This window comes from Lissotriton vulgaris, chromosome 8 (genome assembly GCF_964263255.1).
Source record: "Lissotriton vulgaris chromosome 8, aLisVul1.2, whole genome shotgun sequence".
Taxonomy (NCBI): Eukaryota; Metazoa; Chordata; class Amphibia; order Caudata; family Salamandridae; genus Lissotriton; species Lissotriton vulgaris.
Window position 1 is genome coordinate 675,937,195 of NC_141696.1, and position 144,179 is coordinate 676,081,373.

The window sequence follows — 144,179 nt, forward strand, 5'->3', positions numbered from 1 at the left end:
AACAATAAAGTGCACAGACTCCTAAAGCCAACAAAACAGGTTCAGCAACAGAAGGCAAAAATCTGGAGGGTGACCCTGCAAAAATGGTCAGGTCCAACAATGAAATCCTTGGTGTCACAAAGGTTGACATGTAAATGAAAACAGTCTGTGTTGATAGAGAAGTCTTGGAAAACCTGGCCTTATGTGCCCGGTGGCACAGGGCATGCCTTAAATCCCCAAGTTCACCTGCCTTGTCGAACAGAGACACGAGACACTCTGTTGGGCATAGAAAGCCAGGTTTATTAGCTGCAGCTAAGCACAGTTGTCCTAGAAGTACATACAGAGTATATATTCTAAGGAGACTGCAACTTCACTCCGTGGCGCACAATCTCTTATAGTACACTCCCAACACACACAGAGCAAGACAATAGAAAAAGTTGGAAAACACGCTATCAGGTGTCCCAAATACGCCCTTTTCTCAAACCCCGTGTGGAGAAGTGTGGCTCAGGGGTTAGAGGCGGCAGACCCGGTAGCTGAGATCGGTCCTGGACCAGGGTTCAATTCCCCGCCTCGGCGGGTCTTGGGCTAAAAATTCCACAGACTCGATAATTCTCGCTCCGGTGCCTTCTCGACTCACGGGTTCACACTCTGCGACTCTGGGCAATAGCTTGCTTAATCTCCACAACGGCCCCTCGCGGCGGGATGCCTGACTTTCACCTTGTGGATACCCGCTGGGGCTATCACACAGGGGAATATCAGGACGGGTTCCTTAAGCAAGCGCCGGGACACCCACTGCGGGTAGCTGTGCGCTATATAAGGTCAACTACATTTACATTTACATTTACATTTTACATTTACCCCTCCCAACAAATTAATCAGTGCTAGTATCGACAATCCAATTTGCAGGTGGCAGGACGTATTTGTGTGCCTCAAAGGATAGTTGTGTAACAAGAGAATACAAGTAGAGAATAGAGGAGGCCAGTCGGATAAGATAATATAAGGAAAGAATAGGAGAACCCAAATAGTCAGTCGAGACAGGGATCAAACAACCCAGACATGGATTAACGAACTCGGAGAGACCCTGACATCGGTTTCGTAAACAAGGGCAGGGAGTTACTTTTAACCAAAGAGACACGTAGCAGCTGAGAAAAGCAAAAACACTCCGTTCGCTGTGCTGCCTGAGTGAGGGCAATTCAAAATGGCGACGAGACACAAAATGGCGGCTAAATACGGGACGAAGTCAGAAACCAAAGAACCTCAGTCTCAGTACACTGTTGCTGGGATTCTGCACTTACACAGAAACATGCGCAGGAAAACAGGACCTCAGTGTGTAGGGGCTAAGCCTTCCTACCGCCTAAGTACCCAAAATCCCAGAATTGACTAGCTATAGTGTCTCATTCGTTCTCCTACATAATCACAAAGCTACAAAAGATTAGACAACCAAGAACCCAAAACACCTGACTCTCTAAGGAATGGCATTAGCAAGACGTACCCTTTTGCTCAACCACTCGAACTAGTCCACAATAATATTAGTCAAAGTCACTGTTATATTTCCAAATGATTATTTTAACGATAGTGCTCTATAATGCAGTATACGAGCCACTACCAGCAGCAAAACGCATAAACCTGAAACAGTTAGCATTGTAGCAAGTCCATGGACTATGAAAGGGGATTTCATCGTATATAGACAGTGGATAAAGGACTATGAGGCCTAACCACCCTCCCCTTGGAAAAAAAAGTTGTATTATATAAAGTAAGATCTTTGGGCTTTGTAGGCAGACCCCATACCTTAGTGCCTAGATTGTAGTTTTTACATCATAGGAACTACAAAGCTCTTCTCCCTGGAAAGGTCACTCTCCAAGTGTGTGTTAAACCAACATGTCATCCCGTAATATCAAAACATGTCTTCAGCAAACGCAGCTGTCTTAAGGTGTTTTGTCTACGTGCTATGGACTGACCAGAACAGAATAACGAGGGGCATTGTTTATCGACCTTGCACTCCGTGTTCAGACTAAACTGCAGGAACAGGCAGAGAATGCAGAAAGCAGACATTTCTCATGTGAAAGGCACAAACAAAGTCTTGCAGAATAAAGTCATGTAGTAACATGCGCAAAAGTAGCTTCATGGCAGCAGAGCTCATGCTAACCTAACAATGTCGACAATGACCCCCAACTGCCATATGACAACACCTTGGAGCGAAACAATCTTACACCCAATAAGGGAGCTTTAGGCCATCAAAAATGCAAAATGTGATGGGAGAAATGCTTTCAATTTGTCCAAACACTGACTGTCACACAGGGTAGCATTCCAAACAAGTGTGTGTTTGCCTACCATGCCACCGAAGATTAGACTCTGCCATATACAGTTCAGACTTGGTCCTGAAAAAATGGGAACAAAACAGCCCAAACTGCAAAGCCAGCTTCTCTCTGAACCAGAACACAAGCAACCCAAGACTTGTTTCAGCCTGACTGGTCCTCATCAGTCTGATTAAGCTTGATTCATGTGTCACTGTGAGCAAGGGACCCATGTATAGGTACATCCTTGGTCATTTAAAGTGTTAGACCAAAGATACCAAAGTTGATGGGAGGAATGCTTGCACATTATCCAAGTGCTGGCTATTGTGCTGGTTAGCACTCCAACCCATCATTCTTTTGTCCACTTTGCCACCTCAGGTTAGAACCAACCAAATGCAAATCAGCCTTGGTACCGGCTTCAATAGGAACAGTCCAGCCCAAAGTGCTAAGCCAACTTCTCTCTGAACTAGAACACAAGAAACCTATTAGACCTGTCAGCCTTAGGGTGGTCTTCCCCTAAACCTTTTGCCTGCTTACCTCCTGTTTTTGTATTCTTTGTGTTGGCTTTAGGACTCTAAGCACTTTACCACTTCTGACCAGTACTAAAGTGCATGTGATTCTCCCCTAAACATTGTACCATTGGTGTATATACAACTGGCACATTTATTTTGCTTGTAAGTCCCTTGTAAACGATATTCCATATACCCAGGGACGGTAACTTAAATGTCTGCTAGTGGGCCTGCAGGACTAATTGTGCCTCCCATAGAAGTATCCTTTCAATTCAGTCTCAGGGCTACCACTGCACAGCATGTGTGTTCAGTTTCACTGCTGCTACGACTTGGAATTTAAAACCCTTTGCCAAGCCTTAAACTTCTCTTTTATGTTACACATAAGTCACCCCTAAAGTAGGCCCTAGGCATCCCATAGGGTAGGGTGCTGTGTAAGTAAAAGTTGTGGTACAAAAGGGGGTGGTAATGGACGGAGCATCTGAACCAATCAAACACTCAAACCCAGTCAAAAGATCTGGGTTTAATCCATCACCGTTCTTTAGCCCACTCTGCCACCCCAGTTCAGACATGGCTATTTGCAAATCAGTCTGACCCTGTGCCTCATGGGAACAGTCCAGCCCGAACTGCCAAGCCATGCCTTCCCTGGACCGGAAACAAGCTTCCAAGGACCGGTTTCTGGCATTCCAACCATCTTCAACCCGGCTTGCTTGAATCCAGTGGCAAAGTGAGCAAACGTTAGCACATATACTTTTACATTTTGCATGTCCTGGTAGTGAAAAGCCCCTAAATTAGGGGCATATTCTCAAGGAACTATTGCGGAGTTAATGACACTTTATTGCAGCCAAATTAGTGATAGATTTATTGCCCCATTCACAAGCTGGTGCTAACAGCCCATATCACCAGTTACCTGCGATAGCAGCCACAAAAAACATCGCCACAGATGACCCCCTCAACTATCATTAATGAGATGCAGAGTAGGTGTTCCCGTGCAGAAAGCTGTGACAACACCACTCCGCAACATTTTCAACGACCAGCCAGATCGGTGGTAAGATTAGAAAACATGGGATAAGGCACGTTAGCAGCAGGAAAAAAACACCTGCTCTGACCTGGTGTAAAGTGGAATGACAGCCTGCACCACAAAAGGGAGCCCAGGCCAGAGCCACACCTGAAAGGCAACAGAAGCCTTGGAGCCACTGATCATGCAGCTTGGAGCCCCAACAGGGCCACAACACCCACCACCACCACCCCCAGGACTCCCCCGCCCCCCTCTTCTGGGCAGAGACATGTCACATCAACTTCACAAAATCATGTACAAAAATTCTGACTGATGTCGTACAATCACATGTAACATGCATGTGTTGTCACAATTCACCTTCGAATTACCATAAGAAAATGTATTCAAAATAACTCAAAAGAACATCAATAAAGACACATGGCGGCTCTCCTCGGGACAATCTGCAGGTCACTGTCTGCAAGACAAACATCCAGATGAGAAGGTGTGTCAGGTGGCCATTAAAGGACAGGAAGAGAGTGAAGGAGAGATGGAGATACAGAGAGAGAGAGAAAGAGAGGGAGAGAGAGAGGAGACGGAAAGAGAGGCAGAGAGAGAGGAAGACGGTAAGCGAGGGAGAGAGAGAGACAGGGCCGGACTGACCATAGCGGGCACCGGGCGTTTCCCCGGTAGGCCGCCAGGGTGGGGGCCGGTTTGGGGCCCCTGGGGGCCGTTTTTGTTACCGGGGGTCGGCAATATCGCCCCCCAGTAACAAAATCGACTGAAATCGGCCCTGTGAAACTGCTCGGCTGTACTCCCCCTCACCCAAGGGGGGGAGAAGAGCAGTTTGCCAGGGCTGGTTTCTGTTCCCAGTCCGGCCCTGGAGAGAGAGGAAGACGGAAAGAGAGAGAGGAAGACTGAAAGAGAGGGAGAGATAGAGGAAGAGGGAAAGAGAGATACAGAGAAAAAAAGAGAGGGACAGAGAGAGAGAGTGCCGACACTGCGCACCCAGGCCTCACTGGTCACCTAATTGCACCGTGTGTCTCCAACCACGTTCCAGTATGTAGGGCAGTTCACCAGGTCCCTCATCTGAAACAGATGCCACATCTAAAACCGAGTCCAGATACATGAATGGCAAAGTACCACCTATTGCACACAACATCATCACATGTCCGCCCATGCGCACACAGGCAGCTGCACCCGAGCCCCTCCCACCGCCCAATGGTGCATTTCCGCCCCTGCGCACCCAGGCAGCTGCACCCCAGCCCCTCCTGCCACCCAACAGTGCATGCCCGCACCTGCGCACCCAGGCAGCTGTAACCCAGCCCCTTCCACCGCCTAACGGTGCATGCCTGCCCCTGTGCACCCAGGACTCACTGCTCACCTTCTGCCACCGGCATGTCACAAAGAGGGCCCACCACGGGCCAGTGCAAGCCCCCAAGTCGGGGCCTGCGAACATGGCACCCTCCCATCATGCAGCCCAGCTTCATAGACCACCAGGTCTCACATTTGATTCTGGGTCGCGACTTCACTATGGCAGGGAACGTATCAATACACAGGGCATCATCGCAGGATGCACACCCGCTCAGCCCATTAGGGGCCACTAACTCTGTGATCCAGGAGGCGACGCCACATGGCAGTAGGCCTGCGCTGCCTGCTGGCTCTGGCCTACACTGCAATTCAGCAGGGCACACAAATCCTAAGCAGTCTGGACACCCAGGACGGGTCATCATCGCCGGCAGCACACCCACTCAGCACTTACGGTGTCCCTACCTCAGTGAACCAAAAGTCACTGTCCTGTTGTGGTGTGCCTGTGCCAGCCGCAATGTATCCGGTGCCACCAAGTCTGTGCCCCGCAAGTCATGGGCCCTGTATGATTGAGTATCGTGGTGAGGATGACAGCATGTCACCTCTGGGCCAGGGGAATGTTATGTTGCAGAGACCTAGGCCCTCATGCCTACATGAACACCACATGTATACACCCAGATGGAGAGTAGAAATGGCGTTGAGCACGTGCACCTGGGACTTTTTATTGACAGGGTCACATGTCCTGTGACGGGTGTGCTGGATGGGTGTGGTCTGGGTGTACACCAGCCGTGAGGGAGTGGCTGTGGCATGCTGACACCTAGACCTGTGACCAGCAGATCACTACAGGGAAGACCTGGGACATGTATTGTTGTTGTCCCCCCTGTGAGCGGAAGCGGAGTGGGCTGGCCTGACGTATGCCAGTCCAGCGTAAGGGTCTGAACAATGACCCCGGGGCTCTGGGTGTGGTTCTGTTCTGGGATGGACAAGGAAGTAACTAATGCGTGTGTCCCTGTTGTAGTGCCGGCGCCACCCGGACCGCATTTGGCAATGTGTCACCCTGTGACCCAAGTTCAACAACATGAGCTACATGGACATAAGAGGCAATCACTGAGCCTACATTCATCCATACTTCCACGCTTGAATGACCCTAAACATGACACTTCTGTGTGATTATGAATGTTTAATGCACATTCAGTGGAGTTTTGCATCTGTAGCAGTACAGGGCCATGCAAACCATATATTACTATGCTGGCCCATGGAAGGCCAGCCACAGTCCTTCAGGGAATGACAAGTCCAAAGGAAGAGGAAGAGTACAGACTGCAGTCTGATTTCTGGGTCATTGGTGATCAAACAGAATATGGCAGTCCATGTCGAGGTCCAAAGTGAGTTTTGAGGAGTGCATCAGGGGACAGTGGAAGATGGTGTCCGAGGGCAGAACCAAGTAGAAACATGCCCTTTGGCGGAGATGGATGCTACAGTTTTCTTCTTACCATTAGGGTGGTTTCATCCGCCTCTACGTCATCTACTGTTGCATGTGCCTCATGTGTGGGTGGTGGCGTTCTTTCTCCAGCACTGTGTGGCAGTGACACATCAGTGGACGGAGGTGGAATGTCTGCTGCACTGTGTGGCACTGACACTTCAGGAGGTGGAGAGGTGGATGTAGTGGTAGCAGCAGCATGCATCAGCTACAGGCCTTGTAGCAGCAATGCCATGAGGATGGTCCTGAGGTCATTAAGGAACACGGCTACCTTTCACTGGTGTGCAACCGTGGCAGCTGCTCTTTCTGCCTGCGTCTGCTCCATGGTGTCCATTGACCTCCGCATGTTTTCCAACACCTGTGCAACATTGCTAGTGCCACTCTGACTGGACAGTTGTTCTATTCTCTGAGTCAGGGCTCCAGTGATGTCAGCCATGGTCCATTGGATAGCATGGTGTAGACTATGGGTGTCCGTTAGGGACTGTGAGTGGTCCCTGATGGGACTTAGACACCAACGTATGGCATCTAGTTTGGCTGCCATTCGGTCAAAGCCCACCCGCACTTGTTCAGCCAGATTCTCCTGGCACCCCAACACACGATGTTGGAAGGCCATGTGTGCTTCATGGAGGTCCTGGGAGACCACCAGGGTGGTTGGTGCTGCCTGCTGACTGCTGCGTGGTCTTTGCAGGGGGTGGGGTCTCCTTGTGGCAGCAGGGTTGCCCTGCTCCTGGAGGTGGGTTGAAGAGGCTCTCCACAAGCTGTTGGAGGGGGTCGGCGTCAAAGCTGTGGTGCTCCTCTTCGTCATCAGAGAAGAGAGGTTCGGGCTGCTCTGCAGGAGGTGTTGATTCTCCCTCTAATGTAGAGGGGAGATGAATTTTAACAATGCGTTCACATGTATGTTAACTTGTTGCATTGTACATGTTTTCATACAGACTGCATGACTGTGTACATTGTGGCTGTTTGGGAGGAGCTGCCAAAGTGATCCCCAAAGGCTTGTTGGCTTGCCTCCTGTTATTGGGACTTAGAGAAATCAAAGCCTCAACCCCTGCTCTTGTGCCTGACTCACTGGAAGTGGGCCCAGATACTTGATTCAGAGGCACTGACGCAACCGCTGACTGCATGAGCAAGAATCAACACATCGTCCCTGGGACAGGAGCAGAACACGCTGCATCACATTGGAACCGCCACAGCGCCTGCAGAATCCGACACAGGGAACTGTGTACCACTGCCACAGCAGTCTACTGAAACCAACGCATCCCTCGACTGTTGGAGAAACCTGTTGCATCACTTTGAATCAAACGCCTTTCAACTGCATCGCTTTGCCTACTGAACCTACCCATCACCATCACTGCATGGAGAAAATAGACACATCGCACACTGCGGAATCATCCTTGATGTATCGCTCGATGGCACCCTGCAGCTCACTGTTTTAATGAGGATAAAGTACTTCTTCCATAGGGCCTGTATGGGCCCTGTAACTGGCCTGTTCGCCATTGTGTGCGATCTATACTTTTGACTTTTCCCAGAACCAGTGCGACCAGATAACCCCTATTGGCGCTAGAATAACTCAGCTGCGATATATTGGATTTTTGTTGTTTTGATCTTAATATTTTTTTAGAATTGTTGTACATTTTTCTGAACATGTGTGGATTCTTTTTATGAAGTTTTAATTGTGTTACTGTGTGTGTGTGCATTGTACATATGCTTTACACATTGCTATTTAGATAAGCCTGACAGCTCTGTGCCAAGCTGCCAGAGGGTGAGCACAGGTTATCTTATAATGTGTATCTAACTTACCCTGACTAGGATTGTGGTTTCTGCTTGGACAGGGTTCATACATGTGCCACCCAGACACCCAATTTCTAACAAAACCCATTGATTGGGCCTCTTCAGTTGGGTGCAGCTTGGTTTCAGTGGCAAAGTGAGCAAGGGAGCAAGGCATCCACATCTGGGTATACCATTAGCCCTTTTATGTGTTACATCAAACACACAAAAGGTGATGAGAGTAATGCTTGCATTGGCATTTAGGCCATGTGTGCCCCCTGAAAGGAAATACAACCATGAGGAGGTCTCCATCCGACACAACATCCTAGCTCTTCAAGGGGTCTAATTTCATCTCAGCAACCTGTGTGTGAAAACGGTTAGGGCAAAATCTTTGAAAAAGGTATCCACAAGACTCAAAAGGGCATTCTAGGAGAGCTGAAGAAGGGCATGGCGGCCCTCCCAGAGGTATTCAGAGGAGTCCAGAGATTTCTAAGTCTTAATAAGTACCTCAATGAGGTCATTCAAGTCATTATCCATGGCCTCATGTTATGGACCACAGCTGACATTGCAGGCCACCTGGAGGTTCCTGCAAAGGTTTAACAGAGCACAAAGACTCTCATGGAAATTATTTCCCCCCTTTAGGCAACTAATGAATCCACAGAGCCCTACCATAGAGGGCTCATGAGAAGAAGAGGGACTCGGGGTGCAGTCAAAGCCCTCCTGGGCAACATGAGGACAGTCATCCAGTCTCATTCATCCTTTACCACAGCCACCAATCGCTTTGATGATGTCTTGAAGCGCACACAGACTACTCCCTCAACCAGCAGGCAGCCTCACACATTGAGGGGCAGAAGGCAGGCTCTGATGAAGAATAGCCATACTACCCTCTCTTCTAAACAAGGCATCAGTGAGGTCATTCTGTGCTAAATTGCCCTGAGTCATACATTTGTGTACATGACACCTTCTTTCAACAGCCCTGTATGTTGCAGCAACAACAGTTACATTGTCAAGTATGACTAATGACAAGGCAGCCTTCTCATCTGGAGGTTGCTTTTGAAAAAATGTAATTTTCCTTTCTTATCATCTCTTTGTAAGAAATCTTCATGTTATTCCTAGTGAAATTTGGCTGTCATCTCCCCTTATCTGTGATTACTCAGCTTTTGCTTTGAAATGTTTGTGTTTCTGTTCCTTTTGTTATTTTGAAATCATTTGCATAAAAATGACCAGTAAAAATAAAAAACCTGAACATATACCTCAATTATTTGTGTTTCTTCATTTCGGCACCACTATGAGCCTTTTAAAAGTACTGTCCAGTTGTACTAAGCATTTTAAAATTGCAAACGCTCCAATTTGGCGTTTGTGACTGTTACATTATTTTTCTTATTTACCAATTGCATTTTAGGAGTCAGAATAGTTTTTTTGTACTTTTAAAATGGGATTCCGAATAGATACTAATTTGGGATCTGAAAGGGGCATGTTTCAGCGTCTCTTCCAAATACCTAATTGGTACCTAGTGTTTTATTGTTATGCAACCGAAATCCAGTTGCAAATCATTGCTAATTTCCCAAACACCTCAAAGGAAGCAGTAACCAATTTGCAAAAGGGAAGGGGTCACCTTGGTATAATTTCCCCTTTATTGGTGAAGAAAAAAGATTATTTAGGAGGAGAGACTGGTCCCTAGGATGACTGTCTCCTCTTCGACAATAAAAAAAAATTAGTAAACTTCTCTTTTGAAATGCAGTCCCACTTCCTTAAAGGAAAATGGCCTACAGTAAAAAAAAAAGTTTGCTGTATTAAAACCATTTACAGACATGCTGGTCTGCTAACCCAAGCAGGCCACCATCCCTGTGATGGCCTCCAATCATAGTGAGTCAAAATGTGTCATCTACCTCATTAATGTGGATGAGGTAGATCCGATTCTGATCCAGTATGATTCGGATCTTTAGGAACTGACTACTAGTATTTAGGTTGATTCTTAAAATTATTTACTAGTCAAAAAGGCCCTAGTCACACTGTGCTCCCAGTATTTTGCGACCAGATATTTGTAAATCTATCCCTTTATTCCTTGGTACTTTAGTAGAATAACTTAACTTTCTATATACAAGACACATGTATGTTTAAACAAAATCAAATGTAAAATAAAGCACAATCAAGTGACTGTCATGCTACTAGCAATAAGGCACATGCAAACATACAAATCAGAGACTATTGTTCTGATATTAAAGCACACATTATGACCTGCAGTTTAAGTTTGGAGTGGTTCACGAGGAAGCTGTCATGTTTGTGCTGTTGCTCGTACTGCATCATGTTTCTCCCTTTCAAGCAGTACACCTGCCCACCCCAGTGACGAGGCAGTGACCTTCACCTCTTTCCAGGCACCATCAGGCTGTGTTTGAACATGCATCCTGCAGCACCATGCACATTTGTTGTGAGTCAGAGGACCTATACCCATCTGCAGAATCAGGATGTCAACGCATCCGGAACAATGTAAAGCAGGGTCGGTCTCGGAACCGAAACCGGCCCTGGCAATTGTTTAAACTCGATACTGGGTTTCGAGTACTGATATGGAAGACAGGAATTCAATATAGGCCTCAGTTTAAATGATTCAAGCTAACATGAAAATGTACTTTTACCTGGGCTGCAGTAGTTCATGCTAATTAGAATCTTACAAATCTCTTGTTTTTGTGAAAATTGTTTATCTGTATGCATTCCATAAAGAGTGAATAGAGAATTTCCACACTTGCCTGTGCCTGGGACCCGCTGATCACGATGTATCATCCTGCTACAAGATATCTCTTAAAGGTCACGCAGCAGAAAACGTCCATAGGATGATGGCTGTGAAGAGGGTTGACACCCACTCGATATAGTGAAATTTTTAGTCTTGATTGACCTCCTCTCCTTGAGAACTGTGAGGAGTGTTGCATCTTGTCCAAAACTGTACGCTTTAATTGTGCATTGCTGAGCTGGTTCAATTTAGATGCCCCTTCCCACTCTCTTGAGATTAAGGGGCAGATTTACAAGCCCCTTGCGCCACTTTTGCGTCACTTTTAAAATGGGGAAAGTGACGCAAAAGTGGCGCACGGGGCATGTAAATCTGCCCCTAAATGCCTTACTTTTCTCATTCCCAGAGATGTTAGATTCCTGAAAAAATACATTCTCATCTACTTCGTTGGATATTGTTTTTGGTTCTGCCTTTTTGAGGCTTGGTTTACTAACACCTTCTGCTTGAAATTAAGAGCTATGTTTAGTGAAGCGATGAGTATCCCAACTTTGTAAAGGTGAGAAGGCCTCTTCTGAGGGCACGCCCCAAAACATATGACAGAGAAGGTAATTTTAAACATACTGATTTGGATCAAACAATAGAATAAGATCCCTATTTCAGGCAAGTGTTATATGAGATGCTACCCCATCCAGATCAGCCCAATATGAAGCTTTGACTGCGTGGGTGCATCCAGCACATGTGAAAGAAAAGAAGGAATATCAGACCTGTACTAAGAATAAGGAACATCTCCAACTGGATGGCTGCCAATCGCCTCCAATGCAACGTTGGAAAAACGGAGCTAATGCTTTTTGGAAAAGCGTCCATATTATGGTCCCCCGACTGGTGGCCCTTAGACCTGGGACCAGTACCCACCCCAAAACTAACAGTAAAAAATCTGGGGGTGAAGCTGGATCAAAATCTCACCTTGAAGGAGCATGTGAACGCAGTCGCTGGGGCATGCTTTCACACAATTGGTCTGTTAAGAAGAGTCTTCCCTTACCTTTCAGACAACTATAGAAAGACCCTAGTGCAGACTATGGTGATAAGTAAAATCGACTACTGCAATGGACTCCTTATACAAGCCAACGAGAGCGCTATTAGTCGCCTCCAGGTAGTCCAAAATACAGCAGCAAGACTGGTCTTGAATGCCCCCCCCAGAACCCCCTCTAAACCCCTGCTGCGAGAACTGCATTGGTTGCCAATACGACAACGCACCAAGTTCAAGATCTGTTGCATTGTTCACAAATGCCTGTTCGGGAAAGGCCCCAACTATCTGTCCCAAAAGCTACCCCTCTATAAACCTGACAGAGCCTTACGGTCAAGCAACCAATTGCTACTCAAAACTCCTCTGGTAAAAAAAACCAGACAAGGTGGCAGAGCCTTTTCCCTGGTAGGGCCTAAACTCTGGAATAACCTTCCAATCGGCCTAAGACAAACCTCTAACCATTCCTCCTTCAGGAAGAAACTAAAAACCGTCTTATTCATGGAAGAATAAATAATCCAACATCAGTCGACAACCACAACTTCTGGTAACAACAGCCTTTCCATCCTGCGAGCAAAGCGCGGAGATACCTCGGAAGGGGTCGATTCTTGCGCTATACAAGAATATAAAATAAAATAAATAAAAATAAGTAGGACTGGGCGGATCTAGCAGAAAACTGCTGTGCAGAATTCCACCAAGCTATCCAAAAAATCAGCGACACTCTGCTAAATTCCGTGGGCAGGCAGAGTTCCTCGACGCGTCCGTTGATGCTACGTTTTTGATGTTCAATTACGCAATGAGCGTTCTCACACTGGAAACTGTGAGCAGACGACACCACACGGTTCGCATGGACGCCGCCATTTTGTTTTCTGTTCTGTGCATGGAGCTGGGGCCTTTTTTCAATCCACTGTTAATCTTTTCAATCCTCCCCCTATTTGACTCATCTACCCCTCAATTTCCTTTTTTGTATCTGTGTGTGTCTTTGTGTTTGTGTATTTTATGTTTTTGCCATTTTTTGTGTTTTGCATTACTTTTTTGTACTTTTTTGGGTTTTCCCTTTACTTCTTCAGTTTTCCTTCCTTCTTTCCTTCCCTTTCTTATTTTTTCTGTTTTTTTACCACCCAGTGCCAAGACAGACCTGGGCAACAGAAGGAGCGGTGGCACCAGTGCAGCTGTTAGCCGGACACCGTATGATCGTTGGTGCCACCAAGGGGTGCAGCCCTGCACCTTTTTTTGAGAGGCAGAGGTGGCAGCACTTGTTTTTTTGTGCAGCGCCACATCCCCTCTATGCTGGCAGCAGGTGGCAGGCCTAGAAGTGGCTACACCCTGCAGGAGTGTTGTCTGCATTTGGGGAGGGGGTGCCTGGGTGTGCGCCACAACACTCAAGTCCAGGGCACCAAACAGAGTTTGACACACTACTGGGTGGACATTATAGACCGTAACCAGGACCTGCTCGACCTGCTAGGGGATGAGATTGTGGGACTCGGTGAGAAATGATTTGTTGTGTTTGTGTTCTAGAAAATAATTATTTTTTCACATAGCATGCTGCTCACACTCAGAGGTAAGAATATTACATGATCCAGCTGCTAGCCAGGTGCTCCCACTACCTAATTGTACTCATTAGCGCTTGCTTGGGCTGATTCTATAAGAAGTCTTGCAGATTCCTCTGTCTTGACACTAAGAGATAGGCTTGGGCATGAAAGTCTGCTCCGCTCGTGGAGTTTGCAGAGGTTTTCCAACTCCGCTCTCCACGTAGCATGCGGAGTTCTGAAAAACTCTCCTCCGCATAGCAGAGTTTTTTCCTCGCTCATGCTTGCCAACATTAAGTTGACAAGCACAAAGCAAGGAAAATCTAACTCCAGACCACTTCCCAGTGAGATTTCCCAATGTGGGTGGTCACAGATGGTTGCTACCGGGCACATTGAGAAACCTTCTGTTTGCTTTGAAGAAGCTGCACTTTGAGGAGAACATCTACTCGAGTGGCAGAAAGAAGCAGCACACTTGGATTTTCCAGCATAGGACAAACGCTCAGCGCTAAAAATCAACACAAATGGAGCAACCTAATGAACTCTGCCGCATGCTTAACTATGCGCACGGCAATGTTGTTTGGACACTTCATGGAGCTCCGGGTAGTGGAACTCTTCGAACTCCACCCAGGCCTACATAATATAGTCATATCAGCATTCTCTGTTACTTTCTTTATGTACCTCTTACAGTCCCAAGCAATCTCACAGTGATATGTAGTATGTATCTATGCATTAAAAAAGGGAGTTGGCCCATCAAGGGGTTGAGAAATTAGAATCAGATGAGAATGAAAGCTCATTTATTGTAATGCATTAGTCCCAAATGTAGTTTAGGTGTACGGACATATGAAATAGGGCTTATGACGATAAGGATAGTAAACTCGATAGATATTAGTACTACTATAGGCGATCTATTTCAGAAAAGTACACTGTGACTGCGTTTGCATGTCAAAATATTTTTGGGGAAGTAAACTGTACCACTAATCTATTTTTTGTTTCTTCTTTATTGCTTACATCATCGTCCAAGGCCAAAAAGACAGATAGTTCTGAGGCCGGCCATGGAGCCAGTGATGCACCACCAGTGCAGCAACCAATGTTTCTACTGATCGCAGTAAGTCCTGTTATTATTATTTTTTCCCTAACTTTTACCTCTGGGCACTATCAGAATCATTTTAATTTAGCCTTTTTTTATACTGTCTGCTTTTTTGTATTCTGCTTTGTAACAAGCTTTCCCACTCCCCTATGTATCTTGTGGTACTCTAAGACTAATCGAACACATTTTTGCTGCTTACTGTGGAGATCTCAGGCCCAAATAAGCTACGTTTATTCATCAGGCATGTTTGTTGAGAAGGCTTTATTTTTCTTGCTCACGCTCAAACAGTTAAAATGAGAGAGTGTCTATGGTTGTGGTGGACACCCCCCCAATGTTGTGCTATGGATTATTTATGTGTACAGTATACCAGCAGTTTCCATGATTTGCAGCAAGACAGAAATCCATGAGATCCTATTGCACTTGGCGACCAACACCATATGCCCTTTTATTAAACAATATTCCACTCCTTTATTGTGCTTCAATAACTCAGAGTCATCAACGCTCTGCCTCCTTTGTAGTTGGCTTAACAACCTGGCTTAGATTGGATACAACTAACTCTTTAGACTACTGCGTATAAATTCTTCTGTTTAAGTCTCTCAAATAAAATCCCTTGTAGACAACTTCTCTTTGACACTATATACTGCCCAAGCCTACAAGGGTTTACTGGGTTACCCAATCTCCGTCACATCTTTGGAGTCAGGGCAGATGTGAAAGGCATTTCATTTGGAAAATAGCAGGCCCATTGGAATTAAAGTAAGATAAATATCCATTACAGCTGCCCCAGCTGCAAACTGCTGAGTGAAGCAAAGTACAAGATGCGCTTGCTAGCATGCCTCCATTAATTTAGCATGACAACTTGTACTCCATAGTGCACAATGCCTTACTAATTAATGAGAGGCAATTTATTGAAATGTTTCCACACAAAGTGTCTGTTTAGTTTTTTACCTCAAAAGTCTTTATAGAAAAAAATATATAATTTTTTTATTCTGGTGTTATTTTATCTGCCTTAATTCCTCTCAGCCAGTCAGTGCTTTTTTGTGTGAGATATGTGTGGGTCAAAAGTGGTCTTCTGACTCTCCTAATCACATCAAATTCCAATGCCCCAAGGGGGCCCGCAATGTACTCTACTGTGCCACTATTTAATTTTAAACAAGTGTGTGCACACAGTATGGTTTACAATTTGTATTTTTTCTTTTAGTTTTTTTTCTTGATATAGCTACTCCTGCTGGCCCACCACCTGTACCAACATGGCAGGAGATAGCAGCCCAGCTGCAGTGTCATAGGCAGGAAGCAATGCTGCAGCAGTACCGACAGCTAGTGGTGCTGGAGGAGGAGGAGGCTGAAGCAGTTTCCCCCGGTCCCAGTTCTACCAGCTACCTGCAGCCTCCACACAACAACACCAGAGCTACCGGCAGCTGTCAGGTGCCCAGTTGTCCACTACTGCTGGCACTCCCATCTCTGACTACCAATTCTAGCACCATATCCTGGCACCACTTGAGAAAAGTGTTTCCCCGATGGAGCAGAAACATGACTGACGTATAACCAGAGTAAAGGACACCCTCTTCTAAATCCCCTATTTAATTTTTTGTTTTGGTGGGAAGGACTTTTTTCCTGGGGAGAGGATGGGAAAGGAAGTTGGAACCAATAATTTGAACTTTGGACACTTAATTTTTCTTTGGCCATTGGTTGGGGACGGGGTGATTTGTTTGAGGAGAAGGGTGGGCCTGTTGTGGGTGGAAAGGTATGTTTTATAATTGTTAAAAATAAATAAAAGGGAAATAATGATTTTACTTTATTTCTGCCTCAAATCTTTATTTTGGTGTTTTACTTTGCACTGCTGCCTTTTAGCATAGCTTGTTTTTTAAATGTGCTTAAAATGTATATACCAGTTAGTTATACCCTTGTCCTACTACCCTCTATAACTCTATTTCAACTGGGGAGGATTTCCATTGCCTACAACAACCTAGCTAAATAACACCAACAGTAGAAGTTAGTTACTAACTAAACAAGTTCACATCACTACATGGTTCTCTTACCTGAATGGATGAAGCGAAGGCTGATACCTCTCTCAGTCTTCTTACTGCAGAGTTTCCAAGGTGCCATCTTATGGTGGTCACAGTAGTAGCAGGCTAGCGTGCTAACAGGGAATGATTCACAAGTGAGGTCCCACTCCCACCTAGATGAACTCCAACCATAGCCTTATTCAAAGGATTATCCATCACAGGCAACTAGATTGAAAGAAAACACAGTTAGTTGGTTATATTATTTATATTATAACTTTAGAAAGACTGTCTGAGATCAGACTACCATCATGACACAACAAAGAAGATCTGATATGATAACAAAAATTAGCAATATTAACTTCTTCTGACCAATGGGAAGGTAGTATTTAATTGAAACTAAACTTATGAAATACTCGAGTCAGGAGAAGTGGGCTCAGAGTCAGCTGTGAACAAGGTTAAGTGTTTACAACCTTACGCACCACAACACAAGGCCTAAATGCAGATGCTGATGAATGATGAGTGGGAGTGTATACGAGGCCGATGTGGGGTATTGCTCAGCTAATAGAAGAGACAATGTGGCCTAACTGCTAGAGTGGTCGACCTCCGAGCTAGCGGGTTGGAGTATCTGCAGGGATGCTCAACATCCTGTGATTCTGGGAAAATCACTTAATCTCCCTGTGCCTAACAAAAAATGGGACTGATATCAGTGAACTAGAATATGAGTGCTCATCATGAAATAGTAAGACAGTTAACCTTCAATACTTCCTGGGTTAGGAGAGCTCAAGACTATAAAAGTACAGTACATATAAATGAGGATGTTCATCTTATTGCCCAAAGACACAGACAAATTGCATTTCAATTTTCCTGTTATGTTCCTTCTTCAGAATGGCCAGTTACTGTTCTAGAAACATAAAAGTCTTTACCACGGTCAGTGCACCTTTACGAGAAGTGACAAAAAATAATGTTGTGTTTTATTGGTCATGTGAGTGCAAGGAGAGTTTCAAGAGAATCTAGCAAGCCATCGATAATGCCACTGAAATGGCCTACTTTGAACTCAATATTCATACTTAGGTTATAGTTGATGCTTTCCCGGTTGGACTAGGCACAATCCTTGCACAGCACACTGGTCCGCTGAATGCTCGAAGGCATATTGTGGCATATGCCGGTAAAAACTGAACATGCTTATTCACAACCTGAGAAAGAAAGCTTGGCAGTGTTGGGGGCTTGTGAATATTTCCATATGTTCTTACAAAGGAAACACTTTTACAGTAGTGACCGATCATCAAGCACTATTGACAATATATGAACAATCCAAAAATCAAGATGCCTCATTGTACTGAATGTTGGAGTTTGAGATTACAGGAATATAACTACACCATCACTCACCATTCAGGGAAATATCAAAATCCTTCTGATCATTTTTCAAGAGTGCCCATACAAGGCCCTGGTACCCCTTCTAATACTGTGGAAGCCTATATAAATTTCATTATAAAATTGAACACACCAGCAGCCATGTCATTAGCACAAATTGTCATTGCCCCAAGCCAAGACAGTGACATGCTGAAGTTGAAAGATATTATTGCTCACCAATTCTGGGCATACCTGTCCTACTTTGGGTGGCAAATGCAAGCAGAACAATTGATGGACAGAATGCAGAACAATGTCATACATTCACTCCAGTACAGAGATCAGGGACTAAATCCATCATTTTTTAGCTCGTCATGCCATTCGAGTTTGGACCCAGCCATATGAAAATCAGTCTTGACCCTGTTCCCAATGGGAACAGTCCTTATTGTTTAGACAACAGTGGTCCCATTTCAAAGGAATACAAGGAGAATAAATATAGACACAGTCGTAGCTATATTAAGTTCAAGACTTGTCCAGCCGGACAGTGGTCTAATGTTTTTACTTGCGAGAATTAGAAGGAATGTTACACAACGGTTCACAATGTGGGGCACAAGCCTGTACCCGACTTACACATGTGCAACTGACATACAGTGACAACAAAAGAACAAAAGAACAAGAGGGCTTGAGGCACAAGCGTGAGGTTTGAGGTACCAGAGTTTGCACAATGTCATAGTACATCATAACATAGTTTACACCTTTACATCAATAGTAAAAATACAGTTTTGTATAAGGTGTCATTGGGGTCGACAGCGTTTCAATCTGTTAGCTAGATACACAGATCATCTTCAGGACATAATTCTTATGCCTAATATTTGAAGCCTCTGATGCCGAGGTTCGGTCAGGTCCCTCTTAACCTGGGACCAGATTGACAGGGAAGCATGATAGCGGTTCCTGATCTTGATTAACCCGGGTTCCGCGTCAGCGTTATGAGCAGGCCGAGTCTTGAGTGCGTAATGGCACTAGGAGCTGCCCGTCGGCGTAGTAGCTGGGTACAGGGCAGGTGCAGCGGCGCAATCGTGGCGTCTGGCTGGAAGTCTCCAACAATGGGAACAGTCCAGCACAAACTGCCAGGCCAGGTCCTCCCTGGACTGGAAACAAGCATCCTAGGACCGGTTTAGGGCTTTCAGGCCTCATCAGCCAGGATAGCTTGACTCCATTGGCATGAAAAGCACGGGACCCACGTCAGGGTGACAAATGCAAAAAGAACAATTGATGGACAGAATGCAGAACAATGTCATACATTTACCCCAGTATAGAGATCTGGGCCTAAATCAAGATGTGGGTACCTTGCTCACTTTGCCAAGGGGTTCAACTAGCCTAGCTCATGAAGGGCGTTACCCAGAACCCGGTCCCAGGGTGCTTGTTTCCGGTCAAGTGAAGCCTTGCAAGTTCGGGCTGGACTGTTCTCATGAGGCACAGAGTCAAGACTGATTTTCATATAGCTGTGTCTGAACTGGGGTGGCAAATCGAGCTAAAGAATGATGATGGATTCAACCTTGATCTGTGACTGGGGGTGAGTGTCTGAAACATTTCAGCACTCCATCCATCATCTCATTGTGTTTGCTTTTTTCACCCTTAGTTGGCAGGGTATGCCCAGACGTGGGCCCCATTCTCACTTTCCACTGGATTCAAGCTAGCCAGCCTGATGAAGGGTGTTACCCAGAAACTGGTCCCAGGATGCTTGTTTCCGGTCCAGTGAAGACATGACTTGGCAGTTTGGGGTGAACTGTTCCCATGAGGCAAAGGGTCAACACTGATTTGCATATAGCTGTGTCTGAACTTTATTTCCAGCAATAACCAATTGATGTCACAGCTAGAGTCAGATGGAGCAGAAATGTTCCCCCTGGAGTTTGAACACGCAGAAGTTGTTAAGGCAATCGAGGACAGTCCTGCAGGAAAAGCTCCAGGACCGGATGGGGTCCTAATTGATTTGTACAAATCTGTGCTTCCTCTCTGGTCCCCATTGATTACTAACATCTTAAACCATGCAAATGGTGTTGGCTTCATTGCAACTTGGTCAGAGGCAGTGGTAATACCCATTTTCAAAAAGGGAGATAGAAATAACCCCGCCTGCTATCGCCCTATCTCCCTCCTGGATGCCCTAATGAAGGTGGCGGGAAGGATAATCCTTAATAGGCTTCAGGAATGGGCTAAGGAAAGGGATATTATCACGGATTTGCAATATGGCCTCTGTACTGGGAAGGGCACAATCGAACAAGGCTTAAACCTAGCACTCTTAACTGCAAAATACACTGAGGCTAAGAAGGAAAGCCTGTACATAATATTTGTGGACTTGAGTTCCGTGTTCGATTATGTGGACCATGTGATGCTGTGGAGTATTTTATCTGACATGGGTGTGGACCAGCGGATTCTGACATTCATAAGGGAGTTGTAGAGACACAGGTGCTAGAGTACGCTATGGGGCGGGGGGTGTGTGCTCGGACAAATTTAACATAAAAAGAGGTGTGAGGCAAGAGTGCATCCTTGCACCCTTCCTCTATACACTTTATAATAACTCTGTGGGCCTTCATCTCAAGAAGTTTCAGTTCGACTACCCGGCTGTGGGGGGGAAGCCCATTCCCATCCTCCTCTGTGCCGACGACGCTGCCTTAATGTCACGTACCGTTGTCGGGCTACAGAGGGCAGTTACTGAATTTTCTGAATACATGGGCGCCCGCGACTTAATAGTAAATGTTGCAAAATCTTATTCTATGACTTGTAGCACTCAAAAGAAAGCAAGTAGAGCTATCTATCTGGGAACCAAAAGGATTGAAAATACTAGCAGTTTCTCCCATTTAGGAGTTACATTTGATAGCAGAGGCTCCTAGAAAACTAGGTGGGAGACCAGTGCGGGAGCTTATACAGATTTATAAAGCCTAGTGTGTACCTATTGGTACATATGGGGCTGGTCTATGGGGAATGGCCAAAACAGATCAGATTTAATGCATTGAAAATAAATTCATTCGCTATTTATTGGCGGCACCAAACTCAATGTCCACCTATTTTTGCCATGGGGAAGTGGGCCTAAATTATATTGAAGATATCATTAAATCGTCCCCACTTCTTTTATGGCATAAAATCTGGGTGACCACAGAAACATCGCTAAATAGAGATGTCGTGCGAGACTGTCTATCTCTAGACAGAGTAACAAAAATCAAATAGCTCAACTACATTAAATATATGTCAGCCGAGTTGGGCCATAAAGAATATTTTGACAATCCATCCTGTTTAGAAAAAATCTCGAAAAAAAGTCTTAAAAGATCTATTATGGAACACCTAAATAAGAAAAGATGGCACAAAGAAAAACAGAAGCAATCTGTCATGGCCCATCAGTTGTTGATCACCCATGTTGGGATACAACCCTACTTACTGTTAGAGCCTAGCCCCTATTCGAGACACCTTCTTTCGCTTAGTGTCATTTCCCAAATGTAATGATTGGTCTCCACATCTAGAGAAGTGCCCCTGTGATGAACTTTCATCCCAGACTAACATTCACTGTATCTTCTTTTGTAAAATTTATGTTATCCCCAGGAAAAAGTTTTTGATACCAATACTAAGGAACTGGGGCATTAGTGGGTGCAGTGCCGCTTTCTCTAGATTGAAAACACTAGAATCACCTTTTGTGATGAAATCGGTCATATCTTATCTAACGATTGTCATTGCCCTGAGGAAAACTTTGTGATATGGGCACCTTTTGAATGTGGTTTATACTTTTTTGGCATTTTCCCCTTTACATCTTGCATTAAAACAATCCCTCTATACATCTTGAAATGGGGGAGAGACCCTGATTGTTGTGGTATATGATATGTTCTCCCTATACATGATGTATGAAACGTGAATTGTGATGGAAATTCCTAACTGTTTTTAATATTTTAATCGAATGTTTTTATATGTGCTTTTACGATTTTATAACAAAAATATAATAAAGCTGATTTTTGACTTTGCATATAGCTGTGTCTAAACTGGGTGGCAAATTGAGCTAAAGAATGATGATGTATTCAACCCAGATATGTGACTGGGGGTGAGTGTCTGAACAGCTTCAACGCTCCGTCCATCACCTCCTTGTGCTTGCTTTGTTGGCGCACAGTTGGCAGGGTATGCCTCGACGTGGGTCCCTTGCTCACTTTGCCACTGGATTCAAGCTAGCCTGGCTGATGAAAGGTGTTACCCAGAAACTGGTCCCAGGATGCTTGTTTCCGCTCCAGTTAAATCATGGCTTGGCAGTTCGGGCTGGACTGTTCCCATGAGGCACAGGGTCAATACTGATTTGCATATAGCTGTGTTTGAACAGGGGTGGCAAAGTGAGCTAAAGAATGAGGATGAATTCTACCATGATGAGTGACCGTGGAAGAGTGTCTTAAAAGTGTCAGCACTCTATCCACCATCTTCTTGTGTTTGCTTTGTTTGCCCCAAGTTGGCAGAGTATGCCCGGGTCCCTTGCTCACTTTGCCCCTGGATTCAAGCCAGCCTGGCTGATGAAGGGTGTTACCAAGAAACCGGTCCCAGGATGCTTGTTTCCGGTTCAGTTTAGTCATAGCTTGGCAGTTCAGGCTGGACTGTTCCCAAGAGGCACAGGGTCACGACTGATTTACATATAGCTGTGTCTGAACTGGGGTGGCAAAGTGAGCTAAAGAATTATGATGGGTTCAACTCAGATCTGTGACTGGGGGTGAGTGTCTGAAAAGTTTCAGCGCTGAGTTCATCATCTCCTAGTGTTTGGTTTGTTCACCCTTAGTTGGCAGGTATGCCCGGACGTGAGTCCCTTACTCACTTTGCCACTGGATACAAGCTAGCCTGGCTGATGAATGGTGTTACCTGAAACCGGTCCCAGGATGCTTGTTTCCGGTCAAGTGAAGACATGGCTCGGCAGTTCGGGTTGGACTGTTCCCATGAGGCACAGGGTCAAGACTGATTTGCATATTGCCGTGTCTGAACTGGGGTGGCATAGTGAGCTAAAGAATGATGATGGATACAACCGAGATCTGTGACTGGGTGTGGGTGTCTGAACAGTTTCAGCACTCCGTCCATCATCTCCTTGTGTTTTCTGAATTTAAAAGCAATCACGGACAGGGTGGTCTGGTGACCTCAGCAGGCCACCATCCCTGTGATGATGTATTCAACCCAGATATATGACTGGGGGTGAGTGTCTGAAAAGTTTCAACGCTCCGTCCATCATCTCCTTGTGCTTGCTTTGTTCGCCCACAGTTGGCAGGGTATGCCTCGACGTGGGTCCGTTGCTCACTTTGCCACTGAATTCAAGCTAGCCTGGCTGATAAAAGGTGTTACCCAGAAACTGGTCCCAGGATGCTTGTTTCCGGTCCAGTTAAATCATGGCTTGGCAGTTTGGGCTGGACTGTTCCCATGAGGCCCAGGATCAATACTGATTTGCATATAGCTGTGTTTGAACTAGGGTGATAAAGTGAGCTAAAGAATGAGGATGAATTCAACCCTGTTGAGTGACTGTGGTTTAGTGTCTTAAAAGTGTCAGCACTCCATCCATCATCTTCTTGTGTTTGCTTTGTTTGTCCCAAGTTGGCAGAGTATGCCCGGGTCCCTCGCTCACTTTGCCACTGGATTCAAGCCAGCCTGGCTGATGAAGGGTGTTACCCAGAAACCGCTCCCAGGATGCTTGTTTCCGGTTCAGTTAAGTCATAGCTTGTCAGTTCAGGCTGGACTGTTCCCAAGAGGCACAGTTCCCGACTGATTTACATATAGCTGTGTCTGAACTGGGGTGGCAAAGTGAGCTAAAGAATGATGATGGATTCAACTCAGATCTGTGACTGGGGGTGAGTGTCTGAAAAGTTTCAGCGCTGTGTCCATCATCTCCTAGTGTTTGCTTTGTTCACCCTTAGTTGGCAGGGTATGCCCGGACGTGAGTCCCTTACTCACTTTGCCACTGGATACAAGCTAGCCTGGCTGATGAATGGTGTTACCTGAAACCGGTCCCAGGATGCTTGTTTCCGGTCAAGTGAAGACATGGCTCGGCAGTTCGGGTTGGACTGTTCCCATGAGGCACAGGGTCAAGACTGATTTGCATATTGCCGTGTCTGAACTGGGGTGGCATAGTGAGCTAAAGAATGATGATGGATACAACCGAGATCTGTGACTGGGTGTGGGTGTCTGAACAGTTTCAGCACTCCGTCCATCATCTCCTTGTGTTTGCTGAATTTAAAAGCAATCACGGACAGGGTGGTCTGGTGACCTCAGCAGGCCACCATCCCCGTGATGATGTATTCAACCCAGATATATGACTGGGGGTGAGTGTCTGAAAAGTTTCAACGCTCCGTCCATCATCTCCTTGTGCTTGCTTTGTTCGCCCACAGTTGGCAGGGTATGCCTCGACGTGGGTCCGTTGCTCACTTTGCCACTGAATTCAAGCTAGCCTGGCTGATAAAAGGTGTTACCCAGAAACTGGTCCCAGGATGCTTGTTTCCGGTCCAGTTAAATCATGGCTTGGCAGTTTGGGCTGGACTGTTCCCATGAGGCCCAGGATCAATACTGATTTGCATATAGCTGTGTTTGAACTAGGGTGATAAAGTGAGCTAAAGAATGAGGATGAATTCAACCCTGTTGAGTGACTGTGGTTTAGTGTCTTAAAAGTGTCAGCACTCCATCCATCATCTTCTTGTGTTTGCTTTGTTTGTCCCAAGTTGGCAGAGTATGCCCGGGTCCCTCGCTCACTTTGCCACTGGATTCAAGCCAGCCTGGCTGATGAAGGGTGTTACCCAGAAACCGGTCCCAGGATGCTTGTTTCCGGTTCAGTTAAGTCATAGCTTGGCAGTTCAGGCTGGACTGTTCCCAAGAGGCACAGTTCCCGACTGATTTACATATAGCTGTGTCTGAACTGGGGTGGCAAAGTGAGCTAAAGAATGATGATGGATTCAACTCAGATCTGTGACTGGGGGTGAGTGTCTGAAAAGTTTCAGCGCTGTGTCCATCATCTCCTAGTGTTTGCTTTGTTCACCCTTAGTTGGCAGGGTATGCCCGGACGTGAGTCCCTTACTCACTTTGCCACTGGATACAAGCTAGCCTGGCTGATGAATGGTGTTACCCGAAACCGTTCCCAGGATTCTTGTTTCCGGTCAAGTGAAGACATGGCTTGGCAGTTCGGGTTGTTCTGTTCCCATGAGGCACAGGGTCAAGACTGATATGCATATAGCCGTGTCTCAATTGGGGTGGCATAGTGAGCTAAAGAATGATAATGGATTCAACCCAGATCTGTGACTGGGTGTGGGTGCCTGAACAGTTTCAGCACTCCGTCCATCATCTCCTTGTGTTTGCTTTATTTAAAAGCAATCACGGGCAGGGTGGTCTTGTGACCTCAGCAGGACACCATCCCCGTGATTTTTGCGATTCCTAGGGGTTCGCACATTGCGATCTAGCTCTTTAATATAAATGAGGTAGAGCGATTTGCGAACCCCTAGGAATCGCTATCTGAAACTCTTTGAGTTTCATACATAGTAAATTGTGATTACCTGACGGCGATTCTCAGGAATTTGCAATTAGGTATTCACAATTTACAATTTTGAATCATGTAGCCCTTAGTGTGAAGAAAGTAGATGAAAGTTCAAACTCAAAAGTTCATTATAAAAAAATGAAAGTGGAAGGTTTGACCACTAAATTAAAAAACAAATATCCCAGAAAATGAGAGTCCTTCTGCAAAACATTCAGTAGTTATTCTAGACAACCTAGCAGAAATAGCAATAGTCTGCCATGCTCTCAAGGAATATCTGGTCTGTCTCAACCCTTACTGAGAATATATTGTGATTAATAAATAGCTGAATGTATAAATTCTAAGCCTGGGCGGAGAACTACGCTCCGTTCGCGGAGTTTGCGAATTTTTGTCAATTTCGCACTTCGCGGAGAGCGCAAAGCTGTCGACTACTTCGCAATCTACAGCGTTGAGTAGTAGTTTTCCTTCCTCGCGCGCTCAATAGCATTCTCCCGTGCGCGGTAATGACTTACCGTGGTTCTGCGTTCGCTTTCTCGCTTTTCTCTCCCGGTCGAGTTTGCTACGATGTTTGGAATCCGGCCGCACAATCCAACTCGACTGTGAGAACGCGATAACGTCATTCAGACGCGCGAACATGTCATTAGGACGCGCGATCTTCCTTACAGCGCTATGTAGGTAAGATCGCGTTTCCTAACACGCAGAAACTGCAATCTGGCACAGAATATCTCTCGAGCATGTTAACATTTTCTCAAAAATGTTCATTTAACCCCTCAGATTGTGATTTGGCTGTATTTGTTTGGGCTAGGAGTCCTCTTTTTGTTTCTTCTCTTTTTTTCAAGAGAAAGGAAGTGCCCCTGAGTCTCCAACTTCCTGTTCCTGTCCACCAGGCTCCTCCCAGTGCTTTGTCCATGTGGTGTTCACTTTCATTTGGCATTGGAGCTGGAAGGATCACTCTTTGTGTTTGTCATCTGCGTCATGAGGAAACAGAAATTTTAGGTAGTCAGTGTGTCCCCCCTCGCACCCTATCTACATACCTATGCCCCATGTATGTCCATGTTAGCATGTAATTCCCTTCCCGTGCCTGTCATAATAATGCCCCTGCATTTCCGTCTAATGTTAGCATGTCAGTTATTAGGCCTTCCTTGAATGAAACGTTAATTCTGCACTGAGGCCTGCGTTGCCAATGCATTTACATGGTACACGTTTAAATATCGTGAAGCACACGTTTTTTGTGGCCCAGTCGAGCCAGGCCCTGAATTCAGGCTCCGAGCCTCTTCTGTCTCTGAAAGCTGCAGTTTAGGTATGCATCCCTGACCTCTACCCTACTCCCTGCCCAGCCGAGAGGTGCCCGGCCTGGCCTGCCTGCCAAGACGGTATTTTGCCTACAGTTATCTGCTCAGCCTCCGCAAAAACACATTCCAGTCTAGTGAAATAGGTAAACATATTTCCGCCTGCAGAGCATAGGGCCTAGCCTTCCTGTCTCCATGCAAGTGATTTACTGAACCCGTTGCCATAGTAGGCCCGTGGCCCCACGCAATGCACGAAGAAATATATGCACACACTAGCATTTAATGATGAACGGCCTCTGCTCGAAAGACCTTTACTTCAGACAATACATCCTCCAAACACAAGATATCAGATATGCCAAAGGTGCAGGTCGTTCTGACATCCCAGACTCCAGACTCCTCTACTAGTGCTAAAGTCAACCCCCCAGCTCTCCCCAGTTACACGTCAATCTCACGTCATGATCAGTTCCGCGCACATGTAGGGTAAAAGTTTCTGCTGACCCTGCAGACTTTCTCTATGCATCCACCCACCTATGACACCTCTATGACTCATCAAGTGCACACCTACGTGTACGCCTCCTTACACGCCTTCTTTTACGCCCATATGTTCTTATCTCTCTCCTTTCACTTGCTCCGCCTGGAGTGTTCCGCCTACTGTATTCATTGCAATTATGTGGTTTCACTATATATAATGTGTGATGGTAATAAAACATTAGATATCCCTTCCTGAACCTTAGTGGTGATGGAACCCGATTCTCATAGACTCGAGTCATTCTGATTAAAGCCCTTTTGACTCAGATACCACGGACTCTGCCTCTCATTTTATGAGCTATCCTTATTGTTATTAATGTATGGAAAAATAGTCTGGGTAATTTTATTTACCACATAATTCTGGCGCCCGAATAGGTACGAGTCCCCTTCCCCACGCGCCGGCGATGTAAGCGCAGCCCCCTGACCCCTTCTACAGCCGTGACGGACCCATACTGTGCACATCCGCGGGTTTTCCTGCTAACTCCCTCAGGCCCACGGAGGAGACGGAGACTGCGACCAGGCATCCAGACGAGGCGGTGAGGAGTGCGGACTGTCCCGACCAGAGCCCAAGCCGAGAGAGCAAGGTCCGAGGTATCCGGAGGCCCACCTGTTCCGAGGCGCATGCGTAGCAGCAAGAAGCCGTAGCAGTCCAGTCCAGTATCGAGTTTCCGAGGCCTTCAGTTTTGCTTCCCGGTGAGTACCGTTGTTGGGAACGCATAAAGACAGGTTCATTTAATTGAGCCCGGTCAAGACGGGTCTGGGTACACAGATCCGGTAAAGACGTGTCCATTTAGGTGGATGCGGTATGACGTGTCTCTTTATGAGACCGGTATGACTGTACTGTTCTAGCAGTGCATCCAGTATAGTATTGTATTTTGGAATTAGTCAGAATTGTGTTATTTTATGTACCAGGTAGTATCTGTAATGTTTTAATGTCGTGGTATGAATGATTGTTTGCAGTCTATTATTGTGCTTATTGTGTTTTCGTTCAAGCTAGTTCAAACATGCCGCTGTTCTCGAAATTACGTCAGATAGGTACCAGGAAAGGGATACTCGAAGAGGCAGTCCCCGTCCCGCCTAGGGACACTCCTGGACATTTTATGTATCACAAACATGGCCTAGATGCCATACTGTACTTAGACTTATGGGTAGATTACACGAAAGATCTGGAAGAGAAATATAGATGGCCTGTCTCAGGGACATGGGATGCTGATTGCATCATGAGAGTAGTGGAAGCACTGTGGAAAAAGAAAGCCAGACAATCCCAGAAAGATGCCATAGAATTGTGGCGTAAAGAAGCACATAGAAGAACAGAGAAAGAAATTAGGAAAGCAGAGAGAAGTAGAGAAGCATCAGAAAAAGCCCAAGAAAAAGAACTACTAGAAGAAGGTGAACGAGTTAAAGCAGAACAGTTGGACAGACAAAGAAATGCCCTTATTAAAGGCATGTATCCCCTCCTCGCCGAGGGCCTACCTAAAGTGACCCCGGAAGTATCTAGTAACTTGCCGCCACCACTGATCCCGACTAAACTCCGTAGTCATAAACAGACCGCAGCGGACATTTTTCTTTCCTCCTATTTAGATGACGCTGCTCCAGAGTATGTGAATGTAAATGTACCTCCTACTAATCCTCCTCCCAACCCTTTTGATAATACTAATCCCCCCACTGTTCCTCCTGCCACCGACCCCCCTACCAATCCTTTTCGCACACCACCCGTAGTACAAGATCAACCCGCAATACCAGCGACAGCGCTGCCAGTAAAAGCCGATTCAAGCCTAGGCGATTCCAGTCTGGGAGCAGCGGGAGGGGGTCCCTCCACCCCGCCTCCATTAAAACGATCATCACTACGAGATTTAGCACTACAGCACACGCCAAAAGCAGCTACATACAATCCCTTAGACAGTTCCTTACTGATTGCATATATGATCCAGTACCAGGTGAGGGTCCAATGCTCATATACTCAATACGTTTAAGACGCGTTGCAGATTATTTGCTTATTTTACCAGGCTTGAAGGAACATTTAGACAAAATATACCACTTCATTAGAATGGTGGAGGGACCAGAAAGTATTCACGAGGCCATGGCACATAGAAAAGTGGAGCTTCAACGTATGCTCTTACAGTTTTTGATTAATTGTTTGATCAGGGAACAAGACCAGCCAAATAAAGAAGTAACTAAAGCCATGACAAACTGGAGTGACAACATAGCTGCTGGTAAACATGATAGACAGAGTTGTGTAGACACAATGTACAGAAAAATTCGTAAAGAAATTCTTGAGATACACAAGAAAGAACAGGCCGAGAAAGAAGCCGAGAAAGAGGATGACGAAGTCTCAGAGGACGATGATTCAGAAATACAGGACACAAGTAAAATACATTACGTAGGAAGGGCAAGACCTTTTGATAGACCCATACGCCTACAATACAAGAAACGTTCTCTTTCTCCCATACCAGAACAGTATTCCCTTGAACACATATTCCAAGCCACTGACCAGGCATTGAAAAAACGAGTAGGGTGTAGCGAGCTTAGTACTATGCATGAACAGGAACTAGTCCGGTCAGCAGTTCAATGGGCTGGCAATTCTAACATATATAAGAATGACATAGTAGCGCAAACATTTTTGAGTCTTCCTCCGGAAGAACAGCGTTTAGCTGGTATTTACATGATTCAGCATCTCATCACATTGTACGAGAGTCAGCATTCCGATCCAGGTCCCCTGTATAAATTATTGGACGATTTACTCCTAGCAAGATGGAGAGGTCTAGGCACCGAATTAATTAACGTCATTCTAGATCAACGACATAAATACATGACATTCCTGACCCCACACTTGATTTCAGTTCCATCCCGAGAAAGAAAGACCTTTTACATAGACAGACAGAATCCCCTACGAGAGGTTCATCCCATTAGAACTACGGGGGGTGAGCTTCAACGAGTATATGTTTACACACCCTTGACGAAAATGGAATTGTTGGAAATGAAGAAATTACTGCCCTGCCATGATAAAGACCCAGCAGGGTTCCACCGTGAATTAAAAGACATGCTCCGTAAGGGGGAGTATACATATGCTGATACGATTAAAATGTTGAAAGTACTTTTACCAGCAGGCATTTACGAAAAACTGAAAGAAAAAGAATGGGAGGTGGGAGAGAAAAAGATTAACTGGGCAGACTTAGAAGACGAAGATAATACACGAACCCCTGGTACTGCTCTTGGGGATAAAGCTAAAGAATTACCCGAGCTATTGATACAGGTTTTGCCGAGATTATTGACTACCAAAAAGGAAGATTGGATGCTATTTCAGCCTGTAAACAGAAACAAGATGAAGATACTAGTGATTTCTATTCTAGATTTGAAAAATGTTTTATTATTAATAGCGGCCTGAAGACAAGTAGTGAATCGTACCCACATCTGTTTGTGACCAAATTAGTAGAGAATTCCTTACCCCAGATTAAAAATAGAGTACTGAAGGTTGAAAGTACCTGGCAAGCTAATAGCCCTTCCCAAATGTTACAAATGTTACAGTACCACCAGAACCGAATTAGAGAAGAACAGGAACACGAAAAGAGACGCATGAAAGACACTAAAATGAAAGTGCTAGTTGCACAATCAGTTCCAGCCGCCGATGGCCAGAGAAAGGGTGCGGCACCTGTCAAAGGGAACTGCAAGTACTGCAAGCAGCCAGGTCACTATATAAATGAATGTGCTGTCCTGAAACACAATATAGCTACAGGCAAAACGAAAGAAAGACCGCGTCCTCCTAGACAGGAACACATCCCGCAGAAAACGCAACCTCCACAGAACGCACAACAGACAGTAGCTGTACCCCAACCCATAGCTGCCACACAACATGTCACGCAACAAATGTACCAGTATGCACAGTCGGATTACCCAGATTATCAACAGTATTCATGAAATGGCCTAGAGAGGGAGGTTGGCTTGCCCCTTATCGAGGTTCCTGTAGATCAAGAGGGTCCCTATGTGCATAGTCATGTATTAGGGAAAGACAGAAAATTTCTGATTGACACAGGGGCGAGCAGAACTACCATCAGTCACAACGAGGTTCCAGGGGCACCCCTCTCAGGCTCACGGAATATTTCCCTGGGATTTTCAGGAAAGCCTATTGTTAACGAAGTGCCAAAGCCAGTTTCCCTAGAAGTTGGTCCATTGTCCCGCACTACAGACTTGTTGCTTACGAAATCATGTCCAGAAAACTTGCTTGGTATAAAAACGTTGAAAGAACTAGGAGCAGTGATTTTTTGTTCTCCGGAAGGAGTGAGATTGTTTTTACGTGATTTTAAAGGTCATTATCTGTTGAGAGATTTTGATCCCAGACTTCAGAATGTACCACATCATTTATGGGCACAAGGTCCGACTGATGTAGGTTACATGCACATTACACCATACCGTGTCACACTCAAGCAAGGAGTTGTACTGCCACGAATCCGACAATACAAGTTACCACCTGAGGCTGTAGTAGCCTTACTGAAAATTGTTGACGAACTCATTGCACAAGGAGTGGTTGTAGAAACTGACTCCAATGTATGTAATTCTCCTATCATTCCGATTCTTAAACGAACTGACCCAAATGCACCACCGGTTTACAGATTAGTGATTGACCTCCGAGAACTGAATAAATGCATTATACCCCAGTACCCAGTGGTCCCAGACATTTCTTCCCTATTGACTGCAATTGATTCCGAAGCAACGTTCTTTACTGTGATAGATCTCAAGAACGGCTTCTTTAGTGTCCCAATCCATCCGGAAAGCCAGTACCTTTTCGGATTCTGTTTAAATGGCCGAAGCTTCAAATTTGCAAGGGCTCCTCAAGGGTTCACAGAAAGCCCTAGTATTTACAGTCAAGCACTAAAACGACAACTAGACAGTATTCACATGCCTACTGACACTGCACTGCTTCAATATGTTGATGATCTATTGATCACAGCACGGACAGAACGAGACTGCGAACGTGCATCACTGACAGTCTTATACTTCCTGGCAGAAAAGGGGCATAAAGTGTCCCCTTCAAAGCTACAATTCTGTGTCCAGCAAGTTGTGTACCTTGGTCACTTGCTGTCCAAGAGGGGTAGACAGTTGACACCTGACCGCATTCAGTTAATTGCACATCTTCCACAGCCCAAGACACAAAAGGAAGTACGGGCCTTCATTGGCCTCACTTCTTACTGCAGACAATGGATTCCCCAGTACGCATATCTAGTCAAACCACTCATACAGTTGACAACACAGGAGGCAGCGACTTCGACTGTCTTCCCTTGGACTCAGGAACATACACTTGCTTTTGATGAACTGAAGAAAGCTCTATGTCAAGCACCAGTTTTAGCGACACCATGTTACAGCAAACCTTTTACACTTTTTGTCACTGAACGTGATGGCACAGCATTATCTGTTCTCACACAAGATCAAGCAGGAAAACACAAGCCTTGTGCTTACTTTTCTAGTACATTGGATCCAGTGGCCCAGGCTCTGCCTGCGTGCCTAAAATCAGTTGCAGCAACAGCAATAGCAATCAGACAAAGCGACTCCATAGTGTTAGGACACCCCCTGACAGTACAGGTTCCACACTCAGTGGAAGTTCTCTTAAACAGGACACAGACACAACACGTGACCATAGCAAGACTGACAGGATATGAATTGACACTGTTCCAGCCACACATAGAGATCAGACGTTGCAATACTTTAAACCCTGCTACACTTTTACCCTCGAACATGACAGACCCTGCACCACATGACTGTGTGGAAGTCATTAACACAGTGACGAAACCAAGACAGGACTTGACAGACATTGCATTGCCCGACCCAGACCTGACACTTTATGTGGATGGTTCATGTATGAGAACAAGTACAGGAGAGTTAGTGGCCGCATATGCAGTGACCACCGATACTGAAGTCATAGAAACACAACGTATTGACACCTTGTCTGCCCAAGCAGCAGAGCTCATTGCTCTGACCCAAGCCTGCATACGAGCCAAGAACCTGAAAGTAAACATATACACAGATTCACAGTATGCATTCGGAGTCGTTCACGACTTCGGTGTCCTCTGGCAAGAGAGAGGTTTTCTGACCTCCCATGGAGCCAAAATACAGCATGGTCCCCTCATTCAAGCTCTGTTAGATGCAATACACTTGCCTACAGCCATAGCCATCATGAAGTGCAAAGCACATACTAAAGTCACTGACACTATTTCCCAGGGTAACGACCTGGCTGATCGAACAGCCAAACTTACAGCACAGACTCATACAGACATTCCAACTGACACAACAAAGACTGAAGTACCATCACTGACAAATTGCATGACAGTCAGGGATCCCTTACAAGATGTACTCGACATACAGACACATGCTACTCCAGACGAAATCAAGAAATGGACTGAACAAGGAGGGGTCCAGACAGATCAGGGATGGGTGACGAAAGGCAAAGCCACATGGTTTCTCCCCGATTCCATGGTTCAAGCTATCATAAATACAGCACATAGTCCAGCACACTTAGGAGAAAAAGCCATGTTAGACAGTATACAGAACATCTGGTTCAACAAGCATTTACGTGCAGCAGCGAAACAGAAAGTGCGTACCTGCATGATCTGTTGTCAGTTCAATCCAGGCAAAGGCATTCCCGTGGAACAAGGTGGATTTCATCCTCCTGACCACCTTTTCGAAGTCCTCCAGATGGATTATATTCAGATGGACAGATGTCGAGGATTCAAGTATGTCCTCGTAGTTGTATGTGCTCTATCTAGATGGACAGAAGCGTACCCAGTCCCAGATTACACTGCTGTAACCACTGCTAAGCAGTTGGTCCGTGAATTTTTCCCGCGATACGGCTTGCCCCGTGTCGTGTACTCAGATAATGGACAGCCATTCTCTTCTGAATTAATGAAACAAGTATCTCTCCTGTTAGGGTACCAGTGGAAGTTCCATTGTGTGCGACACCCAGAGGCAGCGGGTCTCGTAGAGAGACACAATCAGACTCTAAAAACACGACTAGCGAAGGTCTGTAAAGAAAAAGGTGTGGATTGGATGGTAGCCTTGCCGGTTGCCCTCTTTTACATGCGTATGGTAGCTCATTCCAGAACCGGACTATCCCCGTACGAGGTGGTTTTTGGTAGACCGCCGAATATGTGGGGTACGCCTATGCCACGCAGAATCACCGATGTTGACAGTAATATGCTGACAGATTACCTGGCTTCCTTGATGTCTGCACTACTTTCTTGTCGTTCACAGGTTGCCGCTGCCTTCCCCGACAACACCCAGGTGAAAAGCCACGAAATCGTTCCAGGAGATTTGGTCTGCATTCGTAACTTCGACCGCTCAAGCCCTCTGGAGCCCCGTTGGCGTGAGCCGAAGTTAGTGTTGTTAACCACGAGGACCGCCGTCAAGGTCGAGGGCCGTAAGGGCTGGATCCATGCCCACCACGTCAAGCGATTCCATGGACTTGGCTCGGTAAAGGATTCTAAGGACTGTTTCGCGAAAGTTTCTGAGAACTGTCCCGATATTGACACTAAACTCCCTTTGCTAGAAAAAACTCCGCAACAGGAGTACAGGTCTAAGTTACGGTCTAGTAAGTCAGACAGCGTTTAATTGTTTAAGTCCCCCTTGGGTGAAGCGGTTAGACAGGTTCCTGACATGTATAAGATCGTAGACCCAAATAGTCAGAGAGATAGGCTGACAGAAATGAAAGAAAAATACTGCAAGAACTTACGCAGTAGATGCATTGTCACTCTGATCGTTATGTTTTTTTTGAGTGTCTCGATTATATGTATGAGCTTGACGCTACATGTTTTCTTTCCTCCTCTTGGTTCACACGTACATTCTTCCTTCAATGACACTGTAGAGCACACATTCAGTGACCTACCACCTCACGAACTATCCTATCGACTAGCACTGCGCAACAATACTTTCATCCGTATGTTACACCATTCTCATCAGACCAGCAATGTAACAGATTGCTGGGTATGTGGCCGACTCCCACCCTACCAGAAAATGAAGGGAGCTCTGCCTCTCTTTCCTTATCCTTTTTCGCACAATGGTTCGTGCGGGGCATGGTTTGCTTTAATGTCATCACTAGACAGTAAGTCCACAGTTTCCCAGGGCGATTGGATATGGGGAGACCTGAATACAGTTATGAATAAGGCATGTTTTCCAGACAAAGACGGTCTTCCCCAAAGGACAGGGACCGATCTAGAAAATGAAGTGTACGAATTAGGTAATTTTTCCCTTAACCTCATGATTCTGAACGCCCAGTCTGAGACCAATATAGGTTCACCGTTTATAACAGTCTTACCAGTAAAAAGTGAATTATGCGTTAGGAAAAATGGTTCAGTGCACCTAGGACACAGTGATTGTAATACTGTGGTTGAGTTCAGTGATAAAGGAAAGTCTACTTTCAAAGCTTCCCGCCATTCCTATTTAATTTGTGGTCAGACAGCTTATGTACGTCTGCCCTTAGATTGGGGTGGAACGTGCTATATTGCGTCCCTACTACCACCTGTTTTTCTGGCTCCATCCAATTATCATTGAGACTCCCGACTCGTACATGTAAGACACAAGAGAGACCTTCCTCCAGTTATCGATTACTCTGAGTCAGCATGGGACCAGTACAAGGATTACATTAAAGGATACTTCTGGTTCATAGGTCCCGTCCAAAATAGTAAAATAATACGTAGGTTAACAAGAACTCTTGAAGCAGTAGTGAACGAAACTACTTTTGCCTTAGGAAACTTGACCGAAGAGCAGTCTGCTATGAGACTTGTTGTTCTTCAGAACCGCCTTGTTCTTGACGTCATCCTGGCCGATAGGGGCGGAGCTTGTAGAGTGATCGGCTCCAGTTGTTGTGTTTTCATACCTAATAACGCACCATCAGTGTATGCAGCAATAACAAGACTCCATAAGATAGCTCGTGAATTGCATCAGGACCCATGGTCTTGGTCCGGCTGGCTCTGGAGTGTAATAGCAGGATGGGGCTGGAACGTACTGTCATTTCTAGGGATAGTACTGCTCATAGTGTTCAGTTGCTGTCTCTGTCTGCAATGTGGCCCAGCGATTTGCCGCTTGTGTGCCACTGCTTGTATTCCCCGTCCACGTTCCCGTTCCCGTGCTCGAATGAAAAAAGACGAGCAAATGATGCTATATGAACAAATAGATGGTCTCATGAAAATAGATATATCCTAAAGGGCGCAGTAGGGGACAAGGAGGGAATGAGGAAACAGAAATTTTAGGTAGTCAGTGTGTCCCCCCCCTCGCACCCTATCTACATACCTATGCCCCATGTATGTCCATGTTAGCATGTAATTCCCTTCCCGTGCCTGTCTTAATAATGCCCCTGCATTTCCGGCTAATGTTAGCATGTCAGTTATTAGGCCTTCCTTGAATGAAACGTTAATTCTGCACTGAGGCCTGCGTTGCCAATACATTTACATGGTACACGTTTAAATATCGTGAAGCACACGTTTTTTGTGGCCCAGCCGAGCCAGGCCCTGAATTCAGGCTCCGAGCCTCTTCTGTCTCTGAAAGCTGCAGTTTAGGTATGCATCCCTGACCTCTACCCTACTCCCTGCCCAGCCGAGAGGTACCCGGCCTGGCCTGCCTGCCAAGACGGTATTTGCCTACAGTTATCTGCTCAGCCTCCGCAAAAATACATTCCAGTCTAGTGAAATAGGTAAACATATTTCCGCCTGCAGAGCATAGGGCCTAGCCTTCCTGTCTCCATGCAAGTGATTTACTGAACCCGTTGCCATAGTAGGCCCATGGCCCCACGCAATGCACGAAGAAATATATGCACACACTAGCATTTAATGATGAACGGCCTCTGCTCGAGAGACCTTTACTTCAGACAATACATCCTCCAAACACAAGATGTCAAATATGCCAAAGGTGCAGGTCGTTCTGACATCCCAGACTCCAGACTCCTCTACTAGTGCTAAAGTCAACCCCCCAGCTCTCCCCAGTTACACGTCAATCTCACGTCATGATCAGTTGCGCGCACATGTAGGGTAAAAGTTTCTGCTGACCCTGCAGACTTTCTCTATGCATCCACCCACCTATGACACCTCTATGACTCATCAAGTGCAAGCCTACGTGTATGCCTCCTTACACGCCTTCTTTTACGCCCATATGTTCTTATCTCTCTCTTTTCACTTGCTCCGCCTGGAGTGTTCCGCCTACTGTATTCATTGCAATTATGTGGTTTCACTATATATAATGTGTGATGTTAATAAAACGTTAGATATCCCTTCCTGAACCTTAGTGGTGATGGAACCCGATTCTCATAGACTCGAGTCATTCTGATTAAAGCCCTTTTGACTCAGATACCACGGACTCTGCCTCTCATTTTATGAGCTATCCTTATTGTTATTAATGTATGGAAAAATAGTCTGGGTAATTTTATTTACCACATAATTCTGGCGCCCGAATAGGTACGAGTCCCCTTCCCCACGCGCCGGTGATGTAAGCGCAGCCCCCTGACCCCTTCTACAGCCGTGACGGACCCATACTGTGCACATCCGCTGGTTTTCCTGCTAACTCCCTCAGGCCCACGGAGGAGACGGAGACTGCGACCAGGCATCCACACGAGGCGGTTAGGAGTGCGGACTGTCCCGACCAGAGCCCAAGCCGAGAGAGCAAGGTCCGAGGTATCCGGAGGCCCACCTGTTCCGAGGCGCATGCGTAGCAGCAAGAAGCCGTAGCAGTCCAGTCCAGTATCGAGTTTCCGAGGCCTTCAGTTTTGCTTCCCGGTGAGTACCGTTGTTGGGAACGCATAAAGACGGGTTCATTTAATTGAGCCCGGTCAAGACGGGTCTGGGTACACAGATCCGGTAAAGACGTGTCCATTTAGGTGGATGCGGTATGACGTGTCTCTTTATGAGACCGGTATGACTGTACTGTTCTAGCAGTGCATCCAGTATAGTATTGTATTTTGGAATTAGTCAGAATTGTGTTATTTTATGTACCAGGTAGTATCTGTAATGTTTTAATGTTGTGGTATGAATGATTGTTTGCAGTCTATTATTGTGCTTATTGTGTTTTCGTTCAAGCTAGTTCAAACATGCCGCTGTTCTCGAAATTACGTCAGATAGGTACCAGGAAAGGGATACTCGAAGAGGCAGTCCCCGTCTCGCCTAGGGACACTCCTGGACATTTTATGTATCACAAACATGGCCTAGATGCCATACTATACTTAGACTTATGGGTAGATTACACGAAAGATCTGGAAGAGAAATATAGATGGCCTGTCTCAGGGACATGGGATGCTGATTGCATCATGAGAGTAGAGGAAGCACTGTGGAAAAAGAAAGCCAGACAATCCTAGAAAGATGCCATAGAATTGTGGCGTAAAGAAGCACATAGAAGAACAGAGAAAGAAATTAGGAAAGCAGAGAGAAGTAGAGAAGCATCAGAAAAAGCCCAAGAAAAAGAACTACTAGAAGAAGGTGAACGAGTTAAAGCAGAAGAGTTGGACAGACAAAGAAATGCCCTTATTAAAGGCATGTATCCCCTCCTCGCCGAGGGCCTACCTAAAGTGACCCCGGAAGTATCTTGTAACTTGCCGCCATCACTGATCCCGACTAAACTCCGTAGTCATAAACAGACCGCAGCGGACATTTTTCTTTCCTCCTATTTAGATGACGCTGCTCCAGAGTATGTGAATGTAAATGTACCTCCTACTAATCCTCCTCCCAACCCTATTGATAATACTAATCCCCCCACTGTTCCTCCTGCCACCGACCCCCCTACCAATCCTTTTCGCACACCACCCGTAGTACAAGATCAACCCGCATTACCAGCGACAGCGCTGCCAGTAAAAGCCGATTCAAGCCTAGGCGATTCCAGTCTGGGAGCAGCGGGAGGGGGTCCCTCCACCCCGCCTCCATTAAAACGATCATCACTACGAGATTTAGCACTACAGCACACGCCAAAAGCAGCTACATACCAATCCCTTAGACAGTTCCTTACTGATTGCATATATGATCCAGTACCAGGTGAGGGTCCAATGCTCATATACTCAATACGTTTAAGACGCGTTGCAGATTATTTGCTTATTTTACCAGGCTTGAAGGAAAATTTAGACAAAATATACCACTTCATTAGAACGGGGGAGGGACCAGAAAGTATTCACGAAGCCATGGCACATAGAAAAGTGGAGCTTCAACGTATGCTCTTACAGTTTTTGATTAATTGTTTGATCAGGGAACAAGACCAGCCAAATAAAGAAGTAACTAAAGCCATGACAAACTGGAGTGACAACATAGCTGCTGGTAAACATGATAGACAGAGTTGTGTAGACACAATGTACAGAAAAATTCGTAAAGAAATTCTTGAGATACACAAGAAAGAACAGGCCGAGAAAGAAGCCGAGAAAGAGGATGACAAAGTCTCAGAGGACGATGATTCAGAAATAGAGGACACAAGTAAAATACATTACGTAGGAAGGGCAAGACCTTTTGATAGACCCATACGCCTACAATACAAGAAACGTTCTCTTTCTCCCATACCAGAACAGTATTCCTTTGAACACATATTCCAAGCCACTGACCAGGCATTGAAAAAACGAGTAGGGAGTAGCGAGCTTAGTACTATGCATGAACAGGAACTAGCCCGGTCAGCAGTTCAATGGGCTGGCAATTCTAACATATATAAGAATGACATAGTAGCGCAAACAATTTTGAGTCTTCCTCCGGAAGAACAGCGTTTAGCTGGTATTTACATGATTCAGCATCTCATCACATTGTACGAGAGTCAGCATTCCGATCCAGGTCCCCTGTATAAATTATTGGACGATTTACTCCTAGCAAGATGGAGAGGTCTAGGCACCGAATTAATTAACGTCATTCTAGATCAACGACATAAATACATGACATTCCTGGCCCCACACTTGATTTCAGTTCCATCCCGAGAAAGAAAGACCTTTTACATAGACAGACAGAATCCCCTACGAGAGGTTCATCCCGTTAGAACTACGGGGGGTGAGCTTCAACGAGTATATGTTTACACACCCTTGACGAAAATGGAATTATTGGAAATGAAGAAATTACTGCCCTGCCATGATAAAGACCCAGCAGGGTTCCACCGTGAATTAAAAGACATGCTCCGTATGGGGGAGTATACATATGCTGATACGATTAAAATGTTGAAAGTACTGTTACCAGCAGGCATTTACGAAAAACTGAAAGAAAAAGAATGGGAGGTGGGAGAGAAAAAGATTAACTGGGAAGACTTAGAAGACGAAGATAATACACGAACCCCTGGTACTGGTCTTGGGGATAAAGCTAAAGAATTACCCGAGCTATTGATACAGGTTTTGCCGAGATTATTGACTACCAAAAAGGAAGATTGGGATGCTATTTCAGCCTGCAAACAGAAACAAGATGAAGATACTAGTGATTTCTATTCTAGATTTGAAAAATGTTTTATTATTAATAGCGGCCTGAAGACAAGTAGTGAATCGTACCCACATCTGTTTGTGACCAAATTAGTAGAGAATTCCTTACCCCAGATTAAAAATAGAGTACTGAAGGTTGAAAGTACCTGGCAAGCAATTAGCCCTTCCCAAATGTTACAAATGTTACAGTACCACCAGAACCGAATTAGAGAAGAACAGGAACACGAAAAGAGACGCATGAAAGACACGAAAATGAAAGTGCTAGTTGCACAATCAGTTCCAGCCGCCGATGGCCAGAGAAAGGGTGCGGCACCTGTCAAAGGGAACTGCAAGTACTGCAAGCAGCCAGGTCACTATATAAATGAATGTGCTGTCCTGAAACACAATATAGCTACAGGCAAAACAAAAGAAAGACCGCGTCCTCCTAGACAGGAACACATCCCGCAGAACACGCAACCTCCACAGAACGCACAACAGACAGTAGCTGTACCCCAACCCATAGCTACAACACAACATGTCACGCAACAAATGTACCAGTACGCACAGTCGGATTACCCAGATTATCAACAGTATTCATGAAATGGCCTAGAGAGGGAGGTTGGCTTGCCCCTTATCGAGGTTCCTGTAGATCAAGAGGGTCCCTATGTGCATAGTCATGTATTAGGGAAAGACAGAAAATTTCTGATTGACACAGGGGCGAGCAGAACTACCATCAGTCACGACGAGGTTCCAGGGGCACCCCTCTCAGGCTCACGGAATATTTCCCTGGGATTTTCAGGAAAGCCTATTGTTAACGAAGTGTCAAAGCCAGTTTCCCTAGAAGTTGGTCCATTGTCCCGCACTACAGACTTGTTGCTTACGAAATCATGTCCAGAAAACTTGCTTGGTATAAAAACGTTGAAAGAACTAGGAGCAGTGATTTGTTGTTCTCCGGAAGGAGTGAGATTGTTTTTACGTGATTTTAAAGGTCATTTTGTGTTGAGAGATTTTGATCCCAGACTTCAGAATGTACCACAGCATTTATGGGCACAAGGTCCGACTGATGTAGGTTACATGCACATTACACCATACCGTGTCACACTCAAGCAAGGAGTTGTACTGCCACGAATCCGACAATACAAGTTACCACCTGAGGCTGTAGTAGCCTTACTGAAAATTGTTGACGAACTCATTGCACAAGGAGTGGTTGTAGAAACTGACTCCAATGTATGTAATTCTCCTATCATTCCGATTCTTAAACGAACTGACCCAAATGCACCACCGGTTTACAGATTAGTGATTGACCTCCGAGAACTGAATAAATGCATTATACCCCAGTACCCAGTGGTCCCAGACATTTCTTCCCTATTGACTGCAATTGATTCCGAAGCAGCGTTCTTTACTGTGATAGATCTCAAGAACGCCTTCTTTAGTGTCCCAATCCATCCGGAAAGCCAGTACCTTTTCAGATTCTGTTTAAATGACCGAAGCTTCAAATTTGCAAGGGCTCCTCAAGGGTTCACAGAAAGCCCTAGTATTTACAGTCAAGCACTAAAACGACAACTAGACAGTATTCACATGCCTACTGACACTGCACTGCTTCAATATGTTGATGATCTATTGATCACAGCACGGACAGAACGAGACTGCGAACGTGCATCACTGACAGTCTTATACTTCCTGGCAGAAAAGGGGCACAAAGTGTCCCCTTCAAAGCTACAATTCTGTGTCCAGCAAGTTGTGTACCTTGGTCACTTGCTGTCCAAGAGGGGTAGACAGTTGACACCTGACCGCATTCAGTTAATTGCACATCTTCCACAGCCCAAGACACAAAAGGAAGTACGGGCCTTCATTGGCCTCACTTCTTACTGCAGACAATGGATTCCCCAGTACGCATATCTAGTCAAACCACTCATACAGTTGACAACACAGGAGGCAGCGACTTCGACTGTCCTCCCTTGGACTCAGGAACATACACTTGCTTTTGATGAACTGAAGAAAGCTCTATGTCAAGCACCAGTATTAGCGACACCATGTTACAGCAAACCTTTTACACTTTTTGTCACTGAACGTGATGGCACAGCATTATCTGTTCTCACTCAAGATCAAGCAGGAAAACACAAGCCTTGTGCTTACTTTTCTAGTACATTGGATCCAGTGGCCCAGGCTCTGCCTGCGTGCCTAAAATCAGTTGCAGCAACAGCTCTAGCAATCAGACAAATCGACTCCATAGTGTTAGGACACCCCCTGACAGTACAGGTTCCACACTCAGTGGAAGTTCTCTTAAACAGGACACAGACACAACACTTGACCATAGCAAGACTGACAGGATATGAATTGACACTGTTCCAGCCACACATAGAGATCAGACGTTGCAATACTTTAAACCCTGCTACACTTTTACCCTCGAACATGACAGACCCTGCACCACATGACTGTGTGGAAGTCATTAACACAGTGACGAAACCAAGACAGGACTTGACAGACATTGCATTGCCCGACCCAGACCTGACACTTTATGTGGATGGTTCATGTATGAGAACAAGTACAGGAGAGTTAGTGGCCGCATATGCAGTGACCACCGATACTGAAGTCATAGAAACACAACGTATTGACACCTTGTCTGCCCAAGCAGCAGAGCTCATTGCTCTGACCCAAGCCTGCATACGAGCCAAGAACCTGAAAGTAAACATATACACAGATTCACAGTATGCATTCGGAGTCGTTCACGACTTCGGTGTCCTCTGGCAAGAGAGAGGTTTTCTGACCTCCCATGGAGCCAAAATACAGCATGGTCCCCTCATTCAAGCTCTGTTAGATGCAATACACTTGCCTACAGCCATAGCCATCATGAAGTGCAAAGCACATACTAAAGTCACTGACACTATTTCCCAGGGTAACGACCTGGCAGATCGAACAGCCAAACTTACAGCACAGACTCATACAGACATTCCAACTGACACGACAAAGACTGAAGTACCATCACTAACAAATTGCATGACAGTCAGGGATCCCTTACAAGATGTACTCGACATACAGACACATGCTACTCCAGACGAAATCAAGAAATGGACTGAACAAGGAGGGGTCCAGACAGATCAGGGATGGGTGACGAAAGGCAAAGCCACATGGTTTCTCCCCGATTCCATGGTTCAAGCTATCATAAATACAGCACATAGTCCAGCACACTTAGGAGAAAAAGCCATGTTAGACAGTATACAGAACATCTGGTTCAACAAGCATTTACGTGCAGCAGCGAAACAGAAAGTGCGTACCTGCATGATCTGTTGTCAGTTCAATCCAGGCAAAGGCATTCCCGTGGAACAAGGTGGATTTCATCCTCCTGACCACCCTTTCGAAGTCCTCCAGATGGATTATATTCAGATGGACAGATGTCGAGGATTCAAGTATGTCCTCGTAGTTGTATGTGCTCTATCTAGATGGACAGAAGCGTACCCAGTTCCAGATTACACTGCTGTACCCACTGCTAAGCAGTTGGTCCGTGAATTTTTCCCGCGATACGGCTTGCCCCGTGTCGTGTACTCAGATAATGGACAGCCATTCTCTTCTGAATTAATGAAATAAGTATCTCTCCTGTTAGGGTACCAGTGGAAGTTCCATTGTGTACGACACCCAGAGGCAGCGGGTCTCGTAGAGAGACACAATCAGACTCTAAAAACACGACTAGCGAAGGTCTGTAAAGAAAAAGGTGTGGATTGGATGGTAGCCTTGCCGGTTGCCCTCTTTTACATGCGTATGGTAGCTCATTCCAGAACCGGACTATCCCCGTACGAGGTGGTTTTTGGTAGACCGCCGAATATGTGTGGTACGCCTATGCCACGCAGAATCACCGATGTTGACAGTAATATGCTGACAGATTACCTGGCTTCCTTGATGTCTGCACTACTTTCTTGTCGTTCACAGGTTGCCGCTGCCTTCCCCGACAACACCCAGGTGAAAAGCCACGAAATTGTTCCAGGAGATTTGGTCTGCATTCGTAACTTCGACCGCTCAAGCCCTCTGGAGCCCCGTTGGCGTGAGCCGAAGTTAGTGTTGTTAACCACGAGGACCGCCGTCAAGGTCGAGGACCGTAAGGGCTGGATCCATGCCCACCACGTCAAGCGATTCCATGGACTTGGCTCGGTAAAGGATTCTAAGGACTGTTTCGCGAAAGTTTCTGAGAACTGTCCCGATATTGACACTAAACTCCCTTTGCTAGAAAAAACTCCGCAACAGGAGTACAGGTCTAAGTTACGGTCTAGTAAGTCAGCAGCGTTTAATTGTTTAAGTCCCCCTCGGGTCAAGCGGTTAGACAGGTTCCTGACATGTATAAGATCGTAGACCCAAATAGTCAGAGAGATAGGCGGACAGAAATGAAAGAAAAATACTGAAAGAACTTACGCAGTAGATGCATTGTCACTCTGATCGTTATGTTTTTTTGAGTGTCTCGATTATATGTATGAGCTTGACGCTACATGTTTTCTTTCCTCCTCTTGGTTCACACGTACATTCTTCCTTCAATGACACTGTAGAGCACACATTCAGTGACCTGCCACCTCACGAACTATCCTATCGACTAGCACTGCGCAACAATACTTTCATCCGTATGTTACACCATTCTCATCAGACCAGCAATGTAACAGATTGCTGGGTATGTGGCCGACTCCCACCCTACCAGAAAATGAAGGGAGCTCTGCCTCTCTTTCCTTATCCTTTTTCGCACAATGGTTCGTGCGGGGCATGGTTTGCTTTAATGTCATCACTAGACAGTAAGTCCACAGTTTCCCAGGGCGATTGGATATGGGGAGACCTGAATACAGTTATGAATAAGGCATGTTTTCCAGACAAAGACGGTCTTCCCCAAAGGACAGGGACCGATCTAGAAAATGAAGTGTACGAATTAGGTAATTTTTCCCTTAACCTCATGATTCTGAACGTCCAGTCTGAGACCAATATAGGTTCACCGTTTATAACAGTCTTACCAGTAAAAGGTGAATTATGCGTTAGGAAAAATGGTTCAGTGCACCTAGGACACAGTGATTGTAATACTGTGGTTGAGTTCAGTGATAAAGGAAAGTCTACTTTCAAAGCTTCCCGCCATTCCTATTTTATTTGTGGTCACACAGCTTATGTACGTCTGCCCTTAGATTGGGGTGGAACGTGCTATATTGCGTTCCTACTACCACCTGTTTTTCTGGCTCCATCCAATTATCATTGAGACTCCCGACTCGTACATGTAAGACACAAGAGAGACCTTCCTCCAGTTATCGATTACTCTGAGTCAGCATGGGACCAGTACAAGGATTACATTAAAGGATACTTCTGGTTCATAGGTCCCGTCCAAAATAGTAAAATAATACGTAGGTTAACAAGAACTCTTGAAGCAGTAGTGAACGAAACTACTTTTGCCTTAGGAAACTTGACCGAAGAGCAGTCTGCTATGAGACTTGTTGTTCTTCAGAACCGCCTTGTTCTTGACGTCATCCTAGCCGATAGGGGCGGAGCTTGTAGAGTGATCGGCTCCAGTTGTTGTGTTTTCATACCTAATAACGCACCATCAGTGTATGCAGCAATAACAAGACTCCATAAGATAGCTCGTGAATTGCATCAGGACCCATGGTCTTGGTCCGGCTGGCTCTGGAGTGTAATAGCAGGATGGGGCTGGACCGTACTGTCATTTCTAGGGATAGTACTGCTCATAGTGTTCAGTTGCTGTCTCTGTCTGCAATGTGGCCCAGCGATTTGCGGCTTGTGTGCCACTGCTTGTATTCCCCGTCCACGTTCCCGTTCCCGTGCTCGAATGAAAAAAGACGAGCAAATGATGCTATATAAACAAATAGATGGTCTCATGAAAATAGATATATCCTAAAGGGCGCAGTAGGAGACAAGGAGGGAATGAGGAAACAGAAATTTTAGGTAGTCAGTGTGTCCCCCCCTCGCACCCTATCTACATACCTATGCCCCATGTATGTCCATGTTAGCATGTAATTCCCTTCCCGTGCCTGTCATAATAATGCCCCTGCATTTCCGTCTAATGTTAGCATGTCAGTTATTAGGCCTTCCTTGAATGAAACGTTGATTCTGCACTGAGGCCTGCGTTGCCAATGCATTTACATGGTACACGTTTAAATATCATGAAGCACACGTTTTTTGTGGCCCAGCCGAGCCAGGCCCTGAATTCAGGCTCCGAGCCTCTTCTGTCTCTGAAAGCTGCAGTTTAGGTATGCATCCCTGACCTCTACCCTACTCCCTGCCCAGCCGAGAGGTGCCCGGCCTGGCCTGCCTGCCAAGACGGTATTTGCCTACAGTTATCTGCTCAGCCTCCGCAAAAACACATTCCAGTCTAGTGAAATAGGTAAACATATTTCCGCCTGCAGAGCATAGGGCCTAGCCTTCCTGTCTCCATGCAAGTGATTTACTGAACCCGTTGCCATAGTAGGCCCATGGCCCCACGCAATGCACAAAGAAATATATGCACACACTAGCATTTAATGATGAACGGCCTCTGCTCGAGAGACCTTTACTTCAGACAATACATCCTCCAAACACAAGATATCAGATATGCCAACGGTGCAGGTCGTTCTGACATCCCAGACTCCAGACTCCTCTACTAGTGCTAAAGTCAACCCCCCAGCTCTCCCCAGTTACACGTCAATCTCACGTCATGATCAGTTGCGCGCACATGTAGGGTAAAAGTTTCTGCTGACCCTGCAGACTTTCTCTATGCATCCACCCACCTATGACACCTCTATGACTCATCAAGTGCACACCTACGTGTACGCCTCCTTACACGCCTTCTTTTACGCCCATATGTTCTTATCTCTCTCTTTTCACTTGCTCCGCCTGGAGTGTTCCGCCTACTGTATTCATTGTAATTATGTGGTTTCACTATATATAATGTGTGATGTTAATAAAACGTTAGATATCCCTTCCTGAACCTTAGTGGTGATGGAACCCGATTCTCATAGACTCGAGTCATTCTGATTAAAGCCCTTTTGACTCAGATACCACAGACTCTGCCTCTCATTTTATGAGCTATCCTTATTGTTATTAATGTATGGAAAAATAGTCTGGGTAATTTTATTTACCACAATCATAGCATTTAATTGGATTTATTGAGGAATTTTGGATTTGAACTTTACTTTCACAAGTAAGTTTGAGAATTGGTGTACTGTAAATGTTTTTTTTTATTTACTTTTTAACTACAGTTTTCTGTGCTTCTTAATCTTTCTTTAAAATTATTATTGGGGGAGGCCTGTACTGTTTTGGTAAGTTTGCACAGTGCTACAACGCGACCTTACAGTTTTTGTCTTCTTCGCGCGCTCAATGTGCGTGCTCGGGCGCGCGATCACGACGTTTTGTACAGTTCGCACCGCCGAACACGCCGAATTTTCATTCTCGCGAGCAATATCTCTCGAGTTGCCTAAAACATTCCCGAAAATGTAGATGCTGTTAATTTTTCTAAAAGAAACTCCTCAGGTTGTCATTTGCTTGTCGTTTTTGGAGCATGGACCACTTACTGTTTCTGTCCTCTATGTACCTTGTTGTTTGAGGGTGGCCTGACCATGTGGGCGGCTTGGAGGCCATTTTGTCAAGCCAAGCATTGTCCTTTTGCCATAGAAATGTATTGTATATTTGTCTGTCTTCTCTTTCTTTTCATGTTTTTTGGGGTGGCCAGGCCATGGGGGGGCGGCCATTTTCCATGTGGGGGGCGGCCATTTTAATTCCTGGTACTAGTAGCAGCCTCTGTGTTTTTGCCATAGGCCTCCAAGCTTGTGGCCTACTGTGTCAGTAGGTAGGCCCAAGGGTACTACTAGAGTCCTCCTCATCATGGGTGCTTGAAAGTTGTTCAATTGTTATAGGGGTGTTTAAGTTGTAAGTTTAACATCATGTAGGTCATGGATGGCTTTGGATTAATTAGCAAAATGTGTCTTTGGTGTTGAATTGCAGGTTTTGGTTGTGTGTTGAATAATATGGCTTTTTCCTGCGCACTAGGTAACCCTAGAATTCAGCTCGCGTACTTTTGGTAAGTTTGCACAATGCTACAACGCGACCTTACAGTTTTTGTTGTCTTCGCGCACTCAATGTGCGTGCTCAGGCGCGCGATCATGACGTTTTGTTCAGTATGCGCCACCGAACACGCCGAATTTGCATTCTCGCGAGCAATATCTCTCGAGTTGCCTAAAATGTTCCCGAAAAATGTTGATGCTGTTCATTTTGCTAAAAGAAACTCCTCAGGTTGTCATTTGCTTGTCGTTTTTGGAGCATGGACCACTTACTGTTTCTGTCCTCTATGTACCTTGTTGTTTGAGGGTGGCCTGACCATGTGGGCGGCTTGGAGGCCATTTTGTCAAGCCAAGCATTGTCCTTTTGCCATAGGAATGTATTGTCTATTTGTCTGTCTTCTCTTTCTTTTCATGCTTTTTGGGGTGGCCAGGCAATGGGGGGGCGGCCATTTTCCATGTGGGGGGCGGCCATTTTAATTCCTGGTACTAGTAGCAGCCTCTGTGTTTTTGCCATAGGCCTCCAAGCTTGTGGCCTACTGTGTCAGTAGGTAGGCCCAAGGGTACTACTAGAGTCCTCCTCATCATGGGTGCATGAAAGTTGTTCAATTGTTATAGGGGTGTTTAAGTTGTAAGTGTAACATCATGTAGGTCATGGATGGCTTTGGATTAATTAGCAAAATGTGTCTTTGGTGTTGAATTGCAGGTTTTGGTTGTGTGTTGAATAATATGGCTTTTTCCTGCGCACTAGGTAACCCTAGAATTCAGCTCGCCTAGTTTTGGTAAGTTTGCACAATGCTACAACGTGACCTTACAGTTTTTGTGGTCTTCGCGCACTCAATGTGCGTGCTCGGGCGCGCGATCACGACGTTTTGTTCAGTATGCGCCGCCGAACACGCCGAATTTGCATTCTCGCGAGCAATATCTCTCGAGTTGCCTAAAACGTTCCCGAAAATGTAGATGCTGTTCATTTTGCTAAAAGAAACTCCTCAGGTTGTCATTTGCTTGTAGTTTTTGGAGCATGGACCACTTACTGTTTCTGTCCTCTATGTACCTTGTAGTTTGAGGGTGGCCTGACCATGTGGGCGGCTTGGTGGCAGCCATTTTGTCAAGCCAAGCATTGTCCTTTCGCCATAGGAATGTATTGTCTGTCTTCTCTTTCTTTTTATGTTTTTGGGGTTTGCCAGGCCATGTGGGGGTGGCCATTTTAATTCCTGGTACTAGTAGCAGCCTCTGTATTTTTGCCATAGGCCTCCAAGCTTGTGGCCTACTGTGCCAGTAGGTAGGCCAAAGGGTACCACTGAAGTCCTCCTCATCATGGGTATGTGAAAGTTGTTCAACTGTTATAGGGGTGTTTAAGTTGTAAGTGTAACATCATGTGGGTCATGGACAGCTTTAGATTAATTAGCAAAATGTGTTTTTGGTGTTGAATTGCAGGTTTTGGGTGTGTGTTGAATAATATGGCTTTTTCCTGCGCACTAGGTAACCCTAGAATTCAGCTCGCGTAGTTTTGGTAAGTTTGCCCAGTGCTACAACGCGACCTTACAGTTTTTGTCTTCTTCGCGCGCTCAATGTGCGTGCTCGGACGCGCGATCACGACGTTTTGTACAGTTCGCACCGCCGAACACGCCGAATTTTCATTCTCGCGAGCAATATCTCTCGAGTTGCCTAAAACGTTCCCGAAAATGTAGATGCTGTTCATTTTTCTAAAAGAAACTCCTCAGGTTGTCATTTGCTTGTCGTTTTTGGAGCATGGACCACTTACTGTTTCTGTCCTCTATGTACCTTGTTGTTTGAGGGTGGCCTGACCATGTGGGCGGCTTGGAGGCCATTTTGTCAAGCCAAGCATTGTCCTTTTGCCATAAAAATGTATTGTATATTTGTCTGTCTTCTCTTTCTTTTCATGTTTTTGGGGGTGGCCAGGCCATGGGGGGGCGGCCATTTTCCATGTGGGGGGCGGCCATTTTAATTCCTGGTACTAGTAGCAGCCTCTGTGTTTTTGCCATAGGCCTCCAAGCTTGTGGCCTACTGTGTCAGTAGGTAGGCCCAAGGGTACTACTAGAGTCCTCCTCATCATGGGTGCTTGAAAGTTGTTCAATTGTTATAGGGGTGTTTAAGTTGTAAGTTTAACATCATGTAGGTCATGGATGGCTTTGGATTAATTAGCAAAATGTGTCTTTGGTGTTGAATTGCAGGTTTTGGTTGTGTGTTGAATAATATGGCTTTTTCCTGCGCACTAGGTAACCCTAGAATTCAGCTCGCGTACTTTTTGGTAAGTTTGCACAATGCTACAACGCGACCTTACAGTTTTTGTTGTCTTCGCGCACTCAATGTGCGTGCTCAGGCGCGCGATCATGACGTTTTGTTCAGTATGCGCCACCGAACACGCCGAATTTGCATTCTCGCGAGCAATATCTCTCGAGTTGCCTAAAATGTTCCCGAAAAATGTTGATGCTGTTCATTTTGCTAAAAGAAACTCCTCAGGTTGTCATTTGCTTGTCGTTTTTGGAGCATGGACCACTTACTGTTTCTGTCCTCTATGTACCTTGTTGTTTGAGGGTGGCCTGACCATGTGGGCGGCTTGGAGGCCATTTTGTCAAGCCAAGCATTGTCCTTTTGCATAGGAATGTATTGTCTATTTGTCTGTCTTCTCTTTCTTTTCATGCTTTTTGGGGTGGCCAGGCAATGGGGGGGCAGCCATTTTCCATGTGGGGGGCGGCCATTTTAATTCCTGGTACTAGTAGCAGCCTCTGTGTTTTTGCCATAGGCCTCCAAGCTTGTGGCCTACTGTGTCAGTAGGTAGGCCCAAGGGTACTACTAGAGTCCTCCTCATCATGGGTGCATGAAAGTTGTTCAATTGTTATAGGGGTGTTTAAGTTGTAAGTGTAACATCATGTAGGTCATGGATGGCTTTGGATTAATTAGCAAAATGTGTCTTTGGTGTTGAATTGCAGGTTTTGGTTGTGTGTTGAATAATATGGCTTTTTCCTGCGCACTAGGTAACCCTAGAATTCAGCTCGCCTAGTTTTGGTAAGTTTGCACAGTGCTACAACGCGACCTTACAGTTTTTGTCATCTTCACGTGCTCAATGTGCGTGCTCGGGCGCGCGATCATGACGTTTTGTTCAGTTCGCGCCGCCGAACACGCCAAATTTGCATTCTCGCGAGCAATATCTCCCAAGTTGCCTAAAACGTTCCCGAATATGTAGATGCTGTTCATTTTGCTAAAAGAAACTCCTCAGGTTGTCATTTGCTTGTAGTTTTTGGAGCATGGACCACTTACTGTTTCTGTCCTCTATGTACCTTGCTGTTTGAGGGTGGCCTGACCATGTGGGCGGCTTGGTGGTGGCCATTTTGTCAAGCCAAGCATTGTCCTTTTGCCATAGGAATGTATTGTCTGTCTTCTCTTTCTTTTTATGTTTTTGGGGGTGGCCAGGCCATGTGGGGGCGGCCATTTTAATTCCTGGTACTAGTAGCAGCCTCTGTGTTTTTGCCATAGGCCTCCAAGCTTGTGGCCTACTGTGCCAGTAGGTAGGCCCAAGGGTACTACTAGAGTCCTCCTCATCATGGGTGCATGAAAGTTGTTCCATTGTATAGGGGTGTTTAAGTTGTAAGTGTAACATCATGTGGGTCATGGATGGCTTTGGATTAATTAGCAAAATGTGTTTTTGGTGTTGAATTGCAGGTTTTGGGTGTGTGTTGAATAATATGGTTTTTTCCTGCGCACTAGGTAACCCTAGAATTCAGCTCGCGTAGTTTTGGTAAGTTTCCACAGTGCTACAACGCGACCTTACAGTTTTTGTTGTCTTCGCACGCTCAATGTGCGTGCTCGGGCACACGCTCACGACGTTTTGTTCAGTTCACGCCGCCGAACACGCCGAATTTGCATTCTAACGAGCAATATCTCTTGAGTTGCCTAAAACGTTCCCGAAAATGTAGATGCTGTTCATTTTGCTAAAAGAAACTCCTCAGGTTGTAATTTGCTTGTAGTTTTTGGAGCATGGACCACTTACTGTTTCTGTCCTCTATGTACCTTGTTGTTTGAGGGTGGCCTGACCATGTGGGCGGCTTGGTGGCGGCCAGTTTGTCAGCCAAGCATTGTCCTTTTGCCATAGGAATTCATTGTCTGTCTTCTCTTTCCTTTCATGTTTTTGGGGGTGGCACTAGCCGGGTCATGTGGGGGCGGCCATTTTGTGTGACCTTCCATCCTGGTTTAGTTTTTTTGCTGCAGGCCTACAAAGTTGTGTGATTTTTTTCTGCCAGTAGGCCTAGAGTCCCAGAGATAGTCAGCGGGGATGCTTGAGTAGCGGTTCACATTTTGTCTGTTGAATTATTTAACATCATTTAGGGCATGGGAGGCAATGCATTGAATTTTTAAATGTGGTGTTTGGGGTGTAGTTAACTGTTTGGGGGAAAACTCCAAATGCCTTTGTTGTTTGTGTTGTTGTGTAACTTTCAAACCTTGTAGCCATGGGGATTTTCTTTTTTGCATTAAGCTGTGATGTAGGCATCCTCCTTTTTCTGGCCATATAGGGAGGGTTATAGGCCTGGTTGAGCTTCTTATTTTTCTGGCCTTTACCCATGTACCTGTGATGAGTGCCCATGTGGAGCTGTGGTGGTAGTAGTAGTGTGCCGTTTTGTTTTTAACAAATTGGCCTGTGTCTTGCCATTGTTCCTGTTGGCTTACTACTGTTCACATCCCCATTGCTATCTGCTGCAGGTCACTGATGCTGCATCCATCCAAAATGATGCACAAATTATGGATAAACAAGTTCCACTTCCACTACATTTTCATTTTAATTCTTTGCTATTCTTACTCTTACTGGATGTACTAATACTTCTAGTAGTAATTAAAGCTAAAAAAAATCCATATTCGACTGATGTTGTTCTGCCTTCTTTGCTTGTAGGTGCACAAAAGACTGAAGAGGAGGTGTCTGTCATCATTCATTGCCTGTTCTAATGCCAGACTGACATCCTTCTGTACTACGTCACGTGTGGTGTAAGTGACTAACCTGACCAGACATCATTCTCAGCAACTTGTGCAACTGAGTGCTGCTGCTGACATCTGAAGAAGATGGGCCCAAAGAAAGCAGGTACCGGGTCCTCCAAGACCAAGAAAGTTGCTGAGAAGAAGGAAGAACAGAAGAAGGAAGTGACACTTAAGTCTGGTGTTGACCCGAAAACCTTTTTTGGGAGAAAAAAAAGTACGCCTGCAGCAGCAGTGACCGGGGTCCAAGCTGGGGCCAGCATCTCCGCATCAGTGGGCCCAAGCCACAACCCCAGGCCCAAGCAGATGAGTGGGGAAGAGGTAGCCAGCCTAATGGTAGAAAGCAGTGATACTGAGCCTGACCTGAACTTATCTCAATCTCAAAGTAGTACACATTCCACGTAAGAGGGAACACAGCAGAATAGTGGTAAACTACAACCAGCGCCCGCAATAGTAGATGTTCAACAACCACCACCCACAATAGTAGATGCTCAACGAAAAGAACAACCACAACAACCACCTTTAATAATAGTTCCACAACCACCGTCCGCAATAGTAGATGTTCAACAAAAACAACTACCACAACCACCGCCTGCAATAGTTGTTCAAGAACCACCACCGGCAATAGTAGTTGTTGTTCCTCCCGAAGTCGGGGCAGTTCAGGAAATTGAGCCTGATGCAGAGCAAGAAGAGGCAGCACCTCATGCAGGAGATCTATTGTTATCCAAATCCCCACCAAGGAAAAGGAGGGTTAGTCCATTGAGTTCTTCGCCAAGCATCCCTTCTGATGATCTTGACCTCAAGTGGGAGCCAGAACGATCTGAGCATGAGAGGGAGTAACATCCCAAGAAGTCAAGGCTAGGGAAAAGGAAGGTTCCAGGAAGCCTACCACTTATGGAGTGCGATGTTCAGCAGCCGGATAATGATGGTGATGATGAGTCAGACCCAGTCATCACAAGCATTACTCCTGACCCTGAGGAAATGGAGACCAACATTTTAACCCTATCAAGAATTGCTGCAACTAGGGATGTAGTAGCACGCATACCACCAACCCAGGCGACACCAAAACTACCTCCAGCTTCTATTTTTACATTTGCACAAAGCCGGCAGCGTCCTACATCCAGCACAAGTTACACCTCAGCAGAAGTAGGTAGTGGTACTACTGCGCAGCCACATAGTGAAGTTCACCACACAACCTCCAGTTCATCCGGAATTGGAAGTGGCACTTCTAGCAGAAGACAAAAGTTAAGCTCCCCAGTGTGGGACTTATTTACAGTTAGCGCAAATGAGGACAACATTGCTATATGCTCCATTTGTCATTCCTCTGTTAGTCGTGGTAAGCTTGGTACAAACTATGGTACGGGAGGCCAAATGACCCATATGAAAAAACACTACCCAATCCAGTGGGAGGACCACCTACGTATCATAAAAGCAGGAACCATTAATGTTGGTGGGGAAGCAGTAGAAGGTCCACGGGTAACCGGACAGGAAGAAGAGAGAGACATTCTATCTGGTAGTGGTACACTAAGTACCCCTGTCCCACTCCCCAGCACTGCAGTGGTAGAACCCAGATCCTCCGGATCAGCAACATCTCTGGGGCACCAGAGTAAGAGTAGTAACCCGGAGACACCTAGTAGTACGGGTGCGAAGTCTGCGACACAAAGTACTGCATCAGGCATATCTGAAAGAAATACCAAGCAGCGTACCATTCTTAGCATTTCTAGGCAGGAGGGAAAGTACGAGCGCAACCACTCAATAGCACGTTTGTACAAAGCTAAGCTTGCTAAAATGTTAGCTCAGGACCTTCTCCCTTTTTCTTTTGTTGAAGGGATGGGTTTCCTGGAATTTGTGACAACCCTCTGCCCAAAATGGAATGTTCCCAGCCGCTATTATTTTGCCAGAGTTGCGGTTCCAGCACTACACCACGACGTGCTTTAATTGCTTGGAAAAGCCTTGCAGCAGAGTGCTGTGCATAGTATCCACCTGACAACAGACATGTGGAGCAGTAGCCAAGCCACAGATTACATGTGCATCACTGCACACTGGATCTCTTTTTCAGGTGTTAGAGACAAGATATCAAATCAAATCAAATAAGCTTTATTAATCACAAGGATATCATAAAAGCACACATTACAATAATCGAATTACAATTAAAAACCACATATAAGTCTATAAAGTGCCAGAAAAACGTAGCTTCACTGGAAACAAAGAAGTTAACATTAGCAGTAAAAGAAGTATTAAAAAGTATATAAGACAATAAATACTTATAGAAATTCATGTATCATATCGAGTTCCTGAACCTTAGCAGCAATTTTAAAAACTTTTCCACGATAAATATCACATCCCTATTCTCCAATTGTTGTAAGCGAACAAAAGCATCTTTACAAGACCGCAAACCCCAGGTCTTCAGTAGAGGTTTCAGTAAGGGTTTTCTAGGTACTTGATAGTATTTACAGAAAAGTATGCAATGTATATTAGATTGGGATGCAATATCATCACAAGGGCAAGGGAGCAGGTTTCGGGACCAATCATTTCAGGAGGGGAAAGTAATTAGCCGAAAAAAGGAGCCCAATCTAAATCTGGAGAGGAACATTCTTGAAAAGCAATTATTATCAGTTGCCAGGTATAGTTGAAGACCCTGAACCATAGTGATCCTTTGAAAAGCCAAAACAGTTTTATTGTCCTTTTGGATAGACCATCTTTTGGCTTCTAAATGGTCCATTAAGAGCCTTCTCAAGGCTTTCCTCGATATTTGCTCCAAACTCGATGGGTCAATAAAAAACTCTGGGTGGCCAATTTCAAGACACATCCTTTTAACGAAAGACATCCATTTTATATGTTTTGCCCCCTCAAATTTTTGGCAATCAGCTATTACTTCACGATTAAAGGCCATCTCTGTGGTAGTCCAAAGCTTATGCCATAAGAGAATGGGCTCAGTCTTAATTGTATCAGAAATAAACGGTAGACCCAACTCTATGTGCGTCAAATAGGTGGACGTTGACTTCGGCAAACCTAGGAGGTATCTGAGGAACTTATTTTCATCCTTCTGGATTGATGTTATTGTATCGATCCCCCAGAGACCTGCCCCATAGATTGCCGTTGATACGCACTTTGCTTTGTAAATGGTAATAAGCTGCTTGACTGGTCTCCCCCCAATTTTACTAGCAAAATCTCGAAGTGCGCCAATCGCTCTAGAAAAAGCAAGCTTCCTGGCTTTTACAGCGGGCTGCCAGGACACCTTTCTATGAAAGCAAATACCCAAATATGGAAATTGTTCTACAGTGTCTATCTTTTTTCCCTTCGATGAATATCGGGCATGGGGTTTTCTTTATTCCCTTGCTACAGGCCAAGGAAAAGGTCTTAGCAAAGTTTACCTTCAAACCCTTTTCTTTCATAAAGAGAGTAAATTTAGTGACTGCCCTTTGCAGCCCCAACTTTGTTTGAGACAAAATAGCTGCATCGTCTGCGTACAACAGGATTAGAACGGCATGACCCTCTACCTTAGGGTAATCACATTCATTGCTCCGCATGAAATCACCAACGGCATTTATGTAGAGCGAGAAGAGCAGGGGGGCTAAGATGCACCCCTGCCTCACACCTCTGCCAATGGTGAATCTTGAGGAGCACTCCCCTCTCTGACCATACCACACCCTGGCCCCTGCATCCCTATACAAAGCAATAATAAAATTAAGAATAGATAAGTTCAGTCCTAGGTGCTCCAAAACACTCCATAACTGGTTATGGTCAACACAGTCGAACGCTGAACTTAAATCTATAAATGTAACAAAAAAGCTCCCATTTTTAGCCTCGACATATTTAGAAATTCAAAAATATAAATTTAAACTCTGTTCGACCGTACCCCTACCTGTTCGGAAACCGTACTGAAATCTAGAGAGGACATCTGCCTCCTCTGTCCAGTTATGCATACGTTTTAGGATAATGCGTCCCGCAACCTTCATTAGGGCATCACGCAAAGAGATAGGACGATAACAAGAGGGTACATGCCTATCCCCTTTTTTGTATATAGGTACCACAATGGCATCTGACCAGGTTGGGATTAGACTATAAACGTTTGCACAGTTCATAACGGAAGTTAATAACGGGGCCCAAAAATCTATTTCAGCCTTGAAGACATCCACTGGTATAGCATCTAGACCGGGGGCCTTGCCAGATGGACTCTCCCTAATAGCAAGGATGACCTCATCACATGAAAAAAAAATATTAGGAACACACTCTCTCGAGCCCACTGTAATACAGCTGTTGAAAATAGGCAGCCCAAGTATCTCCATCAATTGCCAGGTCTAACCTCCTCTCTGGCATTTTAACCCACGGAAGTGGGGCGTTGACAAACTTCCAGAAAGCCGAGGAATCGCGACTTTCGGAGGTTGCCCGCAATGTATGCCAATCCTCCGCCTTCAAAATTTTTATCCTGCTCTTGATAGCATGGCGGTAACGATATCTAGCCTGACGTATCTCAGGTAAGGACTTCGGGATGGAATGTAAAGCCTTTTTCAATGTCTTAAGTGCTCGTGTACAATTGTTATCAAACCATCCTTTAGATATAGAGGGGCCTGGCTTGAACTGGCGGGTAAGTAACTTTTTTCGGGTTTCTTGTATTTTTGAGAAAGATTCTAAGATTTTTTGAGGGTGTTCTGTCATAGACAGACAAATATGCACCTCTTCCCGCCTCATCTCTAATAAGTTCTTAAGAAGACCAGCAGGGTCAATTTTTTCCCATTTAAGAGTGTAACCATTTACCGCCCCTATTGAAATTGGTTGGTCATACCTTACCGGATGAGAATGGTGACTTATAAGGTGAGATGGTAAAGAAATGGAAAAGGCTATGGGGTAATGATCACCATATATCTGATCTAACGTATCCCATGAGGATATCAAAGAGGCGTGCATCTTAGAAAAGAATACAAAGTCAATGGAAGAGTTTGAGCCTCTTCAGTGAAAAGAGGGCTTAAAAGGTATCGGTGGTGAGCATAGCTCATTAGCAAAAGCTAAGTTAAAATGTGCTAGAAAGTTATTTAGTCGTACCTCCCCTGTTTTTGAATGCATGAAATGATTTGAGGTATCATCATTTTCCGGGGAGGAAATAAAATCACACAGTCCCCTTGAAGCATACTGGCAGGTGTAACAGTTCAAATCGCCCATAAAGGCAATGGTCCATTCCCCCCCAAGCAACTCTCTAACAGAAACAACGGCGTGAAACAATTCATTTAACACCCTCTCCAAACCATGTAATGGCATATTATTATAAAACTTTAATATTAACAAATGCAAAGATTTACCGATTTGAATGGAGATAATTTGATAAGACTCCGTGAGAGGATGTTTCCGAATGCTCAAACCGCCAGCAATATTAACGTAAACACACAGCCCACCCCTATTTCTTCCTTGCTTGCTCGGTAACGCCGGTGAGTGCAAGGTCTGAAAGCCCAGAAGATGAACCGGGGTTTGCACCCACGTCTTCTGGAAGCATAAAACTGAAAAAGAACTAACAAAATCAAGCCAAGATGATAAGCCTATTTTAGTGGAAATGCCAGCCACATTCCAACTAAGTATCTGAATTTGGGAAAGTGTGGCACGATTCATAGGATGATTATAAGATACCTCTTTGTTATTCTCCTGATTTGCCCAAGATTGTTTGGTTAAGGGGTCCGAAAGATCTGCCCGACTAGCTGACCCACTTGCATCTATCTTGGTATACAGAGAAACACTATTTAAAGGTGCTACATCAGAGCTTGCACCAGTTACATTCCTTCTCTCGGGGCTGTCCAACCTTGATAAAACCAATGTGCTACCAGAAACTTTTGTACCGAGCAGAGAACCAACTATAGAAAGGTGTGCATTTTTGTGTAAGTCCAAAGACTCAAGAAGAGGTCCTTTCTTCGGGCTATTGTTTTTACAAAAGGGAGACCTTACACCCTCACTGCCATTTGTGCTCCCCAAAGATGTTTTTGACGTTGGATTTTTTGTAGGCACAGTGTTTGGCTTTTGATGTTTAGGAAGGTGCTCAAAGCGAATTTATTGGGCATGCATCTAGGGTGGAAAGTCATTCAATATCATCCAGGCCGGAAAGAGGCGCATAGTGGTTAAAACAAGGAATGTTCCACTGAGGCGTTATAGGAGGCGGGCTGTGGCCATAGCCAGAGAAAGCATGTGGGAAGGAATGAGGAAATGTGTTTTCCATATATCTTGGCCTTGAGGAATAGGAGTTATGTAAATGCCTATATTGCTGGGAAGAAGAATAGTTTTCACAGAGCTGTGTTGGACAATAATTCTTACGAGGCATCAAGATAAAAGTAACTCAAGTTTTTAGGAGTAATCAACCCCCTACTAGTATCTGTAAACCAATCCCTGATGTGCGAGATAACTCTGTGATCTCTAAAAGTGACAATCACAACATCGCCCTCAATGTCCTTTGGTCGCACTCCCACCCAGTTTGTTAGTCGCACAGAAATTATCCCACCATTTAGGTGAGGTGGCAGTGGTCTGTTGTTACATAGCCAATAAATAACCTTATTTTTTAGGCTGTTGTGATTTTCAAAAGATCCTGATGGTAAAGGCAAAACCCCTGTTAAAATAATAACATATTTGGAAGCATCTGGGGGTAGATCCACATTTCTTTCACGTAGAATCTGGGTTGGTTTAGTTTTATCCTTGTTCAGCTGGGAGTAGGTCTTTTTATTCCCCAATCTTGCTGATTCCGCAAGTGCATTTACTTGAAGAGACTGTGACTGTGACTTTTGGGGCATCTTCTTGATGGCGGAAGAAACCTTAGTATTCACTAGTTTTGTTTTTGCAGAAGGCATTTGCACAATAGCTGTTTTTTCAGCGGATGTTGTTATAACCTTAGTTGTCACTTTTTCTGCCTCCTTCAAGTTTGTTGGTTTTATTACATCATTTTTTATTTGAATCGTTTGTTTAGCACCTTCGACAAGAGTATCTAATTGGGCGCCTAGTCTCTTGACTCTCTCTACTATTGGTAGCTGCAAGGCTTTCAAAAGCTGTTCCATCGCCTCAGTAAAGTCTTTCAATGATGGAGGCACATAAGAAGGAATGGTATTAGATGGACTAGTCGAGACCCTTTCTACAATTTCAAGTAATTCCTTTCTCAAATAGACTTTAGAAGGCAACAAGTTACAAGCAGGGCTCGCTATTTTTCCCCGCCTCTTTTCCTTCGTTTTTTAGGAAGCGAGCAAATAATTCCACGTTTGTTTTTTAAAGAATTGTTTTCAGTTAATGATTTAAGTTCCATAGGAGGGGGAGGTCGTGTTTGCACATGTTGATCAACCCCTGAGCCTATTTGAGCCACAGAAAGACTTAGACTAGGAGGTTCAAAAGCCTTTGGATCTATGGGGGTTTTAAGATTGATTAAAAGGTTGGTAGGGGGAGGTAGGTCTGACTGGGTGACAACAGATATCGACATGTTAGCCAGCTTTCGGGAAGAGCTGACTTGAAAGATTAAAGGGATACTCTCAGTATTAAACAGATCAGCGTCTGTGTTTTCAATGGTGACGTTTTCTAAGTGTGGTATATTTGTATCCTTAGGAATTGAAGCAATGACTGTGTTTTTTAATAGTTCAATAGAGAGGTGACGTACCGCACGTCGCTCTGCCAATGCAATATCTCTATATACGTCTACAGTTGCTCTCGAGAAGTATTTATCCAGTGGGCCGAGGATAGATACTCCTACCCTGGATGGGAGTTCATCAGCCACAGAGGTAGACATTTCTGAAGGTATGAGTTTGTTAATAAAGAGTTTTATACATCCGGGATCAGGGCGTAGAAGTTAAGGGGTATGCCCAGCCCAGCCTTGTTTGGCCTTGGAGCGCCGTAGAGGGCCCGCCCTTTGCCCGGGCTTAGCCCGGCGCAGCTCCCGCGTGCTCCCGCGACGCAGAGATCTCTCTGCACTTTAAAGCGCCTCCTGGCGTGTCACTATCCCCCGGAGGTGGCTGGGAAACGCAAAGGCACTTGGGAGATGTGGTTCCTCCCTGCCCCTCGGTCTCCCCCCCACTGCGGTCGCGCTGATGACAGGATAGCTGCGACGGCAGGGAGAGACCGGGCGTTCCGCTGGGCTGCTGCCTGCTGTCGTGTAGATTCTCCTTTTAGGATTGTAGCGTCGCCCCCACAGCAGGACCGGCACAAAAACCAAGTCGCTAAAGGTAAACTCCGATTTGGAAAAAGTCCCCGCTCCACCGAGGTCTCTCTGCACTTTAAAGCGCCTCCTGGCGCATCACTATCGCCCGGAGGCGGCTGGGAAATGCAGGGGCACTTAGGAGATGTGGTTCCTCCCTGCCCCTCGGTCTCCTCCCCACTGCGGTCATGCAGATGACAGGATAGCTGCGACGGCAGGGAGAGACCGGGCGTTCCGCTGGGCTGCTGCCTGCTGTCGTGTAGATTCTCCTTTCAGGATTGTAGCGTCACCCCCACAGCAGGACCGGCACAAAAATCAAATCGCTAAAGGTAAACTCCGATTTGGAAAAGTCCCCGCTCCACCGAGGTCTCTCTGCACTTTAAAGCGCCTCCTGGCGCGTCACTATCCCCCGGAGGCGGCTGGGAAGCGCAAGGGCACTTGGGAGATGTGGTTCCTCCCTGCCCCTCGATCTCCCCCCCACTGCGGTCGCGCTGATGACAGGATAGCTGCGACGGCAGGGAGAGACTGGGCGTTCCGCTGGGCTGCTGCCTGCTGTCGTGTAGATTCTCCTTTCAGGATTGTAGCGTCGCCCCCACAGCAGGACCGGCATAAAAATCAAGTCGCTAAAGGTAAACTCCGATTTGGAAAAAGTCAAAGGACTCAACTGAACTGCTTTTCTAGAAAATAACTTTTTTCCTGACTGTTGCCCTGCTGCTCTCAGACTCTGCTGAAGGAGAGCTGGACTTTACCTTCCGTCAAAGTGATCCCCAAGGGCTTTCCGCCGTTATTCTGACTAGAGTGGTGGTTCCAGCCTGGACTGCGTGCATACCTCAGCCAACCAGGAATCCCATTTCTAATAGCCAGCTTCTGCCACGAACGTTCAAACTACTCCGTCCTTCTCCATTACAATCAGTGCATCAGATAGAGACAAGATAGCTACAGGCATTGACACTACTGAGATTTTTAATGATACTCGCAAACATGCTACTGTAGCCATGTTTGCTATGGAGCAATCACATACTGCTGCAAACATTTTGGATGAGTTCAACAGCAAGGTCTTTGAATGGCTGCAACCAAGAGGCCTCAATATTAGTTTTGTTGCCACTGACAATGGCAGTAATGTAGTTAAGGCCATGGAAGATGGCCGCTATTTCAGGGTCCCGTGTTTGGCACACTGCATTAACATTGTGGTTCAAGACTTTCTGAAAAGTGAAAGCAAAGTCAGCAACTTACTGACCATTTGCAGAAGAATCTGCACGCATTTAAATCATTCTTTTAAAGCCCGGAAGCAGCTACGGGTCATTCAACGTGAGTGTAACATGCCAGTCAAAGCACTCATCCAGGAGGTACCAACACGTTGGAACTCTACGTATTACATGCTCGAACGGCTGTTTGAGCAGTACATACCACTTAATGGTTATGTCATGACAAGAAGATCAGGGGATCATTCTGTTAAAGCCATGACCGTTGAGATGTGGCAATGGGACCTCATTAAATGCCTGACTGAGATGCTACTTCCTTTTGAGGTCTTCACACCTGCAGTCAGCAGGGAGGACTGTACTATGAGCCAAGCAATCCCATTGTTGTACATGCTTGAGCAAGAGCTGAAGGAGGTGTCTGAAACATACGAAGGTGTGGAAGGAAAACGTGAAACATGTAATTTTGCGAAGTCCTTAGCAAGCCGCCTATCTGAGAATACAAGGATTCAAAATAAGATTTTGTCACATCAACATTACATTACTGCCACAATTTTGGATCCACTGTACAAATTATTTGTGAACAGTAATGCAGTAATTCCTTTTTCAGAAGAGGATGTTTCCAAGTACAAAACTGTAATAGCCAACGAAGCCACTGATTTAGAAAACGAACGGCTCTCAATTAGAGGCCTGCCAGTGCCAGCCCAGGACAGTGCAAGTACTACTGAGCATCCTACAGAGTTAAGTTCTTCTTCACAGCATGCGATCAGTGCGTTTGCTTCCCAGCAGTCACCAACACAAACAATAACAGCAACCGCACCAACAGGATCTGATTTATCATACACAAGCAAAAAAATAGCTGCTTGGTTTCTACATAAAGGGATGGGGAAGTCCGTTGCTGTCGCAAAGCAAAAAGAGGACGAACAAACCAGAGCACCAATGAACATTGAGCGGATGGACCAGGCCTATTTGGATGACACATCAGAGGTGTTCATGGAGCAAAGCCCATTGTTGTATTGGTATAGGAGAAGAAGCCAATGGCCAGTGCTCAGCAGGCTGGCGATAAAGTATCTAGATTACCCTGTTGCAAGTGTATCTTCTGAGCGCGTGTTCAGTGCTGCTGGTGCCATTGTGACTGTGAGAAGGACCAGTCTCTCGCCCAAAAGCGTGGAGAGGTTAACCATGATAAAAATGAACCAGCACTTGATACCACCAGACTACAAAGTCCGTGAATCAGAGCTGGAAGAGGAGAGTGAGTCGGAAGAAATAAGTAGTGGGTTACAGGACCTACTTCTGTCAGAAGAACCACCAGGGTTTGAGGACGAGCTCCTCTTCCCGGACAACTAGGCTTGGAAAATGTTACATTCTCCCTTCCTTTATTTCTCCCTTCCTTAGTTATTTGTGTGTATCTGACTTTCTGACTCAAACTTGAAAAGTAACACCATCTTCCTTTCTCTTTTAATTACCTATTGGAGTTGCACATCTGAGCATTTACTGTGCACTCCACTCATCAGAGTCCTGCTCCATCTTCCTGACTCACCCTAGTACATTTCCATCTTGCCATACTTTGGATGGAGATGGACAATAGTGCAATAATGTAGCCTCTAACAGTCCCTCCATAACAAGTGAAAAGTACGTGACTACAGCCATCTTCTGTTTTGTTTCCAATCTGAAATGCATCACTGTCTTAAGGCTACACCTCTGTCTGCAGGCATACACAACTCTTCAATGTCAGAACTTGAGCAGGGCTCCAAAATTAAAGTAAACTCATCATCACTTTCAGAAGGCTCCTCTGCATCTGTGATCTGACAGTCACAAAGAAGAGAAAGACAGGTATATGAAATAAATGATGCCATACATTGCATTGGCTGCTTGCTGACTCAGAGCAAATGTGCATGAAGTAGAAGTATGCTAGTAGTTTCAAAGTGCTTGTGTCTCAAGTGATGGTCAATGTTTCCATGTTGTTTAATATGTATCCAATTGTACTCCTACTACTGCAGGTGCAGTCTGGACTTAATCATAGTCACTCACTACATACTTAGTTGCTGTTTTTGGTCAGTTGGAGAACACGTACACGTGCCACACCGGATGATGATGATGATGATGACCACCTTACCATCTTTGCACGCTGTCAGTCAGTTCGATCAGAGATGATTGATGGAATAGGTTCAGGAAGTGGAATACAAGGTAAACACACAACCAATCAAGAAGAAGCACAGCAGACCTAGGCTACATGTGTGTGCAGTGGTGGAATGGAATAGTGGTATGATTGACATTATCCCATTGATTTACAATTACATTATTTACTTGTTTTGGAAATACTAGGTTGATGTATATGCCCTTTGTCTGAAACTCTGAAAAATGTAGGTAAATTGAGTTTTGGCCACAGACTCACGTCCCGGTGTTGTGGTGTGGCCCTGTAACTGTTCTGTGCTGGCTCCTATCTTGTTGTTCTTTCTGATGACTGCTGTGCAAAATAGAAGAGTAGAGTTAATCAATGTATCCAATCAGCCTCAGTCTGAAAATCTTCTCGCTCACGAGTCTTGTCTTTTTCGCACTACACCGTAATTGATTTTTATGTTTTCATTCTGTTGACTTATTTTGTAATACCCCATTACTTCTTTCATCAACACTTACAGGCGGGCCTTTCACCCAGCGCTATTATAGGTGGAGCAACAACTCACACTTACCTTACCAATCCTCCTCATCATCATCATTCTGCCAGAGGCGCCCAAGAATGATATAATCAATCAATCAGTCACAACAGTGTCCATGGAAGGGAGGAAAAAATGAATGACGAGATACAACTACACATTTGGCCCAGGATAATACTTTAACTTTAGTATCATTTTCATATTTTTCTTTGATTCCTTTTTCCTCTTCATTTATTTTACGCTTGTGTTTGGTAATTGATTGTTCACTTAAAGTATCTCAATTTTGTTTTCTAGCTTTCAGCCCGCTACAACAGGTATTACGGTTTCTCAGAGGACATACAGCCTAGGCAAAAGTCATATCATATCATAAGAAGTACTTCCTTTGAATTGTGCAGTAGTAGTTAAGTAATTACCACTTCTTATTAACCATCCAGTTAATAATAAACCTTCATCGTGCATCCATTTAGTTGTTCTTAATTGACTTTATATTTATTGGGGAATTGTGGATCAGCAATCATCGTCTTCATTGTTTTGCTTTTGTTGTCTCCATGCGTACTGTTTTTCTTTGTCAAACCTTTCCCCAAACCCCGTTCCCATCCATTCATCAAACCCTAACCCTCTTCCCCCGGGCTGTGTGGTTTTATATTGAGGTGTGATGTTACTACATTAAATATACACCAACAGTTGATCACACGCTTGCTGGGGCAGATGTGGTGAAACCAACACTAATGAAATCAAATGTCAACGAGGCAGGGCGAGGATCTTCTTCTGCTTGCCCATCTAAGCTCACTTTATGTAATAGTGTACAACGCAATTAATTTCCCAAAGTGACCCAACGAACAAATGTAAATCATTGCTGGCATTGTTTGAATTTAATTTTAGAACATGTACGTTTACGATTTGTATTGTGTTTTAATGACTCCAACGCCGCTACAGTTATCTTCTTCTACTTTTTCAGTCCCCGACACCATTGATTTCTTTGAGTTTGTTTAGCAGTTGCAATATTGTTTGTATTTTTGGTCCGTATTATGTACTGTAATTTTCTACTTCTCTCACATTCTTTCTCAGGCAAATGACTGTCTCTTTGTTTTTGTTTTCCAATGCTAGTGCCAGTGTCTAGGAGTCTACTCTACTACTATCACACAACCACGGCATATTCTCAGTTGTCTTGGGAAACCATACAGCCCTTGTGGTGCCAAACGTAATCATCAATCACAGGTAAGAAGAGAAGTTTGCTGGGAGGTATAATGGAGGAGAGGTTGGTAGTACTAATAGGACAAATATAACTTTGAGTGAGGGGCACAGCATCTATCTGTTTGCATGTTACACATGTGGTCAGTTAATAAAGTATTTCAATCAAACACTGGCCGCTGCCCTGCATCTAGAGTAAACCTTGTGACGTACAACAGTAACCCCACCACAAAACAACATCATATCATATCTGTGTAAGTTGAAAATAAATAACATTTAGTCACGTATAAAAATATCCTCCTATCCCACCCCTATCCCCACCCTAACCCCAACCAATGTCCAAGTCCAAAGAATGTTCCACAAAAATAACCCCAACACCCAATTCCCACCCACCAACAAAAGTATTAAAAAAGGGGCAAACCAACAGGGTCCGGGTCCATTACAGTTGGAGGGCTTTAAGGTGTTTGTCCACAATGATCTTTACCCGCTCCTCTAATTGGTCCTCCAGCTTGGCCATCCGGAGGAGAAATTTTTACCGAAATGCACGGCACCTACATTTGCATCCATTGTGTGTGGGGGTGGCAGATGTTAAATGCCGGCGGTGAGCGGCTGCCTAGCCGCGGCGCTGTACTCCTGCAGGTGGAGCCTTGCTGGGGCCAGACGCATTGGAAGAGGCAGCAGCTGCTGCTGCCGCCTCTTCCTCCTCCTCCTGAGCCTCAGCCCCCAGCTTGCTGTACTCCTCCACAATGGCCTACAGTTTCCTTTGCCGGGCCCTGGCTGCCAACTCCTTCCGCGATGGTTTTGAGGAAGGAGTATGAGTATCTATAAAAAAAGAAACAGAATTGTAACAAGCTCTTCATAATTAATTCAACAGTACCTGGTGGCATAGTAGCACTACCAAGCGCAGTACATACAATTGGTGTCAACTTTTAGTATCTATCTAATCTGTCCTCCTGCTTCCCCTGCCTGTAGCATTTGTTGAAGTTTTTTCCAGCATTATACTTGCCCTAGTACTGGGTGGCCTTGAGTACACATAAGAACAAAAGTCTTTTTTGTATCTCCTTTTATTTTTTCAAAGTAAGACTCTGCTTCCAGTGACAGTCTTCACCTATGATGAACACAAATACATTTAGGGGGCATCCACCCATTAAAAGTAAATGTCTATCATTCTTTATTATCGGCTTAGCTGGTTTCACTTTCACCAGCAACCACCCATGCGTCCACTCCTTCCTTGCCTTGGGTTCATTGACACAAACTCCGCTCATGATTCTTGCTATCCACTGTATCCATGACCAATTATTCTTTTGCCCAACCAGGCCTGCATTTTCTTTGACCTTACAGTTCTACCCATCCTTTAACAACCCATGCATCCGATTCATATCAGCCATGTGAATGAACCTTCCAAAGTATTCTTCTATGGTAGTTAGTCTTATTATTATATCTCTTAGTCCTCCCTTCTTCCTTCCACCCTAGTTCACTTCTTTCCCTTTTTTGTTCAACATATCCCTCAAGGTCATATGATCTGACTCACAGCTGAGTTGGAGTCTGATGGAAAAGGCCTTGTTTACTCAACTCAAACTGGTAATGCTACAAAGGGTGTCTTCTTCAACCATTGTATATTTTCCAGTAAAACTTCAAATTCATACTTTCTTAATAAGTCTCATAGCACAGTGAGGACAAAAATTTCCCCCTTCCACCCAGTAATGCAAATAAGTAATGAATATAACTTACCACCGCCCACCGCTGAAGTTTCCTCCTCCACTGATGCTCCTGCAGGTGCCGCAGCCTCTGTCCCCTCCTGGATGGCAATCTCTTCGCCGCTGGCCCCGTCGCACTAGTGGTTGGTAGTGATTGTGCACCTATAAAAGCAAGTACACCTTTTTAGATGCCTGCACACCTCCCCCTATTTTACTAGTTGTACTTTTTTAACCAGGAAGGAAGATTGACAAAAACAGTTACGTACAACATGAATCGTTGTGACAGTGTAACTAGTCCAAATTGCGTCCTAATGTACAGCAGTCACATTAGACAGAGTTTAGTTTTCATTTATTAGATGGTCCCTAGGGTCATCTAATCTACTCCTACTCTAGTCTTTGGAAAGTTAGCCTGAGCCATATAACCATTTTAGATCCGTGTCTACTGCTTTGCCCATGTTACCTCGCGGCTTGTTGCACAGTAATAAAGACACCATTGAGGCCACATGTGTGTCGCATACAATTGACACACCAGTATTGTTAGTCCCTTTTGCTTATTCATAATGTTGTACTTTTTGCCATGACTGCTAAAAACTGGCATAGTTGTATCCACTGTCTAACGTGCAACATTTTTCTCATAGGCAGATGAGAAGAGAAGATTGCCTTCTACGAAAACAAGGGATTTGCAGAGCTTTCGAAAGATGCATGTGTAACCACTAACAGTATACGTTCAACGGTGAGAGGTCTCCCACAATTCACACATTTCTCTATCGTGCACTAGATGTACAAAAAAATGTACAGTATTTAATCTTCTTAATTTTGCATGGTGGAGCAGGATGTTTTTCATGGAAATACTTACACGTTACAACAATACAAAGCTTGTTATTAAAAAAAATAAAGTTTCTGAACTTGCACGTAGACTCTGTGGTAAATTTTAAGTGTCTGGGGTGTTGTGGACTGAAACGAGTGAGTGAGCGAAAGGGTCTTCTTCTTCTTCTGTTCTGGCCTGGGTTGTGTAATAAAATCATTGGGTATATCTAACTAACTTCGAGTGGGGGTCGTGAGTGGGACAAATGACTATGACCGAGACACTTAGGTAGGTAGACTAGACAGTCATTGGATTATGGGTTCTTCTGACTGAGTTCTGTGACCAGGGTGTAAGGTCCAACCTCCCTATCACCAACATCAACAACATCCTATTTTCTTGTGCATAGTTCTGTATGTGTATGTGCAGAGAATAATAACCACAACAGTAGTAGAAGTATACTAACTGAACAAAAATTAGTAGGCAAACATCTGGTTGTGCATTTTTGTTGGTGGGAATTGACAAAGACTGGAGATTACAGAGGACAACGCAAAAGACAGGAGTGGACCCAGTGCCTACAGCTATTCTATCACAGCTTTATTCAAAAGAATACCTTAACTAAAGAGTGGCCAACAGGGCAAGCTTAGCTACACATGGTCTAATAGTAGTAGCACAGAGAGTCTTGGGGCAGAGGCAGTTTGAAGGAACTGAAAGTCAGGGATGGCATTGGATAGTTACCCAAAATTTGAAAAACAAATTTAAGACCAAAGAAGGTTTAGCTAACATTGAATTAGGAAGGAGGATTAATAGGTTGGAAAAAATAAGGTTCGTTAAAAAGTTAGGGAAATATAATTGTTAATAATATAAGCACTGTAGAACTTACTGGGGCCAGCAGCAGGATCCGCGGTAGAGGAGCGCTCCTCTTGTGGTTGTCCCGCCAACTCAGACCCCGTCTTCTTGCCCTTGGGTGGTGTTGATCATGTAAGAAATAATAAAGAAAGAGAAACATTAAGTTCTGTGAAACAAAGACCTCATTCAAAAATCCTCTAAAACATTTTAGGGAACAACAATTCCAATAAAATCGACTTCAAAGTATAAATGACTTCTGGCTTGCAAGATCCACAGACCGTCTAGTCGTCTACTTATAGAACACTAATCAAATGTGCCATAAACATTCTGATTGCAGAATATACTAAGGAAGCCAGTACCACCTGACCTACAGCACCTATTCAAGAATCCAGATGGGCCAATTGTTCAGTAAGTCGGCATTTCAATTTTATTTTTGCCCACAAACATGCATAGATGATGAGATGGAGGACACATGCATAAATTTGTACATACACGTAATTGTTGGTTGCTTGCATCAGAACTGCTACTGACTTACCTGACCATGCTATTGCTGTGCTAAGCCTACCACTCAGTAAACAAACTCAAACCGGTTCTATGGAGGGGTGGGGTGGATAAGAACTAACTAAGCATTCAGTGACAGAGGAGGCGTCATGCAGACCGTTAAAAAAATATGAACTAATACTATCCATCCACCACTATTTCACTAAAGGACAATGTAAGGACTAGACTCTAGCAATAGCATCAACTAACTTCAGTTCTCTAAAAACTCTAACATCAATAATCAGCAGCCCAAGCTAGCGCTAAGTTACAAACCAGTAAGAGAAGTGGCGAGCAGCACCTGTGTCATACAATAACAGAAGACTTTGAGACGGAATTCATCTGCAATGTAACTAAGCGCACCAGTAACCGTGTTACTTATTCATCCATGAATTATACACAATACTTATACTACTATAATATATATTAAATTATTATTATTACTAGCTACTCACCAAGCCCCACAACTTCAACACCTAGCAGGTCCAACAGGTCCTGCTCCCTGTCCAGAATGTCTGCCCACCGGTGGGCCAGCTGCTGGTGGGTGCGCTGGATTTGCGAGCGACGGTACACTGCCCAGCGCACCTTCGCCCACCGGCGGTGACGCTCCTCTGGGAGGTAACCGGACCCTGGCCTGCCGCCTGCTGCCAAGGTCAAGGGGAGGTGGCACTGCATGAAAAAAACCTGGGTGGCCACCTTCGCCTCCCCGAAAAGATTCCGGGCCTGCACCCCTGCAGGTCGCATTCTGCCGCAAGGCAGCCGGCTCTTGCGCGCAGGCGCCTTGCCCTTCGAGCCGTTTCTGCTGCTCCCCTTTGCCATGGTTCTGGGGTGGAGGTGGAGGTGGAAAAGAAAAGTTAGAACAAAAGGAAAAAAAGTTAGGGGGAAGAAGTAGGAGCTTAAATAAAGAAGTAAAATAAAACAGTAGAAAAGCTAAAAAAAAAGGTGGAAAAGTAGAAATAAAATGCAAAATGTAAACTTAGGGACAGAGAGAGATAGATGAGAAGTAAAAAAAAAGTAAGAAAAACTGTGAAAATAGGTAAAGATTGAACAGATACAAGGTGGATAGAAAACTAGGCCCAGAACCATAGCATATAGTGTGAAAAACAAGATGGCCGTGCCCATCGCGACTACGTGGGTAAGTTCGCGCGAGATTTCACGCGAACATGCACTTTCTCAGTCTGAACAAGTATTTGTTTTCCCGAACAAGACGTGCACCGCGCGAACGCGTTACTCGCGACCCGGAAGAGGAAATAGGGGGCGCGGGCAGGCGGGACAATTGAAAAAACAAGATGGTCGCGCCCATAGCCCACCACATGGGTACGGTCGCACGCTACAATCCCCCGAACACACAGACAGCGCCCCGACCACGCACTACGCGCTCCAGAGCAAGAAAAACGGCTCGCGAATTGGACCAGCAAGCTACTACGCAAGCTCCCGAAGCTCGCATAGTGCGAGAACGGCTTTGCGTAGCTTCGCGGAGTGTCGCTACGCGAACTACGCCCACCCTTAATAAATTCCCAAGACAGTGTTTATAATAAAAAAAAGAAATACAGGGTGACATATTGCACACTATATAAGTAACCTTTCTGTCTATGCTTATTCGCAGCCTACTTTCAGACACTTCATGGGAAGGAAGTAACACTTTCATTCCTTAGGTATGGAATTGAGGATCTCATGGACAAATATATAGGAATGAAGGCATTCTCTAAAAATCAAACAGGGTTGGATAAGGGCTCCTTTTTGGAGTGAACTACAGGTTCAAGCTCAATACCCTCTGAGACAAGGAGCAAGTGCAATATAAGAGTGATTCAAACAGAGTTTAAATATCAGGGAGTGAAAGTATCAGTCACTCATTGATAATTTTTCTTATTCTTTCAGTGGAAACCTGACAATTCTTTCTGTCTAACTTTTGATATTAGAAATCTGGATTTTCACACATGCACACATGCAGTACAGAATGCTCACTGTACTATTGTAAAAACATTACATTACGACTCAACATTACTAATAGTTTCAACAGCCAAAACATAGTACCTGAATCACAGTACTGGACAGGGTTCACACTTAGCGTCATTCAATATGCATATGCAAGATTACAGCAATGGTATGAAATGATCCTGGATTATTCTCAGGAAGAATAATTAAAATCCTACATGACAATCATGATGTACTGTTATGCACTGAACTTCTGGCACTCAGGAAAGAACTCACTTGGGCAGAGATTCAGGGGCACATGCATCAAGCATTTTTGTGATCGCAAACAGTGTGATTCACAAAAATCACCCATTTGCAATTGCAAAATAGCACTAAGCAATGCATCATTGACAATCGCAGAATATTTTGGAAATTCACTAAATTTGCAATTCCCAATTTTGCGAACCTGAAATAGAGAATCCGTATTTACGAATTCACTATTAGGTAGTCGCAAACCTATGCATCAAACATTTGCAAATTGCAAATAGCTAGGATTCGCAATTTTGCACATGCAAAATAGCACCAATTCAAATCAGGTGAAAACTATTTAAACAGCTCCAAAAGGCCTCAGAATGTTTCATAAAGGCCCACTTTACGTCATGGCGAGGAGGATGAGGATACAAGCAGCAGCACAGAGAAGAAGGGGGATACAGGAAAGTTTTTTTAGATTGCGCATTAAATTGAGGGGTCAGACAGAGGAAGAGATTTATGAGAAATACAGGTTGACTTCGTCCATGATCTATGATCTGATAGCTGAATAAGATCCACTACTGCAGCGTCAGACTCGCAAAACACATGCCATTCCCACCCATATGCAGGTTCTATGTTCACTGCACCTCCTAGCCTCAGGTAGCTTCCAGGGGGTAATAGCTTCAGCAGAACGGGTTTCCCAAAGTGCACTTTTGTGTTTCTTTAACACATTCCTGGATGCTATGTTGCTGAGGATGCAACACACCATAAGATTTCCCTCAGCACCACAGGAATTGCTGGGAAACCAAATTTGACTTTTAACAGAGAGACCACAAGCCCCATGTACTTTGTTGCATTAATGGGACGCATGTAGCTATATGTCACCCTCAGTGAATGAACACATTTACAGGAATGTGAAGTCATATCATTCACTGGATATACAAGTCATATGCAATGCAAAGAACATCCTCACAGACATAGTGGCATTATTCCCAGGTGGTACTCAGGATTCCTACATCTTCAGACACCGTGACATACATATACGTCTCCTTGGGGGTGAATTTGGCGAAGGATACCTGCTTTGGTAAACACATGTAACTCTGTTTCGCTACTTCTCTGGTCATTGTGAGACATAGCAGTGAGTAATCTATTGTCTTCTACCCCACAGGTGACAGCACATATACTGTGAGCTCATTCATACTGAAATCATACCTGAATCCAAATACACCAAGAGAACAGCGGTACAATGCAGCACACATATCAACGCGCAATGTGATTGAGAGGACCTTTGGCCTCCTGAAAAGTTGCTTCCGCTGCCTACATAAAACTGGCCGGGCATTGCAGTACAGGCCAGACACTTGTTGTAAAATTGTTGCCACTTGTGCCATGTTGCACAACATTGCAACTGCTAGAAGGGTACCCCTGGAATTCTCAGAAAGTGAACCCGACGAAGACGATGGGCCATTACAACCTCAACAAGCAGCAATCGCATCGAGTGAAGCTGAAGGAAAACAGCGATGTGTAGAAATTACACAGAATTATTTTTAAGGCCAGTAATGATGATACAAGACACTACATATTTTCATTGCCATTTAAAATGTATTTAAAGAAAAAGAGTTCAGGTTGTGTTATTGCACACATACCAAACATAAGACGTGCAATGTGTAAGTCAGAATGCAACAGGATAACTTTGCCATGGTACTTGTACATCAGTGCAGACAAATTTGGATAATGGGTACCTCACCAAATGGCATTCTTGTGCCTATGCTACACTATTTTTGGGGCACTCCCGTTGCCCTTTCTGGGTGCTCTGACACACCCCTGTTTAAGTACTCTGATGCTGGAGTATTCCTTGTGCTGCGCCTCCTACATTCGGTCAGTGGTGCATTGTTTCTACCGAGGCTGGAGGCATCCTCAGTATCCCTGCCACCCATGACACTACTGGACGCAACTGAAGTAGTTTGCAATTGCTCCACAGCATTGGTGACCTGCATTAGCCCCCTGGACACATCAACGCAGCAACGTGTCATTTCAACCTACATGCCTACAGCACATCCAGACAGTTGTGCTGTTGTGGTGCTGAGGCCGTTGAAGGCTCAAGTGTAGCCATCTAAGTGGCCAAGAAATTGATGGTGTCTTTTGCGGTGGGACACCTGGTCTTCCTGCATGACCTTGCATAACTCCTTGAGTGCTTGTGTCATGTTACCAAAGTGTTGATTGGTTTCCCTCCGACCTTCCTGCACTGCTGTTGTGAGCTGTTTGATGCTGTCACTCATCTCTCCCATGTTCCTTGCAAAAGACGAAAGGTATGCCTGCATTGAACGCATGTCTTTGCATTGCAGGTGCTGTACCCTCAATATTTCGTTCTCCAGCAAACCAAAGGATGTTGAACTGTCACCTTTCTCAGCTATCATTTATGCACCTGCCCATGGCCTCCTGATGTGGACATTCCTACGTTGCACTTGGGCACGTGGTCTTGATGTGGGAGTCTGTCCAGAATATGCTGTTGGAGGGTCAGGTTGGCTATCCTCTTCCATTTGTAGTGCAGGCAATGGTGTCACTGTGATCCTGCGTCTTGTGGGTGATGGTGTTGTGGGTGATGGTGACACTGCAATGTCTTCTCCTGACTATGGCTGAGTCTCCAGGGGGGGTGGCCTTCACTGTCATCTGACTCCTGCGCGGGTGCATCTGTGATGTTATACAGTGCAATTTCAGTTTGCATATTTTTACATGCTTTTCATCTTGCACATAGTATTATTATTTAAAGTTATTTATCAACACACTGTGTGTAGATATTGAACTTGTGTGTCACAATTGACTGCACCTATGCTAGTTTGCTACCCACTTGCCTTTCCAATTGGAGTTGCTGACTGCTATTCCCATAATGCATTTGTGTGTTACACATAAAATATGGTCTAGAGTACTATTCGCAACACTAATATGGATCTGACTTACAGATTATGTTTTGTAATTCTAGCATTGTACGGTCTTTTGCATGCATCTTACCTTGGGAAGTACTGGGCGGTGCAGAGGAATCGATCAACGTCACTCCAACAACAGCCTCAGCCTGAAGGGTGGACTCAACCAGATCCTCTCAGGCTGTGGGGGCTATTCGTGTGAATGGTTCTCCTCCAGTCTTTTTTGCATCAGCTAGCCTTGCAGCATACCTGTCCTTGGCCCGGCTCTGCAGGTCATACCATTGCTTGTACAGATCCAAAATGGAGCGCTGTGTGACCCACTCTGTGCTGATTTTGGATTGTATTGCCAGCCATATTTTTCTTTTTTCAGACTCTGGGACCTGCAGTGACTGTTTGCTAAAACGTTTTTCATGGCTTTTCACAATTTCCTTTAAGAGGATTCCCAACTCCTTTTCACTGAACTTCACCTTTCTTTTTTTACGCTCCTTCTGTGGATTTCTTGATGCCAAGCTGGCTAATTGCACAGGTTCAGCTGTTCCAACAGGCTTCCTAGTGCTGTGCACCTGTAGTCTAACTCCTCCTCTACACTCTCAGTAAACAGGTAACAGCATGGGATGGCTCACTTCCTGAATGTGAGGTTCACATGCTGCATCAAATTCTCTGATTCGCTATTAGTGATTATCTAATAGCGGATTCGCATAAAATGCAAATCACATTTTTTAGATACATTTTGAATGATACCAAATTGCAAAACAATTGCCATTTTTTTGATGCATTGACGTTTGGATTCCCAAATAGCGATTATTACTTAATCGCTATATGGTAATCGCAAACTTAAGTTTTGATGCATATGCCCTTTTACTCTTCTGATTACCTACTGGCATTCAATTGATAGGTGTTAAGTGACAACGCTTTCCATGGGGAATACTGGTAATTGAATATTGTCTAACAAAAATACTGTGTTGTGAGTATTGTTTACAAATGTATCGCACCATTATGGTTAAGAATAGAAAATCTACATCCAGTGTGCCAGTGGGGCAGATTTACATGCCCCTTGCATCACTTTTGCGTCAATTTTAACATGGGAAAAGTGACGCAAAAGCGGCGCAAGGGGCTTTTAAATCTGCCCCAGTATTTTTACAAACAATATTTAAGAAAAGCTATTTATGTCAGACAATATTTTTGTCAACGATATTCAATATTCATGTACAACAATATCCTCACATACAAACGCTGGGTGGAACATCCAGCTGTGGGGAATGTCAGGGTGTGGAGATAACTATGCTGGCTTGGTGCACATTTTTGTGAACTTAATACTTTTTCACAAAGTACAAAGCTCCCCAAATTTGACTAACTACCTGGACATAATTACAACTAAGCCTACTTTATTAAACACCACCCCAGTACAACATAAACATCCTTGAAATATTACTGGGGCAGAATTCAATCAGGATTCGGTGCAATATGTAACGAACATACTTCATATTTTACAAAGGACTGCATAAGGAAAATCAGAAATTTAATTTTCCTCTTTCTCAAACCTCTTTCGATTGAAACAATTATTTCCAAAGTGGACAGCAATAATACTCTATCTTGATTTAACAAGACCCTTTTGGTCTACGAAGTTCAAATATTTAAGAACTGTGATTAGTTTTGATATCATGTGTCTACGGCTACAAGAGTAATACTCTGGCTCACAGCAGTTTTAAGAATTTGAGGTAATTGCATTTTTCTAGAGTTTAAATGAAGTCAGGGAGGTGGCACTTAAGCTATTAAGTGAAGTCCGACACTCCAGGAAGTGCTCTGCACTCGTTTGCTTAAATCCATTTGTCCCAACTCTCTTGGAAACTTTTCACAACTGGCGATTATAAACCGAGTCATCAGGGAGCCAATGCTGGAATGAATGTAATTTTATAATAGTTCTACATATTGTTTATTATACATCGTATGGTTTATTTGACACCTAATATGTCGACATATGTCATGAGCACCGATTTTTTGGTGTATGATGTATGCACACTTTAATGGATCTTCCAACCTTGTGTAAATATTTTTGTATTGGCATTTTCTGTTTTTGATTTCGTATATGTATGTTTCGGCTGCCTTGTATGGTAATCTACATAAATTTACTGGATTTTCTCTGTCCTTGTACACACTATATTAAAACATTGGATAAATGAATACACTAAAGAAATCCTCCAAAAAAGAAGAAAAGAAAGAACTTTTGACAAATGAAAAACTGCGTAAAGCCCACATACTCTAGCCTCCAGCTCTCTCTTGCCAATGTTTCTGATAATGAATGCAGAGAAATAAGTATTTGCATTAGGTGCTCTATAAATACACCTGTTCAAACTAAGACAAAACAATCCCGTGGACTGCATCCAACCCAAAAGTCACTCAGCATTACTTGAGTGAGGTGCGTTTTAGATCAAGATCAGTCTCGTAAGATTTCCAAAGGAGTAATTAGTGGAACATAAACCCTTTTTCATGATGATTCACACAAGCAAGAACACTAGGAAACCAGGAACATATTTTCATGCTTTATGAAAATGAAAATCCTACCCTAGTGTACACAATGTGAATAGTAATTATTATAAAGATTAACAAAATAGCGGCAATACTACTTATAAGTAGGCAGAATAGCAGCACATATGGTAAATTGTAATTTCATAACACATTTTACAGCATTATCCGCAAACTTTTATAAACACTAGAGCAAGTGTTCAGCAGAGAAACAACCAACATGTCCTCATCTACATCTGCAAGCTGTCAGCTAAGCCGCTTTAAGGCAGGATGTGCCTTCCTCTCAACCTTCAGCAAGGAAAGAAGATTACAGCTCTGAATTACCTCAAACTTTAGTCCCTGGTACGATGGTTCCTCTCTATCCCATAACACTCTGCTCTAATTTGTATTTTTTCGCTGAATAATAATAAATGTTTTCATAATTAATAATTAGTGGAAAGGCTTTCTAGCCTTTCACTTACTCGAATTCTGTGGAATCTTGTTTATTGTCTGAAAACAATAAGTGAGAAGGTGTGATATCAGTTTCCATGAAGCTTTGCTCATAATTTAAAAACAATCACTGAAATTCAATGTAAAACCATAGAGAAAGAACATAAACATATGTTCCTGAATACAGAATCTTGACATCGGAATGAATAACAATATCATATGTGCATTCAAATTGATAAAACTACCTAAGGAAAAAAGAAATATAATTCAACAGGGAAGTGGATAGAAGAAAAATATATGATGACTAGCAGCCCGCCCCAGCGTTGCCTGGGGGCAATGAGGCTTCAGGGCCAACCGCCCGCCCAGGCCCCCGCCCGCCCTGACATTGTCCGTGCATGCCCATGCACGGACACGGACCAGGCCCCCCTCCCGCCCGACTCCCTCCCGCCCCCCTCCCGCGTCGACTCACTCCCGCCCCCTCCCGCCCCGAATCACTCCCGCTCATGTCGTCTGTCTGCCTCACTTCACCCCCCCTGGGACGCCTCCCCCTGCATCACACAGTCTCGCACTGAGAGCTTAGGAAAAGCTTGAAAACTTTCCCTTTTCTTACCTGTGCCGCCGCTCCTCACTGCACTGCCGCTCCTCCTTCGTCGTCATCACGCACGTCGCGTCGCGGTCATCACGCACGTCGCATCGCGGCCAGCGCTAGATCCCGGCCGGCGCTACTTTCAGGGGACTACTTTGTTTTCAAACTTAAATTTTTTAATTTACTTTTTTATTTTATTTATATAGCTATGTCCATCTACACACCCTGACATTTTCATAGATGTATCGGGTGTGTAGATTGGCGCTGTGGTTCCCGAGTTTACATGGCCAAAAGGTGCAAGTTCTCTCTTTATAATAGTAGTATAGATTATTACAGTATTTATTCATGGTTCCGTCTCCTTGGACTGATCAATGTGTGAAGCAGAGTGCCTTAATGGGACTTGCAAAACATACAGCGGGAAATGACGTGTCTCAAAGACCAGAGAGATGTTTTCGAAGGGGTGGACATGAAGTAGAAGTCTTGAATATGAGTTCTGAATCAATTGGGAGCTGTTGTTCTATTACACTGAGAGAGGGCCCTACAGTACCGATGAGACGATATACAGGTGGTGATAGCGTGTACTCATTGCAGGAATACCAGGAAATAATTCTCTTTGGAGTCTAAGGAGGTAAAAATAAGATTTGACCACTGATCTTACTGGAAGTGCCAAATGGGAGGCATTAACAACTTACATACTTCAGTCCAAAAGTCAGATTATACTACAAATGATAGACAACATTATCAAGTATCATGAATAACTTTCAGGCTCCAAGGGCTTTATGAGAAGCTGCTTAATTGCCATCATATAAGTCCTATGTAGAACATTATGTTGATTTATCATGTATTGCTGGCAATATTTGGCATGTAAATACATTTTACCTTCAGCTCTGAATTAGGACTGGGGGAAATTTGCATTATGCTGACATAATCTCACGTAGATTTACAATGCACTTGTTATGCAGAATTCCTCCAGAACAGGTCATTGCAAACCATTTGAAGTAGAAATTAGGAGTGAGTGAACAGCAGGAACAGGGGTAACTAGCATGCATGCTGCCGCTGTTTGCAATACTTGTGTTTTTTATACTGTTGTTTTAGTGTGAAAAGCATCCTTGCATCTAAATTGGATGTTAGGATACATCTCATTCTAAAGTATAGGGACATATTTACAAGAAAATTGCGCAGCACAGTTCCCAAGGCACTTTTGCTGTAATGAGCTGCATATTTTTTCAGTACAAGAATGCACTGTATTTACAAAAATACAGTGCATATACAACAATACGCCACATTCTGGCACACCATGGTGCAAGGGTGCCTGCGTTGCAGGGATGATTGTTTTGTGCAGGAAGGGACACCTTTCTGCACAACAACAATCATCAATGGCATTGTGCTCTTCAGCAGCACACATAGAACAAGCAAAAACGAGGATAAATGAACTCTTACGCCTCCCCTGGGGAGGCTTACGTTTTTGCTGCTGCTTCAGATTCACAGATCTTTGTAATTCTGGAGCAGTGTCAAAAAGCAATAGCTGTTGCGTAGTACCACCCACAACAACATCCAATGCACACCTTTTTGCCACAAAAAACTGCATCAAGAGGACCATATTGACAAGGCGATGGTAAACCACACCTAGTGCCGCCTTTTAAATATGGAGCAGGACTCAGTGCCACCGGAGCACAACAAAAAGTGGCACTCCAGTGGCAAAATGCCCTTGCAAGTATGCCCATAGTCTCAAATTATGGTTTTGCATTTTGATTATTGCATGACATTTTGCATATTAACTTTTGAAATTTGATGTAATTATTCAAAAGCTAATTACCCAAATCTTGCATATTACTACCACGAACGTGCAAGCAGGCACCTTAAATCTTTTTCAAATTCTTTCTCTTCCAAGAAGTGCAGCTTCCCACAGCTTGGAATTATTTGAGTATTTTAATTATTTTGTGCACAGATCCTTTGAGAACAGATAGTATTTCAATTACCATTGCAAGACTGAAGTAAGGCTCAGGAGTCCTTGCAGCCATTCTTCTTCTTCTTCTTCTTATATTTCTTATATAGCGCCAGAATCGACCCCCGAAGGGGTATCTCCGCGCTTGCCTTGGGTACCCGTCCTGGTTTTTCCCTGTGAGATAGCCCCTACAGGGCATCCCCAAGGTGAAAGCCAGGCATCCCGCCGCGGGGGGGGCCATAGTGGAGATTAAGCAAGCTTAATGCCCAGAGTTGCAGAGTGTGAACCCATGATTAGGTCAGGCACCGAAGCGAGAATTATCGAGTCCATGGACATTTGAGCTCAAGACCCTGCCGCTTCGGGAATTGAACCCTAGTCTCAGGTCTGACCTCTGCTTCAGGGTCTGCCTGCTCTAACCAGTGAGCCACACTTCTCCACCAAATAAGGCATTGTTTTATAGGATATAATCTGTGCTCAAATAGTAGCACTTAGCGATACAAAAGGGGATGATGGACGGAGCGTTTGAGCAAATCAAACACTCACCCCCAGTCAACTGATCTGGGTTTAATCCATTACCATTCTTTAGCTCACTCCGCCACCCCAGTTCAGACATGGCCAAATGCAAATCAGTCTGACCCTGTGCCTCATGGGAACAGTCCAGCCCGAACTGCCAAGCCATATCTTCCCTTGACCGGAAACAATCATCCTGGGACCGGTTTCGGATTCATAATCCTCATCAGCCAGGCTACCTTAAATCCAGTGGCAAAGTGAGCAAGGGACTCACGTCTGAGCATACCCTGCCACACTTAGGGTGAACAAAGCGATACAAAAGGGGATGATGGACGGAGCGTTTGAGCAAATCAAACACTCACCCCCAGTCAACTGATCTGGGTTTAATCCATCACCATTCTTTAGCTCACTCCGCCACCCCAGTTCAGACATTGCCATATGCAACTCAGTCTGACCCTGTGCCTCATGGGAACAGTCTAGCCCGAACTGCCAAGCCATATCTTCCCTGGACCGGAAACAAGCATCCTGGAATCGGTTTCGGATTCCTAATCCTCATCAGCCAGGCTATCTTGAATCCAGTGGCAAAGTGAGCAAGGGACTCACGTCTGAGCATACCCTGCACACTTAGGGCGAACAAAGCGGTACAAAAGGGGATGATGGACGGAGCGCCACCCCAGTTCAGACACGGCCATATGCAAATCAGTCTGACCTGTACCTCATGGGAACAGTCCAGCCCGAACTTACATAAGAATTTAGACCAAACGTTCTGCTCGGGATAACTTAGTTACCTATGGATGATTCCCAAGCAGAAACGAACTAACAAAAATCTGTCAAAATCGACCAATGCAGTTGTGATATAGGGTTGATTCGTTGGGCAAATGAGTATCAGCTGGTGTGCCTCTGCAGAGGTCTTCTTCAGTTCTATTTCAAGTCTACGCTCATTTAAATAGCCTATACACAGTTTTTTTAAATACCTCCTCGAGATGGTACATAAGGTGGTGGGATCATTATAATACTCCTGATGGTCTAAATTCTGGAACCATCTAATCTTCAAGACCCCTTCTAGCTTCATAAGATGTAGAATAATAAAACGATTCAAAGACAATTTTTCCAAAGTCCAAATCCTATGCCATTCTAGTATAGGTTGAATTGTTATTGTACCCTCCAAATAAACATATGCCCAATTCTGCGTGACATATATATGTTGAAGTAGAGTCTGGAACCGACAATAAAAACCTTAAAAATGTATTTTCCATGGCCTGCAATGAGGTACCACATGGAAAATAAATATCTTGAGGTCTCAAACACGATCAAAGGGGAAGAATCATATTTCAACAAGCTGTACACATCCCTGTAATCCCTGAAACCCCTGGACTTACATAACTATAGGATCCATTTGTCTCCAGCCTTGGAGTACAGAGGGCAGAAGAGAAGAACGTGCAAATCTGTCTCTTTTTTTTTTTTTAAAATCTAAAAATATTTTGTGTCCTCATATATGCCACCAGATGTTATGACTCTAGATGGGATCTCTCAAAGCCGCCAGCACAAATCATCACTATGCGCCCTGGGATTTTATGCCAAGCGGTCAAGGATCACCCAGAGGTAGGCGGTCTACTAGTCCAACTCCCGTATTCGATATCGGTAAACCTTGCCCCAGGGTGGACCAGACCACAAACCCCTGGCATAATCTTTAGACTTTTCATCGTTTATCTATCCGACCATTTTACCAACGGAGCCCATACCTTAGCCGCACCCTCTCCACTACACAACAGATCTAATTTACTTATAGCCATGATGTTTCTTAGACAGTCTGCAAACCTTGGGGGGGTTGAAGATTTCCATTCTCTACACACCTCCCTCCTTGCGATGACAATAACATAAAATATAAACTGAAGGATACTGTCTCTGATGTCGTATTCGTGTGGCAGGCCGAAAAGAATCAATCTTGGGCTGCAAATAACTGGTCTTGACAGTACCTCCTCTAAAAAACTACAGACCTGTTGCCAATTGTTTTAAATTTCTGGGCAATCCGCAAAAATATGTAAATCATCTGCTGCTAAAAGCTTACATCTGGGACAGTAGTAAGATTCTCCAGAAATGTTTGTCAATTTTGAAGGAGACCAGTAAGCCCTGTGTGCTGTGTAGAGATGGTTCCTTCTAAGATTAGCAGGCTTTATTGTCTTTTGGGATATTATAAATGAATCTGTCCAAACCTCCAGCTTCCTTTCCGGGCTGTCTGCCAGAAGATCACCCCAAAGTTTAGAGATTTCTCCCTCCTGCCGATCATTTGCCCCTGTTAGTAAAATATACCAAGAAGAGACCTCCCCCTTCCAACCTTCCTGTCTGCAGACTAATTCCAGAAATCCACTTCCCTCTTCTTCCAGCTCCCAATTTTGGCTTCCCCACCAGGATGATAATTGATAGTATTTAAACCTTGTAAGAGATCTTCCTGTTATATTAAATAGGGATGTCCAATCTAGGAGACCCAGGTTGTTGTTCAGGTCTCCCCCTCTTACAAGGCCTGCATCCCTCAAGGGGTACGATAAGCAATCTAATAAGCATTCGGGTGTTCCGGGGGAGTCCCCAGATTGGGGCTAGGGAATTGTAATAGGGAATTCTCCATATTTTACAGACTGCTTGCCACAACTTAAGTGCTGTAAGTAGGATTTTTAAGTGAACTTTCTTATAAAACTTCTGGGCACCGAATTTAAACAAAAATAATTCAAGGCCCTGGGGTAGGTCAGATAACATCGCCTGGAACAAACGTGTGAGGATGAGTCCAACTTGTTAGCCAGGAGTCTAAATTTTTTTAACTGGAACGCATAACAGTAAAAAAGTAAATCAGGGAGGGCCAGGCCGCCTATTTTCAAACCCCTTCTCAACTTTCTCCAGGCAATTCTTGGTGACTTAGTAGCCCAGATAAAGGGGCCTATCTTGCCATGGAGGCTGGAGATGTCTTTATTATGGAAAGTCAGCGGAATACTGTTAAATAAGAAAGTTACTTTAGGCAATACTACCATTTTAATTAAATTGACTTTACCATATATACTAAGAGGTAGACCGGCCCATCTAAGTAAAAGTTTATTTATTTCTTTAACCACTATTTGCCAGCTTGATCTGGGGACATCAATTAGCTTTTGCGTAAGGTAAATACCCAGGTACCTGATCTTAGTTTTGGCCCCTGGTATAGGGAGAGTACTGTTCAGCTCATTATATCTGTTTTGCTCTTATTAATGCTACATCATGAGACTGCACCATATTCCTCTGCTAATTGAAATAACTTTGAAATGGCCTCTAATGGATTGATAGTGTAAAGCAATAGGTCATCAGCATATAATGCGGTCTTAAGCTCCAGCCCACCCATTTTAAAAGGAATGATTGTTGGATCTGATCTCAACAACGAAACAAAGGGCTTGATATAGAGATCGAAAAGGAGAGGAGACAGGGGACAGCCCTGTCTCGTCCCCCTTGAAATCATAAACCAATCAGTCAGGCAACCATTGATCAGTACATTCGCCCGTGGGTTCCCGTACAATATTTTAACATCTTGGATAAAGGGAAGTGGAAGCCAAACCTTATCAGAGTGTCCCAAAGGAACGACCAATTAACCTGATCAAAGGCCTTCGCGGCATCAATTGCCACAATGGCCAACATCAGTCCCTTTTCTTCTGCAAAATCTATTGCTCCAATGGCCTGAAATGTCAACTCGTTTAACTGTCGACCTGGCACAAAGCCCCTCTGGTCCGGGTGAATAATGGTTTTATTAACTTTCGCTTATCTCCCAGCAAAAATTCCAGAAAATATTTTAAGGTCGGAATTCAGAAGGGAATTCAGAAGGGAAAATAGAGTCTATAAGACTCTATTTTCATGGGATCCTTCTTGGGTTTGGCTATTAAAGTAATAGTAGCCTCTAACCATGAGGGTGGAATACCTCCTCCTTGCTGATATATGTTATTAAAAAGAGACAGCAAGTGGGGAAGAATCTCTTCTAAGTTATCCTTATAGACCTCCGTTGGTAAACCATCTGGGCCTGGGGCCTTGCTCCTACTCATCTTTTTTAACTGCACCCTGATTTCCCCTTCGGTAATCTCACCCGATAGAGTCTTTTTATCTGCCTCACTCAAATTGAGGCAGTGTCCTCTGGCTCCACCACTTCTCAGAATCCTCTCTTCCCATACTTATGTTTTCCTGATATAACTCCTCCATGAATCCCCTAGCTTCGGCCCTGATCTCTTCATCGTCGATCAACTGTTTTCCCGAGCTCCGTTGGGACAGGATGTTGATGTTGTTCCAAGTCCTATCGGATCTGGCCTTCCACGACAAGAGTGCACCACACTTCTACCCATACTCAAAGTTCTTAAGTTTGCTGGCTTACCACCTGTCATGGATCAACTTATCTGCTTTGACTTTGAAATTCAGTTGCAGCTCTAGAAGCTCCTTTTTGAGTACCGGGATCTTATCTCTTTCCCCCAGAGCTGCCTGCTGTAACTCCTGTTCTTTCCTCTTAATAGAGTCCAGATCTTTAGCTTCTCTTTCATTTAGATCTTTTCCTTTTTGTTTCATCTGGTATCCCAAAAAGCCTCTAAAAAAGCCCTGAAAGACTCCCAGACAGTTTGTTCTGTGGTCGAACCCACATTGAATAAAAATAACTCAATTATACTGCTCTTAATTTTGGCTCCAATGCTACCCTCCAGTAAGATGGTTCTATCTAGAGTCCATCTACGCTCATAGACAAGAGTCTTAAAATTAATAGTTAGTTCTACAACCGAGTGGTCTGAAAGGCCCACTGGGGTATGGGAAACTGAGGTCAAAACAGACTTAAGTATATGGTCTACCAGGAACAGATCTATTCTTGAAAATTGCCTGTACTTTTTACTATAGTAAGTGTACTCTTTTAAGTCACCATTCTTGGCTCTCCAGGCATCCAGCAAGTTGAAGTCTTTTATTATATTCTTAAATATTGAAAGAGACCTCTTAGGCGGGACATATTTTGCTGTGGAGGTACGATCTAATTGACAATCTAAAACAAGATTGAAATCACCCCGAGAATAACAGGTGCTGTGCTCAAGATTAGAATCTTCTCAAGGTTTCGAAGAAAGATTTCATTATCTTCATTCGGGCCGTAATATACTGCGAATGTATAAGGTGAACCAGCAATCAGAAGGACCGCAACCAACCATCTCCCTGACTGGTCAGTGTCCCAGCTCTGTACCCTAATTCCCTTGTTTGCCCTGGTGATTATTGCTACTCCCCTAGAGATTCTCTTCTGTCTAGAGCACAGCACATCCTGTACCCAACGTTGTTTCCCAAAAACCTTCTTACACACTTCTGCCTCAAGATGATTCTCCTGCAGCAAATATATACTGGCCTCTAAGTTCTTTAAAAAATCGCACACCCTTTGCTGTTTCTTTAAACTTCCTATACAGTTAAGGTTCCAGGAGATGATTTTACTACTAGAAAGTAGGTTTACAGCCATAGCCAAATATTACCCAGCCACCAACCCTCCAGGATGACTGCAACATCTGAGTCAATGTATATTGCATTTCTGCGACCAAATGACGACTTTTTATTCTTTTTCCCCTCCCCTCCCCAACCCACCCACTCCCTCCCCTGAGGAACCCTCCCTTCATCTCAGGCATTGTCTAGCCCCTATGGAGCTCCCCGCCTTTCAGCACCCTATCTTTCCTATCCCCTTCTAGCTACTATATGTGAAATGTGTTTTTTTTTAATATTCTATGCATTATATGTGTTGTGTGGTTTTTTTTTTTTGCATAGAGAACTAATCATTATCCCTGTTATGCAGTGTTCATTTTCATATAAGCAGTAAGTGATGGGTCTAAGAGCGATAAATAGAAACTAGACACAACCAAAGCAGACTACTCCCTCATATTCGTTAACAACTCATCTACTTCTTCTAGCTGGTTACATGTGTGCATTTTCTTATTCCACATGATTTTTAGCATAGCTGGAAGCTTCATCTGCACTCGCGCCCCTAATGATCTAAGTTCAGGCATTCTTGAAAGTAGTTCCCATTGTCTTTGGGCTGTTCGTCCTCCTATATCAGACCTGATTTGGTATGGATTAGCCCGATAGTGGAGTGAGGCGATCGCTAGGGACCTGCTGAGTATCAGCTCCTTAACGTTGTACGTCTGAAAATAAACCAGAATTTTCCTGGGTGCCTTACGGTCTGAGTGAAGTCTGACGGGATCTCTATGGACTCTCTGTATTTCTGCCTCTAAGTCTATGTCTAAACGATCTTTCAACACACCCTCCCTAAGGAGTCTACAGACAAAGGCTTTAATGTCCTCCACTTCTTTCCCTTCGGGTATCTTCAGTATGCGAAGATTGTTCCGCCGTGAGTGAGTCTCCAAACGTTCCATGTCCATCATTAGAGCCCTATTTTGCTTTTTTTAGGTGCAAAGATCAGCGGAGCTCTCTGCCGTAGTGACAGAAGAATCATATTTCAACAATCTGTACACATCCCTGTAATCCCTGAAACCCCTGGACTTACATAACGATAGGATCCATTTGGCTCTAGCCTTGGAGTACAGAGAGCAGAAGAGAAGAACGTGCAAATCTGTCTCTTCAGCTTGTTCGCAGCCCGGGCATAGGCTAAGTGCTCATTGAGCCATTGACCACTTGCTTGTTACAGCCCTCACTGGGAGAGACCCATGTCTAAGTTGGACGTATAATTTCTTCGCCAGTGGGGGTTGGATATCGTCCAAGAATTTCTCATAGTGATACACATCCTTGACTTCAAGAAAACTACTGGTCAACCTGCCCAGGGATGGTTTACGTGCCATCTGATCCATTCAAAAATGGTTGAGCACTTTGGCCAGTGTTCTCCTAGGGGTCAGGGCACAAGAAGGTTCACATGCTTTAGCCAGGGGATTTTCCCCTGGCTAAGTACCTCCCGATAGCTAATAAGCTCGGGTGTTGACCATAATCTCCTCCAATATAAAAGGGGACGATTAGGGATGACTTCATCTAAGGGAGCCAGGCTCAGGTCGAGGCGTAACGGGATCAATGGCGTACTCTGTGGGAGTCTCAGCAGTCTCCTGATGAATCTATTCGCGGTAGTAGAGAGCGAAGAGGTGTTGGCATAGCCCCATAGCTCTACTCCATACAGGGCTTCCCTCTTGCCTGTGCTTTATAAATTTCTAGTGGCGGTCCCACAATTTTAGATGAGCACTCGCTGTGTACCTTTAGAATACCTCCGGCAGCTTGTGCCAACTTGATGTTTACCTTAGCTATATGGGTCCCCCATTACATCTTATCATTCAAAGTTACCCCTAGATACTCGAAAGTGGAGACTCTTTCGAGCACCGTGCCATCCATATGAGGGAGGGGCAATTGGGTGATTTGGAATTGAAAACCATAAATTTGGTTTTGGAAAGACTGATCTCCAAATTTCTTAGTCTGCAAAAGGCACGAAAAGCCTCCAGTGTTCTCTGTATGCCCGCTGAAGATTTGGATAACAGAAGAGTGTCACCAGCGAACATCAGCGCTGGAATTTTGTGAGCTGCCAGACTGGGAGAATCTAAATCCCTCGCGCCCCAAAGATGTTTAATTAGACCATTTAAGAATGGAGAGAAAAGCGTGGGGGATAACACGCACCCCTGCCTCACACCCTTTTCCACAGGAAAGGCAGCCGAAAGCTCCCTTATCCTCCCATACCTAACTCTTGCAAACGTGCCCTGATGTAACCGTTTAAATAGTTGGCACAGGTACACTGGGGCTCCCATCTCCAGCAAAACCGCCCATAGCTTCTCCCTCTGCACCAGGTCAAATGCAGATCAGAGATCTACGAAAATCAAATACAAGGTACTGGCCCCCATAGTCACCGTCTTCCAGTAGACCATCTGTAATCTAAACAGTTGGTCAATGGTGGAAACTTTGGCACGAAAGCCCGCTTGTAGGGGTGTCAGGATGTGATGTTCGTCCATCTAACATTGCAACCTAGATAGTAAAATGCGGGCCATTAATTTCTGCAAGACATCAATAAGGCTACTGGGGCGGTAATTGACCGGGTCCACTGGTGAGGCCTTTTTGTGGATGGGTATGATCTTTGCCCCCAACCAAGTTGGAGAGATTTTCATACCACAAAGAATGGTGTTGAAATAGAGACAGAGATAGGGGTCCCAAACCTTTTGCTCGCTCAAAAACAAATCACCCGGTATGCGATCCAAACCCAGGGCCTTTCCAGTCGCCAAGCTTTTGAGGGCCACCTGAGTTTCCCTCAGATTAACTGGATAGTAATCTGGGTCTAAAGAAACCTGTGGGTGTGGTGCGGATGTAATTAAATCTGCTGGGGACGAAGTGTTAGTGTGTGCAAAGAGGGGCTTAAAGTGAGCTATCCATACCTCTTCATTCAAATTTGGTGTTATAGCACGCGCCCCCTCAGATGAACCTGATTTAACCAGGTTCCAAAATGCCCTATAGTCGCGTGCATCAAGGGCGTCTTTACGTTTTCCCATCTACGGGCCTCCCAATCCAGCTTAGACTCTGCAGTGATATTTTTATAAGTGAGTCTAGCCCCTCTTAGGCTCTCGACTGAGCCGGATTTAACCTCTCTAACAAGTGCACGTTTCGCCTCCCTACAGGATTTATTGAACCACTGCTCCTGCGTTTTGGGCCAAGCCCTCTCGTTGGCTGGTGTATAGAAATAATCTGCTAGGAAGGTAATTAAATTAATATGAATGAGCTCCAGCACCCGGAAATTAGAAGAATCATTAGTGGCAGGGAGATTAAAAGCCTCAGCTAAAGAAGAGGCAACTTGTTGGTAGAGCTCCGCTATTTTATCCGGTGCTAACACAAACTTGGCCCACTTAATACGTGTGCCTTCTTGCCACAGCAATTAAGTTAGAAATGGTGAGTGATTCACACTCGCTCACTCCAGATTGATTGCCCAGTGCGGAAGTTAGTTCCAGGGACAGGAGGTTGTGGTCACTGTCCACCCTATCGATTACAGTAAAGGACTTAATTTGGAACCCGAATTTGACATTAACCATCATGTAATCGATGGTTGTGGTTTTCCCGTCTATTGTAGGTGAACTTCCCAAGAGCATCAGGAGCAAACCTGCCATTGCAGGCTCTAAGAGAGTGGGAGACTAGAAGCTTATTAATCTGTAATGCCAGTTGGGTCAAGCACTTAGCTGAATACACAGAGCACTCCTGTATATGCCAGATAGCATCCTCCTCCGCGGTCACGGACGGTATACCTGCCAGGGGTTCAAAATGGAAATTGAAGTCACCTCGTAGTATTCTGTATTTACGAGCAGTATGCACTGAAAGGAGTTCATCAAGAGCCTCGATCAGAGGTGACCCCCTCGATGGGGAACTAGGGCGCTGATAGATGTTAAATACCACCATTGACGTGCCGTCTAGTAATTTAAGGACAATGCCCAGGATGTCCGAGAAAGGTGAATCAATCACCTTCACAGAGCACCCCAAATGAGTGGCCACCCATATGCACAGTTCCCCCGATGGTCTACCCCTAAGCCCCTGTAAAGCTGGTATATAATAGGATGCAAAACCCACCCTAGAGGGAGCAGTGGTCATCCAGGTCTCTTGGAACTGACACACATCATAGCGATCCACCAATTCCCCCCATTCTGGGTCTGGTAATTTAGCGCTCAACCCTGCTACATTCCAAGACCCTATTAGTGAAATACGAGGGTGTTGCCTTACAGTGTCAACTATGGTCGGTGGTGGGCTACAGATATAGGAAATTCCTTCACTATTAGCCATCCCAGCACCCTCTCCTTGAGGGCACAGCTTAAAATTTACAATTGGTAGAGGCGTCGGTGATTCCACTTGAGGGACCCCCTCGACGTTCTTGGGATGCTCCCCTACTAGCCTCACATTCTCTATTGCTGCCCGGCACCCAACTGGATTAAAATCTATATCCAAGTGCCAAGGTAGAAAAGTTAGTCAGTCTACATTATTCAGGGGACTGAGTCTGTTCTCCACCGGGATATGGTATTCTAAATTCTCACCACTAATATGAAAGGAGGATAAGCCGTGTACCCCAGGGAACCTTGCCTGTGGATAAAAATACCCTAGGGGAAGGGAAATGATAGGGCCCTGCTGGCAAGGGCCAACCCAATCAAGGATATGATTGTAAACGCCAGGATCTCTAAAATGTATAATCACGCCGTCCCCTCCCCTGTCCTTAGGTTTACTCCCAATGCAACTAACTCTTCTGGCAAATAAAATTTCCCCTTAACCGAAGTTCGTTAGTGGTCTGCATTTGTTCAACCAGAATATAGTTTTATTCATTAACTCGGTAAACGTTTCTCCACGCTCTCCTGACAGCGGTGGTAATCCAGAAAGGACCACCACATACGGGGAAGCCTCAGGGGGAAGCTGGATACAGGGTAGTGGTTGTTTGTTGGCTTTGGTTGCAGATGTAGGGATATACTTCTGTGGCACCAACCCCCGATTTAACAGCTGTTTGTCGGACCCTGCTGGAATTGGTGGTGACATGCAAGGGCCAGAACTTTTGCGATTTAAGTGGCTACTCGGTGGAATAACAGGGCAAGAGGGGTTAGGAACGGTGGAACAGTTGGTTGATGTCAGTTGGCCGGCACTTTCACCCAATTGTCTGGTCGCTGTTCTACACCACAACTTGGGCCTTGAGAGGGCTGTTTAATATTGCCAACAGCTTGAGTCGGGGGGATATTACTAATTGGTGTGATTAGCTGTGGGCTTATAGCGCTTTAGTTGTTTATCAAGGAAACAACTTTATCAATTTTACTCATTATGATTTCAAACTGGGATTTAACAAGTTGTTCCTTATGTTCTTGCAAGTCAATTATTAAATGAGTGACCCACAGCGGGGGAGCTAGGGAGGTAAAGGAAGTCCCTGCGTCCGCCTGATGAATATCAGGAGCGGGTATATCCCTCCTAGCAGCTTTCTTTTGTAGTCTGGGCTTCTTTTTTTTAGGACAATACTTAGGTACCTTATTAACCACCCTGAAACCCACAGAGGGGGATGGATTGGAGCGAGAACTAGCTTCCAACTCGATCTGTGCACGTGGGAGCTCCGCAAAGGAGGACGCAAGCAGCGAGTCTGGGGAGTTGACTGTTAGTAAAGAAGCATCCACCAGTGTTGTGGGGGGCGGTATGGAAGGTGGCGTAGGGTGAGGCATGGCAGGTGTCAACGAAAGGCATCTTTCTGTGTTTTCTATGGCCGTAGCTACTACCCCTATTGTCTTTTGCAGCATTTTATCAATTGCAGTTAGACTCGGAAGCTGGGTAGTTAAAGCATCCTTTTGGCGTGTATTAGGGCGAGTAGTGGGGGAATTGCTCTTGCCCATTGTTCTCGTCAAGGATGTGCTCACCAAATAATTCAAATACTGATGAATATGTATAAAAGTTGGTAGATTAAACCTAAAAAGAGCATAAAAACCTACTGTGAGTTATTACATTAGAGTTGTCCAAGTTGATAATAATTACTGACCGATCAATGCTAAAAAGTATAATTACCACTAAACACAGTGTCCCATTCAGAAGCAGCCTTGGCCAGCCAAGACAGGTGGCCCAGCCCTGCTTCCTTCGGCCCCTGACGGCCACAGAAGGTCCCGCCCCTGTCCGAGGATTCTCCTGGCGCCGCCCGCGCGCGTCCCGCGTTGTGTAGGGGAAGGCGACGCCTTAAGCGCAATGACAGCACCTCCCCCAGCAACAGCAGCTGTGTCGAATTGGGCTCAAGCGGCAGGAGGGGGAAACAGATGCACCCTGGGACAACGAGTCCCACCAGGGCAGCAGGCACGCCGAGAGTCAAGCCGGGCGCCCTCCTCCATACCCCAGCACGGCAGTAAGTCTGCAGCAGAGGTCCCAGGTCCGCAAGACTCAGAGAAACAGTTTAGAAGGGCCCCGCGCTGTGCGGGGAAAGGCAGTGCTTTAAGCGTGAAGACAGCGCCTCACCCAGCAGCAGCAGCTGTGTCGAATTGGGCTCAAGTGGCAGGAGGGGCAAACAGATGCACCCTGGGACCACGAGTCCCACCAGGGCAGCAGGCACGCAGAGAGTCAAGCCGGGCGTCCTCCTCCACACCTCAGCACGGCAGTAAGTCTGCAGCAAAGGTCCCCAGGTCCGCAAGACTCAGGGAAACAGTTTAGAAGGGTTCCGCGGTGCGTGGGGGAAGGTGGTGCTTTAAGCGCGATGACAGCGCCTCCCCCAGCAGCAGCAGCAGTATCGAATTGGGCTCAAGCGGCAGGAGGGGCAAACAAATGCACCCTGGGAAAACGAGTCCCACCAGGGCAGCAGGCACGCAGAGAGTCAAGCCGGGCATCCTCCTCCACACCCCAGCACGGCAGTAAGTCTGCAGCAAAGGTCCCCAGGTCCGCAAGACACAGGGAAACAGTTTAGAAGGGCCCGTGCTGCGTGGGGGAAGGCGGCGCTTTAAGCGCGATGACAGCGCCTCCCCCAGCAACAGCAGCTGTGTCGAATTGGGCTCAAGCGGCAGGAGGGGGAAACAGATGCACCTTGGGACCACGAGTCCCACCAGGGTAGCAGGCACGCCGAGAGTCAAGCCGGGCATCCTCCTCCATACCCCAGCACGGCAGTAAGTCTGCAGCAAAGGTCCCAGGACCGCAAGACTCAGAGAAACAGTTTAGAAGGGCCCCGAGCTGTGCGGGGAAAGGCAGTGCTTTAAGCGTGAAGACAGCGCCCCACCCAGTAGCAGCAGCTGTGTCGAATTGGGCTCAAGCGGCAGGAGGGGCAAACAGATGCATCCTGGGACCACCAGTCCCACCAGGGCAGCAGGCACGCAGAGAGTCAAGCCGGGCGTCCTCCTTCACACCTCAGCACGGCAGTAAGTCTGCAGCAAAGGTCCCCAGGTCCGCAACACTCAGGGAAACAGTTTAGAAGGGCCCCGCGCTGCGTGGGGGAAGGCGGTGCTTTAAGCGCGATGACAGCGCCTCCCCCAGCAGCAGCAGCTGTGTCGAATTGGGCTCAAGCGGCAGGAGGGGCAAACAGATGCACCCTGGGACCACGAGTCCCAACAGGGCAGCAGGCACGCAGAGAGTCAAGCCGGGCGTCGTCCTCCATACCCCAGCACGGCAGTAAGTCTGCAGCAAAGGTCCCAGTTCCGCAAGACTCAGAGAAACAGTGTAGAAGGGCCCCGCGCTGTGCGGGGAAAGGCAGTGCTTTAAGCGTGAAGACAGCGCCTCACCCAGTAGCAGCAGCTTTGTCGAATTGGGCTCAAGCGGCAGGAGGGGCAAACAGATGCACCCTGGGACCACGAGTCCCACCAGGGTAGCAGGCACGCAGAGAGTCAAGCCGGGCGTCCTCCTCCACACCTCAGCACGGCAGTAAGTCTGCAGCAAAGGTCCCCAGGTCCGCAACACTCAGGGAAACAGTTTAGAAGGGCCCCGCGCTGCGTGGGGGAAGGCGGCGCTTTAAGCGTGATGACAGCGCCTCCCCCAGCAGCAGCAGCTGTGTCGAATTGGGCTCAAGTGGCAGGAGGGGCAAACAGATGCACCCTGGGACCACGAGTCCCACCAGGGCAGCAGGCACGCAGAGAGTCAAGCCGGGCGTCCTCCTCCACACCTCAGCACGGCAGTAAGTCTGCAGCAAAGGTCCCCAGGTCCGCAAGACTCAGGGAAACAGTTTAGAAGGGTTCCGCGGTGCGTGGGGGAAGGTGGTGCTTTAAGCGCGATGACAGCGCCTCCCCCAGCAGCAGCAGCAGTATCGAATTGGGCTCAAGCGGCAGGAGGGGCAAACAAATGCACCCTGGGAAAACGAGTCCCACCAGGGCAGCAGGCACGCAGAGAGTCAAGCCGGGCATCCTCCTCCACACCCCAGCACGGCAGTAAGTCTGCAGCAAAGGTCCCCAGGTCCGCAAGACACAGGGAAACAGTTTAGAAGGGCCCGTGCTGCGTGGGGGAAGGCGGCGCTTTAAGCGCGATGACAGCGCCTCCCCCAGCAACAGCAGCTGTGTCGAATTGGGCTCAAGCGGCAGGAGGGGGAAACAGATGCACCTTGGGACCACGAGTCCCACCAGGGTAGCAGGCACGCCGAGAGTCAAGCCGGGCATCCTCCTCCATACCCCAGCACGGCAGTAAGTCTGCAGCAAAGGTCCCAGGACCGCAAGACTCAGAGAAACAGTTTAGAAGGGCCCCGAGCTGTGCGGGGAAAGGCAGTGCTTTAAGCGTGAAGACAGCGCCCCACCCAGTAGCAGCAGCTGTGTCGAATTGGGCTCAAGCGGCAGGAGGGGCAAACAGATGCATCCTGGGACCACCAGTCCCACCAGGGCAGCAGGCACGCAGAGAGTCAAGCCGGGTGTCCTCCTTCACACCTCAGCACGGCAGTAAGTCTGCAGCAAAGGTCCCCAGGTCCGCAACACTCAGGGAAACAGTTTAGAAGGGCCCCGCGCTGCGTGGGGGAAGGCGGTGCTTTAAGCGCGATGACAGCGCCTCCCCCAGCAGCAGCAGCTGTGTCGAATTGGGCTCAAGCGGCAGGAGGGGCAAACAGATGCACCCTGGGACCACGAGTCCCAACAGGGCAGCAGGCACGCAGAGAGTCAAGCCGGGCGTCGTCCTCCATACCCCAGCACGGCAGTAAGTCTGCAGCAAAGGTCCCAGTTCCGCAAGACTCAGAGAAACAGTGTAGAAGGGCCCCGCGCTGTGCGGGGAAAGGCAGTGCTTTAAGCGTGAAGACAGCGCCTCACCCAGTAGCAGCAGCTTTGTCGAATTGGGCTCAAGCGGCAGGAGGGGCAAACAGATGCACCCTGGGACCACGAGTCCCACCAGGGTAGCAGGCACGCAGAGAGTCAAGCCGGGCGTCCTCTTCCACACCTCAGCACGGCAGTAAGTCTGCAGCAAAGGTCCCCAGGTCCGCAACACTCAGGGAAACAGTTTAGAAGGGCCCCGCGCTGCGTGGGGGAAGGCGGCGCTTTAAGCGTGATGACAGCGCCTCCCCCAGCAGCAGCAGCTGTGTCGAATTGGGCTCAAGCGGCAGGAGCGGCAAACAGATGAACCCGTGGACCACGAGTCCCACCAGGGCAGCAGGCACACAGAGAGTCAATCCGGGCGTCCTCCTGCACACCCCAGCATGGCAGTAAGTCTGCAGCAAAGGTCCCCAGGTCCGCAAGACTCAGGGAAACAGTTTAGAAGGGTCCGTGCTGCATGGGGGAAGGCGGATCTTTAAGCGCGATGACAGCACCTCCCCCAGCAGCAGCAGCTGTGTGGAATTGGGCTCAAGCGGCAGGAGGGTCAAACAGATGCACCCTGGGACCACGAGTCCAGCCAGGGCAGCAGGCACGCAGAGAGTCAAGCTGGGCGTCCTCCTCCACACCCCAGCGCGGCAGTAAGTCTGCAGCAAAGGTCCCCAGGTCCGCAAGACTCAGGGAAACAGTTTAGAAGGGCCCCGCACCGCGTGGGAGAAGGCGGCGCTTTAAGGGCGATGACAGGGCCTCCCCCAGCAGCAGCAGCTGTGTCGTATTGGGCTCAAGCGGCAGGAGGGGCAAACAGATGCACCCTGGGACCACCAGTCACACCAGGGCAGCAGGCACGCAGAGAGTCAAGCCGGGCGTCCTCCTCCACACCCCAGCACGGCAGTAAGTCTGCAGCAAAGGTTCCCAGGTCCGCAAGACTCAGGTAAACAGTTTAGAAGGGCGCCCCGCTGCGTGGGGGAAGGTGGCGCTTTAAGCGCGATGACAGCGCCCCCTCCAGCAGCAGCAGCAGCAGCTGTGTCGAATTGGGCTCAAGCAGCAGGAGGGGCAAACAGATGCACCCTTGGACAACGAGTCCCACCAGGGCAGCAGGCAAGCAGAGAGTCAAGCCGGGCGTCCTCCTCCACACCCCAGCAGGGCAGTAAGTCTGCAGCAAATGTCCCCTGGTCTGCAAGACTCAGGGAAACAGTTCAGAAGGGCCCCGCGCTGGGTGGGGGAAGGCGGCGCTTTAAGCAAGATGACAGCGCCTCCCCCAGCAGCAGCAGCTGTGACAAATTGGGCTCAAGCGGCAGGAGGGGCAAACAGATGCACCCTGGGACCGCGAGTCCCACCAGGGCAGCAGGCACGCAGAGAGTCAAGCCGGGCGTCCTCCTCCACACCCCAGCATGGCAGTAAGTCTGCAGCAAAGGTCCCCAGGTCCGCAAGACTCAGGGAAACAGTTTAGAAGGGCCCCGCGCTGCGTAGGGAAAGCGGCGCTTTAAGCGCGATGACAGCACCTCCCCCAGCAGCAGCAGCTGTGTGGAATTGGGCTCAAGCGGCAGGAGGGGCAAACAGATGCACCCTGGGACCACGAGTCCCACCAGGGCAGCAGGCACGCAGAGAGTCAATCCGGGAGTCCTCCTCACACCCCAGCATGGCAGTAAGTCTGCAGCAAGGGTCCCCATGTCCGCAAGACTCAGGGACACAATTTAGAAGGGCTCCCCGCTGCGTGGGGGAAGGCGGCGCTTTAGGCATGATGACAGCGCCTCCTCCAGCAGCAGCAGCTGTGTCGAATTGGGCTCAAGCGGCAGGAGGGGCAAACAGATGCACCCTGGGACCACGAGTCCCACCAGGGCAGCAGGCACGCAGAGAGTCAATCCGGGCGTCCTCCTCCACACCCCAGCATGGCAGTAAGTCTGCAGCAAGGGTCCCCATGTCCGCAAGACTCAGGGACACAATTTAGAAGGGCCCCCGCGCTGCGTGGGGGAAGGCGGCGCTTTAAGCGAGATGACAGCGCCTCCCCCAGCAGCAGCAGCTGTGACAAATTGGGCTCAAGCAGCAGGAGGGGCAAACAGATGCACCCTGGGATCATGAGTCCCACCAAGGCAGCAGGCACGCAGAGAGTCAAGCCGGGCGTCCTCCTCCACAATCCAGCACAGCAGTAAGTCTGCAGCAAAGGTCCCCAGGTCTGCAAGACTCAGGGAAACAGTTTAGAAGAGCCCCGCGCTGCGTGGGGGAAGGCGGCGCTTAAAGCACGATGACAGCGCCTCCCCCAGCAGCAGCAGCAGTGTCGAATTGGGCTCAAGCAGCTGGAGGGGCAAACAGATGCACCCAGGGATCACGAGTCCCACCAGGGCAGCAGGCACGCGGAGAGTCAAGCCGGGCGTCCTCCTCCACACCCCAGCACGGCAGTAAGTCGGCAGAAAAAGTCCCCAGGTCCGCAAGACTCAGGGAACCAGTTCAGAAGGGCCCCTCGCTGCATGGGGGAAGGCGGCGCTGTAAGCGCAATGACAGCGCTTCGCCCAGCAGCAGCAGCTGTATCGAATTGGGCTCAAGTGGCAGGAGGGGCAAACAGATGCACCCTGGGACCACGAGTCCCACCAGGGCAGCAGGCATGAGGAGAGTCAAGCCGGACGTTCTTCTTCACACCCCAGCACGGCAGTAAGTCTGCAGCAAAGGTTCCCAGGTCCGCAAGACTCAGGGAAACAGTTCAGAAGGTCCCCCCGCTAAGTGGGGGAAGGAGGCGCTTTAAGCACGATAACAGCGCCTCCCCCAGCAGCAGCAGCTGTGTCGAATTGGTCTCAAGCGGCAGGAGGGGCAAACAGATGCACCCTGGGACCACGAGTCACACCAGGGCAGCAGGCACGCAGAGAGTCAAGCCGGGCGTCCTCCTCCACACCCCAGCACGGCAGTAAGTCTGCAGCAAAGGTCCTCAGGTCCGCAAGACTCAGGGAAACAGTTCAAAAGGGCCCCGCGCTGCATGGGGGAAGGCAGCGCTTTAAGCGAGATGACAGCGCCTCCCCCAGCAGCAGCAGCTGTGACAAATTGGGCTCAAGCGGCAGGAGGGGCAAACAGATGCACCCTTGGACCACGAGTCCCACCAGGGCAGCAGGCATGCAGAGAGTCAAGCCGGGTGTCCTCCTCCACACCCCAGCACGGCAGTAAGTCTGCAGCAAAGGTCCCCGTGTCCGCAAGACTCAGGGAAACAGTTCAGAAGGGCCCGCGCTGCGTGGGGGAAGGTGGCGCTTTAAGCGAGATGACAGCGCCTCCCCCAGCAGCAGCTGCTGTGACAAATTGGGCTCAAGCGGCAGGAGGGGCAAACAGATGCACCATTGGACCACGAGTCCCACCAGGGCAGCAGGCACGCAGAGAGTCAATCCGGGCGTCCTCCTCCACACCCCAGCATGGCAGTAAGTCTGCAGCAAAGGTCCCCAGGTCCACAAGACTCAGGGAAACAGTTTAGAAGGGCCCACACTGCATGGGGGAAGGCGGCGCTTTAAGCGTGATGACAGCGCCTCCCCCAGCAGCAGCAGCTGTGTGGAATTGGGCTCAAGCGGCAGGAGGGGCAAACAGATGCACCCTGGGACCACGAGTCCCACCAGGGCAGCAGGCATGCAGAGAGTGAAGCCGGGCGTCCTCCTCCACACCCAAGCATGGCAGTAAGTCTGCAGCAAAGGTCCCCAGGTCCGCAAGACTCAGGGAAACAGTTTAGAAGGGCTCCGCGCTGCGTAGGGAAAGCGGCGCTTCAAGCGCGATGACAGCGCCTCCTCCAGCAGCAGCAGCTGTGTCGAATTGGGCTCAAGCGGCAGGAGGGGCAAACAGATGAACCCTGGGACCACGAGTCCCACCAGGGCAGCAGGCACGCAGAGAGTCAAGCCGTTCGTCCTCCTCCACACCCCAGCACGGCAGTAAGTCTGCAGCTAAGGTCCCCAGGTCCGCAAGACTCAGGGAAACAGTTCAGAAGGGCCCGAGCTGCGTGGGGGAAGGCGGCGCTTTAAGCGAGATGACAGTGCCTCCCCCAGCAGCAGCAGCTGTGATAAATTGGGCTCAAGCAGCAGGAGGGGCAAACAGATGCACCCTGGGATCATGAGTCCCACCAGGGCAGCAGGCACGCAGAGAGTCAATCCGGGCGTCCCCCTCCACACCCCATTATGGCAGTAAGTCTGCAGCAAAGGTCCCCATGTCCGCAAGACTCAGGGAAACAATTTAGAAGGGCCCCGGGCTGCATGGGGGAAGGCGGCGCTTTAAGCATGATGACAGCGCCTCCTCCAGCAGCAGCAGCTGTGTCGAATTGGGCTCAAGCGGCAGGAGGGGCAAACAGATGCACCCTGGGACCATGAGTCCCACCAGGGCAGCAGGCACGCAGAGAGTCAAGCCGGGCGTCCTCCTCCACACCCCAGCACGGCAGTAAGTCTGCAGCTAAGGTCCCCAGGTCCGCAAGACTCAGGGAAACAGTTTAGAAGAGCCCCGCGCTGCGTGGGGGAAGGCGGTGCTTTAAGCGCGATGACAGCGCCTCCCCCAGCAGCAGCAGCTGTGTCGAATTGGGCTCAAGCAGCTGGAGGGGCAAACAGATGCACCCGGGATCACGAGTCCCACCAGGGCGGCAGGCACGAAGAGAGTCAAGCCGGGCGTCCTCCTCCACACCCCAGCCCGGCAGTAAGTCTGCAGAAAAAGTCCCCAGGTCCGCAAGACTCAGGGAAACAGTTTAGAAGGGCCCCTCGCTGCATGGGGGAAGGCGGCGCTTCAAGCGCGATGACAGCGCTTCGCCCAGCAGCAGCAGCGGTGTCGAATTGGGCTCAAGCGGCAGGAGGGGCAAACATATGCGCCCTGGGACCAAAAGTCCCACCAGGGCAGCAGGCATGAGGAGAGTCAAGCCAGATGTTCTTCTCCACACCCCAGCACGGCAGTAAGTCTGCAGCAAAGGTCCCCAGGTCCGCAAGACTCAGGGAAACAGTTTAGAAGGGCCCGCGCTGAGTGGGGGAAGGCGGAGCTTTAAGCGCGAAGACAGCGCCTCGTCCAGCAGCAGCAGCTGTGTCGAATTGGGCTCAAGCGGTAGGAGGGGAAAACAGATGCAACCTGGGACAACGAGTCCCACCAGGGCAGCAGGCACGCAGAGAGTCAAGCCGGGCGTCCTCCTCCACACACCAGCATGGCAGTAAGTCTGCAGCAAAGGTCCCCAGGTCCGCAAGACTCAGGGAAACAGTTTAGAAGGGCCCCTCGCTGTGTGGTGGAAGGCAAAGCTTTAAGCGCGATGACAGCACCTCTCCTAGCAGCAGCAGCTGTGTCAAATTGGGCCCAAGCGCAAGGAGGAGGGGCAAACTGATGCACACTGGGACCACGAGCCCCACCAGGGCAGCAGGCATGCAGAGAGTCAAGCCGGGCGTCCTCCTCCACACCCCAGCATGGCAGTAAGTCTGCAGCAAAGGTCCCCAGGTCCGCAAGACTCAGGGAAACAGTTTAGAAAAGCCCTGCGCTGCGTGTGGGAAGGCGGCGCTTTAAGCACGATGACAGCGCCTCCCCCAGCAGCAGCAGCTGTATCGAATTGGGCTCAAGCAGCTGGAGAGGCAAACAGATGCACCCGGGATCACGAGTCCCACCAGGGCAGCAAGCACGCAGAGAGTCAAGCCGGGCGTCCTCCACACCCCAGCACGGCAGTAAGTCTGCAGAAAAAGTCCCCAGGTCCGCAAGACTCAGGGAAACAGTTTAGAAGGGCCCCTCGCTGAAAGGGGGAAGGCGGAGCTTTAAGCGCGAAGTCAGCGCCTCCTCCAGCAGCAGCAGCTGTGTAGAATTGGGCTCAAGCGGCAGGAGGGGCAAACAGATGCACCCTGGGGCCACGAGTCCCACCAGGGCAGCAGGCATGAGGAGAGTCAAGCCAGACGTTCTTTTCCACACCCCAGCACGGCAGTAAGTCTGCAGCAAAGGTCTCCAGGTCCGCAAGACTCAGGGAATTAGTTTAGAAGGGCCCCGTGCTGCGTGGAGGAAGGCAAAGCTTTAAGCGCGATGACAGCACCTCCCCCAGCAGCAGCAGCTGTGTCGAATTGGACTCAAGCGCAAGGAGGAGGGTAAAACTGATGCACCCTGGGACCACGAACCCCACCAGGGCAGCAGGCACGCAGAGAGTCAAGCCGGGCGTCCTCCTCCACACCCCAGCATGGCAGTAAGTCTGCAGCAAAGGTTCCCCGGTCCGCAAGACTCAGGGAAACAGTTTAGAAGGGCCCCACGCTGCGTGGGGGAAGGCGGCTCTTTAAGCATGATGACAGCGCCTCCACCAGCAGCAGCTGTGTCAAATTGGGCTCAAGCTGCAGAAGGGGGAAACAGATGCACCCTGGGACCACGAGTTCCACCAGAGCAGCAGGCACGCTGAGAGTCAAGCCAGGCGTCCTCCTCCACAACCCAGCACGGCAGTACGTCTGCAGCAAAGGTCCCCAGGTCCGCAAGACTCAGGGAAACAGTTTAGAAGGGCCCCGCGCTGCGTGGGGGAAGGCGGCGCTTTAAGCGCAATGACAGCGCCTCCCCCAGCAGCAGCAACTGTGTCTAATTGGGCTCAAGCGGCAGGAGGGGCAAACAGATGCACCCTGGGACCACAAGTCCCACCAGGGCAGCAGGCACGCAGAGAGTCAAGCCACGCGTCCTCCTCCACACCCCAGCATGGCAGTAAGTCTTCAGCAAAGGTCCCCAGGTCCGCAAGACTCATGCAAACAGTTTAGAAGGGCCCTGCGCTGCGTGGGGGAAGGCTGCGCTTTAAGCGCGCTGACAGAGCCTCCCCCAGCAGCAGCAGCTGTGTCGAATTGGTCTCAAGCGGCAGGAGGGGCAAACAGATGCACCCTTGGACCACGAGTCCCACCAGGGCAGCAGGCATGCAGAGAGTCAAGCCGGGCGTCCTCCTCCACACCCCAGCATGGCAGTAAGTCTGCAGCAAAGGTCCCCAGGTCCGCAAGACTCAGGGAAACAGTTTAGAAGGGCCCCTCGCTGCGTGGGGGAAGGCAGCGCTTTAAGTGTGATGACAGCACCTCCCCAGCAGCAGCAGCTGTGTGGAATTGGGCTCAAGCCGCAGGAGGGGCAAACAGATACACCCTGGGACCACGAGTCCCACCAGGGCAGCAGGCATGCAGAGAGTGAAGCCGGGCATCCTCCTCCACACCCAAGCATGGCAGTAAGTCTGCAGCAACGGTCCCCAGGTCCGCAAGACTCAGGGAAACAGTTTAGAAGGGCTCCGCGCTGCGTAGGGAAAGCGGCACCTTCAAGCGTGATGACAGCGCCTCCCCCAGCAGCAGCAGCTGTGCCGAATTGGGCTCAAGCGGCAGGAGGGGCAAACAGATGCACCCTGGAACCACGAGTCCCACCAGGGCAGCAGGCACGCAGAGAGTCAATCCGGGCGTCTCCCTCCACACCCCAGCATGGCAGTAAGTCTGCAGCAAAGGTCCCCATGTCCGCAAGACTCAGGGAAACAGTTCAGAAGGGCCCCGCGCTGCGTGGGGGAAGGTGGCGCTTTAAGCGAGATGGCAGCGCCTCCCCCAGCAGCAGCAGCTGTGACAAATTGGGCTCAAGCGGCAGGAGGGGCAAACAGATGCACCATTGGACCACGAGTCCCACCAGGGCAGCAGGCAAGCAGAGAGTCAATCCGGGCGTCCTCCTCCACACTCCAGCATGGCAGTAAGTCTGCAGCAAAGGTCCCCAGGTCCACAAGACTCAGGGAAACAGTTTAGAAGGGCCCACGCTGCGTGGGGGAAGGCGGCGCTTTAAGCGTGATGACAGCGCCTCCCCCAGCAGCAGCAGCTGTGTGGAATTGGGCTCAAGCAGCAGGAGGGGCAAACAGATGCACCCTGGGACCACGAGTCCCACCAGGGCAGCAGGCATGCAGAGAGTGAAGCTGGGCGTCCTCCTCCACACCCAAGCATGGCAGTAAGTCTGCAGCAAATGTCCCCAGGTCCGCAAGACTCAGGGAAACAGTTTAGAAGGGCTCCGCGCTGCGTAGGGAAAGCGGCGCTTCAAGCGCGATGACAGCGCCTCCCCCAGCAGCAGCAGCGGTGTCGAATTGGGCTCAAGCGGCAGGAGGGGCAAACAGATGCACCCTGGGACCACGAGTCCCACCAGGGCAGCAGGCACGCAGAGAGTCAATCCGGGCGTCCCCCTCCACACCCCAGCATGGCAGTAAGTCTGCAGCAAAGGTCCCCATGTTCGCAAGACTCAGGGAAACAATTTAGAAGGGCCCCGCGCTGCATGGGGGAAGGCGGCGCTTTAAGCATGATGACAGCGCCTCCTCCAGCAGCAGCAGCTGTGTCGAATTGGGCTCAAGCGGCAGGAGGGGCAAACAGATCAACCCTGGGACCACGAGTCCCACCAGGGCAGCAGGCACGCAGAGAGTCAAGCCGGGCGTCCTCCTCCACACCCCAGCACGGCAGTAAGTCTGCAGCTAAGGTCCCCAGGTCCACAAGACTCAGGGAAACAGTTCAGAAGGGCCCGCGCTGCATGGGGGAAGGCGGCGCTTTAAGCGAGATGACAGTGCCTCCCCCAGCAGCAGCAGCTGTGACAAATTGGGCTCAAGCAGCAGGAGGGGCAAACAGATGCACCCTGGGATCATGATTCCCACCAGGGCAGCAGGCACGCAGAGAGTCAAGCCGGGCGTCCTCCTCCACAATCCAGCACAGCAGTAAGTCTGCAGCAAAGGTCCCCAGGTCCACAAGACTCAGGGAAACAGTTTAGAAGGGCCCACGCTGCGTGGGGGAAGGCGGCGCTTTAAGCGTGATGACAGCGCCTCCCCCAGCAGCAGCAGCTGTGTGGAATTGGGCTCAAGCAGCAGGAGGGGCAAACAGATCCACCCTGGGACCACGAGTCCCACCAGGGCAGCAGGCATGCAGAGAGTGAAGCCGGGCGTCCTCCTCCACACCCAAGCATGGCAGTAAGTCTGCAGCAAAGGTCCCCAGGTCCGCAAGACTCAGGGAAACAGTTTAGAAGGGCTCCGCGCTGCGTAGGGAAAGCGGCGCTTCAAGCGCGATGACAGCGCCTCCCCCAGCAGCAGCAGCGGTGTCGAATTGGGCTCAAGCGGCAGGAGGGGCAAACAGATGCACCCTGGGACCACGAGTCCCACCAGGGCAGCAGGCACGCAGAGAGTCAATCCGGGCGTCCCCCTCCACACCCCAGCATGGCAGTAAGTCTGCAGCAAAGGTCCCCATGTCCGCAAGACTCAGGGAAACAATTTAGAAGGGCCCCGCGCTGCATGGGGGAAGGCGGCGCTTTAAGCATGATGACAGCGCCTCCTCCAGCAGCAGCAGCTGTGTCGAATTGGGCTCAAGTGGCAGGAGGGGCAAACAGATGAACCCTGGGACCACGAGTCCCACCAGGGCAGCAGGCACGCAGAGAGTCAAGCCGGGCGTCCTCCTCCACACCCCAGCACGGCAGTAAGTCTGCAGCTAAGGTCCCCAGGTCCGCAAGAATCAGGGAAACAGTTCAGAAGGGCCCGCGCTGCATAGGGGAAGGCGGCGCTTTAAGCAAGATGACAGTGCCTCCCCCAGCAGCAGCAGCTGTGACAAATTGGGCTCAAGCAGCAGGAGGGGCAAACAGATGAACCCTGGGACCACGAGTCCCACCAGGGCAGCAGGCACGCAGAGAGTCAAGCCGGGCGTCCTCCTCCACACCCCAGCCCGGCAGTAAGTCGGCAGAAAAAGTCCCCAGGTCCGCAAGACTCAGGGAAACAGTTTAGAAGGGCCCCTCGCTGCATGGGGGAAGGCGGCGCTTTAAGCGCGATGACAGCGCTTCGCCCAGCAGCAGCAGCTGTGTCGAATTGGGCTCAAGTGGCAGGAGGGGCAAACAGATGCACCCTGGGACCACAAGTCCCACCAGGGCAGCAGGCATGAGGAGAGTCAAGCCGGATGTTCTTCTCCACACCCCAGCACGGCAGTAAGTCTGCAGCAAAGGTCCCCAGGTCCGCAAGACTCAGGGAAACAGTTTAGAAGGGCCCGCGCTGTGTGGGGGAAGGCGGAGCTTTAAGCGCGAAGACAGCGCCTCCTCCAGCAGCAGCAGCTGTGTCGAATTGGGCTCAAGCGGTAGGAGGGGCAAACAGATGCACCCTGGGACCACGAGTCCCACCAGGGCAGCAGGCACGCAGAGAGTCAAGCCGGGCATCCTCCTCCACACACCAGCATGGCAGTAAGTCTGCAGCAAAGGTCCCCAGGTCCGCAAGACTCAGGGAAACAGTTTAGAAGGGCACCTCGATGTGTGGTGGAAGGCAAAGCTTTAAGCGCGATGACAGCACCTCTCCTAGCAGCAGCAGCTGTGTCAAATTGGGCTCAAGCGCAAGGAGGAGGGGCAAACTGATGCACCCTGGGACCACAAGCCCCAGCAGGGCAGCAGGCACGCAGAGAGTCAAGCCGGGCGTCCTCCTCCACACCCCAGCATGGCAGTAAGTCTGCAGCAAAGGTCCCCAGGTCCGCAAGACTCAGGGAAACAGTTTAGAAAAGCCCCGCGCTGCATGGGGGAAGGCGGCGCTTTAAGCACGATGACAGCGCCTCCCCCAGCAGCAGCTGTGTCGAATTGGGCTCAAGCAGCTAGAGGGGCAAACAGATGCACCCGGGATCACGAGTCCCACCAGGGCAGCAGGCACGCAGAGAGTCAAGCCGGGCGTCTTCCTCCACACCCCAGCACGGCAGTTAGTCTGCAGAAAAAGTCCCCAGGTCCGCAAGACTCAGGGAAACAGTTTAGAAGGGCCCCTCGCTGCATGGGGGAAGGCGGCGCTTTAAGCATGATGACAGCGCCTCCTCCAGCAGCAGCAGCTGTGTCGAATTGGGCTCAAGCGGCAGGAGGGGCAAACAGATGCACCCTGGGACCACGAGTCCCACCAGGGCAGCAGGCACGCAGAGAGTCAAGCCGGGCGTTCTTCTCCACACCCCAGCACGGCAGTAAGTCTGCAGCAAAGGTCCCTATGTCCGCAAGACTCAGGGAAACAGTTTAGAAGGGCCCGCGCTGTGTGGGGGAAGGCGGAGCTTTAAGCGCGAAGACAGCGCCTCCTCCAGCAGCAGCAGCTGTGTCGAATTGGGCTCAAGCGGCAGGAGGGGCAAACAGATGCACCCTGGGACCACAAGTCCCACCAGGGCAGCAGGCATGAGGAGAGTCAAGCCGGACGTTCTTTTCCACACCCCAGCACGGCAGTAAGTCTGCAGCAAAGGTCTCCAGGTCCGCAAGACTCAGGGAATTAGTTTAGAAGGGCCCCGTGCTGCGTGGAGGAAGGCAAAGCTTTAAGCGCGATGACAGCACCTCCCCCAGCAGCAGCAACTGTGTCGAATTGGACTCAAGAGCAAGGAGGAGGGTCAAACTGATGCACCCTGGGACCACGAGCCCCACCAGGGCAGCAGGCACGCAGAGAGTCAAGCCGGGCGTCCTCCTCCACACCCCAGCATGGCAGTAAGTCTGCAGCAAAGGTTCCCAGGTCCGCAAGACTCAGGGAAACAGTTTAGAAGGGCCCCACGCTGCGTGGGGGAAGGCGGCTCTTTAAGCATGATGACAGCGCCTCCACCAGCAGCAGCTGTGTCAAATTGGGCTCAAGCAGCAGGAGGGGCAAACAGATGCACCCTGGGACCACGAGTCCCACCAGGGCAGCAGGCACGCAGAGAGTCAAGCCGGGCGTCCTCCTCCACACCCCAGCACGGCAGTAAGTCTGCAGCAAAGGTCCCCAGGTCCGCAAGATTCAGGGAAAGAGTTCAGAGGGGCCCCAGGCTGCGTGGGGAAAGGCGGCACTTTAAGCGAGATGACAGCGCCTCCCCCAGCAGCAGCAGCTGTGTCGAATTGGGCTCAAGCAGCTGGAGGAACAAACAGATGCACCCTGGGACCACGAGTTCCACCAAAGCAGCAGGCACGCTGAGAGTCAAGCCAGGCGTCCTCCTCCACAACCCAGCACGGCAGTACGTCTGCAGCAAAGGTCCCCAGGTCCGCAAGACTCAGGGAAACAGTTTAGAAGGGCCCGCGCTGCGTGGGGGAAGGCGGCGCTTTAAGCGCGATGACAGCGCCTCCCCCAGCAGCAGCAACTGTGTCTAATTGGGCTCAAGCGGCAGAAGGGGCAAACAGATGCACCCTGGGACCACAAGTCCCACCAGGGCAGCAGGCACGCAGAGAGTCAAGCCACGCGTCCTCCTCCACACCCCAGCACGTCAGTAAGTCTGCAGCATAGGTTCCCAGGTCCGCAAGACTCAGGGAAACAGTTTAGAAGAGCCCCGCGCTGCGTGGGGAAAGGCGGCGCTTTAAGCGAGATGACAGCACCTCCCCCAGCAGCAGCAGCTGTGACAAATTGGGCTCAAGCAGCAGGAAGGGGCAAACAGATGCACCCTGGGATCATGAGTCCCACCAGGGCAGCAGGCACGCAGAGAGTCAAGCCGGGCGTCCTCCTCCACACCCCAGCACGGCAGTAAGTCTGCAGCAAAAGTCCCCAGGTCCACAAGACTCAGGGAAACAGTTTAGAAGGGCCCCGCGCTGCGTGAGGGAAGGCGGCGCTTTAAGCATGATGACAGCGCCTCACCCAGCAGCAGCTCAGGGAAATAGTTTAGAAGGGCCCCTTATATTTGATGGGCTTCTTATATACAAACATAGTTTTCGGCCTCATATTCTTTTTATTATAACTGCTTATAGCAAACGTTTTAGAAACATTTATAGTCAGTTCTAAGTTTGACATAAAGTACTCAAAAAAGGTCATTAATGTTTGCAAAGCCATGGGAGTGCGAGACATTAACACAGCATCGTCGACGTATAGGAGTGCCGGAATAGGTGTGGTGTCTAACTGAGGTAGATCTTTGCAATTTTGTACTAAATATTTTTCCAGGCCGTTAATGTATAAAGTAAAAAGGAAAGGAGCGAGAACACAGCCCTGTCTCACTCCTTTTCCTATCTTAAAATCTGTAGTACATTGGCCCCCTGCCCCATAGCGTACCCTAACCCTGGCCCCTGCATAAAGCTGTTTAAGAAAGGTGAATATTATAGTGTCCACTCCTAAATCCTCTAAAATTTTCCACAGCTTAGCTTGGACCACACAGTAGAATGCTGAAGATAAATCGACGAAAATTAAAAATATATCGCCCCTTTTTGCCTCAGTGCACTTATCAATTAAAAGATTTAAATTAAGGCCCTGATCCACTATTCCCATACCCTTACGAAAACCATATTGGGCATCGCAAATTATTCCCCTATCCTCTGCCCATTCTTGTAGCCTGTTAAGTAGGACTCTTCCAACAATTTTCACAGTGGAGTCTAACAGGGAAATAGGGCAATAACAGGTCGGGTTTGCTCTATCTCCTTTCTTGAAAAAAGGGACTACAATGGAAGTTAACCAGTTAAACCAAGTTATTGGGAAACCATATGAGCTACATGCATTAAAAAATTGCGTTAAAAGTGGTCCCCACAGCTCAATAAAGAAGTATAGCTTCAGTTACTTCATGAAGTTCAAAAACTAGATGATCCTTACATTCTGTCCCCTGAGCTGACCGCTCCATTGTAGGTAACCCTAGTGCTTCTAAATCGGGAGTCGTGCAACTGTAAAAGTTTGTACTCCAGATCTGAATGAGTCTTTCACACACATTTAGATTCTTTCAACAATGTCCGACCACATTTTCTAGTCCAGCCCATAGTTTTTCATTGTGCACTGTGTCAAAGTATTTAAACATATGACTCGCTTCGTTTAGAATGTGTCCCTGCTCTATTAATCTAAACCAAGAAATGTTAGCCTACATTTAATCCTATAATCTAGAGTGAAGGGTAAAATGCACCATTTAAAACACAAGGGTCCATATTATCAAGAATGGCGATAACATTATCGCCGCTTTAGCAGCAGGAAACTGCCACTAAAGCAGCGTTAAGGGGCTTGATATTATGCCCTAGAGAATTCCAATAAAAGCCCAGGTTCTGGTGTGAAGGACCACAAACCTGGGCTACTATTGGAATTCTCTAGGACAAATTATCAGGCCCCTTATAGCCGCTTTAGCGGCAGTTTCCTGCTGCTAAAGAAGCGATAATGTTATCGCCGTTTTTGATAATATGTCCCCAAGACAGCTGCTTTTTGTTGATGCATTTTCTAGACATTACGAAACACGACAAAGGGCAGCTTTATGTTCCTGGGAATCTAGACGATAGATATGAAAGAAAAAAAAAGGAACCATCACAATCATTTGAACCAATCACTGCATAAAATAAGCCATTAAATGCAAACGTAACATAAATCATAAATGATTAGACAATTAACAATTATGATTTAGGACATATTACCAGTCAAAAACAAAAGCATATGAAGATGTATTTACATTTTGCACAATAGCATCAAATACCAACTTAGGTGTTTTAGTGATCCATAACCAGTGAAATCTGAAAACTGTAAATTTAAGAGTTTCAGATGTTACTCAATGAACGTATTTTAGCTGAATCATTTTTTTTTTTTTAAAGCAGCACGGTTCCTTATGCAAATCATGTTTTTGATGGAATCCGAGTCTTAGAAGCACAGTCAACAATTTAAGAAACGTTTGGGTGGGTCTTCAACACAACATGGGCAATCAAATGCTTCGGTTTATCTATATATTACAATCTAAAAAAAACAATGAATTGGAAAAAACAGTTGACAACAGGGTAAAGTGCCATCCGCCTAGATGGAGATTTCAGGTGAAATGTATGCAGACCATCCCTGTGAGCAATATGCACACGACAAATTACAATGACTGAATGGCTGCAAGGAGAAACAGGACACCTGTACCTGCCAGCTAAATATTCAACCCTCTATTTAATATAGAGAAGGCACTTTCTTTCAGGGGAGGAATAGCATTGAAGATCTACTGCAAAGAGCTGGAGACATTTTGTGTAGCGGTTTTACTGGTTTCTGACATAAAGTCATACAACGTTAACACAAAAGTGTAATTACAGACTTCACTAGTCTATGTAAACAAATAAATACACTAAGCAATAAGCTACAGATCAAAACAAATACAGTGTAGCATCAATCAACAGGCAACAAGATACAAGGATTTCAAATGACAGACGGGAGGAAAATGAAGAACAGAATAGGTGCATATGTACAGCGTACACTGCAAGTTGTTTTGCATTACCATGCACACTGTTTCATTGATGGTTGTATTGTGAGTTTAGTACAGTTACAGTGTTGGTTTAGTCAGGGTCCGGAGAAGTTTTTTCTTTCAAACAGTATTTATAGAAAACAATACTAGAATAAATTGTTTTTTTTACAGAGTTTTCTATAGCGCAAACTTGACCCGAAACGGGTATCAGAGCGCTTTACAAAGCACCAGTTGCATTACATCAGGACACATTCATTTTTGTTAGGCATGGGGAGATTAAGTGATTTGTCCAGGATCACAAAATGATTTTTGCACATACAAGTCTTGCTAAAGTAGACTTTGGAGTCAATCATTGAGTCGTATGTATACTTCTTTATATACAACAACTGACACATACACTGCCTTTTATTTTTCTAGTTTGTTGGACATGTACCATTGAGAAATATAATTGCTTATCACCACACCCATAAAGATATTCACTCACCCAAACAACTGTTAGAACATGTAGTTTTAACTTCATATATCTAGTGAATCAAGTATTCACACATCTTTGGGCAGTCACACACCCCTCACTAAACCACACACATTCCCTCTCCCATGCAAATACTCAGTTAACTAATCAATAACTAATATAGACTTTCACATAGCTAGTTACCAACTGGAGAACCAGTTCAGACAACAACTGACAAAGTGATACAGATATTCACACAGTTTAGTCACTATCCACTATATTTAGAGAGACACTATAAATTGGTCTAGTAAACAGTCAATTACACTGCTAATAAATCCTCCATCCAAATATTTCTTTTTATATATCCACTCATTCTTCCATGCAAATTGCTATATATATAATGCATATTTAAATACCGAAGCAAACCACATTCACTGGATGATGTCATCAGTGATGTCATCAGTGATGTCATTTGAGATGTCATCAGTGATGTCACTGACCATGTCATGAATGATGTCATATGTGACATCATCAGCAGTGGATTGCGGGTGCGCGAGTTATAGTGAGTACAACTAACTATAACGGGGGAAGTTCAATGGTTTTGTATGAGTAAAATGTCCAGCTAACTATAATATATATATATTTATATATACGTGCGTGGACGAGCGCGGACCTTCGCGTGCGCGAGCTGCATGCTGATTGGCTGCCAATGTCTGTCAACACTCCAAAACAGAAATTGTTGGCAGCCATCTTGTAGTGTAGTTCCTATTTTCCCAATAGGCCCTGCGCATTGGAATAACATAAACAGTAGTATAGACGTAGAAGTGCGGATCTTCCAGGTCTCCACTGACTATGCTAAACTTAATTGGGCTTGTTACCGCCTAGCTCAGAGGTCACTGGAAACTTTCTTGACTGAATAGGAAGCGATCAGCTTCCCTGGTACAGACAAGAAGGGATTCAGTTTTCCAACAACCGCATAAACATGACAACTTTGCTCCTTAGAATAAGAGTCAATCTCTAGAGTCGTGTGAAACAATAGACAGTTATTTTACTCAGTCAGTTTTGTGCAGATTACTTTCACCAATATGCAGAGAATAGAGAGACGGGCGTTTTCAAGAAAAAGGTATTATTTATTGGACAGTCTTTCTTCTCATACAAGAGAAATGAATTGCCACAATTGCAAGACTAGTTATTATAAAAAGTGAGTACAGTAAAATTGGGATTGCGAAATAATACTGTAAAAGCATTGATATGGTTTCTTAGCCATACAATGGTTTAAAATGAATAAAACATATATACATTCATATATACATTAGGCTAACGTACTCAACTGGTGCTTCTAACTACGCCTACCCCAGTGTACCTGACCTAAGCCTAATTCGTGGAAGGGAGTAAGTAGCAGTTTAAGTTAAGTTGGTTTTGCCAAGGTTTGCTTCAAGAATTCTCTCTAAGGGTTTAGTCAACACCATACCTCTGGAATAGAATGTTGGAGGTCTTGTATCTCCTTCCAGGACTCGATATCCCAGTCACTCGCAAGAGTAGGCTGGAAACGCCGGAGCTGGATTTTCTCGGCAGGAGAAAAGACAGCGTCTCTCTCAGCGCGTCGAGGAGGAGGGGCAGTGTCCGTGGGCAGCTTGTATCTGCTGGGCTTTGCAGGGGGACAGCTGTTCTGCTCCTATGTTCACCACACCATTGTTCGCCGATGTCGTTGAGGCAGCGCTTGCTTAAGGCAACGTTGGTAATATTTATACCTGAAAGGTGCCTTGTTTGTCGTAAGTTTTTGGACATAAGACGTCAATAAAGATGTCACTCAGAAGTGATCGTCTCTCAGTGCTCATTAGAGTTCTATTACTAATCAAAACATAGCAAGCGGGGATTTCCCAGGTTGCTGAGTTTTATCTTGTTGAAGAACTCGGAGTGTAAGCTAGGAATCCTAGATAGTGGCTTCTGCTGTGTCATTTGCTCTAATGAGCTGCAGAGGAAGCTGCAGAGGAAGAGATTCTGAAATGTGGCTCTGATCGTGTGGGGCCAGAGACAAGTTTCTGAATATTGCATTTGATCGTTTATGCCAATATAGGGGTATGAATGGATTATAGCCGTATAGGGGCATAAGGTCACAGTATTGATCGGGGTCCTAGATTAGAACGCGACACCCACTCCACGAATTTATGTCCATCAATTTACTAAAAACTATAGCAAAAGATGCATGTGTAACATTACCCACCCCAAAATACATATATGCATTTGAAATGGCGTATCTGAAATACGTGGTAATTTTGGTACTGTACGTTTTTAAGCATAGAAATCATTCAAAATTATAGCATATGTAATCAATGAACGATTTTGCGAAAAAATTACACATGAAATGTCTCTTAATACAGAAAAGAAGGGCGAGATATTTTCATCACATATAAATGCATTCGTTATAAAATGTGCTAGAGACTGATGTAATGTTATTATGTCTCTAGATTTACCTAAAAATAGAAGCTTCTGTTCTTTATGAATAGGTCTACTTTAAGCAAAGAATTTTTGTGCCAGAAAAAGGGAAATATTTTTAGAAAGTGTTCAATTCAAAAAAATTCTTGTTGAACGGGGGAATAGAGTTTCAACGCTATTCGCAGTTTTTGTTGATCAAAACTGAAGGCCGAATTCAGAGTTCATGGGAACACTGTGTGTTGGAATGCTTTTCAAAAGTTATTGTTTCTGTTGAGGGGAGAACATCATATCAGACAGGCTCTCAAAAAATTGGTCTATAAAATCAGGTGACAGGTCGACCAAGTTCGATAGTGCTGTAACTTGGCAGGTGTGAGAATTATTGCTATCATCAAAGTCTGGGTCAGCAATGCTCACAGATGGTCGTACCTGGGTGATGTTGCTTTTGTTTCTCGCTCCACTGTTACCACCTACTCGTAGCACAGGAGTCTCAACGAATGCCGTCATCAGGATTGGTAGCCGCTGGGGACAACACAATGCGTGAGCCATTACAGGACTTAGCTAAGTATCGATATCCATTGGTACTGCTGATGAAAGTGCAAGACAGATGTCCAACACGCACTCATCTCCGCATAGCATACATCGAAGGACAGGTAAGGTACAGGATTGCCATATAGGTCTGAATGAAAGGAACCAGGTCATGTTTAGATCTCTCAGCCTGGCCAATCCATTCCTGCGGGAGTCATGTCTGAGTTTTGGCTTGCCATATCGGAGCAGGAGGGGCAAAAATAAAATCCCTGCTACAAGTACCAAAATAAGGGGGATGCCGCCAAAGACTGAATGGACAAAATTGGGAATGATTCCCAGAATTGCTCTGAATGGTGATAATAGTCCCAAAAAATGGTCTTTAATACGCCTGGGATGCCTATGGCACTAGACATGTTAAGAATTTGGCTAAGCATTTCTGTGAAATGCACGGGGCAATTTGTTGATAAAAGGTCATGTATCTCCGTAGCCGTCCTTGCAACTAGGAGATCATACGTCTCTTTTGATGACGTGATTGGCACTGTTGTCTGTAAAAGCACAGACTTCATTCTGCTTAAAGAATCAATTCATATAGAAGAGAAATTCAGACGAGGCCATAAGGGAGTCTCGGAGTCTGCAGGGCCGTTTGGAAACAATGCTTGCATACAACAAGTGACCATGGAAGTTACGTGTACGAGATATGCTTTCCCTGGCAAAAGGCCACAACAGCTGTGATCCGTTATTAAAATGTAACACCCATTCGAGAGCTGCTTGAAGAAGGGCTCTATCTGCGTTGCAGGTGTGACATGCTGGTGGCATGAAAGGTTGTTTGAATTACCTTCACAGGCTCCGTGTAAATTAATACCTTGGCACAAAAGTATACCGCTTAGTGAATGTTTGCAGTTTTCTCCACTAAGAAATACATTTTTGTTGCTGTCACCATAACATGTGTGTGACTGTGTATATGGTAATTTCAATGTTGACTTAATGTATCCTTTACCCAATCGTTCATACTGGCCAGTAGGTATGTATTCGAGGCAATATTTAAATCGGAAAGTTGTTATCGGAATTGTGATAATCCCGTGTATTATCCATTCAATGACAGGACTTTCTGACATTGTCAAAGGTAATCTCTCAAGTTTTTCGATGCTCAGTCTGCTCCTTTCTGTGCCAAGCTGATTTGTTTATCAGTAACGTTAAAGATGGAAAACAATGACGTTGTGTTGATTACATGCCAAGGCACATAGCCTGAGCGAAGATTTTGCAGCGTCCAGCCTAACTGTACAATAGAACGCAATTGTGACTGGCCATGCTGTAACATTAGCAAGTCTTTGTCTATTATATCTATGGCAGATGATGCAATACTGTCCAGTGAATATATTCTGGAGGACAGAGTCATTAACCCATTGTCCACTATAGAAAGTGATTTCTCCAAAATAATACGATCAATTTCTCGTATTTTTTCAGCTTTATCAATTTGTGTTATTTTCCAAGCTTCGTTGTAAGCCGCATATATACTGGTCGCTATGAAACGCTTTTGACGCTGTTTGCGTGGTCCCAGAATGAAATCGCGCAAATCAGCACCATCTTTAAGTAAAGATAAGTGTTGCTTAATTTCAGCCAGTGTGGATGATTCTAGCCATTCAAGGCACAGCTTCCCTACACTGTATGTTGTTACTATCCCTGGATGTTGTCTCTGGGAGTATCTACGGTCTGGTCTGGTCATTGTTAACCCCTGTGTTTTATTCAGGAATCTATCTTGACAGTTGTTTGTGTCAGTAGGCCAGATTAACCACTTTTTCCAATCAGGATGTGTTCTGTTTAGATGTAAAATTTTTGATACGTCTATTTCAATATCTGTGGTTGCATTATCAGGTATTGGCTTTGGAATAGACGGTTTGTTAAGGTCTTTAATCTTAGCTAGACCAAGACAGGTTGTTTGATGAATTGTGTCATTTAAGAACAATATTTGCTCTGGGATGATGCAGGCTCGAAATAATGCTTCTAGGCCTTGTACCTGCCAATCTTTTGTACCCCAGATTGTTTTTGATTCATTGTTATTTTTCCAATAATCAAAACCAAATGTCATCATTTTTTCATAAAATTCTTCTGAATATATCAATTTAGTATTTGTCAGCATTGTTTTCAATCCTGTTTTATCTAACAGTTTGTAATAAAACGTTACTGCATCACTGGTGTTAAACCCTGAGAAGTACTGAAATTTCTCATAGAATGTTTTAGAACTGCTTTTAGGTGGTGTAGCACAATGTTCCCATTGGTTATACTTAAAAACATTTCTAGGTTGTGCAGATTTATGTAAGTAATGGTCTCCATAATGTGAGAAGCAATACATATTTTCATAATTAGACCAACCTTGTAAATAATCATGTTCTGAGAATTTAGCTGACATCACTAAATCAGACATCATATTATTAATACTTTCAAAATCCCAATCATCAGAAAATGTACTTGGTTTTACAAAGTCACTTAATGAAACCTTGAATTGATGAGGATACTTCAGGATTTCGACCGGGCCATATATTTCATAGTCAGTCTTGTCCCATACTACCCCGCCGGGTATTGGAATGGCTGTGACATTTACTGTTGATAGTTCTCTTTTCGTCACGTGGGATGATTTGTGTAGTTTGAGGACTAAGTTGATGTTCTGACTTGCTGTGTCCATTGTACTATATATGTACTTATATAATAAGGTAAATTTCCTTGAGTTGATGACAGAGTTCTGTTGCTTTTTCTTTAAAAGTCTTTTTTGTTTCTGGCCTCACTTCGGGGTTGCTTTGATCCTCAGAAAAGTTATCGAAGTTGATGAAGTAGCCAGAGGCAGTTCTGTCAATTGTTGGGATTGTTCTTTCAATTTGTCTTTCGGTAGCACATTCTGATGCCACATCATTGTAGACTGGTGTTTCTTGACAAACTGATTCAATCTGTCTTTCAAGAGGCACGAGTTCCATGGCATTATTGCATAGTCCCTCTCTGTGCACTGCAGGCTTATCGAATGTGATTAGTCTTTCAGTTTGAACCTCTTGGATTGTTGCAAGTTTGGGTATTCTGTTGTTTCTCGGGAGTCCACTGGGCCTACTGTTGATTATAGGCCACATGCTTGTGGTTTTACCAGGCCGATTGATACAACTCTGTTCTCCTTTTTACCAGCAAGGGGCGGTAGTACTACTGATCTTGTTCCGTTGATTGCTAAGACAGGTACTGCTTTTCTGAAAGAAGGCCCAAATTCCTTCTTCACTGCTATTTTTTCTCTGACTAGATCCCCAATCTTTGGAATCCAGACAGGCCTTGCTGGGGATGGTGGTGCCTCGTCAGTGGTAGCTGGCTGTTGTTTTAACTTTATGTTGCTTAAGGATTTTCTTGTTTCATTCAAGTCCTGTAAAACAGCCAAACGATCTTTAACGTCAAAGTCTTGTTTCTTATCTTCTACCACTGATACCTGACTATCTAAGTCCTGAATTCGCATTCTAGTTTCGAACAATAGTTTGTATGGGCTGAAACCTTTTAGAGAATTTCTTGGCAAATTGTTAAGACTTAACTGGACACTTATTAAATGTTTGACCCACCCAGCACCTGAACCTAATACCTTCGCTGTTATAGATTGCTTTATGTCCCGGTTTTTTCTTTCTACCACACTGTTCCCTTCGGGGTGTGACGGACAAGAATACCGCAAGCCAACGCCCATGCTGGCTATGGCCTCCCTATAAGCTCGAGAGCTAAAAGCAGGACCCTGGTCAGAATGGAACATGGCAATTGCGTATGTGCCGATAAAGACTCGCAGATCTTTTATAACCGTTCTGTCGTCAGCCGAGCGCTGGGGCACATTTTTTTAAGTGGATTTTGTCTTAATGATATACAATGGGACCCGTTTCTCTTGTTTGATTGCGCGGATAGATCGCCTTATGCTTTCTATTAGGGTTCCAGACTCTACACTGGCCGGTTCTCCACTGCGATCTCTGTTGCAGTCTTCACAATTTTTTACAAAATCATGAATACCTACACTCATTTCCGGCCACCAGTACTCTGATTGCAATTCTCTCAGAGAGTCCCTGATTGTTTGGTGTCTTAGACCCAACCCCATATGTGCTTCCTGTAATAGGAAACCTCTCCTGTTCATGTTTGGAATTACCCTATCCCACACTCCAGGGATTCGAGCAAAAGGAGCGGAGTTTGCATCAATTACGTATGCATAATTGAGTGGATAGTTCACGGGTAGTGCTGCACAGTCGCCTTTTACGGACGTTTTGACTGCCAGCATGGTTTCCCCGTCTATGTATTTTTCTGAACGCTTTTTTGTGGCTACGGAAGCCGGTTTAGTTGCTTCCGCTGTGGCTGTATTAGCCAATGAATTCCCTGCAACGTGAACGCTATCACGTTGATGACTCAGAGTGTGTGTCACGTGAGTCTTTGTAGTTCTTTCTGTAAAAGAGCTACCTGTTTCCATAACATTTTATGCTTGATTGTGGCACCTGTGTCATCTTTGTAATCATTTTGAACCCAGCTCTGTAATTTATTATTGTAAGAGTTGACGCAGAAATGAGAATCGCACACGATTAGTGTCGGGAATTCACGTTCTGCATTTTCAAGCGTCATCTTTGAACATCTGATTTCAGCTCTCTGAGCCGAACAGTTCCTTACTGATTCAGTTTTTGTTATTTACGGTCTGAATTTACCGCACAGCCAATGACCTTTAACAATCGCGCAGGCTGCATCGTAGGATTTGCTCTCTACGTTGAAATGCTGCACAAATCTATCTGTATAGATTATACAGGCGTACTGTGGGAGAGGCAGAAGTTCGATTGGCAGAGGATATTCATCTTCATAAGTCAAATCATTCAGTTTTTCGAATTGCGGGGTGAAATAGAATTTCACATCTACCGCTCCAAAAGAATCTATACACTGTATCCATTTCGGATCCAGTGACACTGTAGGCAGGTTTACTGGGCTGAATAGCGCCCCGAAGGCGGATTCTGCTGTGAGGATATTGATCCTTCTACCATGTGCTAGTTCTCGTTCATTCGCTAATGCAGTTTCTACTGCTTTCACAGTATTTTCTGTTGGACTGAATGTTTTTTCCGCTTGTGTGTACAAGTGAGATTTAATTGAAATTGGTACCTTTTCTCCCTCATTAGAAGTCAGGTACGTGAATCTGCATCTTCCTGGGAGGACTCGGATTACAAGATTGCGTGTGTTGTCACGTGTATCTAATTTTGTTTTTGCTAACATGTCTGTTTGCAGTGATCTCAAAATTTCTGTGTGTTTTTGAGTCCGGTTGATTTGTTTAAAATCAGGTTTAATTAGTTCATAGGGAGGTTTAACCCTCTCCGTATAATTAAGAATGTAAGTTCTACCAAAATTCAGGAAGCCTAGAATCGATTGTAAGTTCTTCAGCGTTTTTGGTGCTTGGAATACAGCGCATTTCTCTAAGAACTTGTCCGCTAGGCTTTTTCCTTCACTTGATAATTCTTATCCTAAAAATAATACTGTCAGATGGGCAATTCGAGACTTTTTAAAGTTGAATTTGTAACCCTCTGCTGCGAACCCAAGTATAATGGTGTTCACTCTTTTCAAGTGAGTCTCCAAGTCGTCGTCTGTGAGATAGATATCATCTACGTAAGATAATGCCTCATCATCATACATTTGTAGTAACTCTGTTACTCTGGCTGAGAATAGTCCTGGGCTGTTCTTGAATCCCTGTGGGAGCCTACCGAAATTTTTCTGAGACCCCATTACTGAGAAAGCGGTCAAGTATCTGCTTTCTGGTGCAATATTTTGACAAAAGAAACCATTAGATATGTCTAATGTCGTTTTATATTTTTTTCTAACTATGTTATTCATTAGTGCAGCACTATGCGAATTTTGTACTGCAAAAGTTTTGCAACATGCGTTAAGGTATCTGTAGTCCAAAACTAGACAATATGAATTGTCTGGTTTGGAGACAGGAAACAAAGGATTGTTCATTTGAGAGGTGCATGTTTCAATCACCCCCTGGTATTCAAGTTGATCTAAAATCTCCCTGACTTGTTTTTTAGCTTCTTGCTTAATGGGATACTGCCTTTGTGCAGTTGGTTGACTTTTTAACTGGATTTTGTGAGGAGGAGAGTCCTCATCCCATCCTACATGATTTTTATATAATGCTGGTGCCTGGGCTACTGCCCATTTCCTTGCATAAGTATATTTTTTGTGAATCGGAATGTGATTCGAGAAGGCAGGCATAATCATTTCTTCGCCACAAGGGCACTCCCTGACAAACTCTGTGGGCCAATCTTTTTTAAGCTAACAGAATATCATAGCCTTTTGAGAGTTTATCCCAAAATAGACCCCTTATTTTCCTAGTCTTATCACCCTCTATACGCAATGTTATTTTGTATGTCTTATGGGGCTCGCTAACTCTGGTGCCGGCAGTTTCTACTTGAATGTATTAATTCGTGTCCACTGTCTCCAGATGACTCATCAGGATCTTGCGGGCTATACTGATTTCTGCTGCACTGTCTAACATTGTCTGTGCCCACTTCCCGTTTTTCAACTGTGTCCTCAGTATTCTCGGCATGTTCGATTACTCTAATACTGGCTACCTTCTTTCTTGGAAATTGTAACTTTTTTATTTTGAGCAGGTTCCTTGTCTTTGGACTTGGTGTGCTCTCCTGGGTCTGACCGTCCTCTTCTTTCCGATTTCTGCGAAAAAGATCGAGAGGGACGTGTATCAATACTTTGATATCTATCAGACTTCTTCAAATTATCCCTATTTCTAAGGTTGTATCTTTTCTCAGAGGGCTCCCTCTGGGGAGACTGGTGTTCTCGAGTCGGAGTTCTTTCCCTCCATCAAGGAGACCTTCCTCTGGACTGGAAAACCTTTTCCTTGGGAGTGGATTGTTTATTTCCATCCCAGCTCTTTTTAGGAGTGTTTGTATTATTTTTAATAAATATATATAATATAACTCTCTATATGCCTTTGTTAATTCTCTTATTTTAACTCAGAGTTCTTCACTTGACATTTTATCAATGTCCGGATGTGGTGTGTAGCTGGCTAGAACCGGCCACGTTGCTCCTGGTCTACCTAGTGGACCGAGCCTGGTAATATGATCATTGTGTTTTAGGGCGCTGTAACGACCGGGTTCTCAGACCAGATGGGATCAGCTCCAGAGAGCCCCTCCAACCCAGCCGGAACGTAACCACCTCCCTCCTCAGGACCCATCTATCCAGGCACCTGGGTACCTACCTGAGGATGGGGAACTCGCAATATACAAGCTCATATCATCAGAAACACCACTAAATCTATAGGGATTACTAGGAATACTCACTGATTACTAAGGACATCCATGCCCTACACCACACTCATACCTCATAGTCTCGCGACCACATGGGTCCAGACTAATCTACCCTGGGGAAGTTCTGATTATCTACCATTACACACTGATTACCCTCAGTGCTCACTCGACACGCAATCAGGCATGTCTACACACGGGGCTGCAGTCCCAGTGCTCTCTCTTTTATCCGGTCCACAATCCGGCGGACCTACACACCGTGTCCTCCCGGTGCTCACTCGCTTACAACATGGTCGACAATCCGGCGGACCTATACACCGTATCCCCCCGGTGCTCACTCACTTACAACATGATCCACAATCCGGCGGATCTACACACTGACTACCCTCAGTGCTCACTCAAGCCGCAATCTTGCGGGTATACACACTGACCACAATCAGTGCTCTCACTAACGCCACTTACCAATGACGACCACTTTCCTATGAATACCTTCGGCTCTCTGTCTCTATGTTGGTAAGTCTCTCTCACTATTCACTAAGGGTTCGCTACTACAATATTATTATGGGATGGCCGAATCACTTAGTGTCAATAATTCCCTAGCTCAAGGGCTCCTCTCTCTCCCTAATTATTCAGACTTACCGGATCAGGGGCAGCATCTGTTCTGGCTGTAACATCTGACTAGAAGAAAAAGGTTACCTGTGCTTTAAGAATGATAGACGCTCACTGTATGCAGGAGTTATTCCCTGATTTAAACGCTCCTATTTCCTTTTGATCCATCAGTTGCTAAAGCATCTGGTTAGAAGAAAGGCTAGCTTTATCATAAGAATAACACATGCACACTAGTTCACTAAGAACTGGGGTATCTTTATTACAACAACAATGCACAAATCTGCGGGGTCTCTACAACTAACATGAACTTTAACACACCGCTGAAAGAAACGGATTAGACATACAGTATGAGGACAAGGTTATCTGCGGGTCTCTTGATAACACACCGCTGAAAGAAAAGGGATTAGACATACAATATCCTAGGGAATAAAGGCACTAATATAACAGGAAAGATATCACCTGATTAGCATGGAGTCTTGCTCCAGCTGTCATCTGGGCTCCTCTCTCGTCTGTGCCTTAGCTCGTCTTAGATTCTCTCCTGCACTCTTGGACACACATCTGCGCTGATCACTTTGCACTGGACTCCTCTCCCCCACGGACTCTCTCCACCTTCCAACTTCAGTCTAATGGTTTCTACCTCTCTGGTAACCGTTCGCTCCTCTAGCTTTTTCACACTGTGTAAATGTCTCTGTGCCAATGTCCAATTAACTCCAGCTGCTCCCACAGATTAATCCACAATATAACTTCAGTCTCTTCTAAAAGGCATTACTTCAGACTCCAGCTATTCACAACTCCTCCTGATAAGTAACTGCTTCTGACTGCTTCCTTCAGTTCCAGCTCACTGACTGTCTGTCTGTCTTCTCTTTGTTCCAAGCATCTTCTGTCTCTTCTCCTCCTGCAACTCCACTCCTCCAACTCTACCAACACTCTCCGCTCCTCCAATTCAACTCAACTAACTGACTCCGCCTCTGCACTTCACTATTATAGAATGCTCTTCCCTCATGGAAATTTCCAACAGAGGGCTGCCTCCCACCGAATTCCTGTGCCAGCTCCAGGGCCCCTTGCGCAGCCGTAGTGACCATCTGCATGTTACGTCTGGGCCCAAGAGACAAACACATTCCTCGGATAAGAACCAGTCCTGGCTGGTTTTCCTCTAGCACACAACAGCCTTAACTATAAACATTACCTTTCCCCTTCAAGCATCTCAGCTCTGCAGGGATAGAAAGCAAAATGGAGTCTCTCTAGTTCTGGGCCTTGTAGGCCTGAGAAGGATGAATTAACCCTTAGCTCTGTCAGAGTACCTACACAAGCCATACCCATGTGTAATATAAAGTCAGGACCACAGGATCCACCCTCTACTATAGGCAAAATAATGAAAGGCAAAGCCAATAGGCAATAGATGGATTAGAGTAAGGGATCTATCATCATATAAAGCAGCTATCCTCTTCTAGGTCTGGAAGAAAGGGCTTAAAAGAGCCAACACAAGCTAAGAATACATATCCTAGATGTGAGCAAGCTTAAAGTCTTTATCACTCCGAAATAGAGCCAAAAAGCCTGTCAAGACAGGCGCCTTTAAACCAGAGCAGGTGGTCTTGGAATTTTAATGGGATTTCAATCTCCTCGAAAGGAGCATACTCTTCCGGTGGATCCCCTACTATATAGTAGTGGAATTTGTGTGTTGCGGCGTTTGCCGCTGGGAATTTTATCCAAGAATAGAATACCGCTGTCTGCCGATATTCGTGTGCCTCTATCACGAAGACGACTGTGCCACCTTGTGTGGTCAGTCCATTTTCTATAAGTTTTGACGTTATAGATTTTCTTAAATGTGCCGGGATGATTATTGCACCCGGTTCAGTAGTCCCTGTACCATCGGGACCCTGCTGAGTCGCTTTTACTGCGGCATCAGTTCCGTTGTTTTCTACTGACATTTTATAAATGCAGGTTTTGCAGAGCATGTCTCCAAGGAGACAAAGATTAGGTGCACCATATTTTAGAACACTGTATCCTTCAACGTTGAATAAACCAGAGCTTTACATAGGAATCTCTTCCTACTAAGGTCGGGCGGATTTTAACCTTTCACCCACTCCAGACGTCTATTGGAGTATTTACGGTAGAAAGGGGTCTGTGTGAAAAATGCACGACTGAGTTACTCTAACGTCTTGCATTAGTTTTATCGCCTTACCAAACGTTGGGAACCATGTAGTGTAGTTCCTATTTTCCCAATAGGCCCTGCACATTGGAATAACATAAACAGTAGTATAGACGTAGAAGTGCGGATCTTCCAGGTCTCCACTGACTATGCTAAACTTAATTGGGTTTGTTACCAACTAGCTCAGAGGTCACTGGAAACTTTATTGACTGAATAGGAAGTGATCAGCTTCCCTGGTACAGACAAGAAGGGATTCAGTTTTCCAACAACCGCATAAACATGACAACTTTGCTCCTTAGACTAAGAGTCAATCTCTAGAGTCGTGTGAAACAATAGACAGTTATTTTACTCAGTCAGTTTTGTGCAGATTACTTTCACCAATATGCAGAGAATAGAGAGACGGGCGTTTTCAATAAAAAGGTATTATTTATTGAACAGTCTTTCTTCTCATACAAGAGAAATGAATTGCCACAATTGCAAAACTAGTTATTATAAAAAGTGCGTACAGTAAAATGAGGATTGCGAAATAAAACTGTAAAAGCATTGATATGGTTTCTTAGCAATACAATGGTTTAAAATGAATAAAACATATATACATTCATATATACATTAGGCTAACGTACTCAACTGGTGCTTCTAACTACGCCTACCCCAGTGTACCTGACCTAAGCCTAATACGTGGAAGGGAGTAAGTAGCAGTTTAAGTTAAGTTGGTTTTGCCCAGGTTTGCTTCAAGAATTCTCTCTAAGGGTTTAGTCAACACCATACCTCTGGAATAGAATGTTGGAGGTCTTGTATCTCCTTCCAGGACTCGATATCCCAGTCACTCGCAAGAGTAGGCTGGAAACGCCGGAGCTGGATTTTCTCGGCAGGAGAAAAGACAGCGTCTCTCTCAGCGCGTCGAGGAGGAGGAGGGGCAGCGTCCATGGGCAGCTTGTATCTGCTGGGCTTTGCAGGGGGACAGCTGTTCTGCTCCTATGTTCACCACACCATCGTTCGCCGATGTCGTTGAGGCAGCGTTTGCTTAAGGCAACGTTGGTAATATTTATACCTGAAAGGTGCCTTGTTTGACGTAAGTTTTTGGACATAAGACGTCAATAAAGATGTCACTAGGAAGTGATCGTCTCTCAGTGCTCATTAGAGTTCTATTACTAATCAAAACATAGCAAGCGGGGATTTCCCAGGTGGCTGAGTTTTATCTTGTTGAAGAACTCAGAGTGTAATCTAGGAATCTTAGATAGTGGCTTCTGCTGTGTCATTTGCTCTAATGAGCTGCAGAGGAAGCTGTAGAGGAAGAGATTCTGAAATGTGGCTCTGATCGTGTGGGGCCAGAGACGAGTTTCTGAATATTGTATTTGATTGTTTATGCCAATATAGGGGTATGAATAGATTATAGCCGTATAGGGGCATAAGGTCACAGTATTGATCGGGGTCCTAGATTAGAACGCGACAATCTTGTGCCTCGGTAGACTGAGGCAGAAGAAAGCAGAAAAACTATTGTGTAGAACTCAAAAAGGGGGCAGGGTAGAAGCACCCTGACCCCCTAGGCCTGCTCAGGGGGTCCCACTAGGACCCCCCAAGGCAAAAAAAGTTTTAATTTTTTTGAAAAATCGCTGGCTGCGCGTACCGTTCGCTTACGGGTCTGCGTACGGTACGCGGACGGTGCGCGTACCTTTCCGAGAAAGCTGCATGCTTATTGGCTGTCAACACTCCAAACCAGAAAGTGCTGGCAGCCATCTTGTGTTCATTAGACTGAGGCACAAGAAAGCAGAAAAACAAACGTGTAGAACACAACAAGGGAGCAGGGTAGAAACACCCTGACCCCCTAGGCCTGCTAAGGTGGTCCCAATTTTTTTTTAAAACCCAGTATGTTTTTATAAAAATTACCCCCAAGGGGGACCAAATCGCAGGGGCATAGTGATAAAGAAGTGTGGGGGGTGCCCTATCCCCCCTCACTGCCCCGGGGACCGCCTCCCTTCTGGGCAAAGCAACACAGCCCCCTGGCACATACTGGAGGCTCCTGGTGGGCTAGTTGGCCCGCAGGGACCCCCAGTATGCAAGGGAAATTAGTTCCCCCTCTGCAAACGCGCCAGTGGGCTGCGTTGCAGAGAGGTGTAAAAAGGGGCATAGCCTCATTACACCTCTGTGCAATGCAGCCCCCTGGCGCATACTGGAGGGTCCAGGTGGGCTAGTTGGGCCCAGGGACCCCCAGTATGCAAGGGGAATTAGTTCCCCCTCTTCAAACATGCAAGAGGGCTGCGTTGCAGAGAGGTGGAAAAAAGGGTGTGTCCTCATTACACCTCTCTGCAATGCAGCCCACTGGTGCATACTGGGGGTTCCAGGAGGGCTATTTGCCCCCCAGGGACACCCAGTATGCAAGGGGAATTAGTTCCCCCTCTGTAAATACGCCAGGGGGCTGCGTTGCAGAGAGGTGTAAAAAAGGGTGTAGCCTCATTACACCTCTCTGCAATGCAGCCCACTGGCTTATACTGGAGGTTCCAGGTGGGCTAGTTGGCCCACAGGGCCCCCCAGTATGCAAGGGGAATTAGTTCCCCCTCTGCAAACGCGCCAGAGCCTGCGTTGCAGAGAGGTGTAAAAAGAGGCGTGGCTTCATTACACCTCTCTGCAATGCAGTCCCCTGGCGCATACTGGAGATTCCTGGTGAGCTTTCAGGCCTTATATAGTTAGGAATTAGCATTAAAAAAACCTTTGAAATTCACTGAAAAAACCATAGGTTTCAGGCCTTATATAGTTAGGAATTGGCATTTAAAAAACCTTGCAAATTCACTGAAAAAACCATAGGTTTCAGGCCTTATATAGTTAGGAAGTATTCACTCAAAAAACTATAAGTTTTAGGGGTGTTATAGTTCGCTGGACATTTCACTCACACAAAAACCATTGAAATTGCTCCTATATAGTTAGTTCTATAACTATATTTCGCGCACCCGCAATCCACTACTGATGATGTCACATATTACATCATTCATGACATGGTCAGTGACATCACTTATGACATCTCAAATGACATCACTGATGACATCGCTGATGACATCATCCACGTGACAATCACATATACCTTTTCATACACTAGTAAAATCTTTAATCACTCTTTGTAAAATACAGAGTATCATATTTAAATCCATTGTCACAGCAATACAAGTATCATCATATATCTTTATTTCAGCAGTACATGCCATAAAAGACAAGCTTACAATCATAAAAACAACAAATGAAAATTCTTTAAAAACATTAAAAACAGTATCCATTTCAGCTATCGAGGATATGGAAAGCAGGGATTACCAAACAGTCCATTGTGTTTGCAAAAATCAATTAGATAGATATCTTTATAAAGTCCATATGCATTAACAGTTTTGAATAACGTTCAGCACTCCCCTGCGTTTTAGCCACATCGCCGCCAAATATTTAGCAACGGCATAAACAACTACAGATGACAAATCCGTTTTCAGTATGCGTAAGTCTTGCATACAGTGTGTGATTTGCATGTTTTCACATAAGGGCACCAACCAGTACCTTCTCGCTCTCCGATATGCCGGGCAGAAGTACATAATATGTACTTCACTCTCAATATCACAACTGCAATTGGGACAGTTTTTCAGATTAGTTGGCCGCCAATTGCATGTGAAAGCTCCAATTGGCAGAGTGCCATACCTCCACTGCAAGTACAACTTCCTTGTGAGGGCCGGGTAGATTACATCTAGGACAGTTTCAAAATAATAAAAATACTTCACCTTTAAAAAATAATCTATTAAAGTGCCACTGTGGGTGCTAGATATCGAGACTGTTAATCTACTTTCATAAAAAAGTTTAGACAAACTTTTTCGTGAAGTTCTCGGGCAAGCAGTTTCAGGTTTCTACCACATTTCCGAGAGGCCCAACTTGATGAATTCATCTTTGATATAGGCTAGCCAGGAAATTTTCCCCATATTAATTATATTTAAAATCTCTAACAGTTCCTGTCTGTAAACAGAGAGCTCCGGTGTACTCCATAATCTCCTCCAAAACATTAAAGGCTTCAAGACCACAACCTCATCAATCGGTCTGAGGCCCATATCCAATCTAATGGGTAGCAGGGGGGAGCTACTAAGGAGCATCAACAGTTGCCTTAGGAATTTATTTTCTGTGACAACAATCGTCGAACAACAGGCGTGCCCCCAGAGCTCACCCCCATAGGTGACAGCACCTCTAACTTTTGTTGTGTAAATCTCCACTACAGGTCGAATAGGTTTTATTGTGGAGCTATTAGAGAGTTTTAGAATGCCTCCTCTGAGCTGGGATTGTCAGAGTTGGGACTTTATTTGGTGAGGGGCCCACGTCATATTTTCGTTGAGAGTTATCCCTAAATATTCGAAAGTGCGAACTCTTTCCAGCCTTATTGTTCCAATACATGGGTTAGGTCTAGTCCGTGCAGGGGGATTGAAAATCATAAATTTGTTTTTCGTTGCGCTGATTTCCAACCCCCTATCCTCACAGAATTCCACAAAGCTATCCAAAACCCTTTGTATTCCCATTGGGGATTTTGAAAGCAGCAGGGTATCATCTGCGAACAATATCGCCTGCACGCTGCTGCCGGAGAGCTTGGGCGCGTAATTTATCCCATTTAGGTGGGAAATTACCCCGTTGACATAGAGGCTGAACAGGGTAGGTGCTAGCACACAGCCCTGTCTCACCCCTCTGCCAACGGGGAATTTTGCTGAAAGGTGGCCGTTTCTTCCACACCTAACCCGTGCGAAGTTGTCCTGATGTAGGCGTATTAAAATGTGCAACAAATGATGTGGGACACCCAATTCGGCAAGAACAACCCAAAGCTTATGTCTTGGGACCGAATCAAAAGCTGCTCGTAGATCTCCAAACCCAGTATAGAGACTGTCCCCCTCAGACTTAACCGACTTCCAAAATAACATGTGCAACCAAAGTATCTGTTCCATAGTGGATAATTTGTTTCTGAACCCTGCCTGATATGGGCTTAGTATGGAATTTTCCTCCATCCAGTCCTGGAGACGGTCCAGAATTAGTCTTCCGAAGATCTTTTGCGGGACATCGATCAAGCTGATCGGCCTGTGGTTAGATGGGAGCAGAGGTGAACCCTTTTTAAATATAGGGACAATCTCTGCTCCCAGCCAAGTACCAGGAACTGGGGTCCCTCTCAGGACTGCGTTATATATGACTAGGAGATATTGGGCCCAAATTGCGGGTTGATGTTTAAAAAGATCACCCAAAAGCTTATACAGCCCCAGGGCCTTCCCAATTGCCAATTTGGCTATAGCATTTTCGACCTCTTTTATTGTGAAGTCAGTGGTTTCCGATTGACATATCTGGTCTGACAGCATCTCCCCTAAGACTCCCTGCAAAATGGCAGGTCCTGCTGCATAGAGGATGCAAAAGTGTTCTTCCCAGACACCTTCGGCTATGTTAGCCTCCACAGCTGCAACTGGCTCTACTGAGCCATTGTTTACGATGGACCAGAATCTTTGTAGATCTCTAGTTGCAAGGGCGTTAGATAAGTCAGTCCACTTATCATGGTCCCATTCTTCTCAGCATGCTTCAATACACGCTTATAGTTAGCTCTCAAGGTCTGGTCTATTGACTTGCTAGCCTTATTTTTAATAAAGGTGACAAGTGCGGTCTTAGCTCTTCTACAAGTGGAGTTATACCAATTGGGAATAATACCTTTTTGCGTCCGCTTAACCGCGGGATGGTAAAATACATCTGACAAGGTATTTATTAACTGTTCATGCAGGATTCCTGCCTTGCAAGAACTGTCGTAGATGGATGGATCCATCATTTAGTGCAACACTAATTTCCTCTAGAATGGGCAGAGTAAGAGCATAAAGCTCCAAGACTCCCTCGGGTTTTTCTACTATTTTTGTCCAATTTATTCTTCTCTTGTCATTGGTTAAGATCATTCTCAAGTCTGGGTCGGCATAAGTTAGCCCTGCCATTGCATGCCCTAATTGAGTGCTTAAATGTTAAGGACGTGATTTGTACCGCCAATGGTGTCCGAGGCCTGGGAGGCGAGGAATCCAAAGTGGGTATAGCCCAACAAGCATCCTCCTCGAGGAGACCTCCATCTATAAGCCCTGCCAGCGGCTTGAAGTTGCAATTTAAGTCGCCCCCAATCACAAACTGGGTGCCGCGGGGTATGGAACTTATGAATGAAGAGAGTTCCTCTACTGTGTTAGACTCCATGGTGGCACTCACCGGTCTAGAGTATACATTCACTAGTGCAAGCTTAGTGCCATTAGGCCATGCCAGGACCACACATTGCACATCATCTGAAGATGTGTTCAAGGGCTTGGCCGTGCAGCCTAGGTGCAAGCCCACCCAAATTGTAAGTCCCCCCCCCGAGGGGCGTCCCCTCCCACCCCATCCCACTAGTACAGAATAGGCAGCATAACCAGTGCGTGTCTTGTCCTCTCTGGCCCATGTTTCTTGGAAAAGACACAAATCATTCCCATCTATGAACGCTCCCCATTCTGGACAATCGATCTTGTTACCAAGGCCAGCCAAGTTCCATGACAAGATAGTTAAAATGCCGTGGCTGTCAGGGTTAGAAGGACTCCTCCCTCCCCTGTTATATTCTCTCGTGGTGGTCTCCCTAGTCTCCTGTGCCCCATCGCAAGGAACTAAGCTTCCCAGCGGTGTGGGCTGGGGAGTTAAAATACAAGGGGGAGTAACTGTACGATTTAGGGCAGATATGTTAGAACTTGCGTCCGACCCAGTGGATTCCTTGGATGGGCATCAATCCTCATCAAAATTCGTTTTAGAGGGCCCAGTATGTCTTGTCGGCCTGAAACAGGCCAGTGACTCGGCCCCCTCTCAGAGCCAATGCGGGGGGAGTCAATAAACCATGTCCAGGGGGCTGAAATGATTACAGGTCAAGCAAGGGCCCAAGGGATGAATGTAGGCCTTCCCTAGCCCAGTTCCAATTCTCCCTCCCCTGGAACCCACCCTCGTCCAACCATGCTCTAGCTCCTCATTGGCAGTCTGGGGGACAGGCCGGTAGAAAAGACAGAGGGAAAGACTGGATAGTAGTGCCATGGTCTCGGTTGGGCCAAGAACATATATGCCTGATTGTTCTCGAGTCTCGAAAGTTAACCAGAACACAGTCCCCATTGGTACTTTTGGTGGTGTTACCTATCCAGTGTATCCTTCGTACCATCAAAATCTCACTAAAACATTGGGAAGGCAGAGGCCTATTCCTATTCAACCAGCTAGTAACTTTATTTTTTAAAGATTGATAAGATTCCTGCGCCGGGTCCTCAGCACAGGTACCCCTGTTAATACAACAACAAAGGGGCTTGATTCTGGGAGTAGATTAATTACCAACTTATTGTGCTGTCGGCCGACCGACCGGACTTGCCTTACTCTGGACCACTGGTGTAGAGTCGGTTTCTTTTTCTGTCCTGTACAAGTATCTAAAAACCCACTCAGTGATTCATAGATGTATACACACATCTAATCACTTACCTGTAGATTCACTCATACATGCTGTCAATTATCAATAGAACACTATCAAAAATACTTATACACCTACATCGACATTGCACACCAGCACACATCCTATTCACAAATAAAGTCATCCTACTCACTAATGGGTCATACTCACATATTTACTTAGCTACACATTTATACAAACACCACTTCATCTATTCATTTAGATAGTAAGTCATACTTAGTGTATTATAAAATCGTTATTACAAGTATACAGTATACAGTTGTCCATACAGTCACTCACACAATCTTTGATTCTTATATATACGTATTTATATACAACAACTGACACATACACTGCCTTTCATTTTTCAAGTTTGTTGGACATGTACCATTGAGAAATATATTTGCTCATCACCACACCCATAAAAATATTCACTCACCCAAACAACTGTTAGAACATGTAGTTTTAACTTCATATATCTACTGAATCAACTATTCACACATCTTTGGGCAGTCATACACCCCCCACCGAACCACACACACATTCACTCTCCCATACAAATACTCAGTTAACTAATCAATACCTAATATAGACTTTCACATAGCTAGTAATCAACTGGAGAACCAGTTTACACAACAACTGACAAAGTGATACAGATATTCACACAGTTTAGTCACTATCCACTATATTTAGTGAGACACTATAAATTGGTCAAGTAAACTGTCAATTACACTGCTACTAAATCCTCCATCCACATATTTATTTTTATATATCCACTCATTCTTCAATGCAAATTGCTATATTTAAAATGCATATTAAAATAACGAAGCAAACCACATTAACTGGATGATGTCATCAGTGATGTCATTTGAGATGTCATCAGTGATGTCACTGACCATGTCATGAATGCTGTAATATGTGACATTATCAGCAGTGGATTGCGGGTGCGCGAAATATAGTTAGTACAACTAACTATATAGGAGCAATTTCAATGGTTTTGTATGACTGAAATGTCCAGCTAACTATAACACCCCTAAAACCTATAGTTTTTTGAGTGAATTTCAAAGGTTTTTTAAATGCTAATTCCTAACTATATAAGGCCTGAAACCTATGGTATTTTCAGTAAATTTTAGAAGGTTTTTTAAATGCTACTTCCTAACTATATAAGGCCTGAAACCTATGTTTTTTTCAGTGAATTTGCAAGGTTTTCTAAATGCTAATTCCTAACTATATAAGGCCTGAAACCTATGTTTTTTTCAGTGAATATATATATATACATGATATATATATTACCTACTGGTGGTCACCAGTAGGTAGTTATAGTTAGGGCATATCATCCATAGGAAAAAAGTTTTTTGATTTGCCAATATCTTTGTCGCCGTTTGATGAATCTTTGTGAAATTTTCAAAAGTAATCGTTCACTCAGGTCAGCTTCTGTCTTGAAAGTTTGGGGGCGATCTGTCAAGCGGGAGCTGAGAAAAAAGGGGTTCCCATAAATATATTTTGTCCATGTTACTTTCTATAGGGATTTTGAAACAGGTTACAGATCATACTGCTGAACGGAATTACACCAAATTTGGCAAAAAGGTAGGTCTTGGTTCAGAAAGTGTGCTTTTTTTAAAACGTGCAACTCAGTTCAAAAGTTGCTGAGAAATAAAAAAATTAAAAATATGAAAAGCTGAGCACCAAGGAGTCGCGAACCCTCCCGGGCATGAGCTTCACTCTGATTGGCTGCCAAAGCACTCCAAACCAGGAAGTGTTGGCAGGCATCTGTATACTATCCCACCAGGTATCTCCAGTAAGCGCCATACACCTGGACTTCTGAGAGTGGCCTGAGGCCACACACCCTTTTTACACCACTATGCAAACGTGTCTACTAGTTAAAGAAGTGTTTGCAATAGAATAGGTTTTGCATTTGCAAGAGTTAGAGCTATTGGAAATGTAAATATAAAAGTCTTTTACTAATGTTTTTTGGAGTAGAGTGGATAAATGTTGTGTGTAGTGGAATTATGTGGTAAGTTGTGAGGTGAAATTTTATGGATAGAAAGTATGTGGTATTTAGTGTGTAGGAATTATGTAGAGTGGGATTAGGTGTTATGGAGAGTAATTATGTAGTATGGTAGTCTTTGTTGTGGAGTGGTAACCTCAGGTTTAGTCTTCCTCCTTTCCATAGAAGCTCAACTGAGAACTCAGTGAGAAAAACAGGAATCACGCAGGAGTACTTGTGGACCTACTCAGAGATATGAGTAGGGCCACTGTAATTATGTGACTGTTTGGCTGCAGTGACTTTCGCACAATTATACATTTTCCGGATTAGACACATAATTCATCATCTGCTCCCTAATCTGCAGATTTGAACAAAAACAAAACTTGTTTCTAGCTCAAACATTACCAAAAATACAGCAACAAGTGTTATAGCATGGCCATTTCCTCTTTGTGCACCTCTCCTACCTCTTGTGGCACCCCTCTTGCCTCTTTCTGCACCTCTGACAGTGCTTTCTGCAATGCGCCTGCTTCTTTCTGCACCTCTATAGCAAATTTCTGTATCCCTCATGCCTCTTTTTGCACCTCTGTTGCTTCTTTCTGTACTTCTATAGCCTCTTCTGCACCCCTCTTACCTATTTCAGCACCTCTGTTGCTTTTTTCTATACTTCCTTCTGCACTACTCTTGACTTTTTCTGTACCACTCTTGCCTCTTTGTGCACCTCTCCTTTTTCGTTCTGCATCTCTCTTGCCTTTCTCTGCAGTTCTCTTGCCCCTTTCTACACCTCTTTTGCTTCTTTCTGCACTTCTCTTGCCTCTTTATGTACCCCTCATGCCTCTTTTTGCACGTCTGTTGGGTTTTTCAGTGCTCTTGCTTATTTCTGCACGTCTTTTGCAAATTTCTTTATCCCACTTGCCTATTTCTGTACCGCTGATCCCTCTTTCTGTACCTTTCCTGTCTGTTTCTGCACTTCTTTTGCCTCTTTCAGTACCTCTGTTACTCTTTTTTAGCAATTCTCTTTTGCATCCTTCTGCACCTCAAGTGCCTCTTTCTGCACTTCCTGTGCCTCTTTCTACACTTATCTTGCCACTTTCTATACCTCTTTTGCCCCTTTCTGAGCCCCACGCCACTTTCTGCTCATCTCTTGCCTCTTTCTGAACCTCACTCTCTTCTTTCTGCACCTCTCTTGCCTCTTTCTGGAACTCGCTTGCTTCTTTCTGCATCTCTCTTGCTTCTTTCTGTACCTCTATTGCCTCTTTCTGCAACTCTGTTGCTTCTTTTTGCACTCCTGTTGCTTCTTTCTGCATCCTCCTGGTCTTTTCAGCACCTCTGTTGCTTGTTTCTGCATTTCTCTTCCTTCTTTCTACACCCCTCTTGCCTCTTTCTGTACCCCTCTTGCCTCTTGTGTACATCTCCTACCTCTTTCTTCACATCTCCTACCTCTTTCTGTACCACTCTTGCATATTTCTGTACCACTGTTGGTTCTGTCTGCACTGCTCTTGCTTCTTTCTGAACCTCTTTTGCAAATTTCTGTATCTTTCTTGCCTCTTTATGTACCTCTGTTCCCTCTTTTTGCACCTTTCCTGCTGGTTTCCGCACCTCTCTTGCCTCATTCAGCACATCTGTTGCTTCTTTCCACACTTTTCTTGCTTCTTCTTGCACCCCTCTTGCCTCTTTCTGTACCCTCCTGCCTCTTTGTGCACCTCTCCTTCTTCTTTGTGCACCTCTCTTTCCTTTTACTACAGTTCCCTTGCTTCTTTCTACACCTATTTTGCTCCTTTATGCACTTCTCTTGCCTCTTTATATACCCCTCTTGCCTCTTTCTGTACCCCTCTTGCCTCTTTCTGCAATTCTTTGGCCACTTTCTCCACTTCTCTTGCTTGTTTCTGCACCTCTCTTGTGTCTTTCTGCATCTCTGATGCCTCTTTCTGTACCTCGCTTACTTGTTTCTGCACCCCTCTTGCCTCTTTCTGTACCTTTCTTTTCTACTTCTGCACCCCTCTTGCCTCTTTCTGTACCTTTCTTTTCTCTTTCTGCACCTCTCTTGACTTTTTCCGCAGTTCTCTTGCCTCTTTCTGTACCCCTCTAGCATCTCTCTGCACCTCTTTTGGTTCTTTCTGCACTGATCCTGCTTCTTCCTGCACCTCTTTTACACATTTCTGTATCCCTCTTGCCTCTTTCGGTACCCCTGTTCCTTCTTTCTGCCACTTTCCTGCCTGTGTCTGCACCACTGTTGCCTCTTTCTGCACCTCACATGCTTGTTTCTGTACCCCTATTGCCTCTTTATGCACCCTCTTCCCTCTTTCTGCACCTCTCTTGCCTTTCTTTGCATCCCTGTTCCCTCTTTTTGCACATTGCCTGCCTGTTTCTGCACCTCTCTTGCCTCTTTCTTTCTGTACCTCTGTTGCTTCTTTCTGCACTTCTTTTGACTCTTTCTGCACCCTTTGCGCCTCTTTCAGCACCCTTGTTGCTTCTTTCTGCACTTCTCTTCCTTCTTTCTGCACCCCTCCTGCGTCTTTCTGTACACCACCATCGCTCGCCAACACAACCTCAACATCATCTCCTACGCAGATGACACCCAACTGATCCTTTCACTCACCAAAGACCCCAACACCGCCAAAACCAACCTACATGAAGGTATGAAAGAAGTAGCAGAGTGGATGAAGCACAGCCGTCTGAAACTGAACTCAGACAAAACAGAAGTCCTTATCTTAGGCACCTCCCCCTCCGCCTGGGACGACTCTTGGTGGCCAGAGGCCCTTGAAAAAGCGCCCATCCCGACGGTCCACGCACGGAACCTGGGCATCATCCTGGACTCATCACTCTCTATGAACAGACAAGTCAACGCAGTCTCATCTTCATGCTTCAACATCCTCCGCATGCTCAAAAAAACATTTCGCTGGATCCCCACCGAAACCAGAAAAACAGTTACCCATGCACTGGTCACAAGTCGCCTGGACTACGGAAACACCCTATACGCCGGTATCACCGCAAAACTCCAGAAAAAACTCCAACGCATCCAGAACGCATCAGCCAGACTCATACTAGACATCCCGCGCAAAGACCATATCTCCAGCCACCTGAAAAACCTCCACTGGCTCCCCGTCAATAAGAGGATTACTTTCCACCTCCTAACCCACCCTCACAAAGCACTCTACGAACTTGGACCCGAATGCCTCAACAAACGACTTTCCTTCTACACCCCCCCTCGCCAGCTACGATCTTCCAACCAAGCCCTTACTACCATTCCTCGCATCAATAAAACCACCATGGGAGGTAGATCCTTCTCCTACCTCGCAGCTAAAACCTGGAACTCACTCCCCACTCACCTACGCCTCACTCAGAACCACCTAACATTCAGAAAACAACTTAAAACCTGGATATTCAACAAGTAATTCCCATCCCTTCCTCAAGCGCCTTGAGACCCTCTGGGTATGAAGCGCGCTATATAAATTTCTGACTTGACTTGACTTGACTTCTTTCTGCCCTGCTCTTGATTCTTCCTGCACCTCTTGTGTAAATTTCGTTTTACCTCTTTCTTCACCCCTGTTCCCTCTTTCTGTACCTTTCTTGCCTCTTTCTTCTTTTTAAAAAAAATTATTTTGTTTGCAACTCGGTACATACAAGATAGATAAGAAGACAAAAAAAATACGTATTTGATAGTACATAATACATGGAAAAGAGGGAAGAAAAATAAAAACATGGCAGAGTGAAACAGTAAAATCATTTTACCAAGCCAACAAAATTAAAGAAGAAACCAAATAACATTGCAGGAAAGTGAGTTCATCAAAATAAATACCACTTGTTTTTCGCATAATAAATGAACCCCAGATTTGTTCACATTTCATTAAAGAGCGAGTACCTCTTATTTTAGCCAGGGCCATTTCCATAGAGTATATATCATTAATCAGTGTGCACCATTCCATAATATGTGGAGGTTTAGGAGAGATCCAATCGCGTGCAATCGTTAGCTTGGCACATGTTAATACAATGGTAACTATTGGCTGCTGCGATATAGGTGTTGCATGGACATCAAGTAATATAGAAGGGGCTAAAAGAGAAGGAGGGGAGCCGAGTTTCAATTTCAGAATTTTATCCAGCGCAGACTAAAACTCAGATAAAACAGGACAGTAAAACTGCATGTGCTCCAAATCAGCGGCTACAAGGCCACACTTTGGGCATTTAGTTCGGTCGCTAAATAATATATTATTAGCCCATTTAGATATCCTCTCAGGTGTATGATAAAGCATACAAGTAGTTTTAAATTGTTGTAAATTTAAGCTAGAGGACTGAACTAAACGGTTGATATTATGGAGCGAAGAGGCTATCATGGTGGAGGGATATTAAACCCTAACTTAGCACTCCATTTTTCTGCCAGTTTTAAGCAATCATTGATTTTATAATTGATGAGACGTCCGTAGTGTTTTGCTAATGGAAGACTTGTTCATTAATGAATAAAAACAGTCCCAAATATCATTGTCAAATATTTCACGCATTTTCATCTTACGAAGAAAAAAATCATAAATTTGCACGTATTTAAATCTCATTGTTTCTGTAATTTTATATTAAAATTGATGTGTCTCAAAACTCAAAAAAACATGAGTGCCAAATAGGTTCCCAAGTGTATTAATACCATGCGTACGCCAGATATTCGTCATGTTATCATTGGATATCCCGTGGAGTCGGGGATTGCCCCATAGTACCAATCTGGGGTGAAAAAAAGAAGCTTTGCAAAACGTCAGTATATTAAACCATATCTTAACAGAATCCCTGGCGGTCTTAAATTTGACTCTTTTGAAGTAGTTGGGGTCGTTAACTCTTAATAGAAACGTACTAGAATCCGACTTTAACATGAAGATGTGGAAATAGAATTGATTATAAGCATGAAGTAAGCTTCGTAGATGACCAATAAATGTTGCCCAAAAATATAATTCAAAGTCCGGGAAGTTAAGTCACCCATTCTCTTGGGGAGATTAGAGTAATAGCATGGATTGGCAGGCTTTACGGTATCCCCAAATAAAATTGCTAAATATTCCATCAAGTTTTTTAAAATAAAAATTACTAAGAGAAAGAGGGATCGATCGGAATAAATAAAGAAATTTAGGAAGTATTTTCGTTTTAATTAAATTAATCCAGCCAATAATATTTAGTGGGAGTTTGTGCCATTTTTTAAATTGTATAGTAATAGATTTAACTAAGGTATCATAATTAATTGTAAGAATTTAATTAATTTTAGCTGATAATTTAATTCCTAAATAAGTAGCCGTATGACAGATACCCAATACTGTAGTTGTTGGTTTGTAATTAGCGATGACCTGTGTTTTATTTAAGTTTAGTTTGTAACCAGAGACATCGCCTAATCTGCCAGCTTCCATAATTATTCCGTCTATAGCTTTCACAATATCGGTGGAATAAACGGCGATGTCATTGGCATATGCCGTAATTTTTAGTGTGTGAGGGCCAAAACTAAAAGGTATTATGCAAGATTGTAGTTGCAGGGCATGCAGAAAAGGTTCCATCGAGAGGGCAAAAAGTAAAGGTGACAAGGGACACCCTTGACGGGTGCCCTGAGATATAGAAAAAATATTTGATGTCAAACCTGCTTAGCTAATACTCGCAGTAGGATTATCAAATAAGGATTGCATCCATGCTTCAAAATGCCCACTAAAGCCCATAGTTTTTATGACTAGCCAGAGATAATCCCACCCCACTAAGTCGAAAGCTTTTTCCGCATCCAGAAGAATCATACCGAGTGGGGAGAGGTTAGCTCCTGCTATATCAAAGGTGGCAATTGCCATGCTAATGTGGGCTGTAGTATCTCTTCCTATTACAAACCCGTGTTGCTGTGGGTTGACAATCTTAGGTATCAGCGGAGCCAGCCGCATGGCCAGTACTTTTGAAAAAACCCATTCATCTGTATTTATAAGTGAAATAGGCCGATATGAGCCACATTCATTCGCCGGCCTATCAGTCAGACTTGTTCGTTAATGAATAAAAACAGTCCCAAATACCATTGTCAAATATTTCACGCATTCTCATCTTACGAAGAAAAAAATCATAAATTTGCACGTATTTAAATCTCATTGTTTCTGTAATTTTATATTAAAATTGAAGTGTCTCAAAACTCAAAAAACCATGAGTGCCAAATAGGTTCCCAAGTGTATTAATACCATGCGTACGCCAGATATTTGTCATGTTATCATTGAATATCCCGGAGAGTCTGGGATTGCCCCATAGTACCAATCTGGGGTGAAAAAAAGAAGCTTTGCAAAACGTCAGTATATTAAACCATATCTTAACAGAATCCCTGGGGGTCTTAAATTTGACTCTTTTGAAGTAGTTGGGGTCGTTAACTCTTAATGGAAACGTACTAGAATCCGACTTTAACATAAAGATGTAGAAATAGAATTGATTATAAGCATGAAGTAATCTTCGTAGATGACCAATAAATGTTGCCCAAAAATATAATTCAAAGTCCGGGAAGTTAAGTCACCCATTCTCTTGGGGAGATTAGAGTAATAGCATGGATCGGCAGGCTTTACGGTATCCCCAAATAAAATTGCTAAATATTCCATCAAGTTTTTTTAAAGAAAAATTACTAAGAGAAAGAGGGATCGATCAGAATAAAGAAAGAAATTTAGGAAGTATTTTTGTTTTAATTAAATTAATCCAGCCAATAATATTTAGTGGGAGTTTGTGCCATTTTTTTAATTGTATAATAGTAGATTTAACTAATGTATCATAATTCATTGTAAGAATTTCTGTAATTTTAGCTGATAATTTAATTCCTAAATAAGTAGCCGTATGACAGATACCCAATACTGTAGTTGTTGGTTTGTAATTAGCGATGACCTGTGTTTTATTTAAGTTTAGTTTGTAACCAGAGACATCGCCGAATCTGCTAGCTTCCATAATTATTCCGTCTATAGCTTTCACAATATCGGTGGAATAAACGGCGATGTCATTGGCATATGCCGTAATTTTTAGTGTGTGAGGGCCAAAACTAAAAGGTATTATGCAAGATTGTAGTTGCAGGGCATGGAGAAAAGGTTCCATCGAGAGGGCAAAAAGTAAAGGTGACAAGGGAAACCCTTGACGGGTGCCCCGAGATATAGAAAAAATATTAGATGTCAAACCTGCTTAGCTAATACTCGCAGTAGGATTATCAAATAAGGATTGCATCCATGCTACAAAATGCCCACTAAAGCCCATAGTTTTTATGACTAGCCAGAGATAATCCCACCCCACTCAGTCGAAAGCTTTTTCCGCATCCAGAAGAATCATACCGAGTGGGGAGGGGTTAGTTCCTGCTATATCAAAGGTGGTAATAGCCATGCTAATGTGGGCTGTAGTATCTCTTCCTATTACAAACCCGTGTTGCTGTGGGTTGACAATCTTAGGTATCAGCGGAGCCAGCCGCATGGCCAGTACTTTTGCAAAAACCCATTAATCTGTATTTATAAGTGAAATAGGGCGATATGAGCCACATTCATTCGCCGGCCTATCAGTCAGTCAGTCAAAATACTTTATTTCGATAATTCAATATCATAAAAAAACGGTGAAGCATACAATACAATCAAATACACATTAAAACATTTACAATTCATATATTTAAAAACATTTACAATTCATGTATTTAAAAAAATCCCAGAGATTTCATAAAATTGTTAAAAAGAATCATTTTACAAAAGTATAGCTGCCATATTGCATTACTCTATATATATATACAATGCAGAAAAAACACTTTATAAAGATACCATCACTTACAATTTATCATTCTCTTGTTCCTAACCCTAACAGCACCCACCAAATAGCTGGCAACATGGAAAATAATCCTGGGGCTGTTAAGTAATTGCAGATATAGGAGAGCGGGCTTAACTTGAAAGAACCCTGCCTCCTTAAGGATAGGAACAAGAAACTTAGTGCTTATTTCCATGTAATGACCACAAAACATCATTGTCCTGCGTCGAAAAATTATCGTAGGAACACGGAGGTACCTGTTCAGGACTACTCCATTCAGAAAAGTGGCCTAAGTTCAAGTGGATCATATTAAAACGAAAACGTGTTAGAAGAAACCTGTGGAAAGAACGATTAACTAAAACAAGGTAAAGCTCAGGTCCTGGGGGATTGGCAACAATCAAGTTGGCCCTTACAGTGGGTTTTCTAAGCTCAACTTCCTCTCTGTTTACCATCAGTATTCGTAACATAGCCCCCTTTATTAGAGCTAGGTCCTTGCGGGTTGTTTTATCAGGTGAGAGGAAGAGCTCTGGTCTCCCTAATTTGTAAAACGAATGTTTAACATAAGACAACCACTTAATTTTATTTACATTGTCCAATGAGAGGCAATCTTTAATAATGACATGATTCAAAGAGAGTTCATCATTTAACCAGGTCTTCAACCAGGATATTAAGGGGGCCACTCTTATCGCGTCTGTAATAAAACCGGCCCCTAGCTCTGAGTGGATCGTGTAGGATGGGGTAGACTGTGGCACTGATAAAATAGTTCTCATAAATTTATTTTCAGTGACTTGTAGACAGTCTATTGCACTGTACCCCCATATTGAGCACCGATATGTGGCTACCGTTAAGCATTTCGCTTTATAAATGTTCAGCAAAGCCTTTATGGATCTAGCCCCCAGTTTTCTACTAAAACCCATGATTGCTGAGGAGGCCGCATTTCTGTTTTTAATCTGCAGTCCCCAAATCCCCTTCTCCTCATAGGTAATCCCCAGGTACGGGAATGTAGGGACTCTGCTGAGTTCCTCCTCACAACACAAGAACGTTTTCAGGTTTGTCTTTCTTTTGCCCCTTCCCATAATCATGATTTGAGATTTCTTTACATTTATTTTACGGTCCAGGGAGGTCATAAAAAGGCCAAAAGCGTCCAACAAATGTTGAAGGCCGACACCGGTCCGCGCTAGAAGGACAGCGTCGTCCGCATACAGGAGAACCGGTATGCCAAGATCCCCTATATGCAGTATATCAGACGCGACCTCCCTAAGCACGGGTTCAAGGGCGTTTATATAAACTGTAAACGGAAGTGGGGCCATGATACATCCCTGCCTGACCCCCCTTTCTGATTTAAAATGACTAGAACATCATCCCTCAGCGTTCACTCTGACAGAGGCCAAAAGGCCAGAATGTAGATCAGCTAAAAAGTTTACCAGGGCAGGGTCAAGACCTAAGTCAATTAAGATCAGCCAGAGTTTTGTGCGATTCACAAGGTCGAAGGCCAAGGACAGGTCCATAAACCCCAGGTATAGTGACCCATCCTTGGCCTTAGTGTATTTATCCACCAGCAATTGTAAATTAAGGCACTGATCCAAAGTACCTCTTTTGGATCTGAATCCATATTGTGCGTTTGACAGTATCCCTTTATCGTCAAGCCACTCCTGTAATTTGTATAAAATGACCGGCCCCAAAATTTTAACAGAGGAGTCTATTAAAGAAATTGGTCGGTAACAGGCTGGGTCTACCCTGTTACCCTTTTTAAAGACTGGGACGATAATGGATTCTTTCCAAGCTGTTGGGATATTATCGTGATTTAGTGCATTAAAAACCTTGCATAGGATCTTCGACCACAGTTTTGGGGCGTATTTGAAAATGTCGTCAGGAACCCCATCAGGACCAGGTGCCTTGTTTATCAAGGTCTGATCTATAGCCATTTCCACTTCTTGCACATCGAAGGTAACACAAAAGCCCTCCTTTCTATAAGTGGTGTCATTTACGGGG